The following is a 142,484-nucleotide window of genomic DNA, read 5'->3' as shown; positions in this document are numbered from 1 at the left end:
GCGAGCGGAGTCAGTTTCGCCCCAGCACTCGACTCTGCTGTCTCGCCGACTTCGACGCTCGCGACGCTTTATTATTATTTTCTATTCCCTTTTTGTTTTGGGCACAAGTTCGCCACATTAAACGTTTATTTCTTCCTGTTGATTTATTGTTATTCTGGTCACCACCCGTGACAATATTTATGGACTGTATTTTTATATATTTATGGTTTTTTTTTCTAGTGCATCTGAAGAACACTCGGCACGTTTCTGCTTTAGTTAAACGGTCATGATGCAAAATCTTGCAAATTTTCCAGTTATTCGTAATATGAAATCATTGCAAGCGGCTTAGTGCTCAAGCTTTTTTTTGCTTTCAGTTGAATTAGGTAATGATCAGGAAGTTTGATGTCTGATAGCAGTGAACTGAATGCCCAAGTATACTAGGATTCTGTGTTTTCGAATAAACCCAGAGAAACGCCCACCGGTAAAATTTTTGTCAATTTGGATTTATTCGTTAAACTCCATTTCAATCTCCCAATGCAAAAAATATAAAAAAGATGGTAATATAAAACTAAGTTTGGTAAGTGTTGAAGGTCAATAGTCCTAAGAAACTGCCATCCCAGTTTCCCTTCGAATCTCGGGTCATTCACAATCGATGTCTTACCGTTTAACTCATCAGCATTCATTCAGGACAAGTCATTGTACTTCCGAGTCGGAATAACAACCACTTTTCAGGTTTCTAGTCTGGACCGTATTACTTGTACTTGGAGTTGGATTTGTACTATTATTTGTAACTGAAAGCTATGGGCCTCGCTTTCATTGTCCACGAGGGCATTGAAAGCGAGACAGAGGAATTCCCCCTGGATGGATGGATGGATGTGAATGGCTATATCCTTTGTAACGGGTGGGAGCTTGCGCCACCTAGCCTAATAGCCACGTCCCACTAGAGCGAAAAACAGCAACAAACGACAACGAGAGAGCCTGTTTGTCAGAGTCCGCCGTCCCACCTGGCGGACACGACGCAGAACACGGGGACAAGGAAGCTTGTTTCCTAGTGGGACTGGAGTTGTCAACAAAACACTTCAAAATACACAGACAGAGTCTGGCGACACAATTTTCGTGGTTATCTCTTTGAGCGTAAAACGTGCAGACAAACACGGTGAAAGTGGAGACGATTACTTTATTTCTTGTTTAAAGCTTCTGCTTGTCTTCATTTGCCATCGGTGCATTTCTGAAAACAGTCATGACAATCGACACCCAACTTTTTCCAAACTAGAATTTCTGAATCGTTCCTCTTTTGGGTCGTTCGAAGCATTCCAGGTGGGCACCACGGAATTTCGCATCGATTTGAGGACGTTTTTAATTTCAAATCCGAATGACCGAGGGCAGGCGTTTTATGGGGGATAATCACAGAATGGATGACAAGTCTCTCAATTTGCCGGAATGGCTTGCTGCAGAACTGGCGGAACGTCGTGTCCTACTTCGTGTTGAGTGGCCCTACTTTGGCGAGTCCTGGCACATGGGCGTATCCATCCTGATGCAAGGGCGTAGACTTCGGCATCTTGAAGCACCAACTCGCGCACCAAGTTTTCACGAGCAAATCCAGCCACAGCAAATTCCCTTTTGCAACACGACATCTAGCAAGCAAGCCGTGCCCCCGACCACTACGAGCAATCCAAGAATCGGAACTGCAGGAGCGGGAGGGAACGATCAGTGGCCGCCGAGGACTGAGTCACGGGAGGAATGGGAGGAACGGTAGAAGGAGGGTGGGGAAGACAGCAACAGAAGGCACAAGCGGGCAAGAAAATTAAGTTTGTCCCCAAGTGATGTTCCTCGGTGGGACTGCTTGCTGCGCTTCAAGTTCAACGACAGACAAGAACTCGTCAGTCGTCGATGGTTTGTCAGCGTTTGTCGCGGGTGTTGGTCATTGCAGTGGAACAACATCAGCAACACAACGTTGTGGTGTTGCCGGACAAAAATCGGTGTTTGTCGCTCTAGTGCAAAGGTGGCCAGGCTGACCCGGCCTAAGAGCCACAAACAAAACTACGAAACTTTCAAGAGCCACGGGGGGGGACTTTTGTCTAGAGCAATTAACGAAACTCGAACTACTTTCAATCTATCCGAGTCAAAAGCAGTACAACTTACGTAAGGTAGCAGTAGCACAAGACTACCAAACTGCAACCTGTCTTTCGACCTAAAACTCGTTCCATTTCTTTTTGTGATCAAGAGGGAGGGAGGGGGGACGAGAGGGGGGGGGGACCGCAAGCTGCACTTTAACATGTGAAGTCGCGAGCCGCAGCTTGGCCACCCCTGCTCTAGTGTGACGACGCTATAAGAATTTTCTACTCAAAGTGCACAAATCTATGCTATACATCCCTAGCGAGGCCTTTCCCAGAATTAGCGACACCTTCCCAGATTGACAATCATGGATGAACCCCTGGTCTCAATCCTGGCAGTGTTACAGCAGTGGAACGCGGGCACCGCAGATGCCTGTTCTGCTGCGGCTCACTAGCATGTCAGTCGAGGGCGACTCAAAGAGTTCCAAGCTGGGACGTTGGGACGAAATCAACATTTTCCCCCATCTGCTTGGTCTCTTTGCTTGAACTTCTAGAACGAGCCACACCGGATCAAGACAATCTGCACCAGTACATGGCAGCTCCTATGACCAATGCCTTCATCTGAACCGCCATTCTCCAGCAGTTCTTTTAGGCACAGTCTTCAGAAGGTAATCAAATGAGCATACACAAGCTACGTCGGAGGTCCAGGTGCAGTTTAAGGTCTTGCATGCAAGAAATATTTCTCGAGACATTCACAACATATGTTGATGAACACCAGTGTTGCACGCAATCATCTGCCAAGAAACCACACTTGATCATGCAGACGCTTGCTACCCAGATGTTGATTGCGTAGAACCAGATGGTGCAGCCCGATCCTGCCCATCAACCAGGCCTTTGGCACGTTCCCTCTACTCTGCAGCATTGCAGATGCTTGAAGTAGACTGTAGACTGCCTGCCTGATGGGGAAAGACCAAGCAGTCAATCCAAGCCACTCTTGAACCAATGTGCAGAAAAGGAAATTCAAACATGAAGATATCAAACATGCTGTAGTCAAGAAAGATTGTAGGTTGCTATGCTTGTTCTGGGTGTGTCCTGATCAATCCATTAAGTGGGAGTCGGAGACTCGCCCTTTTAAAGGGCCCCTGAAAAAAAAAAGTTTTTTTTTTAACAATCTATAGTCGGTGACCAGTCAAGAACGAAGTGGAAGCTCGTCCCACCTCTTTCCAGTTTAGCAGTGCGAACTCTGGAGAGGAGGCGACCTCCTCTCCACCGTTCGCCCCACTGAAGTGGAAAGGGGTGGGAGGAGATTCTACATCGTTGTTGCCCTGTCACCAACTATAGTTGGGACACGCGTGTAAAAAAAAATTTAAGTGAGGAAAAATTATTTTGGAGCAATATTGACGGCGCAAGACGCGATTTAGTCAACAGTCGCGTCCCTTACCGCTTGTTTTCTCTCTCGGCATTTCAGGCGCGTGGAGCAGAGGTCGATCACCTTCGCCTTCACGACCGATATGGTCATTTCGGAATGACCCGTGGCCTCATGGACTTCATGCTCAATTTCAATTAAATCTCTCGCAATCAATATTGCTCTAAAAAAACTTTTTTTTTTCCTTATTTTTGTTAGAAACTTTTTTTAGCACATGTGCCCCACTAGACTGTTTAAAAACAAAAACCTTTTTTTCCTTTTCGGGGGTTCTTTAAGTTAGCCGCAAAGTTACCTCCCAACCAGCAAGTTATCCCTTGAAGTCATGCTGCATGCTACCTTAGGAAGAAAGTTGAAAATGGGAAATTTGGATCGGAATGTGCAAGAATGCCTTCCAAAGCGAAAAGCATTGATGTGTATGCTCCGCCTAAGTGCTTACCCTGCTACATTTCACCAAAATGTGATGAATTTATGCCTACAATTGCACCATAATGGAGTTTTTGTTTATAGCTACCAAAACTAATACTTCAGGCGTCGCAGTACTGCCAGATTGTTCCTGCAACATTGTGTGAATCGTTCAGAACTTCCCGTTATTGCTTAGAATAATGTGCGATTTGATTCGATTTACACACCGAACATGACTCAGTCCTCGGATGTTTCGTGATATCTCTCATTGTACGTGGAATGTTCAGGCAGTCTAATTATCTCCGTTGAGCACGCTTCTCGCACCACGCACTGGTGCACTGCCAAGAAGTTACACCAGTGGAGTGGGCATTGCAATTCTGCATATATCGCATTGTCGCAGCGCAGCCTTGTCTTAAAGGCGCACCAAAGTGCTTTTTGAGATCCTTGTTTTATTGTTATAACTCAATCTACAAGCACTAACCGTCCTTAAAAAAACAAATTACATTCATCTGAGGCCGATTTGCATACTAAAACAATTGATCAAAATTCTCGACACTTAGCGTCAGCGCAGAATGACAGATGGCGCTACCGAACCTTGGTGAATACGGTCAAACAGCAGACGGCACGTGTCGGACACTCGCGAGGGATGGGGTCCACTGTGGACAAGCTGCCGACCAGTCGTGCTCGTTCGCGCGGGAACCCATCGCTCGCGAGTGGCTGATATGCACTGTCGATCGTTAGACCATATTCAGCAAGGTTCAGTAGCGCCATGTGTCATTCAGCGACGATGGTAAGTGTCTGGAACTTTGATCACTTTCTTAAGATACGAAATGGCCGCAAATGAATGTAATTTCTGGTTTTTTAGGATGATTAGTGCTCGTAGATTGAGGTATGACCATAAAACGAGACCGTCGCAACACGCTTTAGTGCCCCATTAAAGGAATACCGAACCGAAATTCGGATTTCGCAAAATAAGGATGCACGAGCGTTGAACAAGACGCTAGGAACTCCAAGACATGACTCTTGCATCAATATCTCAACCGGATGGCTGCACTTTTGGAAAAGGAGGGCGGCAGAATTTCAGAATGAGGGGAAGCGGCCTCGCTTCTCTCCTCCTCGCTTCAGTTCACTAGCTCAAAGAGACGTAGCGAGAAGGAGAGGGAATGGGAATCGTGACGAGACTTGTCTCGTCGGCCGTGTTCACTCACACACTTCTTTTCCGAAAATACAGCGATCCGTTAGAGATATCGCTGTACAAGTGTTGTTTTGGGGTTTTGCAGCGGCCCGCCTATCCGTCCAGCCTCGTTTTGTGAGCTCGAAATTTCTGTTCACTATCGCTTTAAGGGTAAAGCACTATTCCAGAGTGAAAAGATGGACAACAAAGCACGAATTAGAAAAAAAAATATATATATGTGAAAGGAAAGGGAACTTGTTGAATGCTGATGTGATATTTGCCTTGCAGTAAACTTTGCTAAATAAAAATCCGGTCAGTCTATATCAGGGGTGACCAAACTGCGGCTCGCGAACCGCATGCGGCTTATCGCGGGTCCAAGTGCGGCTTGCTGGTTTGGGGTGAGCGTGCCACCCTACCCCTCCTGTGTTCCAAAGACGAACAGACTTTTACAATTAAAAAAAGCTCACAGACTTGGCAGCCTTGTATTACACTACGTAGATATGGCTGGACTGGTTTTTGACACATTAATGTGTCCAGTGACACTGTTTCCTTTATTGTTCTAGAGAAAATTTCGAACCGTATACGCACAACGGACGTCAGGGGCAGTGGCCGGCTAGCAAGCCAGCTGAAGCTTTCATTTTTGCTGAGCCGTTAAAGTAACGTTCTGCTGCTTGCTGTTATTTGTTGTAGTCAACAATTATACTTGACCTTTTTGGAAAGCACTGTTCCCTCCAGATAGTTTTAAGTAGCCTTTCTCTCTTTATTTTTCCTGTTGCTCTTTGAACTTTTGTTGTTTTGTTTGCGGCTCTAACGCCATGTCACTTTGGCCACCCCCGGCCTATAGGTTAGACTTGGAAATATAACACAGAATTCCTTTATGTGGTTAGCATACCTATTGAATGATGCTTGCTTATCCTCATCAGTATAAGTAAATAATCCAATCATCCCCAGAGCCCGACCTATATTTCTGGGCGTGTGTAGCCCGTTATTTCTATATGTCCAGACTGACCCCAAAACACAACTGTGAGCTACACCTGAATATGCTGGCAGAGGCAACATTACCGTTGCTTTCCACACCTTCAATTTGTTTGGTGGGAATCAGTCCAGTTAGTTATTGCTGGTTCCATCCCAAATGTTTTGATTCTGGCCACAGGTCTCCAATACTCAATAAGAGGCCTCCATATTATATAAACCTGCTCTGTGTCATTTAGTGGCAACGAGCTGTTTCCTATGCTCTGTTCACTACCAAGCTGACAGTGCGGTGGGAGCTACGCCGTCACTGGACCTATCGACCGCCTTCCTCTCATCACCGGACCCTGCTCCTGGCGCACGGGGCGGGAAGTGCGATCAAATGGCAAATGATGGGCATACAACTGGTCCAGCAAGCACTTCCAATGCACCGTCAGCTTAGAGTTGAGCCGACTATACCAGTTGTGCGAGTGTACATAGGCCAGGTCAGAGCCCGTGTCGTCTAGGTTTGTGGCAATTTAGCTCTGCCATAACCCACGAAGGAGCCAGGCATGTTATTTTTGGCACAAGTTCGCCACATTAAACGTTTATTTCTTCCTGTTTATTTATTGTTCTTTTGGTCACCACCCATGACATTTTGGGGGAGTTTCTGGGTACTCCATTCTATGCCCGTTGAGCGTACCCCTCCAATTACATCCTGGCCATGCGACGTGCTCAGCCCCGGAAGGCTACCCTTCGCCGAAGACGCCGGAGTCCGAAGAAGCCGCCGTACCAGAGGTCAGTCCCGTGAATTGGGTCTGCTGCCGGACAAACCCAAACCGAAGAAGACGACGATGGCCAACCAGTCGCAAGCCCCCGCCGCTCCTCCCGTCAACTACATGCCCGTCACACCGCGCATGGCTGCCCCCTTCCACGGTGAACTCTATGAATATGTCGAAGACTGGATTGACCAGTATGAACGCGTTGCCCGCCACAATGGCTGGACCAACGAGCCGTGCCTGCACAACGTCTATTTTTCCCTTGATGGGACCGCCAAGCACTGGTACGAGAACCATGAGTCCTCTTTGACATCGTGGGAAATTTTCAAGACCGATCTGAAGGCTACATTCGTCAACCACCACCGCCGAGAGAGAGCCGAGGACCTACCGCGAACCAGGACCCAGGGCCCCCACGAGAGCGTCAGCGGCTTCGTAGAGGATGTTCTGCGCCTCAGCGCCCGCGCCGACACCCGGGCTACAGAAGAGAAGAAGCTACGAATCCTCATGCGCGGGGCGAGACGACATCTTCGGAGGCCTCGTCCGTTACCCGCCGGAAACCTCCGACGCCTTCGTCACCGAGGCGACAAACATCGAGCGCGCCCTTCAAGCCCGCGCTTCCCACTACCAGCGGCATCCAAGCGTCACTGCAACCGCGCTGATAAGCGGCGAAAGCGCTCCTGGTACGGACGTCCGCGAAATTATCCGGGAGGTCGTCCGGGAGGAACTGCGAAGGTTGCTGCCAACCACCAGCCGTCCGCCATCCATTTTCATCGTCGAGGCTGTCCGAGAAGAAGTGCATCGGGCGCTCGAACCAGAGGTTCCTGTCACCACGGTGGCACCGGAGGAACCGATGTTGAGCTACGCTGTCATGGCCCGATGACCGCCGCAAGCTCCCCGCCAAGCCACGGCGCCACCCCGAAGAGACGCCCCAACGCCGCAGTACCCCCGACGACAGAAAGATCGGGCGCACGTTCACCCAGACCGACCTGTGTCGAGGAAGACAGACGTCTGGAGGACGGCCGACCGACGCCCGCTCTGTTGCCACTGCGGGGAAGCTGACCATGTGTACCGCCGAGGCCCATACTGACGGCTGCGCGGATTCCACCCAAACGACCTGCGCCCCCGGTATGGTCTGTATGGTGAACGCCCTCGGGAGATCGACGATTAACTGCGACGACCTCAGTCCCCTCAGCCTGCGTCCCACCGAGAGTTCCGGTCGCCTTCGCCACGACGTCCAGCTTCGCCGATGCACCGACCCCGACGTGAAAGCCTGTCGCCACTCGCTCCGCGCCGGGGAAACGCGGCAACCCCGGAGGTGGAGTTGCCGAAGACGACCGAAACCAAGATTCTCCACGAACGTCGGAGGGCCCCCACTCGAACGCTACCAGAGACCGAAACGACGCTCCTGCAAACGGTGTCCAACAAACTAAACGTCGTCATCGACGGCCACGACGCATCAGCAGTCGTAGACACCGGAGCAGACTACTCAGTCTTGAGTGGGAGGCTCTCCCGCCGCCTTCGAAAAGTCACGACGCCGTGGGATGGACCTCAAATACAAACCGCCGGAAGGCACCTAATCACACCAGTCGGGAGATGCACTGCTCGCGTCGAGATCCACGGTGAGACGTGCCCTGTGAAGTTCGTCGAGGGACGTTATCCTCGGAATGGACTTTCTCTGCGAGTATGGCGCCGTCATCGACCTCGCGGAAAATCAGTTGACGCTGCGAAAGCCTGTCCAGCCGCCGGCGGAGACCAACACGACGTCAACCGCTATCCGAGTTATCGCCGACCATGGGAACCTACCGCCGCGGTCGAGTGTTTTCGTCACCGTCATAATTACCGACGCAGCCATGCACAGTGAAGCTCTTCTGGAAGGCAGCGTCCAACTGCTCCTCGAGAAAGGAATTGGTGTCGCACAAGGCATAACGGATATCCAAGAAGGACGTACAACTGTTCTTGTGACCAACTTTCGAGAGGAGCCGCAGCACCTAACGAAGGGTACCACCGTGGGCCACGTCGAGGAGCTTCAGGCACCAGCCGTGGTCGCCGCAATCTCCGAGGAAACCTTGTCGCCACAGCAGAAGAGCACGGCACCGCCGCCGCTCGACATCGACCCCGAGCTCCCAGCTCCAAATGCATCCTCAGTCCTCCGCTGGGGTGTGCTAGATGCCCGTCGTTGCTTTAGCACGCAAAACCCCCAAATTTGAGTTGTTTGTCCAATGCATACCTAACCAGATGTGAAGGGGATCTGGTACACAACCCCTAGTGCGCATGAGACAAAAGGAGTGCGGGAGTTAACGGCTGTCCCTATCCGCACCCGAAGTGCGAATAAGGGTGGATTTTTATCCGCACCCGAGGTGCGAATTAGGACGCATTTTTATCCGCACCTGAGGCGCGGATAAGGGTGATTTCTTATCCGCACCCAAAGTGCGAATACGCACGAAGTATTATTATTCTCATTGTTATTATTATCAGCAGTAGTATTATTAATTATTCTTCGAGTAATTTTAAGTCAACTCAGAGTGCGATTGCAGCGCCACAAAATGTGGAGCGGCTTTATTTGCTTTGCTTTGTGTCACCGTGCCGCCGACCGTGCTCAGGTGCGTGCTTCGTTTAATCGCCGGTTGGCAGCCTGTCTACGGTTTAAACACTCTCTAATTTATTGTTATTTTCGGCATGTCGAGTCTATTAAAGCAGTTGAGCACGTAGTCAAGGCGTCAAGGTCTGTCGAGGCAGTACCTACTGCAGTACTTTACAGCCACGCTGGCTGCGCCGGCCCTATCCGAGTCGGGGTCTTCGGACTTTCCTGAAGACGATGTTTCTGACGTGGTACAAGTTGGAACTGCCTTCGATGACTTCAAATCCTTCGAGAAGGCCTTCAAGGATTACCAACAGGCAACGCATCAGCTCTTCGTGGTGCACAGGTCCAATTCTGTTGAAGTGGCGAACAGGGGCTTGGATCCCCCCAAGACGTTGAAAGCGGAACTCGTTTACGCCAACGTTACGTACAAGTGCAAGCATGCAGGGATGCCACGGCATGAAGGAAAGGGTCTTCGGCCAAATCAACGGTAGTTTGGGTTATTATGCAGTCTTCATTCTTGTCTCATGAAAATGCCGAAAATAAACAGCTTAGCACAGAGACACTGACAGGGTATTTATGCTCGCAAATGTTTTTATTTGCACATTACGTATGAGAGCCCCCAGAACAATATTCGTGGCTCGAAATTCGTTTTCTTTCCGCCCGAAAACCGCCGATCGAGAACAGCTGGTTTGAGTCGCGCTCACTCTCTTCTCCGTGGTCCATAGCCGTGGTTACTTGCAGTTTTCTACGGTTTAGACACAACCCCACCAAAATCCACTTTCGATTTCGAGCAGCTGCGTTTTTCTTCTTTTTTTAAAATTAAAAATAGGCGTGATGTTGCAAAATATTGATTGGGTAGTCTTCTGACACTAATAAATCGCAATGCAAAAAAAAAAAAAAAAAAAAGGAGGTGTCAGTGTCTCTTTAACAATAGAAATGTTATTTAAATTGTTAATAACATTTATCTGTTGTGTTCTCGTTGTCCGTGTTTTGCACAGTCCCTTGCATTTGACGCAGCTGCCTGAGGGGAAATAATGCAGGTAGTTCTTTCTTACTGGCTGACAACGAATGGACATGAGAAAAATGTTTAAGAAATGCTGGCATAGCTCGGAAAAAAGAATTTCGGCAGTGCTCGTTCTTTGCGTGTAAACTGATACCAGCTACATTCAGTTTATCCAAATGCATATTTGCCTTGGTAATAGTGCAATGCCTTTGGAAAATAGATGTTGGCAGGCCACAAAGACCGACATGTGCTAAAATTCATCTGATCTGTATTACCGGTGACGGATACAATTTTAATGCAAGCTTCTGTTTCGAATTTTATTCAAACAAATAGACGGGTGAAATGCTTCCATTATAAATTTTGATCAATTATCATGTTGCTAATACTTGAGTTGTATTGGTTTTAGACATTGCAAAATAACTGAGATAATTAAAGTATATATACCTAGAAGTAATCTTTTTACAAAGCCCATGTAAATTAGAAAACATTTTTTTTTTGCTGCGGCCCTATTATGCATCTGAATGATTGACTGCAGCTCGTACAATATCGCACCCAAAGAATTGGTACTGAGGTGCTGTGCCGTGTCTATGCGCCGAGAAGGTGAGGAAGGAGGAGATGAGGGCACGCGGGGACGTCAGTATGCTGAGCTCTGGTTGGAATGATTAGTGGGTACACCTAAAGCTAGCAGCCTTTGTCTCCATTGCACTTGTCAAATGCGTTAAAACACGGAATGCAGGCGTTCGCCATTTGGCTTTCGCATTTGAACGGGTTCCACGAATGCAGTGAAGATAAAGGCAGCAAGCTTTAGGTCTACCCACTAATCATTCGAATCAGAGCTCAGCATTCTGACATCCCCATGAGCTCTCGTCGTCTCCTCCCCCTCACTTTCTCGGTGCATTCTTTTGATAGCCGGTGCAATATCACCTCGACAAAAATGCCAGCAGTCACGTGATTGTTAACAGCCAATGAGAGCCAACTCCCTCTCCGCCAATGCTTAGAACCCTGCTTAGTGTCTCCTCGTCCTCCTTCGCTCCCTCTCTACTACTGTTGTTATTCTCCTCATTTGCTCTCATGGTCACTCAGGTGTGCAGTAGCTCGGAGGGGTTTGCATATACAGGTTGTCGCCTGTTTAACGCGCTGGAAGCTTTTGCTGTTATGTAGCAGGCACATAGTCAGAATTTTCTTACGGGGGGGTGCCCGTGTAGGTCAAAATGCTCTGGGTAGAAGAGGGGAAGAGGAGGTGGCAGCAAAACTGAAAAATTCTGGGGGGTGCTCGGGCCCCCTGGGCACGCCCCACGAATTTGTGCCTGTTATGTAGTATGATATGGACAATATTCCACAGGCCAGTAAGGCATGGTCCATAATAGTCGTCTGCTGCTGCCAAATATGGATGGACAGAACAGGGTCTGCTGGCATCATTTCACTCGGTCAGCTTTACGTCACAAAGAGCTTTCGATAAGACTCTGAGGAGCAGCCAACGCTTTATTAGGAGAAGCTAGGTCTCCCAGTGAAAAGTCTGCTGCCTGTCCAAGACTTATCGAACACTCTTTTTTACATTGTTCTCATCAGCTTCGACCTGCTTATGTTTTGTTTGGGCTTCAGTCGGCTGCCATCGAAGCCCCGGCACCAGGATTATGGCAAATCAATGTTATGTGAATATCACCTATTTGGGTCACTGATCATTTTTAGAAATTACTTTTTGAGAAGGATGGGCTCAATTTATATAGTACAACAGTCGAATCTCGTTAATTCGAACCCGAGAAGGACCGAAAATTTGTTTGAATAAAGCAAAGTTTGAATTACCGGGAGTTTCCTTCCATAGAGACACATAGGATGGGACCTGCATGTTAGTATGAATTATCCACAAGTTTGAATTAAGAGTGTTTTAAGTAACAAGATTTGACTGTAATACTTAAAACAAATATAACTACTATAATGATGTTGTTTCACCCATACATTGTTTGCAACTTTATCTGATAATAAACTTGCTTTCATTTCAGAACAACAAAAGTTGACTGTACAGCGTTTGTCAAGTGCAGCGCTAAGAAAGACATTCAGAAGCTCGTAATAGTTGATGTGTGCCTTAAGCACTCGAATCACGAGGTGAGTGAGGCCGTATTTCGGCACTACCCACAAAATCGCCGCCTGACTGCTGAGGAAGCACTTCTCGCCGCAGAACCTGTGAATGAGCTTCAATCAAACCCCTCACTTCTGCGAAGTTTCCTCCAAAACAAAACTGGAAAACCACTGACAGCAAAAGACATCGAGAATGTTGTTGCACGTCTCAAAGGAAGCAAGAAGCCAGATGTTGACCAACTTGCCGAAGAGATCAAAGAAATCTTTCGAAAAGATCCCACAGCAGCGGTAACTCTCGGAACAAGTGAATCCAACGAGATGGAGCTTCTTTTTATTCAAACTACCATGATGGCCCAGTTTTATGAAAAGTTTCCCGAAGTGTTGCTCCTCGACGGCACCTACAGGACCAACAACCTGAAAATGGCCCTCTTTGTTTTTATGGTGGTCGACGGAAATGGGTGTAGCCAGGTTGTGGCTTACTGCTTCGTAAGCAGCGAGGATCTTGCCCACATGGACACTATGATGAGGACCTTTGTGGGCCTGCAGGGAATGCAGAAGACAAAGTGTGTCATCGTGGACAAAGATTTCAAAGAAATAAGAGCCATCCGTGACAACTTTTCGCCAGACACTGTCATTCAGCTGTGTGAATTTCATGTGAAGAAGGCGTTGAAGAGGGCTGTTGGCAGCAGCAAGACGGACAATGACAAGAAGATGCTCAACAGTCTTTTGGAGCGGATGATCCATGCCCCAAATGAAGAGGCCTACCAAGATCTTAAAGCAGAATTGGACCGCACGGCCAGCAAAAGCTTCACAGAGTATTTCAACAAGAACTGGGATGGCATCCAGGACATGTGGGTTCGCTATCGTTGCGACAGACACTTCAACCTCGGCAACAACACCACGAACCGAGTTGAGTGTCACAATTCAAAACTGAAGGCAGTCTTGAAAGCAAATGACAAACTCCATGCAACTTTGAAGTCTATGCTTAAGCTCCATAGCATCAAGATAATTGAAGCAGAGCACAGGCATGCCCTCGATGCCACCACGACGTTCTTCACGTACAAGAGCAGCTCTGATCTAATTCAGCAATGCTCCTCACTGTTGACGCCGTTCGCTACACAGGCAGTAGTATGTGAGGAGGAACGAGCTAACAAGATGGCTGGAGCATCCATTGCAAATGATGGCGAGGACTACTCTGTCACAACTGAGAGAGGCGTGTATGAGGTACTCTACACTTTGGCGAGCTGCACGTGCAGAACTTTTACCACAATGGGAGTAATATGCCGCCATATAATTCTCGTATCGTGGCAAACAGGACGTGCGATTGACGTTGCTACGGCAACAAACTCCAGGTGGAAGAAAGCGTCGCAGCCGTACCTTCCTGCAGAAATCAGCAATCGGGGAGCACCACAGCTTCAGTGCATGCAGCTGAAAGAGCCAGACTACAGTACCGCTTCAAGAGGAGCGAAGTACAACCATGCTCTTTGTCTGCTGAAAGACATTGGGGACCTGGTGGCAGAGTGCGGTTCGGAAGAGTTCAAGTGCAGAATTAATCTAATCAAGAAACTAAAGGCCTTGTGGATGGAAAATAAGACTGTAGAAATTTGGTGCAGCAGTGGCACCGAAAGTGATGAAGATGCCTTCCCAGAGGACTGCAGTGACACAATTGCAAGAATCTCGGAAGAATCAACCCCTAGCAGCCGTGTCCGCATATCATTGTCATGCTTGCCAGACTATCAGGTACCAAGTCCCCTTCCATTGCATCTGTTTCATTTTTTTTAATCTATGTCCCTTCATCCAGTCCCCTGGTGCAGAGCCGCAGTCTCATGCAGAGCCTGTAACCCACACACCAGAAATAGTTTCTCGGCAAAGCCCTCAGGTACTTGTCATTCTCCCCTGCTTTTGATTATTTTTGACCTGTGCTATTTTATACAGTTCCCTGGCACAGCACCACGGCCACCTGCAATGCCCGCAGCCCAGCCTCTGACACCAGTGTCTTCCCAAGGCTACCAGGTAACTGAGTCCTTCTCCCATGCCTTCGAATGTTTTTGACCTGTGCTCTCATCCAGTTTCCTGGCACAACACTGCGACCATCTCCAGTGCCTGCAGCTAAGTCTCCGGCAGCAGTGTCTTCCCAAGGCTCCCAGGTACTGAGTCTTCTTCCCATGCATTTGAATGTTTTCTACCTGTGCTCTTTCATCCAGTTTCCTGGCACAGCACTCCGGCCATCTCCAGTGTCTGGAGCTAAGTCTTCAGCAGCAGTGTCTTCCCAAGGCTCCCAGGTACTGAGTCTTCTTACCTTGCCTTCGAATGTTTTTGACCTGTGCTGTTTCATCCAGTTTCCTGGCACAGCACTCCGGCCATCTCCAGTGTCTGGAGCTAAGTCTCCAGCAGCAGTGTCTTCCCAAGGCTCCCAGGTACTGAGTCTTCTTCCCTTGCCTTCGAATGTTTTTGACCTGTGCTGTTTCATCCAGTTTCCTGGTACAGCACTGAAGCCACCTCCAGTGTCTGGAGCTAAGTCTTCAGCAGCAGTGTCTTCCCAAGGCTCCCAGGTACCGAGTCTTCTTCCCTTGCCTTCGAATGTTTTTGACCTGTGCTTTTTCATCCAGTTTCCTGGCACAGCACTCCGGCCATCTCCAGTGTCTGGAGCTAAGTCTCCAGCAGCAGTGTCTTCCCAAGGCTCCCAGGTACTGAGTCTTCTTCCCTTGCCTTCGAATGTTTTTGACCTGTGCTGTTTCATCCAGTTTCCTGGCACAGCACTGCGGCCATCTCCAGTGTCTGGAGCTAAGTCTCCAGCAGCAGTGTCTTCCCAAAGCTCCCAGGTATTGAGTCTTCTTCCCTTGCCTTCGAATGTTTTTGACCTGTGCTGTTTCATCCAGTTTCCTGGCACAGCACTCCGGCCATCTCCAGTGTCTGGAGCTAAGTCTTCAGCAGCAGTGTCTTCCCAAGGCTCCCAGGTACTGAGTCTTCTTCCCTTGCCTTCGAATATTTTTGACCTGTGCTTTTTCATCCAGTTTCCTGGCACAGCACTGCAGCCATCTCCAGTGCATGTAGCTAAGTCCTCGGCAGCAGTGTCTTCCCAAGTCTCCCAGGTACTGAGTCTTTTCCCCTTGCCTTCGAATCTTTTTCACCTGTTCTCTTTCATCCAGTTTCCTGGTACAGCACTGAAGCCACCTCCAGTGCCTGCAGCTAAGTCTTTGGCAGCAGTGTCTTCCCGAGACTCCCAGGTACTGAGTCTTTTTCCCTTGCCTTCGAATGTTTTTGACCTGTTCTTTTTCATCCAGTTTCCTGGCACAGCACTGCGGCCGTCTCCAGTGTCTGGAGCTAAGTCTCCAGCAGCAGTGTCTTCCCAAAGCTCCCAGGTACCGAGTCTTCTTCCCTTGCCTTCGAATGTTTTTGACCTGTGCTGTTTCATCCAGTTTCCTGGCACAGCACTGCGGCCATCTCCAGTGCATGTAGCTAAGTCTCCGGCAGCAGTGTTTTCCCGAGACTCCCAGGTACTGAGTCTTTTTCCTTTGCCTTCGAATGTTTTTGACCTGTTCTTTTTTACCAGCTTCCTGGTACAGCACTGAAGCCACCTCCAGTGCCTGCAGCTAAGTCTCCGGCAGCAGTGTCTTCCCGAGATTCCCAGGTACTGAGTCTTTTTCCCTTGCCTTCGAATGTTTTTGACTTGTGCTCTTTCATCCAGTTTCCTGGCACAGCACTGAAGCCATCTCCAGTGCATGTAGCTAAGTCCTCGGCAGCAGTGTCTTCCCAAGTCTCCCAGGTACTGAGTCTTTTCCCCTTGCCTTCGAATCTTTTTCACCTGTTCTCTTTCATCCAGTTTCCTGGTACAGCACTGAAGCCACCTCCAGTGCCTGCAGCTAAGTCTTTGGCAGCAGTGTCTTCCCAAAGCTCCCAGGTATTGAGTCTTCTTCCCTTGCCTTCGAATGTTTTTGACCTGTTCTCTTTCATCCAGTTTCCTGGCACAGCACTCCGGCCATCTCCAGTGTCTGGAGCTAAGTCTTCAGCAGCAGTGTCTTCCCAAGGCTCCCAGGTACTGAGTCTTCTTCCCTTGCCTTCGAATATTTTTGACCTGTGCTTTTTCATCCAGTTTCCTGGCACAGCACTGCAGCCATCTCCAGTGCATGTAGCTAAGTCCTCGGCAGCAGTGTCTTCCCAAGTCTCCCAGGTACTGAGTCTTTTCCCCTTGCCTTCGAATCTTTTTCACCTGTTCTCTTTCATCCAGTTTCCTGGTACAGCACTGAAGCCGCCACCTCCAGTGCCTGCAGCTAAGTCTTTGGCAGCAGTGTCTTCCCAAGGCTCCCAGGTACCGAGTCTTCTTCCCTTGCCTTCGAATGTTTTTGACCTGTGCTGTTTCATCCAGTTTCCTGGCACAGCACTGCGGCCATCTCCAGTGCATGTAGCTAAGTCTCCGGCAGCAGTGTTTTCCCGAGACTCCCAGGTACCGAATCTTTTTCCTTTGCCTTCGAATGTTTTTGACCTGTTCTTTTTCATCCAGCTTCCTGGTACAGCACTGAAGCCACCTCCAGTGCCTGCAGCTAAGTCTCCGGCAGCAGTGTCTTCCCGAGATTCCCAGGTACTGAGTCTTTTTCCCTTGCCTTCGAATGTTTTTGACTTGTGCTCTTTCATCCAGTTTCCTGGTACAGCACTGAAGCCACCTCCAGTGCCTGCAGCTAAGTCTCCGGCAGCAGTGTCTTCCCAAGGCTCCCAGGTACTGAGTCTTCTTCCCTTGCATTCAAATGTTTTTGACCTGTGCTCTTTCATCCAGTTTCCTGGCACAGCACTCCGGCCATCTCCAGTGTCTGGAGCAAAGTCTCCAGCAGCAGTGTCTTCCCAAGGCTCCCAGGTACCGAGTCTTCTTCCCTTGCCTTCGAATGTTTTTGACCTGTGCTCTTTCATCCAGTTTCCTGGCACAGCACTGCGGCCGTCTCCAGTGTCTGGAGCTAAGTCTCCAGCAGCAGTGTCTTCCCAAGGCTCCCAGGTACCGAGTCTTCTTCCCTTGCTTTCGAATGTTTTTGACCTGTGCTGTTTCATCCAGTTTCCTGGCACAGCACTGCGGCCATCTCCAGTGCATGTAGCTAAGTCTCCGGCAGCAGTGTTTTCCCGAGACTCCCAGGTACTGAGTCTTTTTCCTTTGCCTTCGAATGTTTGTGACCTGTTCTTTTTCATCCAGCTTCCTGGTACAGCACTGAAGCCACCTCCAGTGCCTGCAGCTAAGTCTCCGGCAGCAGTGTCTTCCCGAGACTCCCAGGTACTGAGTCTTTTTCCCTTGCCTTCGAATGTTTTGACTTGTGCGCTTTCATCCAGTTTCCTGGTACAGCACTGAAGCCACCTCCAGTGCCTGCAGTTAAGTCTCCGGCAGCAGTGTCTTCCCGAGACTCCCAGGTACTGAGTCTTTTTCCCTTGCCTTCGAATGTTTTTGAACTGTTCTTTTTCATCCAGCTTCCTGGTACAGCACTGAAGCCACCTCCAGTGCCTGCAGCTAAGTCTCCGGCAGCAGTGTCTTCCCGAGACTCCCAGGTACTGAGTCTTTTTCCCTTGCCTTCGAATGTTTTTGACCTGTGCTCTTTCATCCAGTATCCTGGTACAGCACTGAAGCCACTTCTAGTGCCTGCAGCTAAGTCTCTGGCGGCAGTGTCTTCCCAAGACTCCCAGGTCCTGAGTCTTCTTCCCTTGCCTTTGAATGTTTTTGACCTGTGCTCTTTCATCCAGCTTCCTGGTACAGCACTGAAGCCACCTCCAGTGCCTGGAGCTACGTCTCCAGCAGCAGTGTCTTCCCAAGGCTCCCAGGTACTGAGTCCCTTGACTTCGAATGTTTTTGACCTGTGCTCTTTCATCCAGTTTCCTGGCACAGCACTGCTGCCACCTCCAGTGCCTGCAGCTAAGTCTTCGGCAGCAGAAGGCTCCCAGGTACTGAGTCATTCTCCCTTGCCTCCTAATGTTTTTGACCTTTGCTGTTTCATCCAGTTTTCTTGTACAGCACTGTGGCTATCTACAGTGCCTGCAGCTAAGTCTCTGGCACCAGTGCCTCCAAAAAGCTAGTTATTCATACGAGGGAAATCAAACACTTCTTTCTGTGGCGTGCGTATCATTTGACGATGACGTCATGCCTTTCTGAGGCGGCGCGGTGACGCACAGCTCTGCGTCCAAGGGTGGAGGATGTGCTCACACGGTACAAATGCTTCTCGGTTTCTCCGGCTTGACGTAAGCGGAGCTGTAGTGGAAGGGGTCCCACTGGCTGATGTCACACACATCTGTCCGTGAACTTTTTTTTTTTTTTTGTGTGATACCGCATAATCTTCTGGCACAAGAGCCTCACCAAGGCTCCTAGGTACAAAAAATCCTTATCTCTTACCTTTGATTTCTCATTTCTTGCAGCTCCCAAATGCAGCAGGGCTGGAGGAAGGGGTGCTGAGGAAGTCTCTTTCCATGAAATTGAGCCAAGGTTTCCAGGTCTGGAGTCCTTGGTTTTGTGTTTGAAAACTTTGTTAATTTTCATTATTTTAACCCTGGAGAGTGGGGACAGCAAGGACAACAGAACACAGATCTGTGTCGTGTTGTCCTTCTTGTCCCCACTCTCCAGGGTAAAAATAATATCTAAACTCAACCAGCTCGCATGCGCCCTTGCTTTAACTTTGTTAATTTCTCATTTCTTGCAGCTCCCAGATGCAGCAGGACCAGAAGAAGGCTTGCTGAAGAAGTCTTTCTCTATGGAATTAAGCCAAGGTTTCGAGGTTTGGAGTACTAGGGTTTGTTGTTGAAATCTTTGTTAATTTTTCATTTCTTACAGCTCCCGGATGCAGGAAGACCAGTGAAAGGGTTTCCGAGGAAGTCTCTTTCCATGGAATTGAGCCAAGGTTTTGAGGTCTGGAGTCCTTGGTTTAGATTTTGAAACCTTTGTTAATTTCTCGTTTCTTGCAGCTCCCGGATGCAGCAGGACTAGAAGAAGGCTTGTTGAAGAAGTCTTTCTCTATGGAATTTAGCCAAGGCTTCGAGGTCTGGGGTACTAGGTTTTGTTTTTGAAATCTTTGTTAATTTCTTTTTTTCTTGCAGCTCCCAGATGCAGCAAGACCAGAAGGCTTGTTGAAGAAGTCTTTCTCTATGGAATTAAGCCAAGGCTTCGAGGTCTGGAGTACTATGTTTTGTTTTTGAAATCTTTGTTAATTTCTCGTTTCTTACAGCTCCCAGATGCAGCAGGACCAGAAGGCTTGCCAGAGAAGTCTCTCCCTATGGAATTAAGCCAAGGTTTCGAGGTCTGGAGTCTTTGATTTAATTTGTTCTAGAAAACTTTGTTAATTTCTCGTTTCTTGCAGCTCTCGAATGCAGCAGGACCAGAAGGCTTGCCGATGAAGTCTCTCCCTATGGAATTGAGCCAAGGTTTTGAGGTCTGGAGTCCTATGTTTTGTTTTTGGAATCTTTGGTAATTTTTGGTTTCTTGCAGCTCCCAGAGTCAGCAGGACCAGATGAAGAGTTGTCAAAGGAGATTATGCCTGTGCAACTTAGCCAAGGCTTGGAGGTATGAAGGACTGGTGCCTTTCTCTCAATTGCTTTTTAACAATTTTTTTTTTTGTTTAGTCTTCTGATACAGCAGTAAGTGCAGCAGTGAACAGTGCCCTGCAAGGCGTGAGGCTGTCAGCTCGCAAGCGACCACGTGGAAACCCCTGTGGATCCAAAGACTCCTGCACAGGAACTAGATTTCCTTCTAGAAAGAAGGCAAACCAAGCTTCATTAAATTGTTTATTTGCAGCGCTTCCCACAAAAGAGAAGACATTGCGTAAGTGCATTCATTAGGCATTTCATTGGTGTAACTTAGTTGCATAAATAAGTGTTGTGGTAATTTATAGGTATGCTGCACTGGTTCGTCGATGGTGAGACTGCATCCGACACATTGAAAGATGGGTACTGCATACAGGAACGGGATATCTCTGTCACCTCTAAATCATTGTCAAGTGGTGCCTTAGACACCCGAGCACCAATTCTCACATTGAAGAAGTACTTCTCTCGAGCTGCTTGGTGCAAAATCAACGAACTTCGTACGTATAGGATCTAGCTTTAAAATTTTATGTAGTTTTTCTACTGCACTTGTGTTTTTGACTGTAGAATAGAATCCTGTTTTTATTTTTTCTAATGTTTCAGTGAAAGAAAAGAAAGAGCAAGGTCTGTGGTTTTGCCATAAATGTGACCTCGAAGATGACCACACCATCAAGATGATAGCGTGTGACCTGTGCATGGAGTGGTACCACTGGTGAGCTAATGACTCTACTTAAAACTGTATTTTAATGCAAGCTAAATATAAAACTTACTCATGCAGAGCATATGTGCAAGTGTGGAGAAAAGCTTCAGCTCAAATTTTCCAAGAATGTAGCATAGAAAATGCCTAAAAAGAAGTTATTCTCACTACTTTTGTTGTGTCCTAACCTTGCAATGTGACTGCCATCTGAGCAAGTGCTTTTTTTCTTTTCTGAAGGCCTTGCGTAGGTATCGGCAAGAAAACTGTTCCCAGAGGGGATTGGTTCTGCTACAACTGCAAATAGGAAAACAACAAGGATCTAGACACTACAAGTCACGGACAAGAAAATGATCACAAGAAAATAATCTCCTGAGCCAGACGGTCAACTTGGAGTAACTTCTCTATTTCCTGTGTATACTGTGACTCAACGTGTGGATCTTATTTTTCTTGAAGTAACTTAGGTTTCCAGAAAGATTGATTATTCCAGAAAGAAGATTGATTATATTTATATTGCCTATGGACCGTTTTGTTGGTCTTCAAGAAGTTTTTTCGATTGTTAACATAATTTTGCATCTTCCAGATTTTTTAAAATGTATTATTATTTTTTTTAATGTTTTGACAAGCTTTACATTCTTTATTTTTCAGTGATATCTACTGCATTGCATGTGTCATGAGTGTGCTTTTTATTTTTGTTTTGAGGCGTTTTTTTAGTATATGAAATTTGTGTGGATTATTCTTAACATTTCTTAATGTTAATTTTGGTATGTTTCAATGCATCTTGTATAATTTTTAATGATTCATTTATATTTTCTTTGTCATGTGTCAATTCTTATCTTCAACTGTCTTTAGCAGTGTGGCAGTATTTTAATTCAGTTTACCGTTTTAGCATGTCATGGAGTCGCACTCAAGGGTTTATTTTCGCTCATTGTTTACTGTACTGTACATTTCAATGCTAGACTCACTATTACAAACAATTATGCACAGATGTTGGGACATATTAGGTCCTGGATGTCAAGTAAGCTTCTAGATGTACCACATTTTGTCATGTGAATCCTGCATTTCATGTTCTTGAGTTTTCGATTTTTATATCTTGACCTGTAGCACATTTCAAACGATTTTGACTTTAACTGCTGCTGTTTTTCTTCCTGCTTTTCCACTGAACTTTTTGAAATATGGTTTCTTCTTGATACTTGAAAATAAATTGTACAATGGTCCAAATAATGCCTCTCTTGCAATTTGTATCAATAAAAACATTTGATAATCCTCAATGTACTAGTTATTTTGTGCAACATGAGCCATCATTGCATATCTGGAACAAGATTTACCTTCGGATACATGCCCTTTTGCATAAGGGCACTGCTTTAACCGTTTTGCTTAATGCACAGTTAGAGAATTCCACATGCAGTGTTACAGGGAACTGACATGGTGTAACATATCGTCCAAGAATGGAACAGGAACTCGGTCTGCTCCGATCTGCTCGCTGAGGCTATGGTTTTTTTCTGTTTACTATGTTATGCTAAAACAGAGTATTGTCATAGTCATTGAAGTTCCCTCCTAATGACGTTTCCTCTAACTTTCCCTTGTTTTGCTGGTTGATGGATATTCTGATACAACACATTTCGAGGAAAGGCACCAAGGTAATGTATTTCCACTTTGGCGTGTTGTTGCTCGTGCAGAAATATGGCTGTGCTTCTATACAGCGCGGTGCCTTCTGTTCCTGTAGTTTCTAAGTGTGAAGAAGCCAAGAAAGTACAGCGGTGCAGCAGTTGCATCTCTTAGTAACAGTGTAAATTTCATGTCTAAATTCTGCTTCAAAGTTCTTTTTGTTTTTTTCTTTCTTAATGCACAGTAACTGAATTCCTTTTCGTTTGCTAGCCAGATTTCATTGAGTTTCTAAGTTGCGGCATTCGATCCCAGTTATTAAAGTTGTTGGCGAGGTTTAGATGCATGTCATAACAGTTACAGACCAACATTTTTCGACAAGGTTCCATCGCGAGCGGCTTTGCAAAATCCTTTTTTCGCGAGCGCTCGCGAAAGCATTCAACAAAGCCGTGCTCCCGCGCTCAAATTAATCAAGATTCTAACAAAGCTCACATTATCTCGAACAGCCAGGAAGCGCGAGACTCTAATCCGCACCGTCCACCCCGCCTCACAGCCCCCCAACTGCCCCAACCCCGCACCGCTGCACCCCTGCACTTACCCACTGTGGCGCTACCACACACACACGCCAACGAAAAGGCGTTGCACCATCGTTGTGTTGCACACACACACACACACACACAAATTAATAATAAATTTGCGCGTATTCGCACTTTGGGTGCGGATAAAAAACGACCCTTATTCGCACCCTGGGTGCGGATAAAAATGAGTCCTTATTCGCACCCCGGGTGCGGATAAGAATGCGTCCTAATTCGCACCTCGGGTGCGGATAAAAATCCGCCCTTATTCGCACTTCCGGTGCGGATAGGGACAGCCGGGAGTTAACATCACAATGGGCGCGTTCAGTAGCGCCTCCCTTGCCTCCGAACGGAGTGCCTCGAGTTGGAGTCATCGAAGCGCCTACTGAACGGCAAAAAAACCCGCGGCTCCAAACCTGCTTCTACGCAACTTCCGCTTCCTCCCCTGTGCCAGACAGTCTCCGAATAAACTGGAAGCAGACGATGGCGAGCACGATCGCTTTTATTTGACGCCGGTATTGAAGAAGTCTTTACAAGGTCGTTGAAGAAGAAGCGGGTGATTGTACACATCAGCGCTGCTGTTCGAAGCGATGCAACGTGATCGAGTCCTTCGCTTGGCGGTGCAAAGGCAGCTGCTGTTATAAAAGCCGATAAAAAAACGTCGTCAGCACACGCAAAATACAGAGCTCAGCGAATCTACCCCACCGGTTGCGATACTTTCATACGGCCATATGTTTGTCCTGCCCTTCGTAACGAACTTCCTATAAAATGTATTCGTATACACACGGGAAGTTCGGCCGCGCTCGGCGATCAAGGTTTTGTCGGCCGAAGCGAGCCTCAGCCAACGTGCACCCCGATTTAGCTACGCAAACAAAACTTTAATCGGTATCATGCTCTGCGTGACTGTCCAACCGGCTTCCAAAGTCGCGTTCATACCCTGCCTTGCTCTGTTCAGCGCGGACAGGACTATCGTCGATATTCACAGAGTTCCCGTGCAACGGTGATCAAGACACGGCGTCAAATGAACGTTTGCGTTGTTTATTAGCATATTCAAACCAAACAAAATACGGTCCAATGCATTTTCCAAAAGAGCCTTACCTGAAAAAGATATTCGAACGCGTTATTCGTCTTACCTCGAGCACTTTTCATTAACAAAAGCGAGCAAACGGCGCACCCGCGATTGAACCGAAGCAGCTTATCCCGCCATATTGTTTGTTTTTTCCTCTTTTAGCACCGGAAATCGTCACCAGTCAGGAAATTACGTCATTTTAGCTCCTTTGACTCTACGTGCACCGTCTCCGGACTCGGTGCTTCGGAGCTTGACTCCGATGCCCCGGATGCCCCGGAGTTACGTGCACCGGAAGTGACTTTTGGCCGTCCAGTGGAAGGAGTCAGTGACTCCTTGACTCCGGGGCCGCTACTGAACGCGCCCAATACACCCTCGCGTTTGCCGATTTCAAAGCGCGCTAGCCGCTCGTTGGCTAGGCCTAGCGTGGCGTGGGACCCCTCGTTGGAAACAGCAGTTCTTTCTCTTTTGTTTACGCCCCGGCTTTTCGTTCAACGCCGGACATTCAGGCGAGAGAACCCCCGCGAAAACATCATTCAGAAAGAGCTATGAAACGCTCTAAGGGCTCCTATTGGGCAGCTCGACGCATTCGGAGCTCTGATTCGCTCGGACACGCCACGTGACTAAAAAGAGACTCGCTCGCCCGCGTGAACGCTTGTTTCGTTTTCTACCTGCGTAGTGCGCGCGCTCTTGCTTTTTTTACGGTCTTCGAGTTTATCGATACGATGCCGGCGGTGAATGGCAGGAAATCGTTCACGTTTGGTGCTCGGAAGCGTAAGCGTGGAAAACCGAGAGGCATTGAAGGAGGTCGACCTCGCAAAACCGCTGCACCGCCGTCCCCGAGTCGTCCGGAGTCGTCGGAACAATCGCAGTCTTCAAGCCCGTCACCGTCTCCTGGCCCATCGCCGCCTGAAGACTTGGACTTGGACTGTGTGGGACAATCGAGGCTTCTGTCGCCGCTTCCAACTCCTGACACCCCAAAGGAAGATGAGCTGACCGCGATTGAGCGCAAGATGGAAATGCTACGGCGGGACGAGTGCTCCGGAGAGCCGCTAGGCCTAGATGAGAGCCGTGACAGCGGCGAACTCGAAGGCTACCGCTTGCTCGAAGTTTCTTGTGTCAAGGCTTTGGTGGGAGCTCTGCTGTGCCCAGAGTGTGCCGGGTCTTGCCTGGAGCTAAAGGAAAGTGGCCAAGGAGCGCTCCTCGGGTTTATCGTCGAGTGCCCGTCGTGTGGAGAGGTGGCGAGCGCACCGCACTCGTCGAACATCGGCGACACTCGCCAGAATGAACTTTCCGCGCGTATCGGACTAGCCGCACGCGACTGCGGCATTGGTTTCACCAAGTTGTCCAACCTCTTTTCTGGCATGAACGTACCTCCACCGATGTGCCTGAAGTCTTCGCAGAAGATAGCATCAAAAGTGCATGACGCAGCTACGAAGGCCGCCAGCAAAGTGATGCAGAGCGCGGCGCAGTCCATACGTCAAGCAGAGAAGTCCGGAGACGACAAACTTTTGGACGTGTGCATTTCGTACGACGGGACTTGGCATAAGCGTGGCCACACCTCCCACTTTGGTGTTGGCGTGGCAGTGGAACTGAACAGCGGCCTGGTGATAGACTACAGTGTACAGAGCAACTACTGCCAGGTGTGCGCTCAAGGCCCAAAGCCAGGGTCTCAGGAATATGAAGAATGGTTTGAAAGCCACAGCCCTGACTGTCAAAAGAATTTCCAGGGGTCTGCTCATGCCATGGAAGTGGAAGCTGCTTCAGTCATTTTTGGGCGTTCTGTGGAGCGACACAACATGCAGTATACCACGGTACTCTGCGACGGTGACAGCAAAGCGTTTTCAAAGGTTGCTAGCCTTGGTCTATACGACAAGGAAGTGAAGAAAGAGGATTGCATCAACCACGTTGCAAAGCGTATGTATGCTGGCCTGGATGCTCTGAAGAAGGCAAAGAAAGGCCTTGGTGGAAAGGGCAAGCTGACGAACGTGAGGATGAAGCAGCTGACAAATTACTATGCCTGCGCCCTGAAGGACAATGCCCCAGATGTCCCAGCGATGCAGCGGGGAGTGTTTGCCACACTCCTGCACTCTTACTCGACAGACGACGAGCCACGACACACAGCTTGCCCCACTGGAAGAGACTCCTGGTGCCACTTCAACAGGAGCAAGGCACTTGAGGCTGCAGGAGAGCCACCTGCGTCCAGGCCCCACAAGCCAGCCTTTTCCAGGGAGTTAGCCAAGGAGCTGGTGCCCGTCTACAATCGCCTTTCGCGTAGGGACTTGCTCGAGCGCTGTTCGAGGATGAAAACTCAGAACGCAAATGAATCGTTTAATTCTCTAGTGTGGAAGAGGTGCCCCAAGGTGGAATTTGCCTCCCTCAAGACCGTCGAGTCAGCTGTGGCTCTGGCAGTCCTCGAATTTAACCTGGGACCTCGAGGCTTTGAGCATGCCCTTTCCGAGATGGGAATCAAGCCAGGGAGCCATCACACCGTGCATGCTGCGAAGGCCACCCGAAAGAAGATTGGAAAGGCCCAAAAAAAGGAACTAGAGTCGTCCAAAGCGTCGCACAAGCGGAGAAAGATGGAAGCCGTGGCTAAGGCGCAGAAGGACCGTGAAGAAGAAGGACTTACCTATGGCCCTGGAGCGTTTTAAGTGATATAGTAAGCACTGTTTTCAGCCGAACACTGTTTGATCTTTCAAACACATTTTTCTCAGTTTGTCATTTTGAACACTTTTCCATTTTTGAAAAACTATCATTTTTTAGAGTTTGGACTGAGACTCCTGAAGTGTTGTTTTTCTGGAGTGAAATTTACTGAAGAATTTAGTAAGGCACTTTGTTTTTAATAATTTTGAGTTGTTCACCAAGAAAAAGTTGATTTTAGAAAAAGTCATATGAGAGAAAAATGAAGCCATTTTTAAATTTCCTGTTTTCATGCTGATGCTTGCTATATTAAATATTGCTACATACCTTACTTTGTTCATCACTTATTGAACATTACATATATGCAAGAAAAGTTGGAATTTTTCTCTTTTTTTTTGAATGATAGATTTTTTTCGTTGGTGCTGCATCAGTCTTCTTTTTTATAACAAATTGCACCGTAACTTGGCAAAAAATCTTCCCTGTTGGTTGAAATTTTGCATGCCCTCCCAAGTTTGCATAACTAACATATGGTAAAAGTTTCATTGCAATCGGCAAACTATTAAAAAAGTAGACCCCTGTAGGCCGTGCCTCCCCTTAAGAGCAGAGCACAATTGTGACAACTTCTGGGGTGCTGAAAAGACCACTGGCAGGTTATACTTGTAAGCCACTCGCTTAACCTCAAGGGAGAGGGCGTGGACGTAAGGCACCACCACTGGCCTTGTTGTCGGCTTTTGTCTAACCTTGGGACTGGGTCGACCCCTAAACTCCTTTATCGGGGACTCGGCTACACCCACAATCAACGTCATTGAATTGTGGGTGTAGCAGTTGTAGGTCGACCCCGCTAGCCACTTAGCGGTACATTGCAGAATGGTGCAGCTGCATGCCTTTGTTCAATAACCTGACGATCCTGGCGCATAACAAAAATAAGACCGCCAGAGAGATTGAAGAGGCCTTTTTTATTTTATCAAAGGGGGAAGGGGAATGTGTTAGCGCACTTGTCGGTGCACTTGGGGTTGACGAAGTCCTTTTTATCAAGAACAGTGGCTAGCATGTGTGGAAGAGATATGACGTAAAACAAGTCTTGTTTATCGGGTTGCATTTTTGTGTCTTGATTGGTTCTTTCCTCTCTGCTTCCAGTGTTTATTTTCTGGTTCGATTGAAAAACAAACTTTCAGTTGATAGTCAGCGCTGTGTCCGTGCACTTCTTCTACTCGTCCTTTGTCAATTTTTTTGCGTTTCCACTTTTGAAGATGATCAACCAACTCGCCCAACTTATTGCCCGGTTAAAACATTTTGGATTCTGTGAATATTTGAATTTTCGAGTAGTACTGTACCTAGTTTCGATTAACATGCTGTATTTGATATTCGCTGTGAGACAAACTGCGATAATATTTGTATTTTACAAAGTGTCGATGGCGGCAGGTTAGCCTTATTGAGTGCATTTCTTACCGAGCACTAGTGCACTGCAGAGAAACAATACCTGCAGAGTTCGCTTCTGTGGGCGTTGCTTCTACGCAGCGCACTGGTGCTCGTTAAGAAGTGCACTCGACGTAGCTGACCCGCTGCCATCGACACTTCGAAAAATATGAATATCGTGGTTCATCTCGAAGCAAATATTGAATAATGTATTATTCGAAACTAGTATTTGAAAATTCGAATATTCGCGCATTCCTACTGCGTTCTCGCTAGTGAAGCGGCTCTATACGTCAGGTGCCCACATCCCCGACGTTTCCCTGCGCTCCCAGAGGTGGCCGTGTTTGCAGCCAAGACAGCCAGCGTCTCCCACAAGGCTGTCGCAGCGTCCACGGCTGCCTTGCTTCACCTGCTGGCGTTGCTATACTTCCACTTTGCATACCACAGAATGGTCGAAGGTGTGCATGGGCTCAAATAAGGCTAGCATAGCTGGTCTTATTTATGTATTTATTTTTTATCGTGCCTACCAACAGCCATGGGTATAGCTACGGTATAACTATAACATAAGATAATGTATAATATTATATAACTATAGCATAATACCTAATATAACAATGCAAGGCCAGCAACTGTTTCGTGCCATGTAGCTTGCACAGTGCTGCAGGCCAACACATCTGCGAGAGCACATGCATGTAACTTCCTTTTGCGTTTCCGCCTGCTCGCACAACTAGTTGTGACAGCTTTGGAGCACCGCAGAAGCTAGGCTAGCATGGACAGTATTGCACGAAATACTAGGTGCCGAATATTGTGCCACCAGGCGGACGAAGAGGCAACACTGCTTGCCAGAGGGTGGGGAGAAGGGGTATCTAGTATTTTATGGCATTTGTGTTCTAACTTGGCAAGTGAAAAAACAAAGTTTTGGGGGGTCGGTCTCTCTTTAATTTAAAACGTAGCCAACATTACGAGCAGACAAGGTCAATGAAGCAGCGCTAAAAGCACAACAGCACGGCACTTCCCGTCTTGTGCGTTTCCTCTCGCCGTCTTAAAGGGATACTTCAACGAAATTTGAAATATTTCCGTCGTGTTCAAAAATGGGTTGAATATTGTCCACAATATCCGTAAATGACAATCGCACGTTTGTATTTTGATCCTGGTGGCTGTATTTTTCGTTATAAACGGCCCACTCTGGCAAGCGCTTGGAGAAGGCCCAGCTTAGAGCACGTGACATCCAACGCAATCGTGACGTAGGTCGTCTCAAGACGAGCAAAGCTACGGCGAGGCTGACATCGAGAGGATGGCCTAGTCGCTCCAGCCACCGAAGCGGCTGCTTTTGTACGAATTTTGAGTGACGGGTTAATCTTCTATAATCTTCTAGGGGGACAAGAGCGACTTCTGCGACACACAAAAGGGATTCTCGGGAAGAGGGGAGTTCCACCTTCCCCCCTTCTCTCGTCGTGGCCGGAGAAGAGACAACCTCTGTCACTAGCTGTCAAGGTTCCTAGACGAGCATTACAAACGAGGCGTTAGCGACATCCACCAGGTGCTCCTTGCTAATCGTTTAATTCGTTTTAAAATTCCTTTTCGAGACTTTTTTAACAAGATATTGGTATGTTCCATGTGATACTGCTCTTTTGAACACACATAGACCAAAAAATGAGCGCCGAAATTTCGTTGTAGTATCCCTTTAACCAATCGAGCACAGAGACAGTGCCGCGACTTTGCGTTCTTAGTTTGTGCGGGTGTGTCTTCTGGCCTTTGACTGCACTGTAAATAACTTTGGGTGAAACGCTGTATAGTTGAATCGTTATTTTCAGATTAACCAAACAAAACGGGTCTCGCCAGCCAAGATGCTCCGAAGTAAATTAAATTTCTTTTTTCATACAGTTGTCTGCTGTGTGTACGAGAAGATCCTCGTGTGCCAAATCTTTAAAAAACAAAAATATTTTTGTCTTTTTCAGCTCTGGACGGCATTTAGAGCATCCAAAGGTTCCACGAACCGACAACTTCTGTACAGATACAAGAGTGTTTCTTAGGTTTGACGACCCTATGTAGTCTGTGACACACTTGAAAGTGTGACGACTTGTTGCAACACTGATTTTTCTATGCCTTACTTACACCTGGTATTTCGAAATGCTCTCGTCATTTTCTGCAATTCATTTGTGTCGTTTCGAGTCGGTTTGCCCTGAAAGCCGATCAAGCGCCACGCGCCGTGGTCTTGTTTCGGAAATAAAAAGGGGTTCTAGCTTTCAGTGATCCTTGTGTAGTTTCTCTGTCTGTCATGTCCATTCTGCCATGAGAAGTTGAAATTGTACTTGTGATTGCCTCTTTTTGGCTCGGGAGAGCCGCAGCACCACAGAAATATCGGGTACTTATGAGAAAAGAGAACCATGTGGTTTGGCCCGTGTAAAAAAACTACCGTATTTACTCGCATAATCCTCGCACTTTTTTTTGCGCAAAATTGATGGAAAGTTGGGGGGTGCGAGAAATATGCGGGAAAAATTTTCTGCAAAACGAAGAGCTCTAAAAAAAGAAGAAAGAAAAAAAGCGGCTGCAAATTGGGGTTTTTGCGCCTGCAGCTACCTACAAGGTTTAAGAACTACGAATGAAAAACTTACCTTAAAAAAAAAAAAGAACAGGTTCAACACAAAGCAAGATTTATTTGCAAACACAGTCTGAGTTAAGACTTACCTACGTCGCTGATAACGAATCCCGGATAGGAGCTCACCCATTTTTTCACCGACACGGACAAAAGCTCACCGGGAGAAAGTTTCATGTTGGTCTTAACTCGAGCGCGGACAAGTTAGGTGCAGGTGTGCAACACTAAAATGCGACAATAAATCGAATCTGACAGATGCATACGGTTTGTTGATTAGAGTGTTTTAGTAACGTTGGGGTCAAGGGAGGCGCTACTGAAAGTTTCGATTAGGGGTGTCGCGAACCGGCCGAGGTTCGAGTTCGACCAGGTTCGACTTTTTCGAACTTTTAGTGGAAAATTCGACGAACCTTGTATTGAGGTTCGACTCGTGTGCACATGCGCGACAGGCTGGCTAGTTGGCTTCGGATTGGATGCTGATGGCTAAGGGATAAATTAAGGGCAGCGCTGATCGGTTATTTCACTCAATACAGTACACAAAAAATAAGTTATTAACTTCTACAATGATTAAAATTAGTTTCTTTTAATAGCAACTGTTTATACAATAAAATAACCCTTTTCTTAAAAAAGAGTTGTCCAAACCTAGACATGCTTGTATCAAGGTCTGGCCACACTGTCCACAAAGTCGAACCGGTCGATTCTGGTGAAAAGTTCGAAGGTTCGTCGAACCCCGAAAGTTCGACCTAAAAATCTGGTTCGACAAAAGTTCGCGACACCCCTAGTTTCGATATGGCGCTACGGCGCTACTGTCATGGCGGATGGATCGATGGATGGATGAATGCGGCTGAGCCCTTTGGATCGGGCGGTAGCTTATGCCACCTAGCCATTTTGTTTTACCATTTAAGCTTAGAATATTTAGGTCGCTAGGTCAGCTAGGTGGTATCGCGAGCGCGTTCGCGATGCCACCATAGAGTAATATACACAAGGTAAAGAGCGGACACTGCCATAGGCCCCAGCGGCCCAGATAGACCTGTGACAGGTAGCGCTCCTAGCGGGCGGTATTAAGCATAATCTCATTCCGTTTCCGGTCAAGTTAGTTTCGGTTTCGGTTCAGGCGTTTCTGCTCCGGTTCTCCGGTACTCCTCTCTCTTTCCTCCCCGCCTCGCTCGGCTCTCGGGACTCCCGAAGCCGCTGCTTTTTTTTTTTTTTTTTTTAATACTGACGCACTTTTGCTTTATTTTTTACGATAGAGTCCGTGCAAAATGTGTCAAACAATATTTCAACTTACTTCACAAAGCAGAAGTATATATATTTCTTGTTCTTTTTTTATTGTAAAGCATTGAAGTTACACAATCGCCGCATTGACTCCTGACTGGTGGAGCATTTTGGGGTCACCAACAATAAGTGGTTCGAACACATTTTATTGGACCACATTCATGTATACAAGATCTACTTCAGGAGCTCTCTATGTTTTATACGAAAGAGATCGATACTCACAAAAATAAATGATTATGAAGGACTTCAGCATATCGTACACTTCGTAATAGATTCTTAGCGGAACCAAGTTAACAAAACCTTTCCACGGAGAACATGCTGTATGATACATTCACTTTCACGCCGACTCGGGTACGGGAAGTAAGTGCAAAAATAAATAAGACATCGCTATCATTACCAGTCATAAAAGTATAATAACAGTGCGAAGCACACGCCGGATAGTACAAATTCCCGATTTCCGGCAAATATAAAAAAACACCAATTTGCCTAGCCTCAAACTCACTGCGGGCGAGCCATTAGCAAACAATGAGAACTCTATTCGAAATCTGACAAGATTCAACGTCCCTAAACATCCCCCGAAATTGTTCAGAAAAAAGCGGCTAAAAAACTATGGACAGTGGATACAAAAGTGGATACATTTTCTTTCAAATATTTTTAGCCTCTATACACAATTTTCTGTCGAAATTTTGTAGAAAGTGGACAAATATTTTTGTTAGGGAGCCGTGATACACATTCGCTGGAAAAAGGGGAAACAAATGTTTGGAGAGCAAGCTGCAGCGCCCACTTGATAAGCACTTTTTGTTTTTGGTTTGGCAACCGCCTCTGTTAATACACTATTAACAGTTAAACCTGTCTCGTTGCTTACTAGCCACCGAAGAGTGCAACCGAACTTTGTCCAAATTCCGGTCAAGAAATCAAACATGTCAACACAAGCGTAATCTGCAAAACAATCTTAAAAACCTTTTGTGGTACTCCTCTGGGCAAAGGATAAAACCACCCAGACCTCAAAGTGTGCTATACAAGGCGGCACACACTCCTCGAACATGTGTCACACTCTCTATTATGGGAAGAAAGTGATTTTCTAGTTGCTGAATGAAATGAAAGGCAGCCTGTGATGGTACTACTAAGTCTCCGAAGAATTTTCCAGGCACGTGGTATGCTTTAGGAACAAGACAGTATTGGTGAGGCTTGGTCAAGTTGTTAGACTCATCCGATAGCAGCTGAGAACAGCCATAGCTGTAAGTTGTCTGTTCAAGCAAAAGCTTTATCAAATAGCCCCAAACGTAATCAAAAAGTGGACGAGTCATCAGTTATGTTAGACCTGATGTCTGATGCCAGCTCAGAAATATCCTCTAGTGGCGGGAAGTTATCAATTGGAAGACATTCCACAATGTCTGAAATTAAACTTTCATGGTGCGAAGATATTTGCAACTCCTTTAGAAGGTCAGCCTTGTCATCATCTACGTTTTCATTGTCCGACAGTTTGTACAGTTTCTTTATCGAGAGGTGTTTTAGTCCTGAGGTGAACTGATGCACATTTGGGTTTGCGTTGCAGCCCAGCATTTGTCGTATATAGCTCCAAAAACGTTCTCAAGTGTGTCTTGCTGCAGGCGTCAGTAAGTAAGTCATGGCTGCTTGAAAGCAGTAGTGTATGTCATGGCTGCTTGAAAGCTCATCCCAGAGCATGAGGACACTTTTTATAGTAACTTGCCACCCAATGATGGCTTATGGCTGCCTCCTACTTTGGAACTGCCATGCTGAAATCCATCCGAGTTACTGGTGGAGAAAATCAAGTATTTCAGATTCTCCCTTCAGAATGGCATGACGCAACTTCTGCCCTGTCTTCTTGAATTTATTAGCTATTTAGACAATCAAAAAGTATGCATATCCTATCACAGAAATAAGCCGTAGCCATGGCTGCCTCGGGAAGTTCCTTGGCATAAACAAGGGATATGATTGCAAGAAAGAGTGAGGCACTCAGTACCTGTGGGGCACAATTTTCTACCATGTTACAGAAAGGTTCTTGAAACAATGTGTCTCTCAGTAAGTTTCGGAGCCAATTGCAAGCTCATCTCATGAATAGAACAATAAAGTTCAACAATTGAAAACCACTCAAGGACCTCATTTCCAATGCAAAGTTTGTGGGCTTGGAGATTTCTCTTGCTTTTTTAGGGAAGGTGCGGAACATCAAAAACAAAGTAAACGTGTTCGTTGTCAACTTAAAAAAATGGCTTATCAACACACACACCAAGCTTACGTTTGAAGCCCCCTAACCACAGACCACAGCCTTTACTGTGAAGCAAACAGTCTTAAGCTCCCGAATGAGAGAAATGAGGAGACTGCGTTAAACAGAAGACGATGTTGGAGTGTGCACAACAGTGTATGCAAGGGGCTAAACGCACCTCCTGGAACTTTCAGACAGCATAACAACCACGGCTCTATCTGCAATGTTAGAGGTTCGTTCAACACCGTCATCTGTAAACCCATGGACAATGCCGTGTGCAGGGTCGTTAGTTAAATTATTCTTTTTTTTTAAACAATCTCATCGAAAATCAACATGCACACACGTTCAAGTGCAGCCAGACAGCCCGGCAGAAACAACAGCGCGAGAAGCTCGAACCGATCGGCTCCACGAATTCACGCCGAGCATGCGAGCACGCGGGCGGTCATGCGTCACCTTGATTGATGTAAAGTCGACCGAACATGATGCAGCAGAAAGCACAGATGGACGGCACGCACGGCACAGACGAACGGGTGCGTAGTCATGTGTGTCCGCCGTCCAGTAAGGAATCCACAGCTGCGACCGAAATATTTCGAGGCACATTTATTGCACAGATGCTAAAACGGAATTAAGTACAGCACTGCACCTGCATACGCGCAAAAATAAAACATTGGCAAAATCATTTCGTCAACCTCGCCCACAGCTGCAGTTGCACATCGCCAGCACCTCTCTGTCATCTGTGCACGATCTCATCACTTCATTATTACATGCTTGGCCGCACACCTTCTTGGGAATGGGCTTTATCACTAACTTTATCACTATCACTTCTTGGGAATGGTCACTAACATATATCTTTACAAGTGTACACATTGACCCACATAATTACGCATTCAACATGCCAAGTTGGATCAGCTGTTCACTGAAAGTAAAGTTGTTCACTGATTTAAGAAATATAAGCTACTTAGGTGGCCCCCAGCAATCATTACCTTCATTTTTGCATATTCAAAGCTTCTCACGCAAGCAAGATGAAAATGTGAAATAAAGCTTCGAAAAATGTTGGCACTCAACAGGCTGGATAACTTGTTGGGAACCACGAAGTGTCCGAAGCTTTCTTCCTCCTTGAGACGACGTTCAAATGCTCGTTCTATATGTCCCAGCATCTGTAATGACAATGTGGTCATGATGTTTAAAATTTTAAACTGATTTAAAACAAAACAAATGTCCATCTACAGCGAACAAACTAATGACATAATGCCATTGTCGCACCCGGAACCATGCAGAAATAAATGAAACTTCAAATTAATATATGGGAAGCCTCGTTCTTTTGTTTTATTATCCTCCGTCTGTTCGAGGACCGCCAAAGACCATTTTCAAGATTAAACCCAATTGTTACACTTTAAATAAGCAGTTGTGCACAAATCGAAGTGGAGCTATAGGTGTATACCATTAACTTCATTAAAACCGTACTTGTTCGGGGGAAAGCATATGTTTTTACTGCGAGAACGAGCCTGCAAACTAACAGCTATGGGCAGCAGAAGTTTAATGGTAAGTTCGCTGAGCAAATAAAACTGAGTACGGGAGATACATACTCACCTGCCTTATCTTGAAAAAAAAAAAAAAATGAACAAACAAAAACTTGTGGTCTTGGCATTTGCGCTGTTCGTGCACCATCGGGATAAGGCCACGTAAAATGCACCTCTCAACAGTCTCTGAAAGTTCGCACCAAAATATTCAACGAGTTCGACAGGCGCGCGGAACGCCGGAGCGCGAAACTACGCTCGCACGACCCTTGGGTAAACAAAACCACGCGACGCCGCCGTCCGCCGTTACGAAGTTTCAAATTTGGGCGAGGGTAGAGCAAAAGGGGGGGGGGGGGGGGCAGCGGCGCCTTCCGGGGCACCGGCGAGGCCAGCGGGTCGGTTTAGAGTTTTGGTTTTAGACCGAAAACAGAACGAACAGAAAGAAATATATAAAATAAATTGCATTTTATTTTCATGGTGCGGTGAAGACGTTTTGTTGAAATTACTGTTAGCGGACAAAGTTTTATATTTGTATTTTTGTATTAATGAGAGCCCCCCACCACCTAAGCGCTGCTGCCGGTGGCGACGCTATGCACAGCGCCGCTGATGGTGGCGACGCTAATGTCAGCGCCGCGAAACTGGGACTGTGACCGGGGGTTGCCGCAGAAGTCAACGGACAGGGTAAAGAAGGGCACAGACAGAGCGCTGACTCGCAACTAATTTTTTAGTTGCGAGTCAGCGCTCTGTCTGTGTCCTTCTTTACCCTGTCCGTACCGCAGAAGTCAACGGACAGGGTAAAGAAGGACACAGACAGAGCGCTGACTCGCAACTAAAAATTTAGTTGCGAGTCAGCGCTCTGTCCGTGTCCTTCTTTACCCTGACCGTTGTCTTTTGCGCTGTTTTAACCTTTTATTATTTATTTATTTTTTATTTTAACCTTTTTTTAACCTTTTAACTGAGTGCGACGTCTCCGGAGGCCGTGAGGCGCCGAAAACCCGGCCAACATGTAAGTACACCCTTCGCCTCGACGGATGTTTCTCGCGTGCTCTAGCGCGCTTTTCCTCGCGCCGAAGCGAACCCTTGCAGCGTAACGATCCGAGCGAAAGACCACGGAGCCCGCTGTGACAGGGGCTCCGGAACCGGGGGGGGGGGGGGGGGGGGGGGGGGGGGGAGGGGGGGAGGGGGAGGGGAGGGGAGGGGAGGGGAGAGGGGTAGGGGGGGGCAGGGCAGGGCAGGGATGCGTGCGTTGGCAGCGTGCGTTGGCAGCGTTCGTTGGCAACGAACGCTGCCAACGCGCGAGCATACGGCACCGAGAGTCAGCGTCTTTAGCAGACAATCTTTTCGACTCAAAAGCGGCGCACGTTCCGCAGGCGGCTACAGTCGCAGAAACAAAAACAGGCGCAGTAACAACAAGGAACTGCAGTTCCTTGTCTGCTAATGGGCCAGCTCTCGGCGTCGTCTGCTCGTTCGTTGGCGGCAGTTGGCGTCGCGACCGCTTGCGCCATCTCTTGTCTCCCGTGCGAAACGGCGCCGTGTTGTTTGAAGACCGGTGGCGTCCATAGAGTTATTATAATGTACGCTAGAGGTTCAACTGGCGCTAGTGTCTATGCGACTTCCGTGACGCAAATTGAAGCAGACAGCAACCAGTCTACTTTTCCAGTCTTCCTGTGTATTCCTATGGGAAAGCGCGCGTGCATTTTGTCTCTTCGTCGGAAAATAACACGGAACACTTTGGTTATTTGGGTCGTACCGAATAGTATGTACCTTGATTAACACTGTAAACATGTAATTGCTTTAGTTAGCGCATTTTTCTTCATCAGTGAACGATGTTTAACTTCGCTACATTTCAGTCCCAAACATGTGTTCCGCAGCAGGTGTGTAAAAACAAGCGACGATTCGAAGCAAAATTACAATCGAAAGGAATGTAGAGTGTGTTCAAGGCTCGCCAGCAATCCGGTGACGCTTATATATTGCTAATATGCCAGTCCTGTCAGTATATAAAAATGACCCCGTCGTGCATGAGCGGATAAAAACATTCAAAACGTAGAGAATAAAGTCCGTGGGCTATAAAAGTTGTCTCTTCGTATTGTTTTCTCTGCCGGGCAGCTTTTATCGGGCACTTGTTCTCAAAGATTTCGAGCGTGCGAGTGATATTTTGAACGTAGAACAAGCAGCTTCGCTCAGAGCAGAAAGAATAAAACGGTACTTACTTATTTAAAATAGGAATAGATTACGTGGCCTTCAATTAATTTTGATCGTATATGCACGTGTATGTTACTGATCCGGTGTTACTGCGTAGTTCTTGCCGTCTTTCTTAATTTCCAGATGTTCTTCGTTCGTTTGGCACGTATATCCCCCACGCTGAAAAGCGCCGACGTCGTGTTCGCGCTAACAGTGTCCGACAGTGCACATAAATACACGTACGAAGCTGTTTTAGCACCGTTTTTAATGCGATGAATTTGAAAGAAAAACACCGTAACTGACCAATTATTTCGTCGGCATGACTGAGAAATGTTCTAAGCTACCTATTACGTATGAATTATTCGGGATATTTGCTCTTATGATAGAGTGCAGAGAGAAAATGCACTCGCTTTTTCCCATAGAAATGTATTACCGGAAGTCAATTTTCGACTGGTTACTGTCTGCTTCAATTTGCGTCAGCACACTAGCGCCACTTGAACCTCTAGCGTACATTATAATAACTCTATGGTGGCGTCTCTGCGTTTCCATAGGAGCTAAGCCTTTTTCTTTCTTTACTTTTTCCTCAGGTAAGTTCGCTCTTTGCAAATTTTACAAAAAAAATGCACCATCTGTGGGCAATGCTGCACAAAGTCGTAGCGTGATAGGTTGAGAAACCGAATTTCGCAGTCGATTTAAAGAGTCTGCCGTCACGTTGTTTCCCCCTGTAGTTCAGCAAGTCGCCGATGTCACCGGTAGACTTCTCACTGATATAGGTTAGTTCTTCGGATACAAGTTCTGATGGAAGGAGCGCCAGCCTATCTAAACTTCCGCACAGCTTTCTAAATTGGTCATCTGTCTTGTACTTGTCCAAAAGGTCCAACTCCCGTCCCATAAACATATTTTTAAAAATTTGCGATTCAATAATTTGTATATTACTGTCTTGCTCCAGTTTCCCTTTCGTACACCCTGATCAAATCCTCCATTTCAAATACATTTACGATGCACAATGATGTAAATAATTTAATTTTCCTTTCAATTCACTTGAAATATTACCCGGAACCCCAAAAAACCTATGCATCAGTAATGAAGAGACATTGCGCCTAACCTTTATGTGCGCGTTTAGCGTGGCATAAGGCATAAGCACAATAGAAAAGCGAGGTCATGGAAGTGTGACTTCGCTTCTTTGGTCACTCCTCGGGTTCAAAAAATTTGGTTCACGAGGTTTCTCGGGTGTGGCACAAGGTGCCCCGGCATACCTTTAATAGCAGACTGTAAAATAAATAAAAAGCATTCATTTGTTTGAGCTGTACTGCACACTATGCGGCACAAATAATGAAACACACTTCCCATCGTTTCAAAAGTTGTGCACCAGATGGCGCCACGTTTGAGGGGCAAACTTCAGTGCTAGTTTCGGTTTGAGGTCGGTACTTTTTCTACAACATAGTTTGCGGCAGCATCAGTCTTCTGCATCGGTGCGTTTGGCGAGTTCGTTCTCCGTGCAACACTCTACCTCGCTGAACACTCTGCGAGTGCGATGCATTCTGGGAAAGAACTCCAACGGTGCCAGTGCGTGTGAAACGAACTCGCTATCCCATGGCAAGGGGGTTTTATAGCCTCACTTTCTTTGCAGTGTGGAGCGAGTATAGTTTTCACATTTAAACATTCTAAGCTTGGGGGAGAAAATTTTGGCTTAAAAAGGCGGAAAGAATCAAATGTTTGTCTTTTTTAGACTTAAGCTAGGTGACGCAAGCTACCGTCCGCTACTAAGGGTATAGCCAGTAACATTGAGAGGTACATATACGGGTCTGAGTAAAATATATCCATCCATCCATCTATGCATTCAGGAATCGTATATAAACAACTTTCCGTCGTTTCGGCGGTGCATTCAAAACATGGCGCTAAAGGTGTCGCTCCTCCTGCTTTGGTTATTTCTCCTCTTGTGCGACGGAGCTGACGGAGCCAGACTCAACGTCCCGCGCGTCTTGCTGCCGTATCGTCAAGAGGTGGCCACCAACTACAGCCTGGAACTCATCGACGCCAGCCCAGGCGCTTGCTACTACTGGAGGGCTATGTTGCGCTTTTTGTACTCCCAGGAGACTTGGAAGAGGGAAGTGACGTCAATGACACAGCAAACGCAGATTGGATGTTGACAGAAGAAAACGAAATCAACACCCAATCTGCATTTGCTGTGTCGTTGACGTCACTTCCCTCTCCCTAGTCTCCTGGGAGTGCAAAAAGCGCAACATAGCCCCCCTGGTATGTGGGCCACGGCTGCCCGGGCGTTCCTTCCCGTTGCGGCTTTCTCGACTCTAGCACTCGGTGCGGGGGGACGGTCTGGTCAGTTCGTGCGCGCAGGCACACTGATCGCTTGTCGCGTATCGGATAAGGCAGCATCGCTCGTATTTCACCATGCAAACAAGGCTATGCCGGTACCGTCCATCCACGTGATCGGCTGTCATCGAGGATTCCTCCCACGCGCTGGCCGAAAGGCAGTCCTGGCCGTCCTGGCCGTCCTGGCCCTTCCGAAGTTTCGAGGCTCCTGGCGCGCCGACTCGAGTTCGGTTTAACCGCCATAGCCACTGACAGAATGAGAAGGGCAGGGCGCGTCTTGAACGCCCGGCCTCTAACACGCGCTCTACGCCTTCCGCCTTCCTTGATTTGGCAAACGCCAATGTTGTCGAAGGTGGGAAGCTTGTGCTGGAAAGGCGGGGCAACTGAAGCTTTTCCCTGCCGTTCTCACATTGTGAGCGATATTCGAAAGCGCAACTGCCCCATGTTGCGGAAGGACTGGAAGTCGCGCGGCAGCGTTTGACTAGCTACGTTACTGTGTCTGACACGACCGCAAGCCACTGGGCTGCCCGTGTTTCATATGTTTCGTGCAAAGCTACTCCCTCGCCATGCTTTATACGAACCGCGTATGTCCTCGTGACTCGCGGTCGTAACTCGACGAAGCCCTCGTAGCGTGGTCTGCCGTATGGATGGGCCTTTATTATTCAAAGGTTGTGGACCGAAAGAGTAGAGCGAGAGCGTACGGGGAACGGAGCACCCGCGGAAATTCCCTACCGCGTGCAGGACCTTGCACTCCTACTCGAGGGAACATCCCCGCAGGGGGCACCTGTGTTAGGTGCTTGGTGCGTGGCGTCACCACGAACCAGGATCCATGTGGGTTGATACACCCACGCCTGGCTGTACGTGGCTTAGCCCCCCCCCCCCCCCCCGGGCAAGGCAATATACAACTTTGGCCCCTGCTCCCCGTAGACGAGTGTCCTGGCTTCGCCCAACCAGGGTGGAGCAGTCAGTAGCCTCCTCTACCTTCTTCTCCCTCCTTCGACTTCTTTCGACTACGGCCTCTTCTCTCCTTTTCACATTCTTAGGTGGCAAGGGCCAACCTTAGTTGGAACCAGGTCCTGTACCTGCAACTACACTTGGGTATCGTAGCTGGGCAGCACTGGTATAGTAATTGCGTCAGCTAAGCCATTCTTGCTATGGCATATTACAACCTCTTGATCGGGCTCTGAAAGGAGGTGGCACCAAAGTTCTCGCTGTAGCCACAAAGAACCTCCAATCTTTTCACATTCCCAGATTTTCTTGTTCTGCACTCTGGGGGCAAAAAGCCACTTGTTAAACTTCCCTCCTTTTTAGTGTCCAAAGTGCTCGAAGGGGGTGTCGGTGCAAACTTCAGCGCCAAAACAATCGCATCGGGCAACTTTCTCATTGGGATAAAAACAAGAAAGCAAAGGGAATCACTTCTAGACCTGAACTTTGCTCAGTAACCGAGAAATGTTAAGCTTGTTTTATACCAGACTTGATTTGTTTCTCACCCGAATTATTGTTATTTAGTTTGGGGCACAACCACCCGCACGAATCTAAAAACAAATACTCCTATTGCAAAAAACAAAAATGTGTTCCTCATGGAGGATGCTTCTAACGACTCTAGCACCCAGGATCTGTTCATAAAGAACAGTGTAGTTCCTGTTTACAACATGTACAAGTATAGACTCACTATCAGTTTTAGAAAATCAAAGAAATGGGGATAGCTTAGTAAACCTTGTGGAGCTAAAAGAACGTGCAAATCGGTCGTCAGAACGTTGGACTGTGCCACTGTGACACAACAGCTATTCAATGCAATCACTCAAATAGAAACTTCCTACTATATTGAACATCCTAATGAAAAAATGACATTGATAGTATTTCTATTGCAATTCAGGAATTACAGACGGGCCTAGTGTGGCGCGAATACGAATGAATCGATTTATGAGACCTGTTTGATTTTTGTATTTTACTTTGTTGTGTCGGCTTTCTCAATTTGTTTTTTGCTGTTACTTTGTTTTGGCTAGTGTGTATGCCACTTCAAGGCAGCAAAGGGCTCCGTCGGGCAGTTCTTGCAGCTTTTTTCCCTCGTTGCCTTCATTTATGTGTCGAAATGGGAAATGATGTTCCTTCATAATAATAAAAAATAATGAATGCAGTACTGTCTACTCCCTTAGTTTGTCTGCGGTGTACTGGCGTGAACAGCCACGTTTTGCTACTAGCAAGGTTGCGGCCGCCGCCGATATACAGGCTTCAGGCTTTGCACTGTTCCTCGGCGCCGAAGAAGGAGCCGCTGCGCAGACGGAGCGGCAATTTCCCGCCCCAATTCCACCATGCGCAAGCGCCACCCTCTTCCTTTTATTAGAGTGCGGGCCGCAGCGTAAGGAGAGGGCTTGTTTGTGCGGTGGCGTTCCTTGGAACTAGGACGCGTCACAGCCATTTTGTGTGCCGTTTGAGGGAGGGAATCGGGGAGCCGTTTTTGGCGGTTACAGACAATGCCGGGTGCACTCCATGGGACAGGTAATGCTTAAAAAAAATAAGAGTAAGCTTTGTTTTACGCTGGTCAAATACGTCCCCAATGATACTTCTGTCGTTGAGGGAGCCATCTGCTGGCCTTTTACCAACACCAAAGACTACACCGACGAAGAAACGTGCGGACGAATGGGAAAAAAATGGCAGAAGGTGTCGGGCCTGCAGTTGGCTCATGGACGTGGTAGTTGGTCAAGTGACGGAAGTGACAATCTATACGAGGCCAATAAAAGGCCAAAGACTCGTTGAGGGCATTGTAGTTTGACTGTGTGTCGGGGCTGTGCAGGACCAAGCTGCTGGACTCGGAGGAGGTGTGTGGCCAGCTGAGGAAGCAGCTGCAGCGGTCGCAGGCCCGCCTGTTGCCGAGCCCCACGACGGTGGCCGTGAGCGGGGTCTACGACGTGGGCGCAGAGGAGGCGAGCGTGGACGACGTGCTCGCCCAAGCCAAGAGGGACGTGGAGTGCCTCACGCGCAAGACCAAGCACCTATCCAGGGCACAGAGGTACCCTTTCCTCTCTAAGGGCAGGGCTTTTCCAGTAGCTTGGTAGGGCCCCTCGTTAGTGCCCGGTTGAGCGGGTCTGATGCTGAGGAAACAGCTTCAACTCGCGGGACAAGACTGTGAACAATTCTTTAGTCGTGAAACATTCTTTGGCTAGGAGTGAATCAGCACCGATTGTTTGACGGGTGGGGGAGGATGGGACCAGAGGGGCAGGCGAGGAGGAGCTCAACCACCTGGGAAGTATGGAAGGCCCTGGAAGATGGCTTCATTCTAGGAACGACTGCATAAACTGCCTGATAAAGAGCGCCGTGAACATGTGCAATGCTGGAAAGTTGCACATAACAATTGCCATATTCATTTTCCTCGTCCCTCAGTCTTCTTGTGTTGGCGAGATTTAATAACTGGATACATTTTACGTACAGATTGATTACAACGAGGAATATATAGCGGAAGAAGAAGCGAGACACAAAAATGAAAAAAATTGGCAGGGTCTCTTAGGTGATACCTCAGATGACTTGGAGGCTAAAGTCAAGCGCCGATGTGAACGTGATAGCGAAGCTCCGAAGGCCTCTTTGCTGACCCACTTTTGGCGCCGTTTCATTGGTACCTTTCGTCTCGCCGACAAGGACTCTAAAGGTCAACTGAACTATGTCCTCTCCGTCTTGCGATGTTTGTCGTCTTGTCTGGTTTGCCGCATGCGCTTGACGTTTTGTCCACGATATTCACGGGTGGCGTTTGCCGCTGACATTCTCAGTGCCGTTCCTGCCGTTGCCCTTTGTAGGCGCGTTGCTCTTGGGGAGTGTGTACTACCGTAACATGTGGAGCCCCCACTTAAGTAAGTGCCCCCCACATCTTCCGGGAATTTCCCATTTCTGTAAACGACGGCGCAAGTGCCCCGCCCGTCTCTAAGGCATTATTCTTTTAGTCTTGTTTCAGGCTTTTTGACTGTCGCAGTGTACAAAGCCAATATCGAATCCAACCCAAAGAGTTGCTACGCGAATGCACCACCAGCCATCGTCGCCATTTCCTTAGCTGGGAGCGGTTGTCTTCGTTCGCCAAGCATCCGTATACGGTTCAAAAGAAACTCAAAGTTGTGAATTTGCATCGGAAGAACACCTCGCCATTTCAAGTTGGACCGTAAGAGGGCACGCGAGAGGGACACCAAGTACAGAGTTTCGCTGCAACACAACTTCGGGAAGTTGAAGTACGACGCCAATTGAGCAACGGTGTCTCCGTCTTCAGTGAAGTTGACGATACCCTGTACGAGTTCTTGGAGAGTGAAAGCAACTCTGGACATGTGGCGAGGAGGGAGATCTTGACGAACGGCTGTCTGACGTCGGCGCCCCTGTCCCCGAGAACCCCGACGACCTGCAAACCGAGGGCCTCCTCTTTAGATCCCATTCTGGGGAATCGTGTTGTGGCTTTGATGGCGGCGGAGCTGAATGCCAGGATTTCCGTTTTCCAAATTAAACATTGACTGAAGTGTTGGTAAATCAGTGTTTTCAACAGTGGGGCCTATAATGCTTTTCTTTTCACTTGTACTGGCCGCTATTTTGTGGCCGCCATATTGAATTTTTGGCCCAATCTGAATAAGGGCCCCCTGTATATCTAGTCGAATTACCTCCAAATTTTGGGGGGCCGCTTGCTTGGGATTTTACAGTATACGCTGCTTCCCCATTACGACCAGAGAAGAGGAATTGACTTGGTGCTGAATTACCCGAGCATCATCGAGAATGCAGGGAAGAGTGTTCCACACGCCGCATCTGACGGCGTCTGCAGCAGTAACATTTCTAAAGCAAAAGCCTAAAACAAATGGCATATTGCACTCACGTTTGTCAATAGTTTATTCTGGTTATTTACTTTGAATTTCTTATACGGGGAAAGCGTTTGCGTCGGTGCATGATGTGGTGCGAGCGTAGTTTTAGTCACTGCACACGAAAAATCTACGAAACCCTAGCCGTAAACAGCTTCGCTGTAAAAAAAAGTTTCGAGGACACCTAAGCACTTCTTAGAGTTTGGAATGCGAAAGCATGAGTGTCATTCTTCCGCTCCCTTAGTTCGTCTGCAACATACTGGCGTGGACGCCTATAGTTTACTACTGCCGAGGGTGTGGCCGCCGCCGATATTCGCGACTGCAGCGAATCATTGGGGGCGCGCTGGTCAGGCAAAATGGTAAATGAAAGCAGGTCATTTTCGTCGTTCAGCGCGTGGACCACCATAAATTTCTTGCACTGCAGCGTAAAATGTGTGTTGCACCTGAAAGCAAAGCGATTTTTCGACGGTAGAACGCTTGTTGTAGTCAGTGCGTAGGAATGACTAGGCGGAAGCATAAAAATAAATGCTGGAAACAATGTTTGTTTCTATGCTACCTACAAGAGCCAAGCAGCGATAGCAGACGACAGAGTCGAAACGACCTCGTATCCTGAGCATCTCGACGTACGCGACATCGGTTTCGCTGGAGTTGCCAATAGGTGCCTCAGGCGCTGCCATGTTTTTAGGTGCCGAAAGCAGCAGAAGCGGCCCCCCTTTGGCAGCGCCTGACACGAAAGCGGGGGCAGACTCTCCAATAAGCTCCCGTGCGGGCCACAGCGCCAGGAAGGTCTTTCGAGGGTGGCATTCCGTCAAACTATGACACGGACAATGGCTATCTAGGAGCCATTTTGCAGGAAATTTCTTCTACGTTTCTTGCCTCTCAACCATAGGCCAGTATCTTTCCAGAGATTGTCTCCCCCCCAAAAAAAAACTTCAGGATCTGATTTACCAAATTCGTCATGCTGAATGCAACGCCTCGTATGTTGTGGAAACAAAGAACTTTCCCGAACGTCTGCCCACACAGAAGTATGACGCGAAGAAAGACATTCAGGGCAGTTTGCTGGCGTAACGTGCTCAGGATGCCTTCGTTGACCGTGTAAAATGCACCGGTTCAGATAAAAACGGAGTACAAGTTTTTTAAGCTCTCTTTCAGGCAACATATCAAAACGTTAAGACTAAAACGCCATAAATCCCTCAATATTTTGAGAGTTATCTCCCACACGACTCGGGGTTCCTGTCGTTTGTGCCTGTTAAAAATCTATGGGTCCATTGCGTGGTCTCGTCTAGATTATGCATGTTTGGTGTATGGATGAGCGAGTGCATCAACAGTGAAAATGTTGGATCAATCCATTGCGCAGGGATCCTACTTGTCACCGGTGCATTTCATACATCCCCTGGGTTGAGTCTCTATTCTGAAGCTGAAGAAATGTTCCTAGAGAAAAGGCGAGCTGTCTTGGGTCTAACGTATTCCCTCAGGATACGGTCAGTATCGCAATATCAGTGTCGGGAACTAGCTGAGGGAACAGATTTTGAACTAACCTTCCAAAGTAAGCCCTTTTCACTGCTGTCTCGGCTAGCCTTCGGACAAACCCGCCTGTTGCTCAGTTTGTGGGAACTGTGGCACCATGGGAGCATAGTCTGCTCATCACAGACTTGTCACTCACTGGGTACACTAAGGAAAATACCCCACGAGAAGTCTTAAAACAGGAATTCTTTCAGCTACCAAATGCACATAAAGACTACACCAGCTTTTATACTGACGGCACAGAAACCGACTCCTCTGTCGGCTGTTCCGGGATGGGATCATCACTTAAATGTGTGCGGAGGATTAATTCCAGTGCAATTACCTCGACTGCCGAGTTTTATGGTTCACTACTGGCCGCGGAAGATATTATCAAAAATAGGCATACATACTCTGTAGTTTACGCTGATTCACTAAGTGCTCTGAGAGCAATCAGATCCCTTGAGATAGCAAAAAACCCTCTAATCACTCAGCTACATCATAAAGTGGTTGCTGCAGCTGTGGAAAACAAATTGCGTCTTTTGCTGGCTGTCACGTGGGTATACCTGTCAGTGAAGCTGCTGATTGTGCCGCATGCGCTACAAGGAATGTTGATATCCAAGACTACAAAGCGACCGCAAGGAAAAGCGTCTGGTGTAAATGGCAAGAGGAATGTTGTCGGGAAGCAGATGCTAGAGGTGTTGGCTCGTCACAGGGACCGTTTTTTCCAGGTCCCCCTTCGACGTGTTTTACTCGGCAACTCTACACCCTGCTCTTCTGCTTGGAGATGAACCTTTTCTACATGTTTTTAAATTCCTAGAAAGTGCTGGACTTTTACGCTCACTTTAAACTAACTTCGCAACTTTCAAATTTTTCATCTACATTATTCATACACAGATCCATGTCCATCATTTTGTTCTATCACTAGCCACTAGAGTGCTCTTTCTTTTCTAAAAACTGTTTCTTGAAATAGTTGCAGATTTTGCCGCTCTTTAACCTTGGATGCATTTGCGCCAATAAGACTCCATCGATCGATGAATTGCTCGAAAGCGATTGTAGTGTTGCATCGACTTGCACTCATTCCCGCTACTTCCGACATCCATCTGTACCAAAGCAGCAAAGGTGTCTAGTGCTCCCGGGCTTTCGAAGAAGCAATTTGAGTGGACGGGATCGTGGGCACAAAGCCCCATGAAGCGAAACGGCTTTGCTCTTCGGCAGCATACTTCCATTTGCCGGAAACCGCCCATTACGACAGTCACAATGTTAAATTTGAGAAACACAAGTGCTGCAAGAATGAGCAAACATTCCCGCCAGGCACGAAGGAGAAAAAATATGACTGCATTAGGCACTCATAGTTGCCAGAGATCTTGGTTTTCCCTTTAGTAACCGGTGATATAGGATAAAAAACAATTCTCCATTTTGAAAAAAAGAAAAAAAAGCGGCGCATATATGGAATTGTACGCTTGTGCATTGTGTGGGTTTTTATGTACTAAAGATGTTGTTGCGACAATTGCCAGAGTATTCTGTAAGACGTATGCAGAGGTGTGGATGTTATTCTAAAACTTGAATGTTTTGAGGCAGGCAAAATGTTGTTTGGTTGTCCCCACAGAGGGGAAGAGGAAAGGGAGAAGAAGTCTGATGCGGACGAGGACACGGCCGAGGCCAACGGCAACGACGAGAGCTCCGAGTCCGAAGTGGAGGCCGACGAGGACGGTGAGGAGCCTTTGGATGCGGGGGGCCAATGGCTGGACAAATGCAGATGCTCTTGGCCGTGCGAGGGGAGCGCGCTAGGAGCTCTGCCGCCTGACAAAATGCGGGCAAACTATGGGGTGCCTCAAATAGCGGCCAGGCTCTTTAGATCGCCGCGTGATTCAGTATCTCAATCTATCGCGCTACAATTTTGTGCAGCGTTGCCCACAGATGGTAAATTTTTTTTTGGAAAATTTGCAAACAGAACTTGCCTGAGGAAAAAGTAAAGAAAGAAAAAGGCTAAACTCCTATGCAAATGCAGTGAAGCCACCGGTCTTCAAACAATACGGCGTCGTTTTGCACGGGAGGCGAGAGATGGTGCGAGCGGTCGTGACGCCAACTGCTGCTAACGAATGAGCATACACTCTAATACATACTTCGGCAAACCTCACTCATGAGGGCCCTCACTCACCCTCACTCACCCTCATCTTCACAGGTGAGGTGAGGGTGAGTGAGTTTCTGAACCAGGAAAATTCATGAGTGTGAGGGTGAGTGAGGGCCGTGAGGGCCGTGAGGGCCGTGAGGGGGGTGAGGGCCGTGAGGGCCATGAGGGCCGTGAGGGCCGTGAAAGCTGTGAGGGCCGTGAGAGCTGTGAGGGCCGTGAGGGCCGTGAGTGAGTGAGGGGCGTGAGGGCCGTGAGGGCGGTGAGGTGCGTGAGCGCCGTGAGGGGCATGAGTGCCGCGAGGGGCGTGAGGGCCGTGAGGGCGGTGAGTGCGTGAGGTGTGTGAGGGCCATGAGTGCGTGAGTGCGGCGAGTGCGTGAGACCCCATTCAGATCGAGCATCTTTCTCAACAATTTTGGTGTTAATGGCGGGTTGTTCTCTAGTTTTCCCTAGATCGACACGAATTGCTGAGATCGGGTCCGGCTCGAAATAAGCAAGCAACTCGGAGCAATTCGAATGCGTTTGAGGCGCCTGTATCCAATCAGGGACGCAAGATTTTCACGTGATACCTCGTGCCGGTGATGATGACACCGAAAGACTCGGTTCTGGTTGAAATGATTGTTTTTTTTTTTGGAAATAAACTGTTTCAGAAAGGTGCATTAGTATTCTTAACGAGATTTAAATGCATAAAACACGTTTATAACGCGTAATTATGTCTAAATAGTGCAATAAAAATAAAAATTTATGATGACGATGGCAAATTGCAGCAATTGGTTGCTGCGTGTGATCGCGGGCGGCCCGTGTTGCTGGTGTTGCGACGTAAAGTTTCTGGGCGAATTTGCCCCATCTGAAGCTGGCCTGAGTGGCGTGAGGGCCATCAGTGCGTGAGGGGTGTGAGGGCCGCAAGGGCGGTGAGTGGCGTGAGGGCCGCAAGGGCGGTGAGTGGCGTGAGGGCGGTGAGTGGCGTGAGGGCGGTGAGTGGCGTGAGGGCGGTGAGCGGCGTGAGGGCCGTGAGGGCGGTGAGTGGCGTGAGGGCTATGAGTGTGTGAGGGCCGTGAGGGCCGTGAGGGCGGTGAGGGCGGTGAGGGCCGTGAGGGCCGTGAGGGCCGTGAGGGCGGTGAGTGGCGCGAGGGCTATGAGTGTGTGAGGGCTGTGAGGGCCGTGAGGGCGGTGAGGGCGGAGAGGGCGGTGAGGGCCGTGAGGGCGGTGAGCGGCGTGAGGGCCGTGAGGGCGGTGAGTGGCGTGAGGGCTATGAGTGTGTGAGGGCCGTGAGGGCGGTGAGGGCGGAGAGGGCGGTGAGGGCCGTGAGGGCGGTGAGTGACGTGAGGGCGGTGAGTGGCGTGAGGGCCATGAGTGAGTGAGGGCCGTGAGGGGCGTGAGGGGCGTGAGGGCGGTGAGTGCGTGAGGTTCAGTGAGGGTGAGTGAAGGGCTGAAGGTGAGTGTGACTGTGAGGGTGAGGGTGAGTGAGGGGCTGAAGGTGAGTGCAGCTGTGAGGGTGAGGGTGAGTGAGGGTCTTGGGTGAGTGTGGCTGTGAGGGTGAGGGTGAGTGAGGGCGACCTAAAATGCCGACCTCTGCTCTAATAGCATCTTCGATCAACTCGCACCGGAATCGCCCTGAAACCAGCACAGTGCACAGCGCTCCTCGGTTGTGCAGCGCGATGTCGGTGCAACACCGAGGACAAACTGCGCCGCGCCGGTGCACCGCGGCGAGCTCCACCTTGCGTCACTTCGCGTTTTGTTCGTTTATTTTGCGTAGGTCAGCGCACGGTGCCCGTCTGCTGTCAATTTCTTCTAATTTTTTACTCGCGGATTTGACGGTCCCACAGAAATAAACATCGTGGACGGGATTGTCGATGGGGTCACGAAGCGGGTGACAATTCCACATGTATATGTTGGCCATCATTATTAGTTCAAGAAAACGAAACACCAGATAATAGCCGTACCTCGCTGTCACAGAAATAAACATCGTGGACGTGATTGTCGATGGGGTCCCGAAGCGGGTGACAATTCCACATGTATATGTTGGCCATCATTATTAGTTCAAGAAAACGAAACACCAGATAATAGCCGTACCTCGCTGCCATCGAAACGCCTCGCGCCGCTTTCCACGAAGTTCGTGCTTTTCGGGCGCTCCTTGCCACCGCAGCAATCGCCAGTAATCGCGGCGATGGTGAGAAGCTCGTCGCCTCGCCGTTAGAAGACCCGAGGAAATCATCTAGTGCAGCTCCGAGGCGTGTTCGTTTTTGCAAGATCGCCATCTCGATAGTCTGCGCGTCTGCTACTCCCGCCATCTTCTCGATTCCCGCTCCTGGCCGCAATGCCTGATGGGACTGCCCCCCGGCGCACCGCCGATTTTCTTGGTGCGCGTTGGGGCAACGAAAAGCCGCACCGGGAGGGTGCGCTTCGTTGATCGAGGATGTACGGTGCGCACCGGTGCACTTGATCGAAGATGAAGGGGCGCACCTCAGTGCCCCGGTGCGCACCGGTGCGGATGATCGAGGATGCTATAAGAAAAAATGGAGGAAAAAAGTAGCAACGCCGCGCCTTCCTCCCTTCTACCGACGCGCCCCCAAGCGGACACGAGAAAAGGGGAGGAACGAAATGTTTTTCTCCTTCTCCAGGCAGACGGGAGAAAGCTTTCGCCCTCCCGACTCATCGTCTTTCGGTTTCGTTTTTCGAGCAGGTCGCGCACGTTGTTTAATAAATAGCTGTTGAGTTGATTGAGCTTCAGCAGCAGCGAAGGCCGCCTGTAATTCCGTCTTCCAGTTTAAACGTCCAGAACATTTCGGTTGCAATGACATTTTTATCACTAATTTTATCAAACGAGCAAACGAAGCCGCTAGAAACAGCGAAGTTCCGGAGCAGTGCCAGCAGCGCCACGTACACTGGGGGATGGCCGTCTCCGGATTACGTGACTCGCGCGGCACGGAACTACAGCCACTGCAGGCTGCAGCACTACAGACTACAGTAGCGAAAGCACGCGGAACTGTGTCGACGTTTTCGACGTTATGGAAACCGCAGGAACTGCGTCCAAGACAGGCAGGTTTTGCTGCCGGCTGCCTGGGTGCCTTCCCCCCTGAGTTCAGTTCTGTTTTCCGATGCCGAGTGCAACCGGCGTTCAACGTGGTTTTGTGTTTGTGCGTGTCAGCAACATAGCTGCAACATCGTGATGACAGTGTTGGGTTGTGAACAGAAGACTGGAATTATCGCCGATGTGACCATGTGTTCGCGTATCAGTGGTGTAACAAGAAGATGAGATCGTAAACTGTTGGGCATTGATGCCGCTGGTCGGGTTGTGATCGGAGGGGGCGGGGTGTCGCAGGTTGACATTCCGCTTTACATTAAAAAGTTTAATACCACTTGAGGGATTACGTGCAATCGATCAACGTGCGGATAGTCATGTTGGAACGCTGGTCTGAACAGTAGAAGCTCCTATCGTACAGTGGCCAATGTGAATGTCGGAATGGTCTCGTCCCCGGCAGCGATTGCGCTCTGGGGCAAGGACTGAACAGTACGAAATCGTGACGTGAAGTACGTATATTTACAGTATGGAATTTCGGCATTAAAAACAATAGTAGGTAAAATCGAACAAAAAAAAGCTACCCTTTATTTCGCTGTTTCATTATACTACGGTTGCTGGAGAAACTACCCTCCGTGGCGCGCTGGGATGAGCGCTAGAAGTTTTCGGGCTCGCCACGGCGTAGTTCCGTACACTTAAACCTGCCGCAAGTCGCGGCTTTGACCGCATTCAAGTTGATCGAAAAGCAATTTCTCAGTCCGTGAAGCATCACTTCCAGCTGACTGAATATCCGCTCTACAGAGATTAATTCAAACGGCAATTGCAGCTTTGCGCGAACAGCACAAATAGAAATACAAGCTACGACGTGCCGTGTGGGGAAACAAACTCATGGCTTCGAACCGCATTGGAGCGGCTTGATTTATTGGCTTTCAAATAATTACGGCATGATTGAGCGTTTACTTTTTAATAAGAGATTCAACCCCTGAGCCATTCAAAATACTTTCAGAGGTATGACATTGCAGGGAAAAAATCAACATGCTGGGAATATTTTTTATTGCTTAGGGAGTCACCGAAAAGTTCCGCACGTTCAAAACGACCAGTATAAAAGACGGAAACGCAGAGCACGGGTGTAGTGTTCGGGTTAGTGTGGTGTTCCGTTGTATTTATATTTGTGTGTGCAGTGCATGTGCTTAATGTATGTTCACCTGATGCTTGTAATAAGTGTATGGGTGTCATGTGTGTATCGTGTGTATAGTAGAGGGTCCTCAAGCACAGTAGTGGCCTAAGAGAAACAAATAATTTTTTGTAGAACATGAATTGGGCGGTACTTAGCGCCACCTAGCCTAGCTACTTGCAATTACTCTGCTTGACCCCGCCATCTGGTGGCTAGCGATTTAACCTTCTTTCACGCTACGCCGCTACGCTGGCTACGCGATAAACAGCGGCTTCGAGTTCGTTCTTCCGAGAGCGGCTTTTGGTTTCGCGGAGTGAGTTTGCCCTTCTCCGTGATGTGCGGTTGACGAAGGAATTGTGACTCGAGGAACACCAAAGGTAAGACGCAAAGTGCGCGAAGTAACTGGGTATCGGTTGTCTCCGTTTAACATCGCAGTGCTGTCGACGAGAAGACTGAGTAACTGCTTTGGAAACGCAGATTTCTGTACCTGTGGGGGGAATCTGGCTTCGGAAATAAACACAGTTTGCGGAAAGCTTGTGTTACGCTTTCATTTGCTGCTGCTCTCGTCCCGTACAAGAGACGTAGCATCCTCGTTAAGCCTTATTGGGCTCGATTTGCTCGATTCGGGGCCGCCATATTGAGATGCAAGCGACGGAGGAACTTTGCTCCCCTGCTTCAGGGACGAAGGTTTCTCCTTTTCTAAAGGAACATAGGTTACAAGACCGTTCCTCCCGTAAGGGAGGACTATACGTACCCTTTTTTCTGAGAGTGTACGGCACCGTGAGCCGGCGTCATTAGCAGACAATATTTTCGACTCAAAAGCGGTGAAAGCTTTTTTAATATCAGTTGCCAATGCATTATTCTATCACCCTTACTATTAAAACGCATCGAATGGACACATGGTTGATTAAAGAAATCATTTGTCAAAATATTTTGACTGTTTCTTTTTTTTTGTTTTTGGGGGGGGGTCTTATGTCGTCTGCTTTGCAGTTCCTTGTTGTTACCACGCCTGCTTTTGGTTCTGCGACTGTCGCCGCTGCGGAACGCGCGCCGCTTTTGAGTCCAAAACATTGTCTGCTGATGACGCCAGCTGTTGTCGCCGTATGCTCGTTCGTTGGCGGCTGTTGGTGTCGTGACAGCTTGTGCCATCTCTTGTCTCCCGTGAGTTTCCATAGGAGCTAAGCCTTTTTCTTTCTTTACTATTTACTCGGGTAAGTTTGCTCGGGAGGCACTCACTTGATCGAATGACGTTTTAGCGAACGCCCACGTTTCATCGAACGACACTTTAGCGAATAGTCGGACGCCGCGAAGCGGCGTTTTCGGGTGGGCCAAATGAGTTCATATTTTTGTAATGAGTTGCCGCAGACTGTCGCCGCGAAGCGGCGTAAAGCGCAGCGCGACGGATGGGTTAACGCGCGCCCCCGTTATTCGCTAAAACGACCATTCGCTCAAATGTCGCCGTTCGCTAAAATGTCATTCGCTCTTGTGATAAGGACCCAGTTTGCTCTTTGCAAATTTTACAAAAAAATAATGCACCATTCGTGAGCAACGCTGCACAAAGTCGTAACGCGATAGGCTAAGAAACCGAATTTTGTGGTTCATTTAAAGAGCCTGGCCACTATTTGGGAGTCACGGCGTTTTTTGTTACGGAATTGTATATCTCTCGTAACTGCCTGCTTCTGCGAGGATTGTGACCCTCTCCCATACAGTCGGGAGAGGAGGAGGATGAGCAGAAGCAGAAGTTGAATTCGCTCTTGGAGTCTTTCGTTGGAGTAACGCTGTAACCTGCTCCGTAACGAATATTTATTTATAAAGGTGTTTCGTGGGAGTGCGCGCCCTTATCCTATTTGGAACGGACACGGACCTCGCACTCCGAGGTTGCTTCTTTGAGCGGCCCTGCTGGGCCTCGATTTATTCGGAACTGTAACTTGGTAGTTTTCACGTTCGTCGAATACCAAGCTGATTTTTTAGGTCTCGGTGTTTGCAGAGAAGTTAGAGATTTGCCATTCCGAGACACTCAAGGCACGTACCAAAACGCGGCCAAAAGGCAAAAATATTGCGTGTCAGCAAAAACTAAGATATAGTTTACATCGCTCGCTCATACAGGTGTAAAAAAAAAGGTGAGTTGGGAGGGAGCCAACCATTGGAAGGGGGTGTGCCTTGCAGAGAGGTACAGCCAGGACCTGGTGAACCTGACGATGGAGATCTCGTGCAAGCAGAAGTTGATAGAGCAGCTGGAGCAGAGCCAACGGCGGCTGCACACCACGCGCATCCACTACGAGGAGAAGCTGGTGCAGCTCCAGGCCCGCATACGGGAGACAGAGCTCGAGAGGGACCGCATCCTCTCCAGCGTGGGTGGGTTTTGCAAAGAGGAGGAGCTTTGGGCCAGTTGTCTAGCGGAGATGGTTGCAGGCAGCGCTGGGCCCTCGAAGGACTGGGAGGAGAAGGTGCGCAAGATCCGGGGGGACTTTGAGCGCCGGCTGGGCCAGCTGCAGGGGGAGCTGAAGAAGATGCAGGCGGCCAGGCGGGAGCACGCCCAGCTCATGAAGAACCAGGCCGAGTACGAGCGCCAGGTGCGCAAGCTCAAGCAGGAGGTGGCCGACATGAAGAAGACCAAGGTGCGTCCATCCGGGCATTAGTTCCGTTTCTCTATTACCTCACAGTTACCGTATTATGCGAGGGAAGGTTTTCATGCCCTCGAAAAGAAAAAAAAAAGTCGAGGCTGATTATAGTTATTGCACTCGGGGGCACGGCTAGAAGAGAAAAGGGAAGAAATATCAGTTCACGTTTTGACTGCACTCATCCGAACTGCTCAGGTTCTTCTCACTGTGGCAATCCACTTGGCGGCAGATGTGCACTACTCTTTTTGGGGCGCGAGCTCCTCCGCTGCCCATAAGCAAAGCGACGCGCAAAGTACACTCAAACACCTGACCACTTTGAAGCAGAAACTAAAAAATGCCCGATGCAGGATCATTGTTGTTCTGGTCCCTCTGCATAAAAAAAAACTGAGTTGCAAGCTTTCGTGAACACGGTGCATGGTTTTGGCTTGGCTTGCATTGACTTGACTTGGCCAGGCTTGGCATGGCTTGAATTGGTTAACGCCCACGTGGTGCACTAGCTGCCTTTCTGCGCCGTGCTTTTCGGCGTATGTTGTAGGAGCATACGTTTGTGACCCAACGCTTGGTGAAGGCGTCTGTTACGATGGGGAAGAAATGGAAAGCACCGGGAGTGCGACGTCAGTAACGCATCGCTCCTCATCTGCTCTTTAGGCAGTCCCCTTCACGCTGACGACGCTGACGAAATCATTGTTGCTCCATCGGCTCGTTGGTTGCCGTCGAGAAGCGCTTGTCGAGCGCTGCGAGTGCTTCCTCGTCCCCGTTGCCCTTCTCTCCCTCTCGTCTTTACCTGGCTTGGCTGTGCTGTGGTTGCCGAGGCCATGCTGTAGTAGATCCGTTTTTCCCTCGAGTCCATCGAGCAAAATGGCACTTTTGCATTTCGGACTAAGGTCATTGCCGTTGACGGCTTCCAAAAACTTGAGGAATGTGAGCTTCCACTACCGCCACTGCAAGCAGGCTGGTCTCGGCGTAGCGAGGAAGACGGGTGGTGATAGACTGTAGGTAAACATGGGAGCCATCGACCGGTCCCAGTTATTATGATGAAAGGCGTAGTACTTTCTTAATCCTCGTCGCCATAACTCCGGTGTCCCTAAGACGCGACAGGAGGAAACGACTGCCTTATTCGAACAGTGAACAAAGTGTACTTTTCTTTTCAAGAACCAGAAAAGAAATCGCGTGTACAATGCGGTTGCCAGATGAGACGAAGGATAAGAACAGCGTTGTCAGCATAACAAGCGCACGGCGGAATGATTCTTGTTTCCAGGCAAACTGGCGCAAAGCCACTGCCCGTTAGAAGGGGTACAGCCGTTAAGATTCATCGATCCATCCACTCTGGACTGGAACAAGCCGGAAATGTTTGTTCTGGAACACTGACTGTCACCGTTTTTTCGGGATAATTTGGTGGAATTTGGGGTAAATCCGGTGAGGCTATGGCTTTCTAGGCCAGCGTGAGGTAGTGTGGGCGTGAAAAGGTATTGCAAGAGCCCAATCTGTGGACCCCCGTTGTGGAGAAAGTAGCCTCGAATAGGTTTGTTTGGGGCAGGTGTCGCTCATGACGAAGATGAAGGAGGGGAGCCGTTGTCACCAGGAGGCGGAGAAGCGGAGGCAGCGTGAGGTGGCCCAGATGCGCAAGGAGAACCGGCAGCAGGAGAACCGCATCCGCTCCCTGGAGGCCCAGAACCGCACCAAGGAGATGGTGCTCAAGCGGCGCCACGAGGAGGTGGCCGCCCTCCGCCGCCAGGCCCACCCCATGTCCAGTCGCGTGGCGGGACGCCTCGGAGGTGAGCACCTGGCCATTGGGGGCCCCTCCCAAGGCTCTGAGGCGCCCGGATCCAAGTGGAGCGGCCGAAGTGCCTCTCAATTATTTCCCCACTAATGTTAGCTGGGAAATTTTTTTCCCTAAATTTAGTGAGGAAATTTTTCTACTAAATTTAATGGAAAAATGTTTACTGCTAAACTTAACAAAAACATTTTCACGCAAAAAAAAATTTTGCCACTAAATTGAGCGGGTAATATTCCTGCTCAATTTAACGGAAAAATTTCCCTGCTAAATCTACTGGGGAAATTTTCGTTAAATTTAGAGGGAAATTTTGCGACAATTTCCCGCTAAATGGTAAAGGGGAAGGAGGGGGCTACGGAGGGGTAGGGTCCTCCTCAAGCGCTACACTCCCATTCGGCATTACAGGAAATTGTAAATGTTTTTAATTTTTTATACAATTTTCTCGGTGCATTTTATACGATGCGACTCGTATGTGGGTTTCTTTAGCAAAATTTCACCGTGCGACATCATTTTTCATGCGTTGCGCGCCATCTTTTGTAGAGCACCGTAACTCTGTAGGCATAGGTGGCGTTGCCCCTTCCAAGAGGACGGGGCTGTTGCCGCACTCCTCTACACTCTTCATAACTAACTCCGAAAGCGAGGAATTTGACGGTTCTCCAAAGCAGTACAATGTGGATAGCAGAGGCAGTGAGAATCAAGTTGTACAGCATGCAATGGCACCGCTTAATTCAGCCATGGTTCCAGATTCTTTTGCTTCAGTCCAGTAACGCTGAAAGCTAAGTAGGATGGTATACGTGCATTGCATGGAATTTTCTTGCGTCTTTCTTAGTTTCTGTTTGATGAGCAGTGTTTTTCGGTCGTTCTGTTTTGCTACGTTGTAAAAGGAATGATTTCGGCTAGCCGATCTTTCAGCAACGTTTCATTCTCTCCATCGTTTCCCTTTTGCACGCATGTGCTCCGACTTGGGGGAAATTGGGAAGGAAGTACGTAAACAAAGGAGTGTCTTCCCCTCTTTCATTTTACTCGGGTGTCCTCCAATCACCGTGCCGTTTGGGTAGATTGAGAGATTGCCGAGTCCGCATCGGGGTATTGTAGGGGTGGCCGATCGCTCCGTGTTTATTCGGAAATGGATATTCGCCCAGAAAGGGGCAATGACTCTGGATATTACGGTGCTCGCCCGGCTGCATTTGGATGCGCCTTGCGGGATTTCCTTGTGACGTGGCCAATTGATTGGGGCAAAAGAAGTTGACGGCTCTCATAAAATGACTGTGTCCCTCGTGTCTCTGCAACTAAGTAAGCCCTGCTTTCTGGTTGTAGGGAAGTCTCTGTTGGTCTCTCCCAGGGTGGCCAAGCAGAAATGGCAGACGCTTGAAAAAAATGTAAGCATTCGCTTTTCAATCATTTTCTACCTATGAGGTTTCAAGCTGCACCACCAGTACGTCCTGCAAAAAGAGACGGTCTGAGGACGCTCTCGTGTTTCTCCCTTCATTGGTTAAAGCTGTCTAACTGAGGCAGCCTGGCTTTGTGCAAATATTTAAATTTTTGAATATTTGATAATCGCTCGAGGTGAGCTACGATATTCCCATTTTTCCAATTGGGGACTGCAGCAGGTGTGCTTTGTTGAGCGGGATTCTTATTGAGCACCGATGCACCGCGGAAAAGCCACACCCGTGAAGCTCGCTTCCTTAGGTGCTGCTCCTCTGCACTGCACCGGTGCTCGGTAACAAGTGTGGGGGTAACCCCGAAGCGGTCGAGGCTTCAAAAAGTACAAATATCTTAGTTGCAAGCTTGGAACAAAAGCACACTTGAAAGAAACAAAAACTACGCAAATGTTGTGGTAAAATTTAAAAAAAATGATGCTGTCGTTATTATGCAAGAGTGTATATGTGAGGCAGAGATGCCCCTTCATCCATCATTCGGGATTGTCTTAGAAGTTCTAGATAGAAGAAAGGATATTTGCATAAATCCCCAGTTAGATGGGCTTAATTTTCTGTCCGTCATTCTCTTGCCATCCTAATGTGGGCATTGAACTTGTGGAGACATGTTGTAAAAAGTGTAACCTTGGGAACAACCTTGGTGGGTTCAGCTGGCAGGGTAGTGAAAGGCTCGGAGAAACTATTCGATACTCAACTAGAAAATATTTTGTCAAAACCACTATTGGCTAGAAGTTAAAATTTAATATTTGCACACACCTAATGCAAATGCATGAAGCTGCTTGGAACATATGTGCAGATAGTCGGATGTCTGAAGCAAACAGTGTCTCATAGGATCTTTGGCCTAGAGAAATTGCGACGAGCTATTTATGGTTATATTTTCTCTAGGATTGCGCGAATATTTCAGTTTTCGAATAATCTGGAATAATACGCTACTCGATGTTTGCTTGGAGCTGAACTGCATTATATTCCTATTTTCCCAAAGATCAGCCCCGTTGAGCACGCTTCTTACTGAGTGCCGCTGCACTGCGGAGAAGCAACACCCGCGGAGCTTGCTTTGGCGGGTGTTGCTTCTCCACAGTTTCTTGGTAAGATGCGCGTTCCATTAGGTATAGCTGGCCATCTCTACGTTCCAATGTGTCGTTTCCTTGCCATCCCAATGTAGGCATTTCAGATAGACGTAAGAAATATCTAAATGGAAGCTTGCGAATGATCTTGACAGCTGGATTTTTGTTTAGCCCTTTGCCAGCCTATGTGCGAGATCCACTTGCAATCCCAGGAAAAGAGGTGCTTTTCGATCCAAATCAATGAGCTGTGCATTGCAGAAAGTCTCTGAGAAAAGCAGTTAGGATGAAACTTAAAATTCATGATGTTACCTCGATCGAATGGGGAAAAAGGAGATTTCCTTGTGAGCCAACGTCCACCTAAGCCTAATATTGTCGAGACAAGAAATTAGATTGGGACTGTCTGTGGCATCTATGGCAGTGAAAAGACCGGTTCTAACAAAGGCAACGGGAATCGGGCATCACTTGGCTATATCCGCTATTTTTTTTTTGTAACCGACTTTGGTTAGGACAAAGTGGGAATGGAAAATGGTGATTGCTCTGCTGTAGCCGCTATTGGGTTATAACCGGTCTCGATAGTATCCTCTTTCTTGTTTAGAAGCAATACAAGTCCCGTCCACAATAGACGGGATTGATATCTTGGGTCCATACGAGGCTTAGGTGCAAGTCAGCTTGTAGCGAAAATCTCAGTTGTATTTTGATCTAGGTAACGTAATGTTCTCAGACTTTGCATTCTATCCCAACAGTTAGCGTCACAATCTAACGGAGTTTAAGCTTTCTGCAATGCTTACCTGTGCCAAAAAACGCTGCTTTGGTTTCTCGGGAACTTTCTGTGGCACATTGGAAAGTTTCCAGCTAAACGACAAACTCGGTACACCCGGGAGGTGTTGCTGTCCATATTTGGGTCAGTATATTTGTTCGGCTGGGGCTATTACTACTTTGGAGTATGCTAAAGGCTAGAAGACAGAAAAAAGGCTCTTTGCATTCATTCTCGGAAGAAAGCGCAAGTTCTGTAAAGTACTTCCGCTTGAGAGAGTAACGGAAGAAAGCCTTTTTGCCCTCAGCATTGCCCTTTTATGCTTTCTCAAACTGAACAGTACATGCTCCCGTTAGACAAAAAAAACATGCACTGACTTGACCTTAGTGCTATCCTTTTCAAAAATTGACTGGAATCTCCATCATGCGCTTTGGTTGCGCGAGGCAAGGCATCTACTGGTCCTCTCATGGACTGTAGGCATCCCCGGAAGAAATTGGGATATGCTGTACGAGGATCGTTTTCCCTCGTGTCTCCCCGAGAGAGATTGTTGCGTGCATTGTCATTATTTTTTTTTCTCGCGATCTAGACCCAACTTGTGTCAGGTGTGTTACATCGCAGCCTAAGTAACGCCGGGTAAGAGATACAATCCAAAGAAAACTTTATGAAAGGAACATAATGGCTTTTTTACAGATGGCTGCTCCAGGGAACACCCCAAGTTTGTTGATGATGATTATATGGGCCCGCAGATATATACAGCAAGGTGCTTCTTCCTAAGCCAGGAGAAACTGCAACATGCTGTCTCATTATTTTTCTCCCGACACGCAACTTCTGTCTAGGGAAGATGCTTGTACCACGAAGTTCCTGAGACTGTAAATTTCTTAGGAGGTCGTGCCCAGGTGCGCGTCTAGGCACGCATACCTAGGGGGAGGCACTCACTTGATCAAATGACGTTTTAGCCAACACCCACGTTTCACCGAATGACACTTCAGCAAATAGTTGGACGCCGCGAAGCAGTGTTTTTGGGTGGGCCAAGCGGGTTCACACTTTTGTGATAAGGCGCTGCTGACTGTCGCCGCCTAGCGGCGTATGCGCAGCGCAGGGGGGGGGGGGAGGGGGGGAGGTTAACGTGCGCCCCCATTATTCGCTAAAACGTCGATTTGCTCAAAAGTTGCTAAAGCGTCATTCGCTCATGTGCTCTGGACCCAAGAGGACTTCAGGAGCGTGGGAACCTTATTTATTGCACTCTTGAATTTCGCAGATTGACAAGCTTGTCCTGAGCAAGCAGAACATCTACACCCTGGAACGGGACATGGAGCGTTGGCTCATGGTAAGCCAATTGCCCCACTCGTGATAAAAGAACCTCCTAATCTTCCAGATCGAACTGAACTTATTAGGTCGTCTAGGGCATTGGATGTATGCACGAGTGGATGACCGATCAAATTAAGCTTTTAACGTAGTATGTGTTTAAGGGCTGGAATCCTTGAGATCATTACCAAAGGTTCAACAAATTCTTCAGAGTGTGATTCGTGAAAATTTTGTAAAGGAAATTCAAGATGCATTTCAGTGGGAATCCAGCCCCTGAACCCGGTGATTGTGAGTTTGACATTGTACCACCTTATGGCCAGACGCAAAGCTTGCTGGCTTTGTCTACTATGCTAAAGTCTATACTGACTGTTGGGACGCTCGACGCCGACATTTGGCGTTGCAGGTCAAACAGTTTCTGGGAAGAAACAAGAAGTCCAAGATGTGCCCACCATCACGTAAAAGGGGACAAACTAAATAGACACGCCATAACCCTCAAGCGTGGATGTGTCGGGGACCCCTTCGGAGTGTGCCAAAGTCACGGGTGTATACAACAACTAATTGCAGTGTGAAGAGGGCATCCTTTACTCTTATTGGTAAGGAGACCAGACCACAAAGCCCGTTTGTTTCCCCAACACAAGGCCCGTGGACAGGCCCACACGCCTTGCGGGCAGGTTTCCATTATCTTCTTCGGTAGAGCATGGGGTTGTGCGAATAGGGGATTTTGATTTCGAATGAAATCCGAAGCGAATAGTGATTTTGGCCGAATATTTTCGAATCGAATATCAAATACTTGTTGTTAAGAAATCTTGGCCGCAAAGTGGCATGCAAGATAATTATTGCAGATGTGCAATTATTAAGTGGGTTGATTTGTGAGAATGAGACCCTAATTAATTTATGTATGACTTATTTATTCGAATACAGGGTGCCAAGGTTTACAAAGATGGTGCAGGCATTGCTGAAGCTCATTGATCGGTTTCTTTTGCCGGTTTTTAAACAAAGTCGATGAAATGAGTACGATGGATATATTTGACACTTCCCACCGTAATATTTAAACCGTTCTGCCGAACGTCTGAGTATATTTTTGATTTTGGAAATTGTTTCTTACATATTTTTAGACAGTAAACAAACTTGCAACTCAAGGTTGCCAACACTTCGAAAAGCACGAATGTTACGACTGCTCTCAAATCGAATATCGAATAGCGTAATATTCGAAACTACCATTAGAAAATTCGAATATTTGCACAACACTAAAAATACTATCAATAAACGAAGAAGTCCCTCTTGAAAGTAGTCATCAGGCAGGGTATGGGAACTTGACCCGCTTGGGCTTTTGTGCTGGGCATATGCAGCGTGCATGCTGCATTGTTCCTGCAGGACAGAGGGCTGGCCCCCCTTTGGGCGACCGGAAAGCTCCAGCCGGACACCGACGCCGCATTCGGTTACATCGGCCGATCCGTGTAGTTCTAAAGTTTGGGGCACCACAGCCTGATCTCGTCCCGACAGAAGCGAGAAGCATCAAGAGGATGAATAGACGGATAGATCGGGACGGCTGTACCTTTATTAACGGGGTGGTAGTTTGCACCACCGTAGTCAATAATACTTTTTTATTTCAAAAAAAAAAAAAAAGGGGGGGGGGAGAGCTTTGCAGACTGGCTGTAGCGAAAGAAAAAGAGTCCTTCGAGCTTGAGCATGCTAACCAAGACTCGTAAGTGCAGAAGGTGTTATAGGCATTCCAGGGAAGAATAGAAAAGCGTCTTAATGGCACTGTCCACCGAAGATTCGCTTTCATTTCTGACAAATTCTGTGAGGTGGCGCTACACATCCCCTCAAAAAAGTAAAAGTTCAGGCATCTCGTATCGAACCAACGTTCGACACATCGATCAGCACGCCTCTCGTGGGGAGGCTTTCACTGAAGACTACCTTCGCAGTGTGGTTTGTATGCGCCAGGGATAAAGGACTCTGGCCACGGGCAATGAAATGTACAAACTGTCGGGGGAGAATAACACCCCGCTTCGACTCCTTAGAGCCCCAAAAAAGCCTGATAGAGCCAGTTGACAACTATCGTACAAATCGCGCTTTGAACGCCTCGTTTAGTTTTGTTTACCTTTTACTTTCACCATTTTGCTTTGTTGTTTTTGTTTTGACATTAATGCGAGAGCATTACCTTTCCCATGGATCGAGCCGACGTCATCAGCTTTGAAAACGCGCCAAAAGGCACCTATTATCCCCGGTCCCAATGGAGCCGAATGAAGCCGCAATCTGTAGGCTCCCAGCTTTGAAGCCGCGCAAAGAGCCTCAGAACACGGCAGCCAAATTCACCTTTCTAAATGGAGGGAATGTGACGGGTAGGCTCGCATTGGCTGGTGCACGTCATAGTTTCAAGGAACGAGGCTCCCGTTGGCCAGGCGTCAGATTCAGGGCGCTGCGGGCCCACGCCGGGAAATGGCTGGCTGCGGGGCCACCCAGAGCCCGCTCGGACGACTTTGGAGCGGCTCGTACGGCTGATGTCGGCGCGGCCACTTCACGAGAGCGCCCGCTCGGCCTTTGGCCCTCGGCAGTAGCAGAACGTGGCCGTCCATGCGAGTGCGCCGCACTAAGGGAGCGGAAGAACGACATTTATGCTTTCGCATTCACAACTCCCAAGAAGTTGTGAATGCGAAAGCATTCACAACTTCTTTGTTCATTCACAGCTTTTAATGAAACCCAACAACACTTTTACGTATTACAAAAAGAAGCAGCCCTTTGAATACATTTATAATATCGCGGACACCCCGGTTACTGTGGAGCGAGAATGTAAATATCTTGGTTTAATTATATCGGACACACTTTCTTGGTCTCCTCATATAAAACATATCTGTACTTCGGCATCCAGGAAGTTGGGTTTCATTAAAAGAAAGTTGAACGACGCTTTGATTCAGGTTAAGCTACATGCGTATTATTCATTAGTCAGATCCAAGTTGGAGTATGCAAATATCGTTTGGGATCCATTCACTCAGGAAGATATCCGGAAGTTGGAGATGGTGCAACGTCGAGCGGTTCGGTTTATTTACGGAAAGTATAGAAGGCTGGATTCACCATCTCAACTTATGCAGGCTAACGGAATACAGATTCTTCAGGCCAGAAGGAAACTAGCGCGGTTGAAATTCTTGTTTCATCTTCAGCAAGGACAGACTCGCATAGACCCATTGCAATATATTTCCCCTTTAGCGTCAAGAGCTACGCGGCACAGACATCAGTTTTCACTAACACCCATTTTTGCGCGTACTAATATGTTTAAATTTAGCTTTTTCCCTCGCACTATTAGCGACTGGAACGGTTTACCTCTCGAACTATTTATCGACACCAACTTTGTAGAAGGTCTCGAGCGTCTTGATAACTAACATGTTTTGCTTTGTACATTGCTGCACCTTCATCTTTTTCGCGTGGACATTAGGATTGTATAAACCTTCATACTACATCTGGATAGGTCATTTTGTATTAGTGCATGATGGAATTACATACTGCTTTATGCTTGCTTTCCCCCCCTCCCCTTTTTTTTAAATAATATATCCTGTATATTTGCTAGTTAGTTGTAAACCTTTTAATGTCGTGTTATTTGCTTTCGTTTTATGTGTGAATGTATATGTTGTATCCCACACCTACTTGGGCCTTCGATGGCTTGTAGTATCCTCTAAATAAAATAATAAAAAAAAGTGGTGAGGTATTTAAAATATTAAAACGGGGCAAAAAGACGACGGACCGGATGAAGGAGGTGTACCTCGAGCTTTTTTTTGTCGCTTTCTCGACTTGTTTCTGTGGATGAGGAAAGGGACTTTTGACAGCCTGTGGCAGGCCCTTCCCACCTCTGGAAATGATGTTTGGCATAGGGCGTCCGTCAACGATATTTTCAAATGCTGGAGAAAGATTGCCATGGCGTTCTGAGGATTGGATCTTGGGACCACCACCTGCATTACCGGGACCTTTGAGAACCTGTTGGCATTCGATAAACACTGTGTGTACGAGTCTTGAGAAGCGCCCACTAAATGGCCGCAGTTGCTGCGGCGTCGCCATAGAAAGTTCTTAATGCGATAGCATTCTTTAGTTTCTCCCCTCCCCTTTCCCATATTCCTGGACTTTCTGGCCTCCTAATGCACACTAGGTATGTGCAGTAGACCATTTCAGGCCACATTCTCGCACACATTTGCACCATTTTTGAAGGACCTGGTGACCTTGACGTCGCCCTAAAGGTCGTCTTTGAGGTCGTCCTTCGACTGCCCTAGAGGTCCTCCTAGACGATGTCCTAGAGGTCTTCCTTGAGGTTGTCCTTGATATCGCCCTAGAGGTTGTCCCAGATGTCGTCTTCTAGGACGTCGTCCTAGGGGTCGTCCTTAGGGTTGTCCGAGACGAATGCTATTTCAATTCATAGGCAGTCAACAGTAGTGGTTTCTGCAGCCAGTTTTTATAATTCTTAATTGCAAATTTCATCGGAGTGAATCGTTGAAATTAAAAGCTCTAACTAAGTGGCGTGAAAAGCCGCCTGCGCCATTTTGCGGAAACTGCGCCCCAGCCAATACCTAACGCTATTGTGCTCTAAATCGCACAACGTGTGCCAAAAGAAATTATATTTTGTCTTGGTTTCGGTTATTATCGACTCAATTGGCAACGATGAGCGCATTTAGCTTGGTCGGTCTTGCAATTTCTTTTTTCCGTTTATTTCCCCTGTGTATCCCAAGTCGGAAGCGCGCGAAAAAACTCGGGGGTCGGATTCCGAGCGCTGCATCACCTGCGACTGGATTCTTATTCTTCAACCATAAGCGGTTAAGCAAGTCAGCCGAGGTCAGGTTGAGTCGTTAAGCGTCAGATCGCCTGAGGCTCTGCGGCCCGGGTTCCGGAAGTCGGCCAGTTGAAAACAGATTAGCAAAATATTCCTTTTTGTACTTTATCGTTAGAAGTTTGAACCTCATTCCTGCAAGATAAATCGTGATTTGATTGAACTGAAACGCGGTCCGATCCGAATCCTTGCCGGCCAGCAGCTCTCACACGAGTGGTAGATCTACTCGGCGTACATTAACCTTGCTCCTGCTTATGGCTTAGAATACGATAACTTCGTTTATCGTAGTCTGCTGCTTCAATATTGAGTTGTACAAGAGGATAAACTCGAAATTGGTTGCCGTGTTGCTCCGCGCAACTGCACGTCCGTTGCTTACGCACGTCACATGGTTCGCACATATAATTACTATGTCGAGCACGTGTGGGTTGTGCTACAAGCAGTACTGGTTTGCAGTTAAAGCAGCTCAAAGCCACTCAGAAAATATCAAGGACACTATCTTCAGAAACATATGGTGCTTGCTTTTCGGTTCTCATTAAGGCCAAGTTTTCGCATCTGTTACACTGTTATCCCATCTACCTAGGTTCCTAACCACTAATGTTCATCTGTGCCGCTAAGCACAATTGAGATTGCTCCCGTGTTCCTCTAAGACACAAGCTGAAGTGCAATGGAAACTGATTTGAAATGCTCTTATCCTACTCCATAATGTAGTTTTAGCTGCTCCCAACATGCTCCGAAACAGCTGTTTCAGCTGCTCCCGTGGCTGCCCCCAAGTACATCTCATGAGTTCCACCCCTGTTTTACGTTCCCGCGGTTTTAGTTCTTTAATTTTTTTTATTGCAGCCGGGCGCATTTGAGTTTTTTACGACCACACCTTAAAATGGTTTTACGGTGCAATCCACTTACAACGCTACTACATATAAAGATATACTGCTTATAACAATCAGTTTATAGAGCTTCTAGACCAAAAACGATCAGTTTCTAGTCCAGATACAAGGATAATTGGTTATACCGACTGCATTTTTGGGTTTTCTCATTATCGTTATTACTGGATTGCACTGTATCGCATTTATTGCTTTTTGAATGCTCCAGTTGGTAAGCTCCTATTTGTCAAAATCTTGGCTACAGTGGAGTCTCATTAATTTGAACCCGAGCGGGACCAGGTCTTTGTTTGACTAAAGCAAAGTTTGAATTACCGGGAGTTTCCTTCCTAGAAACACATAGGACGGGACCTGCGTGTTAGTAATCTGAATTATCCGAGAGTTGAAATAATCGAGTTTGAATTAATGAGATTCCACTGTATTAGCGGACACGTGTAAAAATTTCAGGTGGAGTTTAAGTTAGGATACAGTCACCGACCAACTTTTAGAAACTCTGCAGGGTCTGGAAAACGTCCGAATGATGGGTCAGTCCGAAACATCGTCAGATAAAAAAAACTTGCCATGTTCCGTCTACGCGGGTTTAAGAGGGGACACTACCGAGAAAAAAAAGTTTCTGCAAAAAAAGCTGATTTTGAAAAATTACATAAATACATCCAACAACATCTAGAGAGTATTCCCAGAAAGTTTCATTAGTTTACACTACATAGTTCATGTTTTTATAAATTATTTTCTGTCCACCAAAGCTAAAGAAAAGGTAGGGTTTGGAGCACTTTAAACACATTTTTCTCCGCTCCACGTTTTGGTATAAATTCCATCCTATCGTTTGATAATGGCAATACAGGGAAGGCTCGTTCTCCACTTTTCCTGTCTGAAATTTAATAAGGAGTGCGACTATGGAATGCTTTTGTCACTTTACAGATGTCTTTTATAAAAAAATGTTGACATTTTATTGAAGACACAGAAGACCGAAAAGTTGACCAATTTTGCAGGAGAGAAAATTTATAGAAATAACTGACTTACAAAAACCTTTTCATAGTCGCACCCCCTAGGAATTCTGCTACATATCTAGCGAATACAAATCTTGAATATTGTGATAGTTTTCCGACGATAGGTTTACTAAACAATGTGGACGTGTTGCTGATAGAAGCTGTTCTAATTTCCTTCTCATTTACCCGACAGACCTAAAATTTTGTTGTGCACCCTCTAGCGTGACTACCAGCCTTCCCTGTAAATTTAATTAATTTTAAGCCAAGGCTTCAAAAGTTGACCCTCCTAGGGTGTGTGCCCCCTTAAAGGGTAACTCCGCTCAATTTCGAAAAATTTTGGCTTCCATGTGATTCACATTCACAAAGTAATACTCAACAACTCTACGTCCTCGGATTCGCGAAATGTGGAATAATATTTGTGTAATCCTAATTTAAACATCAGCAGATACCGAAACCGAAACTTCGGTTGCGTCAGGCAACATTGGTCTCGGGTCGTCACAGTCATGGGCACCTCACGTCGAACCACGTGGTCTTGTGACGTTCGGGAGGGAGCGAGAAACAGGACACGCAACGCGGGCAGGTCCTTTTTTTTTTTTTTTTTTGACGCGGGCAGGTCGCTTTTCATGGCGTGGACGGTGATGGCCCGGGGGAGAGGGGGAAGGGAGAAGACGAAAGAGGAGAAGGGGAGCGGAGAAACAGACCGATAAGGGCGCAGGGCAGCGGTGATCACGTGAACGCCCGGTCAGCCAACACCGGGAGGAGAAACTCATGACGTCATCGTTAAATTTCGCTCTGAAAAGTAAAAACAAGCAAAACGTGAGAATGAAGTATGCATGCCTCTGACGTAGTGGTTCAACGTTGGCCGCTCCAACTCCGTGGCATTGACTGCGCTGATGATCGCGCCTCGCGCCGCACGCTAGAGTTGGCAGATTTCGGCGACTTGGCTCGCTTGAAGGTTCGCTGGCCAGTTTATTAAATATAGAGACGGAATTAGATCGTAATATTTGAAATGGGGTCTTCCTATATGATACTGAAGAGGGCTACATAGTTTTCTAAATATCAAAAATGAAGCGGAGTTGCCCTTTAAAGGGGCACCGACACATCACAATAATATTTTTTTTTGTTATCCGAAAGGTTTGAAAACGATGCCGGGACATTACCCTCAAAATTCGAAACTTGAGAAGTTAGTATTTGTGGCATAAAAAAATAATTTCCAAATGCCACATTCAAAGTTCCCGCGCGATCCACGCCGGTGCGTTGACGTCAAATATTGCGGAGCCCTGCGACTCCACTTTCTTTTACGACTCCCTGCTGTTGCCATGGCGGGCCAAAGCAAGGAGGAAAGGAGCGAGCGCCGGCGGACCGGTTCTGAGCAGTGTCGCCCGTTTTCCGTGGGAGGACATAAATCCAGGAGGTGGCACCACAACGGTCTCCAATTTTTGGTATTTCAAAAAGAAGGGTCGTAGTTCGTTCGCAATTGCGTTAAAAAACATGTTTTACGATTGCCGTTAATAAATGTTGTAGAAATGTCGCCTACAAAGCTTCTAAATTTCCTGATTCTTGACGTCACAAATCAAAAGAAGCGAGAAGGCGAAAAGCGGGAGAGGAGGGCGCCAAAATGTAAAAGGGGCGCGCGCGCGTAAAAACATTTTTTTTCGCGATGCGTTTTTTTTTTCTGCGTGTCTATGACTACAAAGTGCATCGTTTTAAGCAATAAAAAAAAATACGACCCTTGGGGTGTCAGTGCCCCCTTAAAGAAGCCGTCACTCGTGCCAGGTTACGCCTCCGCTCGCGTTGGGCCACACTCTATTAGCTCGAGAATGGCTGCCTTCTTTTCTAGCGGTATGGCCGAGTACCTTCTGCGCTTCTTCTTCACGGCGGCGGAAGAACAGATGGGGTCGTGACGTGTCCGAGGCAGCAGAGTCCGAAAACACGATTCACCCAGACGAGATGAGACTGCAGAATGGCCAATGAACAAAACAAAATGGTAACACTGATGATGATAATGACGTAACATAGTGTCACCTAGCGGTAGGACTTGGCAGTACTCAAGTGCCGATCCACGCGCAGCCAATGTGGAATCTAAAATGACGGCTCCTCGGCACTGTTTCCCACCAATTGTTCGCGACCACTTGGTCAGAAAAATTAAACTTTTGGATTTGAAGCCATTCGAAACTTCAATCGTGAAAATGCATCATTTCTACGGGGTAGGTCACGGTTCCTTCTTTAGACCCGAAATGTCGAACATGTACGAATTATCGGTGTCCGAAAAATTGGGTGGTGGCTGTACTTCTGTTTATCAAATTATTGATATGTATAAGTATTTTAGGATTCCCTTTAAATTAAATGTACATTGCAGTGAATGCTTCCAATACGAATGTTTTTTTTATTTTTCTACAGGAGAGGGAGAAGCTGACGCGACACCTTGACAAGCTGATTCGCAAAAGAGACAACGCTCGGCTTGTTGGGAAGGTGAATATCTTTCCCAGACGTTGAGCCATATGGCATATTTACGCAACTGCAGGTCGACTCGATTGTGAGTTGAACCCTGCGATGAAAGACAACCAACAAAAATCGTGCTTTAGGGGCATACTTTGTGGCAGACATTTACGAATCGCTAGACTGTGGATGGCGTGCTAACTGAATACTAGTGCCCTCTGGTTTGGCTTGCATGCCGATAAAAGGCAAGGTACAGAATGTAAAAGGGGCTTTACCTTGTATCTGGCGTGTTGTCTGCTCATGTCCCTCGGCTGCCTCTGCTCCTGCGGCCCTAGTCTCGGGCGCCCAAGTCACGAACGCTACCTGGTGTTGGAAACGGGTATCCAGCGGTGCCCAATGGGCGCTGGGCATTGCTTCCAATACCATTGGAAAGAATGCGCCAGAATTCACCTCTATCTCGGTTTTTTCCTGAAGTGTTTCAGTTTCCCTGTAAGAACACCGACAGGTTTGCTCCTTGGGGTACTCTGCCCATTTTCTGTGACTTGGTAATAGACGAGCATTCTATCACAAATCCTCCAGCAGGAGTTTCTCTCTCTGGACCAGAAATATGCAGACTTGTTGGAGTTTTATACGGATTGCTCCAAATGGTCGTCTTTTGTAGGATGTGCTATTTATTCTACTTCATACAGGAAAGCCATTCAAGCTACTGCAGAGCTGTACAGTATTTTACTAGCTGTCAAACATATACTTGACAAGAGCATAGTGAAAGCTGTTATCTCCGTCGATTCACAAAATGCCTTACTGGCTGTGTTCTCCCTGATGCCTGCAAAGAATCTCCTTGCACAACATCTACACGTCGGAATCAGCAGGGCCCTCCTACGCGGTTGGGATTTAAAGTTTTGCTGGGTGCTGAGTCACGTTGGGATCGTGGGCAATGAAGAGGCAAATGAAGTGGCTCTGTGAGCTCCAGCCTCATCAACAATATCCAATGGCGTACACCACTTTTGAAGGAATCTATTTTTCACACATGGCAGCTGGAATGAGATACAGAGAGCAACAACAAACTCCCCATTATGAGGCCCGTTCTGAGCATTTGGGAGGGCTCTTATAACAGGGAACGTCGCACGGAGGTGCTTCTGTGCCGTTTAAGAATAGGTCACTCCTGATTGACATATCTGCTTCGTGGTGAAGATGTTACAATATATGTGACCATTGTGGAGAGCTTTTCAACAGGTTACACATTTTACGGCATTGCTCGTCTCATCATTCACTACGTCAAGCCTGTTTCTTGGAACTTTATTGAGATCATCTTTCGTTTGGCGTCTCGTTTTTGCTTGGTGATAAACCTTTATTTCCTCTCAGGCTAAGCTCGGAGGGGAATCTTCCCCTCTGAGTTTTGGCAGAACTTATTTTATGTTTCGAGTTGGATTCGAGAACCCAAGTGTTATAGTGAAATGGAACACTGTGCAAGTTTTTGGAGCACTCCAACATTATGCGTAGCAACTGGCTACTGCCAAAGTGGGATTCATATAACTTGAGTAATGCTTGAAAACACCCGTTTTTAAGTTATCGTTAGTGGACGACGGGGAAAGACGCTTCCTCGTAGAGCTGGTTGTCGGGGCTCTTCCCACAACCAATGGGACTTCTCTTTGTGCCATGAGGGAAGAGAAGGGTTTTTCCATCTCCACTGAGTTGACTACAAATGCAAACACCGAAATTCCTGCAAAGTGTCACCCATAAAGCTATTGCTTTAGAAAGTGGGCAAGTTTGTCAGAGGCCCTGGCTCTTGAAGCTGTCAAGCTAGACAGCAACCTGCAGCAGAACAGGCCGACATCTACTGCTGTGACACTGCTAGGATCGCGACAACGAGACACTTGCGTTGGCGATTTTCCTTCTCGAAGGCAACCAATAAGTTCACAGTGGTGGAGTAGAACCCATTGTTTAATAGCGATACGTGGAAATGGTTCAATGTAGTGAACAAACCGGGAGGTAGCATGACGCAGCGACTGACGCTTGGTTGGCTCGTCTTCAGTGCTGCTCGGCTGCCATCCGATGCTGTTGACGGCCGTGCCTCCACGGGGCCATGCGAAATGGGGAGTCGGTGGCTGGAATTCACTCGGCCCCAAGAACTACCGACTTGGCAGTGGGCGAGCTCTCTCGTACATTTGGAAGCGTGCTTAACAAACGAAAAAACAAATGACCCAAACTTGTATGACGGCATGGGGCGGAAATGAAGTCTCATTGTAGGCTCCAGCAAGGTGGCCCAGTAGCAACCATCGTGGGCAGAGCAGGGTGAACAGAGTGGGATGGAACAGGAGTTGTCTATTGGTGACAGGAAGCCTTTTGCCATTGAGGGACGCAATGCAGGCTGCTTTTGAGCAGATGTGAGCAACGGCCTCTATTCCTTCAGAATGCCCTTTTCTGTCTGCACTAGTTTCTGGGGAGACCTAGCTGGGATCTCGTTTCGGACACGGATGTTTCAGGACGAGCGCTATGTGCACGACCTGGAGGAGCAGGTGGAAGGGCTGCAGGCGAATGTGCAGTATGTGAACATGGAGATCACAGACTGCCAGGCCAACATCCTGCAGCTGGAGGAGCCCAAGGAGGAGCTGCTGGACGTGGCCTCGCTTCTGGACGGGACCGAGTCCCCTCAGGCACGCTACCTCTTTGACAAGCTGCTGCACATGGCCATCAACCAGGTGGGGACCCTCTTCACCTCTTTTCTGGGCTGAGGCACTGCCCAACATTTCCAGCACCAAACTGCACCGACTGGCTGCTGCGCAGCGGAACTGGTAGCCCTGCAATAGGCACATTGTGGTCTGGACAGCCGTGCGGTTAACCCAGTTAAAAATAACCATTGCGTCCAATTAGTTATTGACAGTTAGAACCAATGGGGAATCCTATCTGCGATTTCGGACTCCTAGCTCGAAAAAGTCATTTGGTTCCAATTAGTTATTGACAATCAGAACCAATGGGGAATCCTATTTGCAATTTCGGACTCCTAGCTAGAAAAAGTCAATTGGTTCCAATTAGTTATTGACAATCAGAACCAATGGGGAATCCTATCTGTGATTTCGGACTCCTAGCTAGAAAAAGTCGATTGGTTCCAATTAGTTATTGACAATCAGAACCAATGGGGAATCCTATTTGTGATTTCGGCCTCTTAGTTAGAAAACGTCGATTGGTTCCAATTGGTTATTGGCAATCAGAACTGATGGGGAATCCTATTTGTGATTTCGGCCTCTTAGTTAGAAAACGTCAATTGGTTCCAATTAGTTATTGACAATCAGAACCGATGGGGAATCCTATCTGCGATTTCGGACTCCTAGTTAGAAAAAGTCAATTGGTTCCAATTAGTTATTGACAGTCAGAACCAATGGGGAATCCTATCTACGATTTCGGACTCCTAGCTAGAAAAAGTTAATTGGTTCCAATTAGTTATTGACAATCAGAACCAATGGGGAATTCTATCTGTGATTTCGGACTCCTAATTAGAAAAAACCAATTGGTTCCAATTGGTTATTGACAATCAGAACCAATGGGGAATCCTATCTGTGATTTCGGACTCCTAGCTAGAAAAAGTCAATTGGTTCCTGAACATCACCAATTGGAACCAGTTCGGCATTGTCAATTAGGTGGAACCAATTGGAAAAATCTATTTGTGTTTTCGGACTCCCAATGGAAAAAAAAAACATTTAGTTCCAACTGTTCAAATCTAATTGACAGATACCGATTGGTACAACTACTAGTGTTTGGATATCCCAAACTAGAAAAAGTTGCAACTAGATCGTAAGGTAGATAATCACAACAGTTTTTATTTAACTTATTAGAAATGATTTCTTGCTTCCAGGCATCGTCGTTTTCTTCCAGGCTTGTAGTTGCAGCTTCCCTAAAATGAAGGATAAATAAGCTTTGAATGACTTTATCGGACTATAAATGTTGAAATGAAGCTTAGAAACCTATTAAAAAAACTTTCTCGCTGCAAAGAAATTAGTTGCGGTGGTATAAACCTGCAGGAATTGCACTGAAAACTGCAGATATTGGTTTTGCGGCAAAAACCTGCAGGCCTTGCATTCAAAGGCAAACATCCCTGGGTGACTGAAACAGTCTGGTCAAAATTAGGAGATGAAGCTTTTGTCGAGGGACTGGCTAGATTTGCATGCGGGATGGCTTGACTACTCAGTTTCCTGTGAGCCTGTGAGACATACTATTCTTTGCTATAAGGGGAAAAACAGTTAATCGAAAGGCATCTCTGTAAAGCTGGCCAGTGCACCTGAAAAATGCTTGTGCATGGAGAAAAAAATAAGTGTCTTTCGTATCTAAAAAAAATCGTACATTGCAGGCTGTGTTCCAAATCTAACTCTAATGGACCAGAGGCAACGCTGGATGCTGATAGGTTTTAGAGGCAAAGTTCCTTAGGGTCTAGTCTTGTCCGTCCGGCGTCTGTGCTCACATCGATCTTGCTGGTGCTCGTGCTCGTGAGCTCACGTGCTCACGTGCTCGTGTAGGGCAAAAAAATAAAAAAAAAAATAAAAAAAATGATAAAAACAAAATGGTTGTGCAGTCGAAAGGATTCGAACCTGTGCGGGGAGACCCCAATAGATTTCCAGTCCATTGCCTTAACCACTCGGCCACGACTGCGAGACGAGTAGGGGGCTCTGAGATGTGGTAGGAACTTAAAAGCTGGGGATGTCATGGATGAAACGTTGCATGTAGACGCTAATGACTATACAGGAGGGGGCGCTGTGGTCTAATGCGTGTATAATCGCATTAAATCCTGCATGCATATGCTCAACGTTTATAGACAAGAGGGCGCTGCAGTCAAATGCTCAAATGCGTATATAACCACGCGCCATATCACACATTATCTTTTTGATATGGATGAAAACGAACGAAAGGCTCGGCATGCTGCGGCTCAGTCTACGCAGACAAGCACCACCAGAGTTTCGTCCCAATCAACATCATTCACCACGAGGAGATGCGGTCATCTTTCTTGTTGTTTTTTTTAACTTACCCTGAGTGAGATAGAGTAAATTTTGAAACATGGCTGCATATAGCCCGTCGGATGAGATGCAACATTTTCGGGACCTACGGTTATTTTATTAAAGTCGTCAACATTCGGAGGTAATGACCCATTACCCGACCTGACCAACCGACCCCCCCCCCCCCTCCCTTCCCTTTTCTTCCCACTAAAATTCCCCCAAAATTGCTTGATTTTGAATCCCAAAACTTCAAGTTTTGAAACTGTGCCCCGTCAGTGTTTTCAGCAATCCATAGTTTAGTTTTCAGATGCTTAAAACACGCTAACTTTTCTCGCGAATACCCAACAAAAACTTTCGAACTGATAGCTGCCCGGAAAATTTTCTTCTCTAAAGCTATGCATTCAGGCTCGTATCGTTCACTGAAGATCAAGCAATGAGTGTCTCAGCAGATCTAACAATCCGAAATCCCCGAACTGCAATGCAGCCAGCTTGAAAAGAAACAAAGAAAATTCCTTACCTTGCTTCCATGAAGGTTTGTTGCCGCGCCCTAACGATCTGACAGGTCAAATGAAGTAATTATCACTGCACCATTGAGCACTCTACAGCAAAACACAAAAAAACTTTCTTCAATCATTGCCATAACCATGCTACGAATGCTGTGCATGCCATCTGTGCCATGTGCTTTATGTTTCCAATATCTAGCCACCATTCTTCCACCGTCCTCGCGGCGCCATTGCAGCCCAATGCAGACCGACGCTGCTGGCGATTCCTACCAATTCTAGCAACAGGTTTTTTTTTCTTTTTATTACAGCCTGACCTACAAAAAGTTTTTCCGCAAGGTAGAAAAATTATTTTTGCCACCTTTCCCATTTATTCCTGTCCCGTTGCTATCTTGACGGTGGCGGACTCCTTTTGTTGCTGCGTCTTGGGGCTGGGTAGGCCGGGATAAGCTACCGGCTTATCCAGTTCCAATATGTAGGAACAAGAGGAGCCCCTGCACCGTCAAGATAGCAAGGGGAGAGGAATGAATGGGAAGGGCGGCAAGAAGAATTTTCTTACCTGGCGGAAAAACTTTTTGTAGGTCGGCCTTTAAGTAGCGTCACCAATTTTTTTTTCCTTTTAATTTGCGATGTTGAAAAAATTGATTGCAACGCAATACTGAAAAAAAATAAGTTTCATTTGAAAATAAAAGAAAACGTAACGCATTCTTTGGAAACTTATTTCTTGGTGAGGATAAAGAGATAATGGCAAGTTCTGTCTAGAAAGGTAGTTAATTTGTAAAGTATGCAGCCATCAAGCGTACAAACTACATTTCAAACCAATTACAATGACCAATTGGCTGAGCCAGAAGCGGTTGGAAATATTAAACCCAACTGGTTTTTTATTGATCCCAATTGGGGATCAATAAAAATCAATTGGAAACATTGAAAACATAAAGTTGGAAACATTGAATCCAATTAGAGTGACCAATTAGGTAACCCAGTGCCAATTGAATTTTGTTGGTCCTAATTGGGGTAACCAGTTGGAAACATTGAATCCAATTAGTGACGAATTAGGTGGCGCAGTGCCAGTTGAATTTTGTTGGTCCTAATTGGGGTAACCAATTGGAAGCATTGAAACTAATTAGAATGACCAGTTGGATGACCCAGAACCAACTGAATTCAATTGACTCCAATTCGTTCCAATGAAATATCCTAATGGGACTCAATGGTTATTTTAACTCGGTTGTGGCTTGGACAGTTGCGGTTTGCACAGTTGCGGTTTCGGCAGTTTTTCTGGGAATGGGACAATTGTAGTTACCAGCGTGTGCGCTTGAAGCCGTGATGTTCCAAGTTTGCCCAGCGTATGTAGAGGAACAGACACATTTGAGCTTGAAGCTTGCAAAAAAGACCATTTGTTGAATTGTGATTTGAAAGTGACTCTCTGCCCCTTGTGCAGAGTGTTCAGGCAAACCAGCACCAGGCGGCGGTGCAGGAACTGGAGGCCAGGCTGCGGCAGGTGGAGGCCAACAATGCAATGAACCACGACCTGCTGGAGCACAGCCTGTATGCCATGCAGATGGACGTGCTTGCCACCGAGGAAGCAGGTGGGCACTACATTGCCTACCTGGGCAAACTGTTTTGTAGCGAGGTGCTGAGTTGAGCACGGTCATGAACAGCACACAAGAGGATAAGCGCCTCTTCTACAGTGTCTCTTGTGCGCTGTTTATAACCACCTTTTTATTCTAAGCGATACATGACTTAAACTGACATCACATTGGCTGCTATTCTGGTGGCTTTGATTGCCTTCGGCAGCAACGTTTTACAGCATCGAATTTGCTTTTTTTGGCAAGAACTAGTAGGAGTGACCACCTTAATGGTGCAACAATGTTGTGTGTAAGCCTCGTATAGGATTGAGTGCAAAGAAAGGAATGTCAAACCTGAGAACACCACGTTTCATGCTTCTTAAAAATAAGAAAAATGTGGCGTTTGTTCTGGTCTTGCAAGGGCTTGCATCTAGGGCTATTATAAAGGGCACCTTCTTTCTTAACTGCGGCATATAATGCTGACATTACACATCCTGCCATAATAAAGGAATGTCAGTAGGGTAAGCCTGCTTTTCTTCGTAAATGATCTTTACTGTATAGAGGCTCAACGTGTACTTTTTTTTTAAATATAGCGCGAAAATTTTTATGACATTTGCATGTTTGCTGCAGAGGTCTTTCTAGTACTGGAATGGGCATTTGTGGGGCTTATGTTTCTTAAATTAAGACGATTTGGAAGCCTAATGATTCAAATAAATTTCAGGCAATGTTGACGAAACCAGAAGTTGCGCTTGCGCACAAGTTAATTTAACAGATGCAGCAATAGTCACGCTGGGGCCATTGATGGTGACATTCAAGACTGCGGGAAAAGCCAGCTTCTGGGTGCGTAGAGCTCCAGTGAGGCTTGTCAGACAATTGGTCCTAGTGGTCGGCACCTGTTCTTTTTCCATTGCGAGTTGTTAAAAAGATACACCCGTCAGCCTGCATGTAAGGGAGGACAACAATCTTGCAAGCGGTTACCATGGAAGCGACAACAGAAGCAAGGACGAGTGTTTTATCGTAGAAACCCGTGTAAGGGCCGCACATTTTTTTACAGTGGAGCTGTTGAGGGCTAGTTTCCCCAGGAAATGTGGCGCGAGCTGACGAGATGAAGCAGGTTTTGGCCGCAAAGAAGTCTGCCACACAACGGAAGTTTGACCTTCTCAGTCACTGTCGAGGATGACGAGACAGATTCTGGCACGCAGTTCGTGATTGTAGATCTTGAATGTGTTGAAGACGTTCTTTGCGACCACCAAATGTGGGCAGTGCGGAATGGCCACGCCCATTCACAGGCTGGTGCTTTGAAAACGTCCCCTAAAAAAGCCCTTCTTAGGGCTAACCAATTGTTGCATATGGGGCTGCTTTCCCTACCCGTGTCTCTTCCTTAGTATGAAATTCAAACCAAAGCCATTCCACCCATCTAAAGCTTCAATATTGTTAGTTATGCATACCCAAATTTCAAAGTCGATTTTCTCAGCTTCGGTTTTTTCAGCCTCCTCTTCGGCCAGGAAGGCTTTTTGATTCACTTGGGCTCTACCGAGGTTGTACTATTTTCTGTGGAATGAACTAGACTGCAAGCTAGAGCTATTTTTATTATGATATTTTGTGGGATATAAAACTGGTATTTCATTATAAGACATTGTTATAGCCGCTGTTACATGTCTTCTCTTCACTTTAATTTTTTTACATGATTATATGGTGCTAAAGAAATAAAAATTGATTTAACTTGTATGGCATTTCTTTAGGAAACAATTGATACCTTTTTTTCATTAAAATTTTAATAAGGTTTTTTAGAACCCTTCCTGAAATTAGCTAATTAATATTTTATTTTGTTGATAACTTTTCAGAACAAGATATCTGAAATCTGATTGCAGTTATGAAATCACCACAATAAACTATGTGCCTGTGCAAAAAATCGTTAAGATAGACCAATAATCAAAAATTGACCGCATCTGTGGTGAATGAGATTAATTGAGGTGAAGCTCTGGTGGTGCTTGTCTATGTAGACGCTCAGCCGCAGCATGCCGAGCCTTTTGTTCGTTTTCATCCATTTCAGAAAGAGAATGTGTGGTATGGAACGTGGTTATATACGCATTTGAGCATTTGACCGCAGTGCCCTATAAACGTTGAGCCAATGCATGCAAAGTTTAGCGAGATTATATACGCATTGGAACGCAGCGCCTTCTCCTGTATAGACGTTGAGCGTCTACATGCAACGTTTCATCCATGACATGACCGGCTCTTGAGTTCCTACCGCATCTTAGAGCCCTCTACTCGTCCCGCAGTCGTGGCCGAGTGGTTGAGGCATACCTCGGCAAACCTCACTCATGAGGGCCCTCACTCACCCTCATCTTCACAGGTGAGGTGAGGGTGAGTGAGTTTCTGGACCAGGAAAATTCATGAGTGTGAGGGTGAGTGAGGGCCGTGAGGGCGGTGAGGGGTGTGAGGGGTGTGACGGCCGCAAGGGCGGTGAGTGGCGTGAGGGCGGTGAGTGGCGTGAGTGGCGTGAGTGGCGTGAGTGGCGTGAGTGGCGTGAGTGGCGTGAGTGGCGTGAGTGGCGTGAGGGCCGTGAGGGCCGTGAGGGCCGTGAGTGGCGTGAGGGCGGTGAGGGCGGTGAGGGCCGTGAGGGCGGTGAGGGCCGTGAGGGCGGTGAGGGCGGTAAATGGTATGAGTGGCGTGAGGGCGGTAAAGGGTATGAGTGGCGTGAGGGCCTTGAGTGCGTGAGTGGTGTGAGTGGTGTGAGGGCGGTGAAGGGTGTGAGGGCCGTGAGGGCAGTGAGTGGCATGAGTGGCATGAGTGGCATGAGTGGCATGAGTGGCATGAGGGCCGTGAGGGCGGTGAGTGCATGAGGTGGGGTGTGAGGGCCATGAGTGCGTGAGGGCGGTGAGTACGTGAGGCCCCCTTCAGATCGAGCATCTTTCTCAGCAATTTTGGTGTTAATGGCGGGTTGTTCTCTAGCTTTCCCAAGATCGACACGAATTGCTGAGATCGGGTCCGGCTCGAAATAAGCAAGCAACTCGGAGCAATTCGAATACGTTTAAAGCGGCTGCATCCAATTCGGGACGCAAAATTTTCAAGTGATACCTCGTGCCGGTGATGATGACACAAAAAGACTTGGTTCTGGTTTGAAGTCGATCGTTTTTTGGAAATAAACTGTTTCGTGTGTCACCGAGGCTTGTTCGAGTTCACTCGGATGCCGTTCGGATTAACAGGTGCACCGATGACATTCCAGCGGTTGATCGACGGGGTGCTCGGAGATGCCAAGTGGCAGCACGCGCTCGCGTATCTGGACGACATCATTGTGTACTCGGAAAATTTCGAGGACCACCTTCGTCACCTCGAAGACGTGTTGCGCAAACTACGGATCGTCGGCCTCACACTAAACCTGACTGAAGCCCAAATTGGAGCTTCTGAGATTAGCTTGTTGGGATTTTGGATCGAGAGAAGAAAAGTTTCCCCTGACGCGGACAAGTTGCGGGCAATCTGGGAGTTCCCTGTTTCTACCGATGTCGGGGGGGTGCGCCGTTTTCTCGGCATGATAGGATACTACCGAGCCTACATCCCGAACTGCGCAGCCATGCAGGCACCCCTCACGCAATTGCTGAGGAAAGCGGCTCCCTGGAGCTGGGAGGCGCCGCAGGAGGAGGCGCCGCAGGAGGAGGCGTTTCTCCAGCTGACCAAGGCTTTGGCGCGTACAGCATCCCTCAAACTGCCAGTGCCTGAGCGAACGCCGCAAGCAACGCCGTGGATTCACGGGACATCTCCGTGCTTTGCGGCATAGACACTACTGGCGATGCCGTCGGCGTTTCCGGACTCAGCACTACGGTCATCTCCGCGGCGTTCCCCTCCGCCAACCCCGAGAGCCGTCGCTCTTTTTCCACTTGTGTCGTCGCAACATCCGCCAAAAACATTAAATCTGTTAGCGCGAAATTACCCGTGGTCATCCAGAACACTTGTTTGGACGTGCCCTTTCCATCTTCACAGTGCCGCGGTATAGACCCGCCAACCAGGGGGACTGCCCCGCGTGACCTTTCACGCAGTGCCGTCGACGGACGTTGCGACTGTAATTACGGCTCGCCTGCCCCAACGGTGTTGCGCTCTTTCTCATCTCATCTCTTTTTGTGTGCTCTTTCCATAGAGGGCTCCACAAAGAGGCAATAAATTATAAATATGTTGTTTTTTTGCTGGAGGGAGCAAGTCTCACTTTGACCAATGAAAACGGGTAGAAATAACAAAAGTAATACTGGCAAACTGATAAACCAGAAAATCATGCGGAAAGTAACCATCCTGATGTATTGCTGATAGCCGAGGCCAGCGATAAATCCATATCCGAATTCATATCACCTTGGCTACTGTAGTGGCTGTAGGAACAAAATTGCAAAAGAGTTCAGCTTTTCCACTTTCGTAAAGAAGGATGACCAGCATAGCTGTACTCGTTACACTGCCGCAACGCGCACGCGTCCGATTCCTACTTCTACTTGTCTAACACGCCGCCGATCGTGGATACGTCTCCGGCGAACCAGAGTCGGTCGCACGTGACGCCAAGCGGGTAATCCACAAACTTCCACCGGAACCTCGCCGCTGCACCCGGGAACTGTTCAGCCGGCGTGGAATGCAGTCATCGCCAGGCCTCGCGCTTGCGCTTGGCCTCCATGGCATGATCGTCGTCCGTGGACGACTTCTAAGACAACCTCAGAAATGACGTCTAGGACGACCTCAACTACAACTTCTAGGGCGACCTCGAGGACAGCGTCTAAGACGGCTTCTAGGACGTGTAAAACGATCTCATAGACGACGTCTAGAACGACCTCAACGACGCCTTCTAGGATGACCTCGAGGATGCCGCCTAGGGTGACCTCGGGGACGACCTCGGGGACGACGTCTAGGAGAACCTCAAGGACGACATCTAGGACAACTTCAAGGACGACATCTAGAACAACCTCAAAGACGAGATCTAGAACAACCTCAAGGACGATATCCAGGACAACCTCAAGGACGACGTCGAGGACAACCTCAAGGACGACGTCGAGGACAACTTCTAGGACGACCTTGAGGTCGACGTCTAGGACGACCTCACAAAAAACGTCTAGAACGACCGCAACGACGACTTCTAGGTTGACCTCAAGGACGCCACCAATAGCGACCTCGGGGACGACGCCTAGGACGACCTCAGGGACGACGTCTAGGACGACCTCGAGGGCGACGTCTAGGGCGGCGTCTAGGGCGCCCTTGAAGACAACGTCTAAGATGTCGGGGCGACTTCTAGGATGACCTCGAGGATGACCTCAAGGACGACCTCAAGGATGACTCCTAGAGAAATTCAGCCTTTCCACCCTAGTGAAAACCAGAGTGGAAAGGCTGGAAAGGTTGGCGCCATTCTTGCCAAGCTCGAAACCATACTGCGCAGTCCAAAAACAAAACGGCAAACTCGACCGCGTGTTGACACTAATCAGTGAATTCCGCGTTATTCGTAGTTTTCGAAGTACTCAAAGAACTTGAATACTTCAAACAGTGAAAGTGCGAGGTGAATCGTATGGAAAAGCAAGCATTATTCGCGAAGTATTTGAAGTTTTGAATATTCGCACACCCCTAATTTCAATTGTGGGCAGCCGTTATCTTTGTCTTTCAGGTTCAGCATTGCTATATTTTGAACAAAAGCTATCTTGAGAATCTTAACAACTTGTGAAAAGGAGGTGGTATGTGTCAGTTCTTAGACATTGTTGGGAGGATTATCCTTTTGCATTGTGATTCTGATTCCTAATGCTTTTGTTGTTTTGCAGCGAGCACCCCCAGTTCGCGGTCCGTGCCTCCCACCCTGACCTTCACGTAAGTGTTGAGGTTAAGGTATTCTGTACGAAGTAGGGCGCAAATTGTCCATTTGTTTTATCACATACATATTTAGAAGGAAAGACCATTTTGTAGAGATAGGACCATACTTATTTTTCGGGTACCCCAAAACAACCGGACAGCCTTCTCTTGCGTGCACCAATGCAAACACAAAGCAGAAGAAGCTATTGAGCACTAAATCTACTCGCACAAACCTACCGTAAAATCCCGAGAGATGCCCCACCACTGAAAGATAGCCCACCTCTGTTTTTGGCTTGATTTGCTATATTCTTTTAAACACTTGAAGCTAGCCCACCCCTGGTAATAGTAGTGTTGTGTATACCGTAAAGCCCCGCATATAATAAGAGTTTTGTTTCTTAAAATTTTGCCATGTAAAATTTGCGGCTCCTATTTTGCGCGGGTCCCAACAATTTTCAGCTTCGATGAGGCGCGATCTAACGCTGTTTGACGTAGTTTCGGTTTCGAAGCAGTAGGGCGCTCAAAACAGCTGTCATCGTTATTAAAGTCGCAATGTCCGAGGCGCCACCATCCATCCACAGTCGGGCTCGGCAACGGCGTCGGCGCGAAAACAATCGGCAGCTTTCAAAAGAAAAGTCATTTTGGCTGCGAAAGACATCGGCAACAGTGCTGCCGGATGACAATTCGCCGCAAAATGAGGGCAAGATCCGCGGATGGGGACGACAAAAGCAAGCTCTGTTTGCATGCAACGGAACTAGAAGAAGCTTTAGGAGCCCGAAGAATGGTGTTTTCGCCGACGTCGAGGCAAGCCTCGGCGACTTTGTAAAAGAGCAACGTGAACGGCACCTCGCTGTAAACATGGAGCTGCTGCATAAGAACTTTGGCAAGCCGGCATTGGGTTTTTCGCTTTATGCACCACACCGGGATTTCACTGCATCATCGCTCTCTTGTCGCTCCTTCTTTCAAGAAGTGCGGGATTTCAAATGCGCTCGACGGCACTGAAGACTGCCTTTGGGAGGAGGCGTCGGACAAGGAGTCTGATGGACGTGATGGCAGTGATTAAGGTTCAATTATGACGCAGATAAAGGTTTTTCTTAAGACTTCCTGGGTCATACTTCACGCGAAAGATTTTCATTGTCCTTGTATTTGTTTCGCATTATACGCGGATAAAAGTTTTTTTTTGCGGTCCTCAAATTATGTCTCGTATTATACGCGGGTTTTTACGGTACTTTTCTACTGGTCCGTCGTTTGTTTGCGCTGCATTCTCATTGCAATCAATAATGGCTTCGGCAGAAATGTGGTTTGTTAGCTTTGGCGGGATATAAGCGAACGTTGCTGACTGGGAAGTACAGTCTTCTTTGCTTCCTTGCCCCTCACCACCCTAACAAGCTTAGAAGGGACACAACCTAAAAAAAGTAATTTTTGAAAACTTTCCCTGATTGTATGCCGAAAGTTAGCCCACTCCATATTTTCACTCGATTTGCTCTCGATGTTAGGTGGGCTCTCTTTCGGGATTTTACGGTAGTACTAAACGGAACTACTACTAAACTGAATTGTAGCATATCAATGTGGTGCAAGCTCATCTAAAAAAACCTAGATAATGAAATGTCTTGCATCTTTAAAATCTGAAGTTGAGCATTGCTAGTAATGGAGTGCAATCGATTAGTTTCTTTGTTTGAGTATTGGTATATACCCAAAGATGGTTGGGAGGCATTCACTGACTGCCTTAGCTGTGCATGATTGTATTGAGCATGTGCTGACCGCGAGCTTTCGTGGCAATATTCTTTTGTCAAAGGCTCGATAAGAATCGGAGCACATCAAATTGGCTCATGTTTTGCCTTCTCTAAGCCTGCCTGCAAGCCTGACATGCGGTGAAGCCTCACGGGTGTGCTCCAGTGCAAAGTGGTGAAGCTTAAAGAAAGCATTGCAATTGTCATGGATACTTACCAGTGTTGTAGGCATTACCGTAAAGTAGTAACGAAATAAGTTACTTGTTACTCGCAAATAAAAGGAATGCGTTACCGTTACAGATAAAAAGTAACACCCGTTACTTGTGCGTTTCTTTTTTAACATCATTAATTAACAGGTTTAACATTTTGACGTTACAGGCACGCATAAGGGCCATATTTTAATCTCCATCCAGAAATTGAACGCAATTGCCTTATATTTTTATACAGTTCCACCAAAATACTCACTAAAAAAAAAGGCAAAGAAAAGCGTAAAACCTTCGAAATTGTATATTGCTTGGCAATATACAATTTTGGGCACCTGGAAACACGAATCAAACTAAAGTAGTTTTTTTTTAAGTGTTAGGAAGAATATGTAACGAGTAACGTAGCTATGCTACACATTACTCGAAATAAGTAACGTAAGTATGTTACCCGTTACAGTTTTGAAAAGGTGACGAATATGTTAAATTAGTGGAAAAAGTAACACGTTACCGATAACGCCGTTACTTGTAGCGCATTACCGCCAACACTGGTGCCACCAAGGGGTCGTGCAGTCAACAAGCGGCTTTTAGGTGGGGGTAGCTAGGTATGCCACCAAGTAAATAGTTTTATTCACCATTTTATGTCCATTTCTTTGGTTGGAATTATGGTTCAACTCTTTATTTAAATGTTAGAAATGATTTTCAGCCGCGATTATGTAAAGTATGCTAAATTTCCATGAAATGAAATATCTTTTTGTTTGACAATATTCAGTTTGAAGTAAAAAAAGGTAATTGCTGATACCTGCTTTGCACCTGCAGGGCCGCATCAGAGGTGGGCAGCCTCGACACCAGCAACGTCACCTTCCGGAGAAGCAAGGTCGGCCATTTCTTGTTTCTCGCCTCGGAATCAGCGGCATTGTTGGCGTGCACTTTTGCGGGATCCAGGTGTTCACCATGATGCAGAACTGTGCACAGAGAGACAAAAGAGAAAGGAACACCGACAGCTCTGGTCTCTTGGTTGCTTTGGGTGCAAAAGAGGCTGCCTTTTTGCAATCATTTGGCTCTGACTGATGTGCATTCCCCCTGGTGTCGGTCTCCTCTGTCACGAATGAATATTGCTTCCTCTTCCTTTCTTCACCTAATGCACCAGAGTTCTGTGTTTCCTCCCCCTTTGTCTCTTTTTGCGCAATTTTTCATCATGTTCAACGTTTACCAACTCGCCCAGCTATTGCTTTACTGCAGTGTTCAGTAAAACTTGGAACTTTGTTCCAAGTTTTGCTGAAACTTGGAACAGTCGCCGACCGATTATTCGGACTTCGCAGGGACCGAAAAAATATACGAATAATAGAACAGTCTGAAAAATCAGCAGATTGAAAAACTTTCCTTTATGACTTAAGAGTGGACTCAAAAAAGCCGTAAGTACTGTATAATGTATACCAATTCACCGCCTGCTGCCTGAAATTCATAAAAAAGGTGGGGTTGGCCATGTCTCGGTGGGTGAGCACAAAAAGTTGAAAAAAGCCGGAAAAACTGCCCATTTTTCTCTGCGTATCTAGCGCAGCTGCAAAAGGGATACGTTAGCGTATTTACTCACACAATGAACGCAGTCACGTATTAAACGCACCTCCAGCTCGGACGTAAAAATTTTGAGCCCCTCCCCCCACACGCGCGAAATGAATCCGCTTCTCTATCCTGGTGCAGCGAGGTTGCAAATGCATGGGCAGCATGAGCGAACGAAACGCCTTGTGAAAGGCGTTAAAGAATAAAAAAATAAAGAGCTCCAACGGAAGCAAGAAAAAAAAAACGGGAGTTTTTTTTTTTGCATAGGCCAGTCTGGACTTCGGGGTCGTGCACTGCGCGCAAGGAGGTAAAGAAGAGAAGCGAAGAAGCTCTCGCCTAAGCAACACCCAAGTACACGAAACAGCTTGTGAAAGACGGCAAAAAAAAAAAAAAAACCCACAGAGCTAAGAAAAAAAAAAAAAAGCAGCCTTTTTTTTTTTGTGCAGCCCAGTTTGGTTACGGGGATGCGCACCGCGCACAAAGAGATAAGAAGTTACTTCGATTTTTCAGGATAAAAGGTCCTTCATTATGCGAGTAAATGCGGACGCAAAAATTATACTTCGCGTAATGAACGCCCCCCCCCCCCCCCCCCTCAAGTTTGCATCGATTTTTCGGGAAAAAAGTGTGTTCATTCTGCGAGCAAATACGGTACTCGATTTTGTTTTATTGTTTTATAGAAAAAGTGCTCACGAAAGAATGTTTTACTATCGCAAAGTCCGGTGCTTGCATATGCGCTAGGAACACCGCCAATCTGCATACACGGCAAACGTTTGTTTCGTAAAAGTTTAAAAAAGAAAAAAAAGAGGAAAGTGTATAAGAAAATAGAAAAACCAGCCAGGCGCAACGAGCGAGCGAGCGGCCAAGGAAGCGATGAAGAGCGTTGCTGGGAAAGCGAAGAGCCGGCCATCGCTTGGGCAAATACTTTGGTTTGGGGCCAACTCGGGCGCCTTGTGAATCGCAAGTCCTTGCGCAACTTTCTTGTTTGGTGCGTACATGGGTGGATCCGTGCACGGCGTCCTATCAATGGGGGTACAAACGTCTGCGTAGGGCGTTCCAGCAAAGCTTTATTTCCCCTTTGGCTTTGTCTAAAACATTGCACACCCGCGGTCGCGACGTGCAAGGAGAAGGAGCGGGTTCGCGGCGACTTCGGCGGAGACAGACTTCGACCTTACGCTTCACGGTTACATTTCCAGGATACGGGGCGTTCGTTTACCGTGCGATCCCTGACTTACTGCTTGTGTTGTCTTTTTGACTTTTTATTTTTGTCTGGTCGATTTTATTTTGTAAACAAAACAAACTTTTATTTTGTTCATATTGTTTTTCTTTTGCACTGACGCACTATCAGTTCAGGGTCGCTCACGGAGGAAATGCGTAAACAAAGAGAAGTGTCTTTGCCTCCTTCCTTTTATTTTGTCACGGGTGTCCTCCAACTGTATGGTCCGCGGCCGTGTCATTCGGGTAGGATGAGTGTTCGCAGATCTCGGAGTCCGTGTTGGGGGTATTTGAAGGGGGTGGGCGATGACTCGGCATATTACGGTAGTGCCTTGTTCTATGTTACGCCTCCGTTTGTGTTTGTCTGCTTTCTGTTAGCTTGAGAATCACTGCCTTCTTTTCTAGCGTTATGGTCGAGCACTTTCTGCATTTGTTAACGACACATCCCGGTCGCGGAAGAACAGATGGCGCCATGACGCCCAAGCCAGCGTTGTCCGCACAAAATGAGAGGCGCAAATCCATGAGCGCAAAATGGCAACTGGCGACATGAAAGTGGGGCGGAGGCGCAAAGGGATGGAAGCATACAAAGCAAAATGATAATAAGGATAATGATGACAACTTGCAGCTAAATGGGAAAAAGGGCTAGCATACCGTATTTACTCGCAAAATGAACACGCTTTTTTCCCCGAAAAATTTACACATATTTAGGGGGGGGGGGGGGGGGGGGGGCGTTCATTACACGGGGTAAAATCTTTGCATTTACACACTTCGTGCAAATATCGTATTGGGTGCCAATATGACACGGCAAGGTTCCTCAGCACGTCTCCAGTGATGGAGGTGCACCCACGGCTGGTTGGGGGCGCGCCATAATAACCATGCTTTATAAATTGCAAACCTTTTTGGAGTACTTTCAGGGTTTCTTTTGCCAATGGAAAAGCGCCCTACGAATCTCACTCAGCACGAAAAGCAACACGACCGTTCTTAGGCGAACGATATTGCTAGTATCCAGCGGGCACACTCAGGTATATCCGCAGCTAGGCGTTGAACTCGTATAAAAACTTGTAGAAAGTCCAATTGCCAACCGCTAAAGCTCGCTCGAACGGATCAAGTTTCGTTCACAGAGACAAGAACTTGTACGAAGTCCAACCGCCGACCACCGAAGCTTGCTCGCACGGATCAAGTTTTGTTTACGGAGAGACTACCAGACACTCTCGGCCTACAGCGCAGCGTGCACCTCGCTGTGCTGTTCTGCTATGGATTAAATAAACGCATTTACCCCGAGTATGTGAAATTAGACCCAACCACTTTCACAATTTCGCTGTCCAAAAGCGAATCACAGACGACTGCTTGTTTGTTGACATCAATGCAACCGATAGGGGAAGAATGTCCGGGACTCGGCAATTCCTCGCCCCAAGCTTTGTCCAGTGTGCGCGCCGCTCGGTTTCATGGTATCACTTCCGCGACTATGCACTCGAAGCCATTACGAGAGCGGCTGGGCTTGGCTTGACCGGACCGTTTGGTGGAAAAAGAAAATTAGCTCGGTGGCACGCTAAATTGGACGCAATTCGAGACTCGCGGAGCCGAAGATTGGACGTGCATTCATTGCCGAGAGAAAAAAAGTCTAAATATGAGTACCCGTTGGGGGGGGGGGGGGGGGGGGGGGGGGGGGGTGCGTTAATTATGCGAGTGTATACGGTATTTTTTTTCGTTTCACCATGAACACTGAAAAACAACAAAGTTGTACGAACCACCTGCGGACTACGTTCAGTGCGTCATCAAGTTCTAACGGCTGCCTGATCCTTGGAACTGTAGTCTCCTCGTTCAGATGTTTCTGCTTGTCGTCTGCTCGCTCAAACGACAGCGGCCTGTAGACCAATCCTTGACCCGGTAATTGCGATAAAAATTCAATGCGAGCCTCAAAAGGCTGAAGGTTGGTTGGGGTCAGCAGGCTTGGTGTAAACAGTGGATACGAGGAGAGGTTGATCATTGTTACCTGTGGCCATCGCTGACCTGTTAGGCCTGATAGTAGACTTGGTCCGGTTCTGCTCTCGATTTTCAGTATCTGCGTCGACCATCTCAGTTACAGTTTACGCTTTTGCAGCTTGAGCGACGCCATGACTGAAAATAGCAAGCAGAATCTCACCATACGAATTCGGGCTTGAGCGTCCATTCTTGGGGCGTTCATGTAGAATTAATGGTCGCATGTGGCATTATTCACGCCAACTTTTGCGGTGTAACGAGCCTCGTTGATTTGGCTCAGGCCGCTAAATGAGTCGGACATTCGCAGGAAGACATCCAATGAACAATTCCAAGGCGAAAAAGAGTCCGACCAGATTGCATTCCAGTGGTTTGTTTATGGGCGGCGGCATTTGTCCTCACCTGTGGACAAGATGCACGAGCCCGAAAAATGTAGCTCCAGCCAAATGTCGGAAAAGACGTTTTATTAACCAGCTCTGTTGCTTCAAGGGCGACTGAAAGCACGCGGAGCAGCTCATAGTCTTCGAAGTAAAGTATAAATCAAAACAAATTCCAATTTAAATAAAAAAAAATTACTTTTAGGTTAGGAGCTGCTGCTTCTCCGTGCGCTTTCAGTCACCCTTGAAGAAAAAACCTAGCTGGTTTCAAAACATGGGGCTCCCCTTGGAGATTCGGACTTTTTACACAACTATGTTTACTTTCAAGATGGGATTTTTTCGACTGATTGTTGTTGTTGCAATGGCAACACTTTTGGTGGCTCCCACGGAGCCATTTCTTGGGCACGACGCATGCGACCGATGCAGCAACGAGCAAAGCGGGTCTTGTGCAATTCATGCTCGGCTTAAGAGAGCACGAGCTGGGAGATTGGTGGTGTTCCTCGCTCATTGGAGAACACAATGCCAACTCAATGCAGGCGCGCCGCAAGACGGCCACCCCTCAAGAGCTGCTGCATCCGTCCACCATGAATTCTTCGCTGCCGTCGCTGCCTCAGACGGAGGAAGCGTCGACAGATGCCCCTCATGCCCTGCCGGCGATGGAGGACCTGATGGCCATGTCGCATCCCGACGGGGCCTGCTTTGACCTCGGACCCGACGGGAACCTGACCAGGGTTTCCAGTGCACCGGGATCCCTCGAGTGAGTGGCCAAAGCACAATTTCAACTTGGCGCCTCATCAGGTGCAAAGCTTTATACAATGGCGCACATTGAGCTTTGAACCTTGGGGATCCTTGTTTGCATTGAACGTCGCAAACTTTGGAGAACTTCGCACATGAAAGTTTAGGGGGCGTGAGCTTTGAGATTGTGGATTTCTAAGTGTCGGGAACTCCAAGGCGTGGGGAACTCCGAGTGCGGGCAAAGTTTTGCTCAGGTTTCGTGGCTGGCTGTCCTGTTACACTTTGGAGCGATACAAGCCAAAGCGCCAGTGTTTGGCAGACGAGGGTTTCATTTAATTTTATTTATTAATCGTTAAGGGTCCTCTTTCGAGGGCATTACATAACGAGGGGGCAGCGCAAGAAATTATACAAAAATGAAAAACAACAACATAAAAAATACGTAACAACGCACACTTGTGCAATGTAGCTAGAAAAACCTAATTTGGTGTAGAAAAATACGTGATGAAGCTTTTGAAAACCACAGGTTCATTAATTGTAATGAGCGATTCTGGAACATTGTTCCAGTCCACAATCGTGAGTGGGAGAAACGATTTGTTAAAGGTATTACTGGAACCCGATATACGTCGAAAATTATAGGAGTTATTAAGGCGACGAGACGACCGTGCGTGAGTGCGCAAGAATGAACTTCGAACAGTGGGGGATGGTAGCGGTAAAGTTTATGGAGTAAGCAAAGACGTGCAACCTTGCGGCGTACCTCCAGAGTTCATAAATTTAGGCTCGTTTTCATAGCAGAGGCACTGTTTCTATAGCCATAGTCTGATAACTGTAGCGGGTTGCTCGGTTCTGAATTGCTTCAAGTTGGGTGATCAAGTAATTTTGGTGCGGATTCCACATTGTGCTAGCATATTCTAGTTTAGGTCGAATGAAGGTTTTGTATGCAAGTTTCCTCATTTTTGGAGGAGCAGCATTCAGACAACGCCGGATCTAACCAAGGGTCTTTGCTGCGTCCGAAGACATGGTGTTAATGCGATTAATCTATGTCATTGTCATGTCGGAAGTTAGTACGACACCAAGATATTTCTACCTATCGACCTCCTCGTCGCCCAGCACACACTGAGAGGAGGAAGGGACTCTTTTGCGAGAAAAGTGGATTAATTTGCATTTAGGTTTTTTTAGTGGCATCAGCCAGTTGTTACACCACTGAGAGACATTATCTAGATCCTTTTGGAGGAGTTTGCGGTCATTAGGTGAAGTGATCTCGCGATATAGAACACAGTCGACTGCAAAAATACGTATGTGAAAAGAAATAGAGTTTGGAAGGTCATTAATAAATATTAGAAAAAAAGGGGCCTGTGCCTTGGGGCACGCCAGACTAGACATTATTAAATCAGATTCCTACCCATTTAAGAGTGTGTACTTTGTTCGTGAGTCAAGAAAATTACGTATCTCCATTAGGACTAGGTGAAGGCGGGAAAGTTTAGAGATTAAACGAATATGTGGGACACAATCCTTGAAAAAGTCTAAAAATTTTGCGTTGTTTCGTTGCGAGATTGAAGGCTGCAATGAAGGTGGTGCGTATATTCAAAGAGTTGCGTCTCGCAAGAGTAACCTTTGCGAAAGCCACGTTGGTGGTGGTAGAATTGCAATTTAAATGCGACATTATGTTCAAGAAGTTTAGATGGAACAGAAGTTAGTGAAATGGGAGTTAGAAGGCAAGGAGCAATGATAATTTTTGTGGACCGGAACAATCCTACCTACCTTCGGATAGTGACTGATTAAATATCAGTTGCAAAATATCCCTAGTTACAATCTTAGTATTTTTCAGAATCTTCGATGATATGTTATCTGACCCTGAGGAGGATGAAAGCTAATCGATAAGTGTGGCAATACTGGCCGATGAAACGTTGATTGGGGCTCGTAGTGAACAGTGGGTAGTTCAGGCTCACATTTAAAGGACGTCCGTCGAGATGGATGCGAAAAAGCTATTCATTACCTAGGAGCACATTCTTTCCTCAGCTGGGTTGCGACCCTCATCGATTAGTTTAATGATATCATTGTTGTTTATTGACGGGATTATATTCCAAAACCTTTTGGGGTCGTTGGAAGGATAGTTGGAAGGTCCTGATTAAAATATTATATTTTTCAAGCTTTTATTAGATGGATATAATCCTTAAGGCAAGCATAATACTTCTCCCAGATACTTGAACAGCTAGTCATTCTTGCTTTACGAAAGAGGCGTTTTTTCTTATTGTCAAGTTACTTGAGCCTTTCGTTATACCAGGGCTGGCAACCATCACTTCGGATCCGCAAAGTAGTTACAAACGCCTGAATAATGTCATTCAATTTATTTTCATATAAAATCAAGTTGTCATTCACACTCCTTAGACTAAAGTGGATGTGATAGAACTGCAAGAAAGGGGTCAGATTTCTGTTCATTGCTCTACTATAGTCCCGTATCACCTTTTTGACAGGCCTCTTGATCAAAATGGAAAGGGACAGCAAGATGTGCAAAAGTTTCTGGTCACTGAATCCATTGCTGTAGGTAACGAATTGAACCAGATCAGGAGAAGACGCGAGTACAAGGTCATGGATGTTATCCCCACGGGTTGGGCTCGTAACAACCCGAGTTGGGTTAAAAAGCAAACATAGTTCCGGAAAATCACGAGAATAACGGGATGCATCGGCTGTTAGACTTGACCGGCTTATATTGGGAAAGTTGAAATCTTTGAATAACAAGAGGTTCGCTTTTGCAAAACGTTATCTCCAATAGGACTTTATGAAATTCACTTGTGAATGCAGAGTCACTATTCGGGGGCCTGTGGCAGACAACAAGTACAGTTTTAATTATAGCCAAACAAAGACAGACGCAAGTAATTTCCAAACTGCATTGTAACTGAATGCAGAACAAAGTGATATGCCTTTTGACTTTGATAAGAACACCACCACTGCGTTGAAGTGGCCTGTCCTTTTGGCAGATACAGAGGTGGAGGTGATCGGGAAATAGTTTGTCATTGCGAACATTTGGCCTCAACCATGTCTCAGTCAGCACAACAATATCAGAATTACTATCTTCTAAAACACTGCACAGTTCCTCTCTTTTATGCATGAGGCTGCAAATATTAGTGGTAGAAACGGGATATGGACAAACGTTTTGTTACCGTACGTGCTAATGAACTGAGAGCATTACGAGATGGGTTTATTACAGATCGTGGTTATGCAGAAAATTATTTTACACAGTCTGATGCAGCGTCATATACAAAGTTTAGCATACGGAGCTTATCGAAACAGTTGCAGATCTTGCAAGTCTTGTCCATTTTGACGAGTTTATACTTTCTGCGTGGGCAACTGCTGCGTTTATTTGACTCTAGGTTTTCCTGGCACTTTTCTTTCAAACTTGATGATCTACCCATAATTGTCACCAAAGAAGGTTGACCTATGATGGTGAGCAAACGTCAGGGCTCCATCGAACGATCTCCTGCATCATCTGCTTGCATTCTGCAAGGCAGGGAACATCTGCACGAGTGTAGCGGCGTAGACGTGCCGAAGTGTACTGGATGTTTAAAACATGTGGCCAGTGCAGTTGACAAGCTGCATAGGAATCCTTGCACTTGTTTAAAATTGAGGTGAACTTCAATCAGTATTCTAATAGTTTTCATTATTCTTGGCAAGTTCTTTACCTAGGCTGTTCAAAAGGTAGACGCAGTATACCATGAAAATTGACGAGGAGAATGGGATGGTTTGGTTCGCTCAACATTGTATTTTAGTTAAAACACCAAAGTAATTTTATTATGAAAGTCATGCTTCCCTGCACCTTGCTGCACCCAAAGGGAAAAATTGTGCCAAACTGCGGCAATGCCTGCAAAACTGCGGCAATATCTGCGGACAAATCAATTTTTGGAAGTCTTCATCTGGCAACAGTGCGAATCCAGTGGTATTTGGCCATGAAAATCCAATCCAGGTCTTACACGAATTTTACCGACATTCCCAAGGCAGCGCAGCTTCAACAGTTTTAGTTGCATTTCGAAGCACACTATACTGAAAATTTACTAGTACAAGCAGTTCTTTTTAATTTTTTTTCGCGTGCATATTTTTTGAAGCATAACACTGCTTTATAGAAATGTGCTCGCACATGGTTCTCATGTTGTTAGCATGCTCGGTCTGTACCGCTTGGTTACGTATTGTTGCCTTTCCTCACGTCAAATGATGTGACTCCATGATGGTACTACAGTCGAAACCCGCTTCAACGAGCGCCGCATCAACAAAATTTCCGGTTCTACGAATATTTTTTGGTTCTCCGTCAAAGGTCTTAAGAGTCGGTGCATAAAAATTCTCACTACAGCGTACAGAGTTTCTTGTGCCGTTCCACTTGAACGAAATTTCACGGAGCAATTCAAAGTTTGAAAGTTTGATATTCCGTACAAAAAAGAAACTTGCGAGCACTTTGGTGCATTTTGGCACATAAAATACATCTACTAAAGTTGAAATGGTGTGTTGAACCACCAGAAACGGCCACTAATAACCGGAATCCCCGGAACCCGAGCGCAACGGGCTCGCCGCGCGTGCCCGTTGCGCGTGCAGGCCGCGGATACCCGGTGGCAGTGGTGATGAGGCTGGCCTTCTCTGCCTTTCACCGCTGTTGTACGAATGTTGGTTGCATCCTAGCTCTTGGCTCGATAATCCTCTGCTGCACACTATCGAAAGCCGAAGCTCAGTTACAGTGTACTAGAATACTTGGGTAGTGTTGGGACCCAAGGGGCTCGCCTGAAGCGCGTGGCATTGATCGCGACAGGTGTCGCGTCCGGCGCCTTATACGGAAGGTGCGCGCATGCGCGGCTGCACGCGCGAAAATATGAATCTTCGGTGCCGCTTTGGTGGAGTGCACATGGGATTTCTGATACAGCTACGACCTGCCAGCGGTCATACCGCGGCATCAATTACGCTGCGGCACGATCGTTAGCAACATGATGCTTCAATGTATTGTACGGTACAAGCTACATTACCCTTCCTTTACATAAAAACAATTGCGACTTTAAAGAAGCGGTTTCGGTTTGTCGGATGGTGAGCATTTTAAATGAAATGCCCATTTCCTTGGTCGCAAATGCCGAACATTAGATATTTGAAAGGGATATCTAAAACTCGAAAGCAGTTTTTTTTTTTTCCTTATCTTATTTTGTAACGGAACGAAACGGCACATACTAAAGTTCGATGTTGTTTTAGTATGTTTTTACTACCCCAGGTTAACTTCTCTGTCTTCTTTTCTGCCCGTCTTCTTTTTCTTGACCTTAATCAGCTCGCTTCACTTGTCACTCATTATTGTGTCCATGTTGTAGGAAATCGCGTACCGCCGCCGATTCGCCGTTTCCCACGTGGTCCGTCAACAACCCGAGTCCAGCCTGGTTCTTTCACGGGAGCGGGATTCCGCTCCCAGTTTATTGGTACAATAACACACAACGCTACAAAACACTCAATATAAACTACAAATACAAACTACATCACACAAATATTTACAACCGCACGTTAAGCCCAACGCTAGACACAAAGAAGTCCTAGGCCTCGCGTCCCGCGATATCCTAGATCCGGTCGCCACCCACTTGCCTGCCTGCGTCTCGGTCTCGTCCGGAGTTCTTAGAGGCCTCTCGCCCCCTGCCCCACCGAGTATATATCTATCGATGGGCGAGGAGGTTTCTCCTCGCCTGCCACGGGGGCGCCTGCAGCGCCCTCCAGTGGCTAGGAGAGAAAGCGGCGCGTCGGGAGCCGAATTCGAGATCCCGATCAACCCCGCGGCAACACGACCATGTGATCGTGTCGCGGCCAAGATTGGCCGAATGGTTTGATGGGCGCCCTCGTGAATTCACGGCGCGCCATACTCCCCTCTCCTAAAAATCGAAGTACGCCGGAATTCAGACGTACGGCTAGGCTGCTGAAAACACCGTCGCTTGGTTTGGCCTGGAGACCCCCCACACGCACACACACACCGCTGGTCCCATGGGTCGTCCTCACTGAGGTCCATCAGTTCGCCCGAGACCTGGGGTGCGCGGCCACCGCACACCTCACAGTAGACTTTGTCGACTTCGGCTTGGCGGCAACCTCCGGGGCAACGGGGTCCTTGAGCAGTGTGCCTGGCCACCATGAGACTGGCCTCCCCAGGAAGTGGTGCACTGGAGAGGGACTGTGGTTGTGACCCAGCTGCGACAGCCCTCCCAGAGCGATGTGGGGCTGGAAGTCCAATGTCACTGAGAACTGCACCCCGGCGTCCTGTGTGGCGTCGCGGACGTCCAACGAGGCTCCCCGAGCTGTGGTTCCGACCGGGGAGTACGCTGCCCGAAGACGAGGAATTCAGCCCAGGCTGGTGTTTGTCCAAACGGCGACTCCTCCTTTCATCCTCTCCCAGAGAGGACCATTCGGTGCACACCAAGTTGCGTCTCGAAGCAGCAGCCGCAGGGGCGATGACGCACAAGATGGGAAAAGTCCAAGGCGTGCGCCCAGCGAGGGAGCAGTACCCCAACACCAACAGCAACGCCGCACAGAAAAAACAAAAAAAAAACAGACAAAAAACAAACGTTCAAAGCAAAAACAAGAAAAACAAACACTGAGGGTTCCGAGGCACCCTCCCCCCACCCACAAAGAAAAACAATAAAAAAAAAATTCCGGGAACGCCGATTTCGGATCGCTCCCCCCTCTTCTTCCCTTTCCCGGGCCACGCACTCTACGAGGTTCCGATCCCATCGGGTTGCCTCCGGCTACGCGTGTTGTAGCTGTGCCGCGGTGGTCCCAGGAACTCCTGAGATCGTTGGCGCCCGCGAATGCCCCTTTGCGGCCGCTTGACCGGCTCATCCCCTTCCCTGGGGAAAAAGGGTTTCAGTTCGCCGATGTGAACTGTCCCGCGGACGAGATCAGAATTCTGGTTCCTCAGCGTGTATGTCAGTCGAGACTTCTTGGAATCGATGACAAAGGGGCCAACCCACTTGGGGGCCAACGCCGCCGAGAAGAACTTACTCGCATCGCTCTGCACGTGACTTCGCCGCAGAACGGTCTCGCCCACCTCGAACTGCGCATCGCGATGCGCTTTGTCATAGGTGTTCTTCTGCTCCGCCCGCGCGCGAGCCCTGTTTCCGCGGGCGGCGTCGAGCGCCCGCGACAGTCGCTCTCTTGTGCGCGTCGCGAAATCCTCGTGCGAGGGCACCGCTCTGGCCGCGCTCTGTCGCGGGCGAAGAACCGCATCGGTCGGCGTAGAGAGTTCTCTGCCGAAGTTCAAAAGCGCAGGCGTGAACCCAGTGCTGCGGTTGAGGTTGGACCGCAATGCAAACGAAATCGAATCCAAATGCAGATCCCAGTCCCGCTGCTTTCGAGCATACGCCCCGAGCGGCGGCTTGATGTCGCGGTTCCGCCGCTCGGTCACATTTGCTTGGGGATGGTAACACGAAGTCTTACAATGCTTAATCCCGAGGGCCTGGCAGGTTGCCGCGAAAACTTTCGAGCAAAATATCGAGGCGTTGTCACTCACCAGTCTCTTGGGGAACCCGTAGCGACACCAGACCTCGGACAGCCTGCTCAGGACTCCCTTGGCTGTCACCTTCCGCATTGGAAACATCTCGACGAATCCGGTGAAGTGGCAAGTGACTACCAACACATGTTGATAGCCTCCGCTTGACCGCGGCAGGGGTCCCATCAAGTCGCAGGCCGCGATCTCCCATGGCCGCGTACTCACGATGGGCTAGAGCAGGCCGGGTGGTCTGCCGCCCCTAGGCTTGCGCTCTTGGCACACTGCGCAGCTACGGACATAACGGCACAGCTGCCCCTTCATGCCCGGCCAGGTAGCGAAACGGCGCAGCTTATGCCACGACTTCGGTGCACTGCCGTGACCGTCCGCATCGTGGTAGTGACGCAGCGCTGCCACTCTGAGATCGCGGGGAATCACGGTCTTGAACGACTCACTTGAATCGCTCTCTTCCGGGAAGTAGCGCAGCAGGACGCCGTCCCCATCGATCAGATAAGATTCCAGCTCACCTGCTTCGATGCCTGACTCCTGGGCGATGGCACTTGGCCCTCTCGGTGTTCCGGAGTGCCGGAGCGTCTTTTCGCCCGTCTGGTCAGGATCCATCTCTTGCCTGAGCCGGTCGAAGATAGCGCGACAAAACGAATCGCTCTGCTGTGCTTCGTACAGTTCCGTTCGGTTGAACGCCGGTCCCAGTGAGGTAATCGCCTCAGCCAGCTGCGCGACGCCGCCACAGTGGGGAGCGGAGCGCGAGGCGGGATTTCCCGTCTCCTGGGGGATGGCCCCGCCTCCGTAGTCTGCTGCTTCGCGCGTTGGGGGATCCACGGGTGCGCGGGAGAGCGCGTCGGCCACCACATTTGCCGTGCCCTTCCGGTACCGAATTCGGTACTCGTACTTCTGCAGTGTCAAGGCCCAGCGCGCCAGTCTTCCGGCGGGTTCCTTGATTCGGGAGAGCCACGCGAGGGCCATATGGTCCGTCTCGATCGTGAATTCCGTCCCCTCGACATAATGATCGAACTTCTTAAGGGCAAAAATGATGGCGAGGCATTCGCGCTCACTCACCGTGTAGTTCTTCTCTGCCGGGTTCAGCGCCCGGCAGGCAAATGCCACCGGGCGGATCTCTCCCCCTGTCTCCTGCAAGAGCACCGCGCCGAGTCCTTGGTCGCTGGCGTCCGTCTGGATCGTGAAGGGCCTATTCAGGTCTGGCAGTTTGAGGGATGCTGTACGCGCCAAGGCCTCGGTCAGCTGGAGGAACGCCTCCTCCTGCGGCGCCTCCCAGCTCCAGGGAGCCGCTTTCCTCAGCAATTGCGTGAGGGGTGCCTGCATGGCTGCGCAGTTCGGGATGTAGGCTCGGTAGTATCCTATCATGCCCAGAAAACGGCGCACTCCCCCGACATCGGTAGGGACTGGGAACTCCAAGATCGCCCGCAACTTGTCCGCGTCGGGGGAAACTTTTCCTCTCTCGATCCGGAAACCCAACAAGCTGATCTCAGAAGCTCCAATTTGGGCTTTAGTCGGGTTTAGTGTGAGGCCGGCGATTCGTAGTTTGCGCAACACGTCCTCAAGGTGACGAAGGTGGTCCTCGAAAGTTTCCGAGTACACAATGATGTCGTCCAGGTACGCGAGCGCGTGCTGCCACTTGGCATCTCCGAGCACCCCGTCGATCAACCGCTGAAATGTCATCGGTGCACCTGTTAATCCGAACGGCATCCGAGTGAACTCGAACAAGCCTTGGTGACACACGAATGCAGTTTTGCTTTCGTCGCCCGGGCTCATCTCCACTTGGAGGTAGCCTTTGCTTGCGTCGAGGGTAGTGAAATACTTCGCCTTCCCTAGATTCGAGATGATTTCTTCGATGCTCGGAAATGGATACGCATCTTTTACGGTCACCGCGTTCAAGCGCCGATAATCGACGCAGAGTCTCGATGTTCCGTTCTTCTTGGGCACCAAAACCACCGGGAATCCCCAGGGTCCTGATGACCGGCGGATGATTCCCGACTTCAGGAGCTCATCGACTGCGGCATCTATCGCGATTCGCTTCGCCAGGCTCACAGGACGCGGATTGGACTTCCAAGGGCGTGCGTCCCCAGTTTCAATGCGATGTTGCACCTGCTTAATGCAGCCCGGCTGTTCGGTGAACATTTCGTCAAAGTTGTGCAGCAAAGCCGCCAACCTCTCTCGCTCTGGTCGGGACAGTCCATCGGCATTGGCCAACGGGTGGCCCATTTCGTCGCAGTGCTCGGTGGAGCTCGGAGTTGGGTGACTCATGGGCATGGCGTCGTCGCGGTCGGTTCTTTCCTGTTCTGTCGCTTTTCCCAGCGCTGCCGCCATGGCCCCCATGGAGCGCTCTCGGAAACTTGAAAGGGGTGCATGTGCCCCCTCTCGGTACCCGCCACTTGCCACGTCAATGGTGATGCCAGTGTGGGCCAGGAAATCCCGTCCCAGAATGATGGGCACTGTCAGCCCGGCCAAATGGACGAACCGCTGTCTCTGCGCGCGTTGATTCCAACGTACCACGAGACGCACTGCTCCCCTCGAAGTCGTCGACCCACAAGCCAACTGGAAAGTGGTCTCCCCATGCCTCACCCGAACGGACTTCTGTTGGAGATGCCTGAGAACCTCGTCCCCAATTAGCGACGCACTAGCCCCGCTATCCAGAAGAGCTGCGAACTCCTTTCCCGCCACCGTCAGGGAAATAAATGGGGCCGCGGTGCTTGTCGCTGCTCCGACTCGATACGCCGTCGGCACGCACACGGTCGAAGGGGTGTCGAGGACCCGCTCGTTGGTCTGTTTCGCCGCCGATAACTTTATCGGCGGCCTCCTCCGTTTCCCGGAATCTCCCTTGTGCAGTCGCGCCTATAGTGCCCGATTTCGTGGCACCGAAAGCAGCGGCCTCGCCAACCTGGGATAGGATTCTCCCCAGTGGGACGTCCGATGCGCTCACCCCTTTGTGGCAGCGGGTCGGCGGCAGCCTGCTCCTGGGCTGCGGCGATCCGTGGTGCGCCGGTCGGACGGAATTCCATCGCGTGGACGGCCGCGCTCCCTCCTCGGCGCGATCCTGGCTCCAAGGCGTCATCCGTGAGCTCCCAGGGATTCCCGCTCGGCTCCCTGCTGGCCTCCGCCATTGCGGCCTCCCCCCGTCGATACCCACGTGGCACCGGCCCATGCCACGCGCATCGGGGTTCGAACGTGTCGATTGGTGCTGGGGGAAGGTGGTACCTGCGCTCCGCCAGTATGTCGGCCTGAACCCTGCGCGCCTCCTGTGCGAGCTCACTCAGACTTCCGAATGGGCGCCCACGCAGATACCGCGAGAAGGTGGGATGCGCCTGCCTCACCACCCGCTCGACCTGCTCCTGGTTCGTAGCATTCGGATCGGCGATCTGCAGGAGTTCCTGCATTGCCCGCAAGTACTCTCCGAAGGGCTCAGCGGGAGCCTGCGTTCTTTCCTCCAGTTCCCTGCGCATTCTTGGCAGGTAGTCTGCCGGCAAGAACTCTTGTCGGAAGAGGGCCGTGAACTCGTCGAGTGTTCCGGCTGACTCGCCCACAAGGCGATGCCACCTGGCTGCTGGGCCTACAAGAGCCACCGGCAGAACTCTGCCTAGCGTCTCCTTCTCTGTCAGGCCGGTAGCCTTCCGATATCGCTGGATTTCCAGCAAGAAGTCGGTCGCGCTCAGAGCTTGATCGCTGTGTCCACTGTACTCCGGCACCGGAATGCGGATGAGGGTTCTTGGCGGCGGCGTTTGCCTCTGCATGCTCTGTAAGGCCTGAGCGAACGCCGCAACCAACGCCGTGGATTCAGGGGACATCTCCGTGCTTTGCGGCATAGACACGACCGGCGCTACCGTCGGCGTGTCCGGACTCGGCGCTGCGGTCATCGCCGCGCCGTTCCGCTCCGCCAGCCCCGTCGACGTAGCGACGTCGGCCAAAAACATTAAATCTGTTAGCGCGAAATTACCCGCGGCCATCCCGAACACTTGTTTGGACGTGCCTTTTCAAACTTCACAGAGCCGCGGTATAGACCCGCCTGCCAGGGGTACCGCCCCGCGTGAACTTTCACGCCGTGTCGTCGACGGACGTTGCGACCGTAATTACGGCTCGCCTGCCCCAACGTTGATGCGCCATTTGTAGGAAATCGCGTACCGCCGCCGATTCGCCGTTTCCCACGTGGTCCGTCAACAACCCGAGTCCAGCCTGGTTCTTTCACGGGAGCGGGATTCCGCTCCCAGTTTATTGGTACAATAACACACAACGCTACAAAACACTCAATATAAACTACAAATACAAACTACATCACACAAATATTTACAACCGCCCGTTAAGCCCAACGCTAAACACAAAGAAGTCCTAGGCCTCGCGTCCCGCGATATCCTAGATCCGGTCGCCACCCACTTGCCTGCCTGCGTCTCGGTCTAGTCCGGAGTTCTTAGAGGCCTCTCGCCCCCTGCCCCACCGAGTATATATCTATCGATGGGCGAGGAGGTTTCTCCTCGCCTGCCACGGGGGCGCCTGCAGCGCCCTCCAGTGGCTAGGAGAGAAAGCGGCGCGTCGGGAGCCGAATTCGAGATCCCGATCAACCCCGCGGCAACACGACCATGTGATCGTGTCGCGGCCAAGATTGGCCGAATGGTTTGATGGGCGCCCTCGTGAATTCACGGTGCGCCATAATGTATGCGACGAACCACCGAAGCGACGGTCGCAAAGGGGTGAGAATCTTCTATTTCTTCGTGGCTGCCACGACCATCCGAGGATCACCCGACGTTCACTTGTAAGAAATGGCTTATAAGCCGTGACAATTTTAATCACGCGTTTTAACATTAAACTTAAGTCCAAAAACTGAGACACCGTGGGCTGAACAAGTAATGCTTTATAAGATTCAAAGAAAACAAGCAACTATTTCACTTCATTTTGAGCAGAAAACATGAGCACACGTAGATCAGGCAAGGAAAAAGTTGTTATAGTTTACTGCACGGCATTGAAATAATGGTTAAAATGCACAGCGCATACATGGTTACAATATGCAGCGCATTATCCTCTTGAGGGTAAACCATCTGAAACCTACACGCTCACAACAATACATTTAACCGACAGCTGCTTTCTGACAACCAGGTAAGTCTCGCCTGAGCTGGGTATTCGAAGGGAAACACCCATGGTTCCACAGGGGGCGTATCTGGTTCACGCAGACACTCAGGGTGTTTTTGTTTTATTTTTTACAGAACTTTACATATTTTACAAAAAAAGGATGTGGCAGATATGTGGATACCGCCTTTCGTTATATCTGTAGGGCTCGGTGGACAATGAATGGGTGAATAACCGTTGCAATGTTTAATAATGAACCAAGATCTGCTAGTTAACTTGCTTATAACCGGCTTAATTGGCTATGGTGCAATTGCAGTTTTAAAATGAGTCATAATTAAAGGCAAACACAATTTCGACAATTCGCGAAAAGGCCAACGAGGTTCGCAAAATTAATCGTAAAAGTTTGCCTTTCTTCGCTTGATTCAGAAACCGCGTTATGAAAATAATACGAAGAATAGTAACTTAGTCGTCTTGATGTGTGGCGCCGGCGAGTCCACCGAAGAAACGCTGTCGAGTTAGTGACGAGGGGACAGAAACAACTGCGTCATTCTTCTACGCATCAAAATCGGCACAACCTCATTCGCGCTTCCAGCGCGAAGTTTTTTTAATTAATTGAAGAAAGGCAAAATTTTAGCGGTGAATATCTCAGGACAGAACGAGCGGGTTGGTAGAGATAATTAAGCTTGAGGAAGGAACGAAAATGGACGGACAAACACAGCAAAAACGAACGCCTTGTTACTTTCGCTCAAAGCTCGTTGTTTGTTCGCGAACTTTTTAAATTAGGCTATCCACAGACCCAGAATCTTTGCCTGGCCAGTCGTTTCATTTATCACTGAATTCGTATTAAAGTTAATTCGTATGGTATATTACTGTGAATTAATTTTTAACCTTGGCGTTTTTTTGTTTTTTTTTATTATGACTCCCGCGCCAGTCCTACTTTGGGTTTTGCAAACTCAACATCTAAACCTGAGTGTCATTTTTGTGTTTTCCAATCTCGTGGTTTTAGTAAAAAAAAAACACCCAGCCACCTAAATAGGACACCTGACCGCTCCCCCCCCCCCCCCCCCCCCCCCCACCAAAAAAACAAAAAAAAAACAAATTATTTCTTCATTTTTTTAGGTAGTTAATTTTTTAAGCTAGAATTTTGGAAACCCAAGTCTACACGTCATCACGTTTTCCTGGAAGTCCACAAGGAGCCAAACACATGCACGACAAAAGGGCAGGCCCGTCATATTACCGCCCGCAGAACCGAAAAAGCAACGCTCGGTCACGGGATTCTAGATGATTCGCGTTCATTCTTCTACCAGACGTACTTTCGCCCTGCTTTCTTGTTCTCGAAAGCGCCAGTTCATCCTCGCTCCGAGCGCGTGACGCTCAAACCTTCTTTGTCGAACTTTCGAGATGGTGGCGCACTGTAGAATTATAAGCAGCTGCCAGCGACCTTGTCGATTCAGTTTCGCTCTCACTCTCTGTCACGTTACCGATTCGCCGCCTGCTCTTCTGCTGCCTCGACGCTCTTTCTTTGCTTTTTTTGTTTGGCACAAGTTGGCCGATTAAGGCCACGGTCCCACTGAATGTGGCAGTGTGGGTACTTTTTGGCAGGTCATTACTCATCTCCTTTTAAATGCTGTTTTGTGGAATTGGTGTCATTCGAAAGGCAATGCAATCCTCTTTCATTTGATATTATGTATGTGTTGGTTTTTACTGTTCATGCGCATTTGTAGCGTTGCGAATATGATGGCGCGGACCCTCACTTGCTCCGCTAGTTCATGTTTTATGAACTATCCATTAAAGATAACACGGTTCCAATATAGCAGTTTTGTTAAGATAATGTCGGAGCAGAATGTAACGATGCACTTTTTTGGTATGTGCACTACTTTGTTTTTTTGATCCCTCCAAATATTGCCCTAAAATTGACATTTTTCAGCACAAATATGTTTTAATGACACGCGCTAGGGCAATGAAATTAGCTACATATGTAGTGCTTATAATTGGTAATATGCAAAAAAAACTTTAATGTTGTGTAAAATTTTTTTTTGTTTAGATATTTTATATCAAACTAGCACTTTTTTGTGTTTCGACTCATGGTACATCAAATGCCGCTGAGGAAATAATTAAACTGTGATAAAATCTTTTATAACATTTAGAGCTACAATGGTTGCCCAAGAGGTGGACGATGGCTTTTTTTCATTTTCAAAGTCATAACGCTCCAGCAGCGTTTCAAACTTACCTGTTTTGACGCATATCTTTTTTGGAAATCAAACAGATTTATTGGCATCTAATAATATTTATTGTTTGGAATATATATACATTGCGATGTATTAAATTTTCACAATGATCTTGTTTTGGTTTCTTAATAGGTGTAGAGCTTAGCTAATTTTAAACATATTTAAAAACTGGGTGTTTTTTTGCGCTACCTGGTGGATGGCAAACAAACTGCTGATTTCTAATGTTCAAAAAATTTCCGAGGGCGGCGTTGGCGTTTGTATCATCATCAATCTCGGTGTCTTTTTACCCTCACATTTAAAAAAAATATATTGGAAGATTTACTATCGATAACTGAATGGTTTAAGTACTGGGTCAGGCTAATAAATCTCAGACAAATAATAACACAAGCGTAGCGTGATATAATGTGTTCATTATTCGATGTGATTGAAATCAATAAACAATGAAGATGAAGAGGAAAAGAATACTCCCCAGTGCCCTTTATGCCTAGAGTCACTAAATGAGCTTTAAAGTATCGGCGCTCCGTTCTCCAAAATTGTTTTGGGTGCCGCCATTTTGGGTCTTGCTCAGAGCAAACGCAACTGCCGATCATCATGATCCAAAAGTACGACTTCTTCAGCATTAGATGCGGTGCTAGGAAGCTGATGCAATATTGCAATGCTCTGTCGCGGGTTGTTTAAACATTTGTGAGGGACGGAAAAGCGTTTCCTGGGATTTTAGATAGAGCTTCATATAACTGGCAACCATAATATTAAGCCACATTATGGCCAAGTGTAGTTACTCTGAACCGTAGCTAATTTACTGGCATAAGCGGGAACAATGAGGAAGAGGCAGGTGTCAAAAGGAAGTGGCTTGTGGAATGCACGGGGCTTACGTCATGGCCCCTCCAGGTATTACAAGCCTCTTGAACAAGAGCTTGAATAGTGTCATTAAATAAGCTACGCTTCAGAGTAGCGACACCTGGCCTTATTGTGGCTTAAAATCATGGTTGCCAGTTATTTGAAGCTTTATCTGAATCACAAGAAAAGCTTTTCCGTCCTCCACTTTAAACAGTTTGCGACAAAGCAAAGCAACATTACATGAGCTTCCTAACACCGAATCTAATGCTGAGGATGTCACACTTTGGAACCATGACGATCGGCAGTTGCGCCTCCTCTGCACAACCACCAAAATGGCGGCGTTCAAACACTGTCGGGGAAGAGAGTGTTGACACTCTAAGCGAAGCTCATTTATTGACTCTAGTTGCCGTGAAACTCATTTTTCCTAACTGAAACTTAAAGTAGATATGAATATTACACCATTAATATAGCTTATTTAGTTAGAACCAAATACATATAATGAGAGGAGGAAGCGGGGGGGTAGGAGAAACGCGGGTTTTATGTGCGACCGTGCGACGACAAAGACCTGAGCGATACAAATCACTCAGGTCTTTGCTGAGTGCTTTGTATCTTTGTATTGTCTGCTAACTTCTTCGTTTCATTCGCCGTTGTTCGCGACTGTTCATTTCTTTTTATTTTCGTCTGGGATGGGGACCCAATCTTTTCTGCAAAGTTCGGAAAGTGTTTGCACGGTAAATTTTCCAGTTACTTTTGGTTTTTGTAATGGTGCAGAGGGTGGTGCGCTTGCTCTGGTAATTTTAACATGTTGTTCGCGCACATTTTATAAACACCTATTCAGGTAAGAAATTGTGAGAACTCAGTTTGTAACAGATAAGCTGTAACTTCTTACGACGTAGTTCGAGTAGCTAAACGCCTTTTTTCCCCGCTTCCCAGATGCGCTTCAAACGCGTGTGGTCTCCCTGAATAGCGTTTGAGACCTCTAAATAGACTGCTCTATCTTTGTTCCTGCCCGCTTTGTTATTTCATTGTCGTAGCAGTTACGACCAATGGATTCCGCTTTGCAAGCGGACTGACCGTAATGAATTCTTTCTGCTGTTGGGGTGACAAAGCTCGAGGACGTCGTGCAGGTATTACTTTTTCGTTGCGACGTCTGCTTCCGTAGACTCCGAGTCCGCTAGAGGCACCACTGTCACGTTCGCCGCCGCTCCCATAGGTTTTCGGAGGAGTTTCCAGTATTGGCGAAGCTACATGTAGGTCGTATTTGGTGGCTCGGAATCTCGGTAAGACAGAGAAGGTCGGCAATGGCGTCTTAATCTGGCGCGCGGTTAAAGCATCTATACAGTGCCCGGTGCATAATCTGCGAGTTCCAAAAGTTGTTTTATTTTATTTTTTTTCAGTTCGCTTATGGTGCCGGGCTCAAATTCATCGTCCTGGCGGTAACCTTTGCGTCGATGAACACTTTGGGCACCGTCGTCTTCGCTGGAAACCAAGGGCACAAGAGCTCGGCAGCTGGTCATTTTTATCTTTTAACGGGCATGTCTAATTTAACGAACAGCTGGTGTGTTCTCAGAGCGTTGTTTTTTTTTCTAGCAAGATTTGGTAAGATGCAATCAACCCTAGCACTCCACGGGCTTTATATAACAGCGTGGATTTTTTTATTTATATATTGGTTAAAGAATCCTAAGGTGTTCTTATCGGAAGTGGATATTTAAATAAAATGCTTATTTGCATGCTGCAGTTTATGCTGCAGGGGTGATGGTCGTGGTGGCTGTCGCATGCAAAAACAAAGGTTTCACTAAGCAGTGTGACAATCGTGCTTGCGCCAGGTTAGTAAGGCTCACGCAGGTTAATTGAGACATATATATTTGAGAACCACCACCTATTAACAGTTTATACATGTGACTATCGACTTTCCAAGATCGCGCATCCTCTAAATTTATACAATAAACAACTCTTACAAAAAGCTTTATAAGTGTTTGGATTAAAGTGCCCTTGCATTTTTTGCGCACTCTCTCTCAGTGCCCAAATCAGTCCCTGTGGTTTCTCCCACAAACTTCAAGGTCGAACTAAGGAAACCGTGGTCCAATCCTGAACCTTTAGCAACTCGACTTGAAAATAGTTGCCAGTTGCCATACCTTGAACTTGAAGCACACAGATATTGTACATTAATGAGTGCCATAAAAATTAGGAACATTTTAGTATCTCCTGGCTCTGTTACACAGGAGCATTATTGCCGTCAAGTCACTGGAGTCAGCAAGGCATCGCTTGAAGTGTCTACATCAGGGTTCTCCGAACCCCGGCCCGAGAAGTCTTGCGCTCGACCAGCTGCTGATGGCGGTATTTTCAATAAAACCCAGCCCGCGGCCCGCTTCCAGCAGACCCAGGCTGCTGGAAACGTTCCCTGGGGAAACACCCAGAAAACGGTGTCAGGACACAATCTAAATACGCTAGCTAAGTTGTAAGAAAGAACGAGAGAAACATCGGAACACGGGTCGTCTCTGCATATTATTCATTCAAAATTGTCATCACCAGCATTATTATTCTGATTCCCCTGATGTACAGTCGCCGGCCATATGAGCTCCCCCGGCCGAACGCCGACCGGATCAGCGAAAATCCCGCACGCGGCGCGCCGAGCGTTGCCGCGTTTTGGGAGCCGGGCTATTGGAACCAAACCATTCCTTTATCAAAGGGGTGGACGCATAGCTTTTATTGGGATTCCAGCCTTTAGAAGTGTGAATCACAAAAACATTGCCGTTTTCGGGTGTTGGCCCCAAGTGTTCGAAGATGATGTTATAACTGCTGATAAACTGGAGCTTGCCTTAGGCGTAGATAAAGCAGCAGTGTTCAATCGATGCTTACAAATGTAAACACCTTATGTTTGATATGATATTAGGCATTGCAACAATGATCCCTCGTCAAGCGAGAAGTGACCGACCAGGAGGCCATTTGCAAAGTCATCGTGTAGAGTATTACCCTTGGCGAAGCAACACGCTACTGAGCGCAGAACAATGGAGTCTCCTCGATAAACCGCGTTCATGAAAAGCGTCTGAATCTTTATTCTGCTGCGACACAAATATTTTCTTTCTGTTATCTATAGCATATCCTTATAGAAAAACTAAATTATTTCAAAATCGCTTGTCATTGTCTAGTCTAGGTTTAAGAAAGATTGTAAGAAAGGGGGGGCTTGTGCGTAGGACTACTCTTCGGGTAGGAAATATCTAAAATGACAAACCGGTTTTGCAAATAAAAAAGTAGCATATAACACGTCAGAGATATTATGTATTGAAGAATTTTGATAAGCCGTCTGCGTTAACCTACAACCAGAAGAGGGATTGTAATCGGCCGTGCTTCAGACTCGCGTTCCAAAACGCGGAATCCCGATAAAAGCTATGCGTCCACCCTTTGATTAACGGAATGGTTTGATCCCAATAGCCCGGCTCCCAGAACGCGGCAACGCTCGACGCGCCCCATGCGGGATTTTTGCTGCTCCGGTCGGCGTTCGGCCGGGGGAGCTCATATGGCCGGCGACTGTATGTCTGCGTAACTATGCAAAACATTCCATTGTGTTCTCATCTAAATTGCGCTTTGTGTCCTCTGTCAAAACTATTTTAAGCATTAGTTTTATGATTTTAATTCGTGGTATTCTCCCTTCAAACATGCCAAAGTTCCAAGGAGCTTTGATTTATGCCTGGAGTTATTTTGGTCACAGTGGTGTGCTTATGTCATAATTAGGTAAATATTAAATCCTCATTTGAAGTATGTGTCTTTATCGTCTTTAGGCTTTTAACACTTACTCTAACATTCAGGTCTATGTTTAAATTATAACCTAGATTTATTCAATTACTTCTTATTCGTTTATAATTACTATTTTTTTCTTATCTAGAGAGAGCAACAAGTCGCGCATCCGGCCCCTGAGACAAACTTTTGGATAGCATCACTTTATATCTACACAAGCAATGATTTAATCAGCATTTATCTTGGCAGTAAATTGTTTTAGTACTTCAGCCTTTAAAAGTTCCTCCCACATTCCTTCCCGTTTTAAATTTTAGCCAACCTGTCTTCTATTAACGCCTACACGTAAGGTTGAGTGAACATCTATAAACTTCAAAAAAAAGCTAACACATTTCTTGAAAAAAAAAAAAAAACGAGATGGGGGAGAATTCAGACGTATTCTTATCACGTAAACTTGAACATTACGTTTGTTTTCTCAAAAACTGCAACTAAACGGAAAAAAGAAACAAAAAAACTTTGATTAGTTGTAACGTTATACTGTGATCCTTGGGCCGCCAAGCGTGTGCCGCTCAAGTGGGCAGCGCGTGCAATAGGCCTATTCTAAATTACCCAAGCATCAAGGAGAATGCAGAGATTGGTGTTTTAAGCGCCACACGCGCACGCCTTCCCCGTGTAAAAGATGTGAAGTAAATACCCAAAATAAAGCGTGGACGATTGCGCCTGCAAGATGCAATTTGTGGCACATTAATACTCTAGACCCATGTTTTGTAAAAAAAAAACTATCTCCAAGCTCCGCTCTAAAAACATGCATTTCGTGCAAGTCTCGTCAAATTAGGAGGCGCTGGAGAAAGGCAGCATTCTGCGTTAAGTCCTTATTTCGAACTCTTTTTGTTCGCCTTCCGCCCATTGAAAAGCATGCGGGAAGGGCCTTAGAACGCACCTGGTATCGCTGCGACGCAGCGTTCTTCCGGAACATAAAGTTCGCCTGCTTTCCTCGCCGTCACCTTGGCAACGAACGCCGAATGAATGGAAGCACGCACTGTACCGCCGCGTGAAGTCACCAACAGCTGACGCCATTTTACGAACGCCGTCTGCTAGCCAAAGCCGAACGCGGTGTGTTAGATCAACCGCCTTCGCCGGTGCGCCGCAGGCAAAGACGACGAAGCTGAGACACGCCGACGGCGATTGAGCAAGCAACAGCACCGCGAGACGACTGCAACGGGGGAATTTATTGGGATCGAAGGTGCGAAATAAGCAAGAACAATTTTTTATTTGAATCATAACTCGCGATATCCAAAGTGGAGACCACATACCTTGGCTGGGTTTTTCCTGTGAACTTTTTACAGAGACGCGGGGTGCGGCATTCGAAAAAAAGCTCCGTTTGTAAAATATGGGGCCCTGAAAAGGGCCGTTTAGACCGCTGCTAGAACCTATAACTGACATAACGAGCACTTGACAAGCGGTTGGCGCATAATTCGTCTTTATGCACGCAGACAAGCGACGGGCGCAGCGCAGCGGATCGCTCGAAGTCACCGGGGCCGTCAGAATCCTCGTCCTCCGCACTATAGGGAACGTCACTGTCTGCGTCGGGGCTGCCGATTTTGGCGGCCACCGCGACGAACGACTGGAATCTAGTGTTACCGCGCGCCTTCTCTCTCCTCCAAAACATGAACTTTCCAAGGTGACCAGCGAAATCGTGACTCTCGCACCGTCCAGATGGAAGAGAGTTTTTGACGTGGGCCCAGGTGCCCTCCACCGTATTGGTGTGCGCACCAGTGTTCGCGTCGACAAAGTACAGCTTGTGGTTGACGGTGAGATGCGTGAAGCGAGCTTCATCTGCAAGCTTGCGATAGCCAGCCCAACAGTCAGTAATTATTCTTGTTCCAGGGTGGACCAACTCGGGTATTAGCCCTTGCAGGGCTTTAGCGTCACGGGTCTCCACGGAAAAAAAAAAAGCAGCACCCGCTGCAACGCTCCACACCACCGAAAACCCATTGGCCAGGCCTTAAATACCCGCGATGGTACTTTCGCCAACCGAACATACTCTCGTCTAGTTCTACAGTCACGCCGTCGCCACCAATCATGTCTGAATGCTTAAAGACGGCATTAACCACAACCTCCCGACAAAAGCTCCTCCAATCAGTTATTGTCTTACTTGCGACATCAGTCTCCCACTAAATGACGGCGAACGGTAGGCTCTGACACCGGAGAATGATTTTCATGAGTTGGAGAAGCGTCAGGTGCGATCCTTCGAAAAAGAAACCACTTCGTACCGAGACCTCGCCCCGGCACTTAACTTTGACCGGCGTCCTCTTGGATACCTCACGAGTCATCCACACTCCGCACCCCCACGTGTAGCCATCCGCAGATCGAGCGCCGACTTGCAGCTTGTCATCGCAGCTTCGCACTCTGCATACGCACGAAAACCCAGGAACCAGGAGCAGGCCCAAGCGCTGAAGCAAATTAATTGCTTGAAGAGGGTCTTCTATGGCGTCATGAAGACGACACAGGTTAAAGCCCATGGCACTGCGATGCTCGCCTCTGGAGGAATAAAGCGCCGTGGGCCAAACGAGTATAGCTGCGCTCCTTTGCATCTAGTATTTTTATTTGATCCGCCATTTTATACCTCGTGACACCATTCTAACAAACTCGTTGGTTGATCGGTCGGACCACACCACTGCGTGACAAAACAAAAGCCAAACGTATGACCACAGACGGCATCGTCACAGAGAAGGGAGCAGTCGAACCCAACAACAAAATGAAGTTAGAAAGTAAATTAAAGAAAAAGGGAGCCGCTGGATTTTCGGACGGCGCCTTCTTTGATAAGAAGAGGAGCAGCCGTGGTGCTCTCGCTGCTCAAAATGTTCCTTGTTTTTTTTTGTGCTTTTTTACCCTAGAGGGTGTTACGACCCTTATTTGAAGCTGATTTGCTAATTTAATAACGAACAACGCGTTGGAACGGAGGAGGTAGAGAGTCATGGCGTCAGAATTCGACATGGTAGAAAAGAAAAGAAAAGAACGAATGCACAACGCATACCCTATTGCAAGACCGTTATACTCCGCACTCAGGCAGGCTTCATGATGCCGCCGACGACCGTTGGGCTATTTATTTTGTTTCTTTAGATTTTTTTATCGTGACGACTACTCCACCGTGCCTCAGAGATTCCAGCGGAAGTCCGGCAGTTTTTAATAATTATTACTATTGTCGTTTGAAGGGCACCCTCACTATGCTGCTTTGTTCCTGTTGCCTTAAAAATATAGGGCGGGAATAGTTAGCACCACGTATAAAAAATAAAACGTTTAGTTCGTGGTCGATTTGGTTTGTGGATAAAATTAGTCTAATAAAATTAGTCCGCTAATTATTTGGTACAATTATTTAGCTTCATTATTAGCATATTTTGTGTGCATGCGTGAAATACAGCTCCCAACGAGAAGACACGAGAAGAACGCTGCAACTTCTGACCATAGACCACATTTGAGAAAATGCGCCGCAAGACAGGGGCGGAGTAAGGGAGACAACACATAGACCAATTAACGTCACCAAATATCCTGGGCCGGAAAACACTCGGTGGTATTAGTGTATAATTTTGAAAGCGCTACAAAAACACGTCGGGGACACTGAAATTCTAGACCAACTTAGAGTACGTGCACGTGTGATGTGTATGTATGTCATTCTTTCCTCTAAACTTCCCTACTCCAGCTTACCCTTCCCTAAAGGGATACTACAACAAAATTTCGGCGGTTGTTTTTTGGTCTATATGTGTCCAAAAGAGCAGTATCACATGGAACATACCAATATCTTGAAAAAGTCTTGAAAAGGAGTTTTAAAACGAATTAAACGATTAGCAAAGAGCTCCTGGTGGATGTCGCTAACGCCTCGTTTGTAATGCTCGTCTAGGAACCTTGACAGCTAGTGACGGAGGTTGTCTCGTCTCCGGCCACGACGAGAGAAGGGGAGAAGGAGGAACTCCTCTCTTCTCGAGAATCCCTTTTGTGTGTCGCAGAAGTCGCTATTGTCCCCCTAGAAGATTATATAAGATTAACCCGTCACTCAAAATTCGTACAAAAGCAGCCGCTTCGGTGGCTGGAACGACTAGGCGATCCTCTCGACGTCAGCCTCGCCGTAGCTTTGCTCGTCTTGAGAGGACCTACGTCACGATTGCGTTGGATGTGACGTGCTCTAAGCTGGGCCTTCTCCGAGCGCTTGCCAGTGTGGGCAGTTTATAACGAAAAATACAGCCACCAGGATCAAAATAGAAACGTGCGATTGTCATTTACGGATATTGTGGATCATATTCAACCTATTTTTGAACACGGCGGGAATATTTCAAATTTCGTTGAAGTATCCCCGAAGTACCCACACCAAGAATTCGGGCTGCCTTCTCCAGGTGGGTATCGGTGGCCGAGTGGGCTAAAGCGCACACCCAGCTCAAAGCGCGTGAAGCGAAAGCTCGCGCTGCAGAACCCAGAGATCCTGGGTTTTGAGCCCCACCCCTGCCCGTTTCGATCCGGATGAGCATCGTACCGGCGTGCGGTCGTGTATCACTACTACGTGAGCACGTTAAAGACCCCAGGTTAGCAGTCTCACTGCAGCGGTACAATTGCTCATCTGCAGTGTAAACCAGTGTCGCCTCATCCTGGAAAACCGACCTTACGCTGTATAAATCCCTAAACGTCCAATTTGATGTTTGCCTTCTCTAGATGTTTAATAAATATTTCTATCCATCTCGGTAGGTTATATATTGTTTGTGAGGGATCGTTATAGAATGGAGGGTCTGAGCACTTTCGTGTTATAGCTCATTTTCGCGGGTTCATATCACATGAGCGAATGACGTTTTAGTGAACCGCGACGTTTTAGCGAATCAACCTTTTAGCAAGTACCGTTTTTTTATACGTAGGGTAGGAACGTTTATTTCACTTTTTTTGCATTAAGAAATGCTGCGGTGAAAGGGTTTAGGGTACAGGAGCGGGGGACAGGGGGCTTCCATTCTTCTCTGTTGGCCCGGTTGGTGCGACGGCGTCAGAGGATAGATGTACAGTAGGTTCAGGCCTGGTGTTTTGTCTGGGCTCAGTGGTGGAGAGCTGAATGCCTTGAAGCCGCGTGCCGACAGGGGGAGCTGCAGGGTCCTGGATGTACGCGAGCAGCGATTGCCAGAGTTCGATAGCGGTCACTTTGGGGAACGAGGGGTCCGGGCAGGCCCAGGCATGCAGCGAGGTAGGCCTGAAACTCTGCTGGATGGTAGCCAAGGTGCGGGTTCGGGGCTCCGAGTATAGCGGGCAGTCCCAGAGCAGGTGCTCCAGATCAGCGTTTTTATGGCACAATGCGCATGCACCAGGAAGGTTGGTGGTAGCAGCACAACTGCCCTTTTCGCGGTGGCTGCTGCTGTGCTGACGGAACCGCTGTAGCAGGTAAGGGGGGAGGATTGTCCCGGTCTGAATTTGGCGGAGCGTGACAAGCTGCCGGCGAGAGAAGAGTTTAGAAGGAGGGAAGGGTGTAAAGAGGGGATTGGCGGTAGCCAAGAGGTAGGCTCTGCAGTAGTGCCGTGCCTTGAATATCTCCTCGCTGGGTCGGGTGGTAGTGCACGGGACTCTACTTGTTTGTGAGGAAGGCAAACTGCATCTTTGGATCTTGCTCTGGCCTGCACGGATAGTAAGAGCGCGCGTGCGAGGCGGTGAGCTTTTTCGTTGCCGGGTATTCCGGAGTGTCCGGGTACCCAGTGTATCGTGAGGTCGTGCCCGAGAGCACGTAAGTGTTGCACAAAGAGTCTGAGCTGCTCAACAGCCACGGTGGTGTGCCGAACATCCGCACAAGCCCGATGTGCAGCTTGAGAATCCGTAAAGACGTGGAAATGGGTCTTGGTGTTGCTGTTGTTGGAGGAATTGTTTGCCAGTCGAACATAATCAATGATGGCGTGCATTTCTGCTTGCGTGCTGTGGACGGGCTCTGTTGTGGCGTGATAGAGTTGCCCCTGAGTTGACGTAGTGGTTTCAACCCAAGCCGTGGCAAAATCCGTTCCATCTTGAGGACAAGCGGCGTCCGTGTAGGCGATGCGGATATCTTCTTCCACGCAGGCGGTTTGGGTCCACTTGACATGTGTCTTGACGAATGTTCGTCTTCGTTCTACTTGCTCGGGGGGCATATGCTGTGACAGCGGTGTGGAATCAGTGAGCATGATGTGCTCCCAGGGCGGCGACAGTTATGGGAGGTCTGGAAGGTTGGTAATGTCATGTCCAAGCATGGCTAGCGTGTGTCTGCCCGCGTGCGTGGATCGAAGGCGGACCTCTTGTGTGTGAAGGTGTGTCCCAAAAACCTCTGTGAGGTCATTAATGCCACTGCAGCTTTTCAGAGCTGCTAGTGGTGTGTAACGAGGGAGCCCAGTGGTTATTCGCCTTGCCTCGTGGTTGAAACGTTCTAGGGCTTGAAGCTGCGTCCGGGTAACGGGGTGGTATGGCAAACCATACATCACTTTCGCGCGAATAAAGGAGGTGACAAACTGGCGAAGTTCGCGTTCTCTTACCCCCCTGGTACGGTTTGAGATTCTGCGCAGGACGTGTAGAACTTGTTTAGTGGTTGCGACAGTACGGCTATACCAGGAGTTTGCTGTGCGTTTTTCGTCGATGAACATTCCGAGCAATCGAATGGAGACTTTGCGAGCGATGGGCTGCTCACCGATTGATAAGCTGATGTTGTCTTTGTCGGCTTCTTTGGCTTTGGTATGTCTGCCCCCATGAACCACGACGAACTCAGTTTTGTCTGGTGCCGTAGCCAAACCCACTTCGATTGAGGATGCATGTATGATGTCGAGTGCCGCTTGGAGGGCTTCCTCTTGTTTGCCTAAGCATCCCATGTGGGTCCACACTGAGACATTGTCTGCGTATATTGCCACCCGCAGAGCCGAGAAGGCAACGCTCGGTCCCGTTCGTCGACTTCGATCTGCCAGTAGCCACTCTTAAGGTCCATCGACGAAAAGTATCGGGAGAGGCGCAGCCGGTCCAGCGTGTCGTCGATGCGGGGGAGCGGATACACGTCTTTCTTCGTGACCGCGTTGAGCCGCCGGTAGTCAACGCAGAATCGAAGCGTTCCGTCTTTCTTCTTTACCAGCACGACAGGAGAGGCCCACGGGCTGCTTGAAGGCTGAATGATGTCGTCGTTGAGCATCTCCTGTACTTGTTCGTGAATGGCCTCTCGTTCCTTTGGGGAGACCCGGTACGGCGGCCGATGCACAGGGAGCGCGTCCTCGTTGGTAATGATGCGGTGTTTCGCAACTGTTGTCTGGCGCACCCTCGACGTCGTCGCAAAGCAGTCGCCTAACTCGGCGAGGAGGTCTCCGAGCTGTCGTCGTTCCGTGGTGCTGAGCTTGGGGTTAACGTCGAGCTGTGGCGGCACTGTACTGGACGGCTGACATGGCGAGGGCTCGTCGGAGATCACGGTGATTTCGGCGTCGGCCTGGAGTTCCTCGACGTGTCCTATAGTGGCACCTTTCGTGAGATGCTGCGTCTCCGGTCGAAAGTTCGTCACGAGGACCACACAACGTCCATCCTGCAGCTCTGCTACGCCCCTTGTGACGCCTATTCCTCTTCCGAGAAGCAGTTGGACGTTGCCTTCCAGAAGGACTTTCCCGCTGGCAACTGCGTCGGTAACGACGGGCACAAGAACACTCGACCGTGGCGGCAGGTTCACGTGGTCCGCAATGACTCGGACGGCGGCTGGCGACGTTTTGGATCCCTCTGGAGGTAGGGGCTTTCGCAGCGTCAACCTGTTTGCTCCAAGGTCGATCACTGCACCGTACTCGCAGAGGAAGTCCATGCCAAGGATGACGTCTCTCGAACAGTCTTTGAGGACGACGAACTTCACGGGGCAGGTCTCTCCGTGGATGTCCACGCGCGCAGTACACCTTCCCACTGGTGTGATGAGATGTCCACCGGCGGTTCGTATTTTCGGACCTTCCCACGGTATCATCACCTTCCGAAGGCGGCGAGAGAGCTTCCCACTTAAAACCGAATAATCTGCTCCGGTGTCGATGAGCGCCTTCGCGTCGTGGCCGTCGATGGTAACGTCGAGGTTATTCGACACCGTCGAAGAACCGTCGTTCCTATCTGTCTCGTGGCTAGTGTGGGAGCCCTCCGACGTTTGTGGAGGATATTGGCGTCGTTCGTCATCGGCAATACCACCTCCCGGTATTGCCGCACTCAGTTTTCCCGGCGGGACACGGGAGACAGGCTCTCTCGGCGGGACCTACGATCAGGCGATGCAGGGCGTTGCGGTGATGGCGATCGGTAACCGCGGCGGGGAGACGGTACTGGGGATGGCGAACGGCGGAGGTATTCGTCGATGTCCCTAGGTCGCTCTCCGTAACGTGGTCGCGGGTCGTCGGGGTGGAAGCCTCGTAACCCCAGCTGCCGGTACGGGCAACGGCGGTAGACATGATCGGCTTCCCCGCAATGGTAACAAAGTGGGCGTCGGTCGGCCGTTCGCCACACGTCAGTTTTCCTGGGTGCTGGTTTTTCCGGGCGCACATACTGCCGTTCTTCGCGACGTTGGGAGTACTGTGGCGCTGGAGGTTGACGTCGTGGTGGCACCGTAGCTTGGCGGGGAGCTTGCGGCGGTCGTCTGGCCATGGCGGCGTAGGTCAGCCGCGGTTCCTCAGGGGCTTGCTCGTTGAAGGGAGTTTCAGGCTGCAAGGCCCGCTGTACCTCGTCGCGCACGATCTCGGTGACTGACAGCGACGCCGGACGCTCAGCAGCGGGGAGCAGCTTCCGGAGCTCCTCTCGGACGACGTCTCGGATAACGTCACGGATGTCGCGGGTACGGGCGCCGATGTCGTCATTAAGCAGTGTGGAGGCAACGACGCCGGGATGTCGTTGGTAGTAGGAGGCGCGTGCTTGGAGGGCGCGCTCCATGTTCGTAGCCTCCGTGACAAACGCTTCGACGGTGGACGGCGGGTAGCGGACGAGGCCCCCAAAGATGTCGTCCCTCACCCCGCGCATAAGGACACGCAGCTTCTTGTCTTCGGTGGATTGTGGGTTGGCACGCGCGCTCAGTCGCAGGACGTCTTGAACGAAGCTGGTGACGCTTTCGTTGGGGCCTTGCGTCCTCGTCCGAAGGAGGTCTTCGGCTCTCTCCCTTCGGTGCGGACTGGCGAACGTCCCTCGGAGCTCTCCTTTCAGCTGGTCCCATGACGTAATCGAGGTTTCACGATTCTCGAACCAGTGTCGTGCCGTTCCCTCGAGGGAAAAATAGACGTTTTGCAGACGCTGTTCCGGAGTCCATTGGTTGTGCAGCGCCACCCGTTCGTATTGCTGCAACCAATCTTCGACGCCTTCGTAGATCTCGCCGTGGAAGGACGTCGGTGTACGAGGGGCGACGGGGAGGTAGACGACAGGGGCGGCGGTCAGAGTCTGTGACGACTGGGGGTCCATTGTCGGCTTCGTCGACTGGTTGGTCTTCTTCGGCAGTCGACCGAATTCCGGGGGCAACCCTTGAATACGGCGGCTGGCTCGATGCTCCGAGTCTTCAACGGAAGGTCGTGGGGAAATGGGGCTTGCTGATCGAGTTCTTCTAGGGGTACGCTGCACGGGTTTTGTACCCCGCACCTCCACCAGAAATGTCACGAATGAAGGTGACGAAAAGTCGAACAGTGAACTGAAAATAAAGATTTAATGGGCGAACTTGTGCCAACCAAAAATAAATAACGAAAGAGCGTCGAGGTAGCAGAAAAGCGGGCGGCGGTTCGGCGGCACTACAGAGCGCTAGTGAAACTGGGACTAACTCGACAAGGTCGCGGGAGCCGCTTATCTACCCTGCGTCACTATCTCGAAAGTTCGGCAAAGAAGGTTCGAGCGTCGCGCGCTCGGGGCGAGGATGAACTGGCACTTTCGAGAATAACAAAGCAGAAGGAAAGTTAAGTCTGCTGCGAGAATGACCGGGAATCTTCTAGAAGACCGTGACCGAGCGTTGCCTTCTCGGCTCTGCGGGTGGCAATATGACGTTTTCGATGTTCGGAATCTTTGCCAGCCTTGCCGTTAGTTCGGACATTGCTATGTTAAACAACCGGCTATCACGGATCCCTGGGGGACACCGACCCCGTTGTGGTGGGTGCTGCTGGTTTCTTGCCCGATTTGGACTTGGAATGATCTATTCTCTAGGAAGGCAGCACTAAAGTTGTAGATCTTTCCTTTCAGTCCGAGATCACGAGCTTTGGCGAGGACCGTGGCATGAGGAACGCCGTCGAAGGCCTTTCGGATATCCACTGCCACCACGATTTTGTGGTGTGGGGAGGATTTGTTCAGGACAGTTTCTTTGAGGTGAAGAAGGATCCATATTGGGTAGGATAGAGGAGCTGCTTTTCTTCGATGTGCCAGATCAAGCGAGCGTTCACCATGCTCTCCATCAGTTTGCAAAGGCAAGAAGTTAACGAAATAGGCCTGAGGTTCGTTAGAGAATGTGGGGGTATTCCGGGCTTCGGGATTGGCTTCACAAGAGAAAATTTCTATGCCTCGGGTAGCTTGCCCTCGTTCCAGTTCTGATTGATCTCGTCAAGAAGGGCGTTTTTGTAAGAGTCCGGCAAATTGCGGAGGTGGGCGTAGGATATGCTATCGGCGCCCGGCGTGCTCCGCGTATTTACGGGTTGGTGAGTGTGGTTGAGCTCTGCCATGCAGAAAGCGCTTTCGATCGCATCGTCGTTACCCTTCGTGTCATCTTTGGCGTAGGTCTGTTGGGTAGGTATGGAGGTTTGTGGAAAAAAGATGTCGGCAGCTTTCTCGGCAAGTTCTGCCGCGCTGATGTTCTCCCTAAGTGCAACTCTTGCCGCCCCGTTCATCGTCTTACGTTGGCCGAGAAGCGAACGCAGAATGCCCCACATCTTAGAGAGATGAGTATGTCCGCTGATCTGCTCGCAATTCTGCATCCAATGCTCCGAAGCCAAGTCAGTCGTATAACGCTCGATTTCGTTCTGACTCTTGCGGAGGCGTCTCTTGGTGCGCCGTGGTTTGCCCCTCTTGCGGTATGCAGCCAGGAGGCGAAGCCTGCGGTTCCAAAGCGCCAAGAGGTGCCGATCAGGGTCTGGGTGATCTTGTGATACTCGGAGTCCATTGGTAGCCGCAGTCTTGGCCTCGTGGAGTTGCTGGGTTAGAAGCTCGATGCTCGCCTTGGGAGGTTCTTCATCGAGTGCAAGGCGATATTTTTCCCAATGTTTAATGTGACTCATTCGAGTACCGGTATGATTGCGTCGCGTTGCTTTGGAGCCATGTTGAACCCGGATGCAGATTGGGAAGTGGTCGCTTCCCAAACAGTCCTCCAACAGCGACCACGTGCACAGTTTGGGTAGAGTTGCCCTAGTGAGGTCAGGGGTTGTATCTGCCTGGCGCCATGTTTGGCCCAATCGTGTATGCATCTGGGGTGTGTTAAGCAGGGAAAGGTCATATTTGGAAGCGTCTTCCATTATCCGTTTCCCTCGAGCACTGCATGAGTCTTAGTTCCAGGCTACGTGCTTGGAGTTAAAGTCCCCGCATAGTAAGACTTGATCCTGCGGGTACTGCCTTTTAAAATGAGGAACAAAGCTGAGATCGATAGGCGACTGTTTTGCTTTATTCCCGGTATTTTCCGGTACGATGTAGACTGAAGACAAGGATGGCTCGCTGTAGCATAAGCTTTACCCTGCACCCTGTGACAAAGTCAAATTTGGGGGTTTTACGTGCCAAACCTACGACGGGCATCTGGCACGCCCCAGCGGAGGACTGAGGATTAATTTGGACCACCTGGGGATCTTTTGACGTGCAACCGAAAGCTCGGTTACACGGCGCCTCCTCCGCAATAAGCCTCCGTCATATTGCGGGCGCCTCGGTTGGGATTCGAACCCGCCACCTGGGGATCCGTAGGCCGGCGCTCTCGCCTCGGAGCCACCGAGGCGGCTTCTGCACCCTGTGACGCTAGTGCTTTTAGTACACCACGGCTCGGTGTTGATTTGAACATGACCAGTGTGTTTTTGCACGAACAGAGCTGTCTTTGTAGGATCTGCTTGAGTTGAATGTGGCGAATAGCCGTCGTATCCCGGCAATCGCAATAGTGGCCCGTTCACTTTTTGTAGGGCGATTATGGTGGGTGTGTCGTTCGCGTTTGCTAGTTGAAGGCGTGCTACGACGTCTGCCTTCTTCTTGCGCAGAGTACGGCAGTTCCACTGGATCACGGTCGAGTAGGTCGACAGCCCCACTCGGCCGGGAGCCGGGTGTTTAGTTGCGGATGGTAAGTGAGCCACCGCTAAGGGGGCGAGTCACGGATGACGACAACGCTTCGGGCGCAGTAGGAGAAGGAGTGGAGCTTGTCAAGGTCTGTTGTGGAGCTGCCCCAAATGGGAACATGCCGGCGAACATCAGTTTTTCTATGGCGGTCCTGACACACCTCTCTATGGCATTCTCGATGGCTTGCTGTACCTTCCGCAGGATAGTCTGCTCCAGCTGCGCGAGGCGCTGGTCCAGATCAACTTGCGGTAATTTATGTTGATGTTCTCCTGATGGAGGAGGCTGCAGCGACGTGATAGGCAATGCGGCTGCTGTCTGCTGTAGCTGTTCATTGGTGGTTTGGGGCGTCGCTCGGGGAGCCGAAGTCTTACTTAACGGCGGTGGAGGACTAAGTGCCGATTGTTGTGAAGTCGGCGCATTGATCGCTGCCACTACACTAGCAAAGGTAAGCTTGCTGCTATCCTCGTTAGTCGAAGCAACTGGAAGCGATGTTGGACCGGTGTAGAAGCTGCGGGAAGTTGCTGTGGCCTTAGGTCGCTGCTCTGGTAGCGGCGGTGGCAATATGGTGGATTTTTGTCTGGAGTTACATTGGCGTCGGGATGGGGAACGACTGCGTGGGCGCCTGTTTGAATGATTTCGGCTTTTTTTAGCTATCTCCTGATTTAGCTGCACTCTTTTTGGGCACCCTACTGAAAAAAAAACATTTGAAATTCAAACGGGTGGCAAACTGGTAAATCAAACGGGTGCAAACTTGTCGACCCGTTTGGATCAAACGTGATTATGGGATACGGGTAGCCGTTTGAAACGGTACCCGCTCGAAACGGTACCCATTTGATACAGGTGCCCGTTTGAAACGGGTGCCCTTTTGATACAGGTGCCCGTTCGACCTTGCACGTGACCACACGTTCGAACGCGCCATTCGAATCGGGAAATTATGCGCTAGCCCTAAACGGGGATTGTCTGGTAGGTTGGTTATCTTAAACTGATTTAAGACGTTCCGAAACTCAAAAACCTATTTATAACATGGAGGAAACACGTAGAACAAATGTGCTCACGTAGGTGCTTGCAAATGGACAGGAAAACAGGCACAAAAGATTGCTTTCGATTCTCCTCGTAGTTTATTACGTCTTCTGTCTACAAGTACAAACGTGCAAGTGATCTGTGAAAGGTGAGAGGCACTCTAAGCTTTTATACAATTGAGAAGATAGCAAAGCAAACAAGAACCGAGGTAATTCTAGACTATGAAGGTAGACTTTCGGGAAATTATACGCCCGGCTGCCGCGAGAATAGTGGCTGCATAATTATATAGATAATCTGGAAGACTACGTGTAGAAGAACGGTCAATCGTTGCCAAGAAGTAGGTTGCAGTGCACTTACCATAAAAATAGCGGACTTGAAAGATGTAATCCGTGATATTTGTCGACACGGTCAAAGCAGGACAACCACAAAAACACAAATGAGAGGGAACGGCTTCTTGGCAGTTTCAACACGATGTGGCGCACAAGCTGTCAGTTGCCGAACCCCACCAAACCGCGAGAATTCATGACTCCTTTGAAGAATCGCTTGTTGCCGATATAGACGTAGGACTTTTCGAACACTGATAGCTTTGGTGCACATCCAATACGTTGTCGAGAGACATCCTAATCAGACCGCAGGGTTAGGCGACAGATCGAAGCAGGTGGACGCGCGAATTTCGAGCTGGAACTGACAACAAGCAGACAAATAAAAAAGCGGCTGCTAGGCGCACCCTTCCGGATCTCGATGCTTATCAGCGTGTAGCTCGCGCGCGGCTACGGGTTACGTGACGGGTGACAAGAGAGGAGGGAGGGGGCGAGGACCACAGGGACGGCCCCTCTCTCTCTCCCCAGGCATTCCAGTAAGATGTGTTTTTGTAACCTCCAAAAAAAAAAAAAAACGCGCGAGCGCATTTTAGCGCGCTCGAACCTTGGAAATGGCGGCGGGGCGGCCAGAAGCTCGGCTTGCGCCCGAGTACAGTGTACTAGAATTAGCGGCGAGATGTTTTGGTGGCGCCCTCCTATGGTTCCCCCTTGTGACGTCATTACCTTGCGAACAACAATTTCGATGGTGTTTGTAAATAGCATGGTGGAAGCCTGGAATCATTGCTCTCTCAAAGCAACACTGCCAACACCGTCGAAATTAAAGTTCTTTCATTCCTCTTATTTTCGTCGATGGTATACCCTTTCCGACGTCATAGTCAGCTTTTGGGCCAATCGTGGAAGGCCGACCACAGCGACGCTTTCGGTCGCGCACGTCGCCAATACTTGGGTAGTGTTGGGACCGGAGGGGCTGGCCTGAAGCGCGTGGTATTGATCGCGACAGGTGTCGCGTCCGGCGCCTTATCCGGAAGGTGTGCGCATGTGCGGCTACACGCGCGAAAATATGAATCTTTGGTGCCGCTTTGGTGGAGTGCACATAGGATTTCTGATACAGCTACGACCTGCCAGCGGTCGTACTGCGGCATCAATTACGCTGCGGCACGATCGTTAGCAACACGATGCTTCAATGTATTGAACGGTACAAGCTACATTACCCTTCCTTCACATAAAAACAATTGCGACTTTAAAGAAGCGGTTTCGGTTTGTCGGGTGGTGAGCATTTTAAATGAAATGCCCATTTCCTTGGTCGCAAATGCCGAACATTAGATATTTGAAAGGGATATCTAAAACTCGAAAGCAGTTTTTTTTTTTTTTTTTTTTTCCCTATCTTATTTTGTAACGGAACGAAACGGCACATACTAAAGTTCGAGATTGTTTTAGTAAGTTTTTACTACCCCAGGTTAACTTCTCTGTCTTCTTTTCTGCCCGTCTTCTTTTTCTTGACCTTAATCAGCTCGCTTCACTTGTCACTCATTATTGTGTCCATGTATGCGACGAACCACCCAAGCGACGGTCGCAAAGGGGTGAGAATCTTCTATTTCTTCGTGGCTGCCACGACCATCCGAGGATCACCCGACGTTCACTTGTAAGAAATGGCTTATAAGCCGTGACAATTTTAATCACGCGTTTTAACATTAAAATTAAGTCCAAAAACTGAGACACCGTGGGCTGAACAAGTAATGCTTTATAAGATTAAAAAAAAAAAAACAAGCAACTATTTCACTTCATTTTGAGCAGAAAACATGAGCACACGTAGATCAGGCAAGGAAAAAGTTGTTATAGTTTACTGCACGGCATTGAAATAATGGTTAAAATGTGCAGCGCTTACATGGTTACAATATGGAGCGCATTATCCTCTTGAGGGTAAACCACCTGAAACTTACACGCTCATAATAATACATTTAACCGACAGCTGCTTCCTGACAACCAGGTAAGTCTCGCCTGAGCTCGGTCTTCGAAGGGAAAGACGCATGGTTCCACAGTGGGCGTATCTGGTTCACGCAGACATACACGGTGTTTTTGTTTTACTCTTTACAGACCTTTACATATTTTACAAAAAAAAAAGGATGTGGCAGATATGTGGATACCGTCTTTCGTTATATCTCTAGGGCTCGGTGGACAATAAATGGGTGAATAACCGTTTGCTATGTTTAATAATTAACCAAAATCTGTTAGTTAACTTGTTTATTAACGGCTTAAATGGCCAGGGTGCAATTGCAGTTCAAAAAGAGTCATTATTAAAGGCAAACACAGTTTCGACAATTCTTGAAAAGGCAACGAGGTTCGCGAAATTTATCGTAAAAGTTTGCCTTTCTTCGCTTGATTCAGAAACCGCGTTATGAAAATAATATGTAGAATAGCGACTTATACCGCTGTTACACGTCTTCTCGGAAGCGCCTGAGAACCGCCTTGAGGCCCTTTCCACCATCTTCTTTCTTTTCTGGCACCAGGGCATCATCCAAATACGCCTGCACGCCTGGAATACCTTTCAGCATAGTCTCCATAGTACGCTGAAAAATAGCGGGCGCGGAAGACACTCCAAACGGCAGACGGTTGTAACAAAACAATCCTCGATGGGTATTGATGACTGTCAGTTTCTTAGCCTCTTCGTCAAGGGGAATCTGATTGTAAGCGTCGCGAAGATCCAACGTGCTGTACACGTCTCCCTCGTTGAAAGCGGCGAAGAGGTCATCGATCAGAGGTAGGGGATATTGCTCTGTAACGCATGCCGCATTCACGGTTAGCTTGTAATCGCCGCAAATTCTGACTGATCCGTCCTTCTTCGTAACCGGCACGATCGGGGTTGCCCACTGAGTGTGCCACTGGAGACGTTCTTTACTAGCCTGTCGAGCTTGTCGGAAACCTTGTCCCTCATAGCATACAAAAGAGGTCTAGCCCTGAAGAACTTTGGAGCCGACCCCTCCTTGACATACACGTGTGCGGGTGGAATCTCGGAACAGTCCTAGCGTTGGCTCAAATACATCTTCGTACTCGGTCAAGATTTTATCCAGATCCTCCCCTTTACATTGGCTTTTCGAGTTGTACACACTGAGAACAGGAGTTCTCAAGCTGTTTAGTGCTTAGATCAGGTCTCGGCCACACAAACATGGTCCTAGCCGGTGAAGGACAGTCACCGACGCTGTGACGGTCTTGTCGGCATACGAAACAGGAAGCGTGAGCTTACCGGCAATAGGCAGTGGCCCAAGTAGCAAGACAACTTCAGGGTTGACTTGGCCAGTCTTGGCTAGTCTTCGCCAACTCTCCCTGTGCTGGCTGTAAACGTCCCAGGATATCACGCACACAGGTGATCCCGTGTGGATCTCCATGATAATGTCGACTCCGCCCCAAGAGAACTTGCGCTGAACTGGACCGACGATCTTGTTCTCCCTGATCGGATTTTGTTTCAGGGACAGCAGATGTGAGGAGAATGCTGTGTCGCCGTCCTCAGCGGAGTTTTCGGTTAGTGCGAACGTCCTCTCTTGTCACTTGCCCTTAAAGCGACACGTGCGAGCTGTCTCTTCTTTCCACACTTCGCATTCTTGAAAGTGCAGGCCATCTTGGAGTGTTCCTTGCTGTTCGCACGCTAGCGATGGTCCACGTTCTTCCAGGCTGTACTGGCGTGACGGTAGTTGCTTACCCACCAGTTTGTGCAGTTCCGGCTCTGACTTCACGTCTGAAGGCTTCATGAGCTTAACGTCTCGCCGCCTCCGCCACCAGCACGATGTTCTCAGTTTCCTGCAATGTCAACTTGGGCCTGGAAAGATTCTGAACGTCGATATTTCCAATTCCGCACATTATCTTGTCTCGTAGCATGCGGTCTAACATGTCGCCAAAGTTGCATTTATCGGCGAGCTGCCCAAGTTCCACGATGAATTCCTGAACCAACTTTCCTCTTTCTGAACCGTGTGGGCACCCTGGCGGCTCCCAAGCCAAGTTGCCCGACTGCGAGGCTCAAGCCGAACTTTTCCCGCGTGGCGGCGACGTCACGCCAGCCACGCGCACATCGGATGCGCCGCTTTGATAAGGCAGATCAGAGGCGGCGCACGGAGAGTCGCTGCCTGGACTCCGGCACCGCCGGTAGCAATGTTAATCGTCTTGTCCATGTCCAATTAAATGTAGTTTCTTGTTGTTGAAACCGTTGGCTCCGTGTTATTCCTCCGGGTCGGGTATGCAGCAAGGCAAACCGACCACAACCTTTGTGAAAAATTTGAAGCTTTCAGCTATCTCGTTCGGTCTCGGCACGTAAAAATTTTTGAAAATTTCAATCGCTCGAGAGTAGGTTAATTCTTTAACCTTCCTTGGCACGCAACGCCCACTCAAGTCGTCGATTGCTCTTGGTACAGACCGGGCATCGGCAGCTAGTTGGGGTAGGCCACCAGATCCACGATTGCTTGCGCGTTGTTCTTGAGGCTGTCTGTGGGTCGTCGTCGTTAGTGTGACACCAAACACACACGCGGCAACAAGATGATGCCTGAGAAGCAGCAGTAGCCGGCTGCCGAGCAGAATGGGAGCTGCGTCATGTCGAAGCTGAAAAACCCTTTGACTTGGAGTGAATCGTGTACGGAGCATGATTTTCATGAAAGGAACAGTTTGGAGAAGTTCTGGTTTTGGGCACAGATGAGGAGAGACTGCACTGGTGGACGCACCTTTGCGGCACACGGAGCTTGCCTTTGCCCTTTGCCGTAAAACCACAACAAATGAGGTAAGGAATAAAGAATGACCGTAGCGCGAACACTTCTAACAAATGTGATTCACGCAGGAATAATGAGCCTAACCCTTCAATGGCTATTCTGTGGCACCCGTTCGGAGTTTTAGAGCGCAGCTCTTAGGCGCCCGTTTCCGGCTGAAGCGGCGTCGCCGTCGGCGTAACCAAGGTCACCCCAAGGTCACGCGACCCCTCCCAAGGTTACTGCAAGATCACTTGACCCCCCGAGGTCACGTGACTCCCCCAATCCCTAGCAAAAATAACGGTTTGAAATCAGTTCGGAAAGTGAAATCCGGACTAAGATCAAACCGGAGCCACACCGGAGAGGCGGTTTGCGGTTCGCACAAACCGCGAATTTTCAAATCCGGTTCAAAGTCAGATTGGAGGAATTCCGGAGAGGCGAATTCCGCTTCGCTCATACCGTGATTTCCTAATCCGGTTCAAAGTCAAAGTGGAGAAATTCCGGACATGCAAATTCCGGTTCGCTCTAACCGTGAATTTCCTAATCCGGTTCAAAATCAAATTGGAGGAACTCCGGACAGACAGATTCCAGTTCGCACAAACCGTGATTTTCCCGATTAGCTTCAAAGTCAAATTGGAGGAATTCCAGACAGTCAAATTCCGGTTCACACAAACCGTGACTTTCCTAATTGGTTCGAACAAACCGTGATTTTTGGAGTCCGGTTCAAAGTACAATTGAAGGAATTCCAGACACACAATATGCGGTTCGAACAAACCATTCCTTGTCAAATTCGGTTAAAAGGCAAATTGGACAAAGTCTAGACTGAAAATATCCGCTTTGCACAAACCATACTTTGCCATATCTTGTTCGAAGGAAAATCATATCAGCCACCTGATGCCGAAGACTTTCAAGCGTATGGTTGAAATATCAAGTTGCAAACAATCCATCCCGATACCGTACGTACGGGCTGCTGCGTCGATCAAAGCTCAGACCGCAGAAGACAGCCAGCTGATATGCGCCGCCAAAAAGGCGACATCACGGCGATTTTTGTGCAAGTCATCGCCATCTGATTCCATCTAGCATTTTTACGCACTCTGCAATACTTGTTCATTATTATGCTTAAACTACGTTTTGTTACTTTTTAATTATTTTTTAAATAATTGCTTGATAACTGTGAAATAACCTTTTTTATATAATTTTCTCCACATAAAAACAAACAAAAACAAGAACTAATTCGATGCAACAGCTAGATGTACACACAATCGGAAAGTGTCATTTCAGTATCTTTGACAGCTTTCCTGTGGTCTATTTGTTTATGCCTGCATGCTGAACATTCTATTATGGTGCACATGCAGGCAATTTCAGGGGCTTTTATCAATATAGGTACGCAAAGCAGGGATTTAAACGTAACCGAAACCGAAAACCATTTAGGAACGAAAATTTTCAGTAACCGTAACAGGAACGAAATTATTATTTGAAATTAAAAAAACAAACAAAAAAAAAAAACGTAACCGTAAGCGTAACCGTGAAGTATTTACCGGTAACTGGTTTTAACCAATATTAGCCGAACAATAAAAAAAAAACATTTTTCTCAGGTATGACTTGGAGGACGGATCTTGAAATATTGTGGCAATTTGACAGAGTTACTTTCAGCGAGTGGTGCATCTGGTTATACAATTTCCGTTCAATCTAACTTTAGGATTAAGTATACTTGGTTGGAATCAGTGGTCGTGCTTATAATAAAAAAAAAAAAGAATTTTAATCTATCACACTCCTACATCGCTACATGTGTCAGTACGTGTCGCCTTCAGTGTAATAACTAATAAGTTAGAATTCTGAGATGTCCATCCAATTCGGTTCTATCAAAACCACCAATGTTCCTGACATGCAGTAGCCAGTATGAAGAAACGAGGTAAATTGTCTGTCATGCAGAGCTGGCGGAGAAGAAAACCTGGTATCCATTTAGTCTGAAACGTCGCTAGTGACAATTTTGAGACAACACAGAAAGAAAAAACAATGTGACGGGTTTGACATTGGCGTTAAGTGCATGTTTCATATTAACCGTGATGCAGAATTTATCTGAACAGAAAACAATCACAAAAATTAAAATTATTTTGTGAAGTGAAAGCTAATATATACTTTGATGGCCAGTATTTACATGGAAGTTCAGTGACTGGCCGGCATCGGCGCTTTGCTGTTCAAGCTGGCGAGCCCCGTCATGGAAGGTCCGTTTACTGACCGGCATCGTTTTATTTTTTTCGCCTTTTTCACTGGGAAGTCAAGTCATTGAGATTCTGACAAACTGTGGCAATTCATGGATAGCGAGTGGAAATGTTTGCGTTGATCAATCCTTCCTAAATGACTGCCGACGCTAGGGTATTTTATCCCAGCATGGCAAGGCTGACGTGTTTTATCGCGAAAACGCAAGAAAAAACAATACGGTGAAGAAAATTAGCTGCAGAGGGTTTGAGAATATGACCGCCTACGCCACGAAAAATAAATTTTACAACGCCGAACATTACTTTTTTCAGGAAGCTGGATTAATTTGATGTACTATACTTAAGGTCCGGTGGTATACGCAGGTGTTTGGCCCTGATAAAAAATAAAAGCGGTATAACGGAGCCTAAAAATGAAGAAAAAAAAAGTGGCATGATTGAGCATGCGCTTTGAGTTACAAAAACAATAATAAACATTACTTTCCAGAGACTAAAAAAGTAAGAGATGTGTTTATTGCTTATGACGCTACGAAATTGAGTGCGAAAATATGCTATTTCAGGCAGGAATCAACTGCTTTCTGTGGTAGTTACGATTATCTAACAGAAATATTTCGAATGTTCCCAGAGCCAAACGATACCTGTCGCTTTGATAACTTATGTTATACGACATACCGTTCCAGAGGAACGCGAATATAAAAAAACATCTTTTTTTAACGCAAAAAAGCGAGAAACACCACTGCGTTGTGGATGCTCACACTGCCGGGTTTGTGACGCTACGAAAATTGACGCTACGAAAATAATTGACGCTACGAAAATAATTGTTACAACGTTGAACGATGCCATTTCTGAAAGCTAGTTTAATTATCCGTGCTGCACTTGAATCTCAGGAATAAAAACGTGTCTAGGCCTAATAAAAAAGTAAAACTGCGGAGCGCAACCTGTATAAATAAAACCTGGCGGCACGCGGGGGATAGCACTGATCTACCAGAACAAATTAAATACTACTTTCCGGAAGTCAGAATATTAAGAGATGTGCTTAATACGTAGCGCGCTATGAGCTCAGCTAAATTACTGCCTTAAAATGACGGTATTTTTTATTCGACAGTGGGTAAAGATGGCCGTTTTCAGACAAACTTCGGCTGCATTACTGTGGCAGTTTTACCACTTACACATTTTCCCATTTTGCTCGCAATATGCTCATTATTATTACATTTCTTTCTTCTTTGAAAGGACTTGTACTGTTTGCCTACGGTTATGAATTATCCCGGCAAAACAAGAGGGTGCTCTGCAACGATTCAAACTTAGGCTCGCACTTTTTGTTTTCACCTTCTCCGTGATTATTACCCTAAAGAACGGTGCCGACGACTGCAAAAACATAGAAAATATTTAAACATAATAAAATCTAATACAGAAAGGTGAGAAAAAATATTTTAAATATTAAAAACTAATACAAAAAGGCGAGAAAAAAAAATATTAGAAATAATAAAAACTAACACAAGTAGGCGAGACAAAAAAAAATATTTAAAGTAATAAAAACTAATACCAAAAGGTAAAAAAATATTTAAAATAATAAAAACTAATACAAAAAAAAAACATAAGAAAAGAGCGTGTCCCGGGATTCGACCCAACGTCCGCACGCTCTGCAAGATAGCGCGTTAGCAAACTAGGCTAAAGACGCACTTTTTTCTCTTTATAACAGTTTTATTCACCAATGGCATGTTCAGGCTACATATACATTTGCTTAGCACATATCATTAAGGACTTTTGAAGTTTTCACATAGTTTTTCACATTTCTTTACCCACGGAGGCAGGTCATCTTGATCTGTGTAGGTACAGCGTATTTGGGTTACAAATTCCACGAATAATGCTTCAACTGGCCGTGGATTAAGGTCTGCGTTTCTAACTGCCATCCTCGAGCACCAAATACTGTATAGACCAACTAGCATTATGAGGTCGTACGTCACACGTTCGTGAGAAGTAATTGGAAGAAAACGAATTGATTGTGACGTTATTTCTAAGTCCTTTTTCAATGTCCTCTGTAACACGTCCCAAAACATAAGGGCGTCCCAACAAAAAATAAATACATGCTCTATAGTCTCAGGTGTTTTACACAGTAGGCAGTTGGTGGTCCATGGAACAAAAATACCTTTCTCGTGGAGCCATGCTTTCACTGGGAGGGTCGAGGTGTGAAGTTTAAAGAAGAAACTTTTTGCACGCGGCGGGATCGCCATTTTTTTAACACGACAAAGAACATCCTGGCCAGGGCTTTGTCTGTGCACTGCGCGGTACAAGGGCTCTGGGAAAAGAGTGTCATACAGGGCAATGGACAGGCCCTTCCTACTTACAGATGAAAAAAAGTCCCTAGAAAAGCGAACTGACAAAAAATTGTACGTATCGACAACCTCCTTGAGAAACATTCCTATTTTGGATGGTTGCTCCCCGCAGCTTGAGACCAAAAAAGTAGGTAAGTGCCACGCCAATTTTGTTTGAATGACAGTGCGCATAAATGGTTGTTCGATATCTCGTAGAAAAAGGAATCGTGACACAAGTTTTCGTACAAAAAGGTGTGCAAGGCCCAGTCCCCCCAAAGGGATGCGACGGAAAAGGTTATCCCTTCTCATCGGTTCCCAGCTTGATTTCCAGACAAACATAGCACAGATTCTATGGACTTTTTGCATACTACTTCGAGTACATTGCAACACTTGAAGCACATACATGAGCTTGGCGACAAGGAAGATGTTACAAGCCGTTGCCCTCGCAAAAATTGACAAGTCTCGGTTCGGCCAGCGTGCTACTTTCCGTTTCAGTTCGGCTGGTGCTTCGGACCAGTAAACACTAGGATTGTGCATATGCTGGAGTGGTACACCAAGGTATTTTGTAGGCGTCAAGCTCCACTTGATTCCTTCAAACATGGCTTTGTAGCCCATGAGCCGTGCCAAAAACTATAGCATTTTTCTAGATTTACAGCCGCACCACTAACGTCGCAAAAGTGTTTAACCAATGCGATAGCGTTGGTCACACTTCTTTTATCGCTGCAGAAAACTGCAACATCGTCGGCGTATGCCAATATCTTGACTTCGAGCGCCTTGACCAGAAAACCTTGTACATTCGCGTTGTTCGCAACACTCAAACAGAGAGGTTCCAAATAAAGAGCGAACAACAATGGTGAGAGGGGGCAACCCTGTCGCACTGAGGACAGTACGGGAATGCTCTCAGTTACGTTACGGTTTACTCTCAGTCGTGTGGAACAGTTCTGATATGCCATTCGCACTCCGTCATATAAAACGTGTCCAATATTAACATGTCGCAAAATGGCCCAGAGGAATTTATCGTGCACACGGTCAAATGCCTTCTCGAGGTCAATCTGTAGCATGGCAATCTGATCTTTTCTATCGGTGCAACAGTCTAAAACGCTTCTCGCTACGTGAATATTTGCTTGTATTGTTCTACCCTTTATTCCACATGTTTGATGATCGCCTACCAATTGGCATATTACATGCTGCAGCCTACTATTGAGAATTTTCGCCAATATTTTATAATCTACATTGCAGAGACTTATTGGCCTGTAGCCCTCTACACGACGCAACTTGGCGTTATCCTCAGATTTTGGAATTAAAACCGTGTGAGTCCTCATGAAAGACAGCGGCAATATTTTTTTCTTGTAAGATTCTTCGATGACAACGAGTAAAATGGGACAGAGCCGACTTTTGAACTTTTTGTAAAAAGTTGAACAAAGTCCGTCAGGGCCTGGTGTTTTACCCCCGGGCAGGTCGCTTATTGCTTTTTCTACTTCTTCAACACTGATGGGTTCCTCCAGCCATTCCCGCGTGTTGTCGTCTAGTCTCGGCATAAGAGACAGGAGGTCTTTCATTTCACAATCGTGCCGTCCTGAAGTGAGTGAAAATATCCTTCGGTAATGTTCTACAAACGCTTCCTCGATGTTCGTGCTATCCGCAGGGAGGTTGCCATTCCTTTTGATTTCGGCTATTTCTTTGGACATTGCATATCTTTTTTCTAGCTTGTTTGGTAGGTTGTTCGCCGCAAAGAAACCTTTGCGTTCTTGCGCGGACCACAGCACTTTCATAACGCGCTTTCTGAAAGTGTTCGAGTTGTGCTTTGATATTTTCTATGTCTTTTATTCTTTGACCAGGGTTAGTACATTCTGTTTCACTGAGGGTCTGTAAATTCTGCTGCAGTTTTCGTTCTTTTGCTCTGGCGTAAAACTTGAGCGTGCTCGATCTTTCGATTGCTGACATTTTAACCTCCTCTTTGAAACGCTCCCACCGTTCTAAGGGGCACATCCCACTTTGCTCAACCATTTTATCAAGAAGATCGTCCACTGCAGCTTCAAAAGTCTTGTCTTTAAGTAGGCCTGCGTTCAGCTTCCACAATCGCGAGTTAAACTTTGACCTAGGGGTTTGGTTTTCTCCAATTGTAACATTTACGAGACAGTGGTCACTAAAAACACAGGTTTTACGTGATAAGATCCAATGTTATTTACAATGTCACTAGAAAAATAAATGCGGTCAAGTCGTGCGTGAGAGGATTTCTGAAAATGTGTGAACGGAATTTTCTTTGTACTTTTTGAAATGTAAAAAACATCTTCCAAATTATTCTCAGCGATTATTTCACTCAGCGCATTTGCACTAGAATCACTTACGCGCGTGAATGGAGTTCTGTCTCTTGATTCACAAATGCAATTAAAGTCGCCTAGAAGTACAGTGATCCGATCAGATTCGATGTAATGTGAAATCCCTCGGAAGAATGCCTCCCGTTCACTAACCTTACAAGGGGCATAGATGCAAATTACTCTCCACTGCTCTTTCGTCAAATTAAAGTCACACAAAATAAAACGCCCATGGTCATCGGTAATGACACTCACATCTGAAAGGGGGACAGACTTTTTCAGGAATAAAAAACAACCACCTGCAGTGCCAACTGCATGCGTTACGCATACCTCGTACGAGGTAAGGAAAGGCTGTAACGCCCTCGTCACCTGCTCTTCCTCCGCCATTTTTGTTTCTTGTAAGGCCAAAAAGTCTAATTGCTCCTCGTGGAGCAAACGTAGCAGCTGGTACTGTTTTCGACTAGAGTTTAATCCTCTAATGTTGAGGGTTCCAAATGTTAAACCTTTAGTGGAAGGGCCCGGTTTTTTAGTCGGAAGCATTGCTGGGATTGGAAGAGGAAGCGTGCATTGGAAAGTGACATACAAACAACTTCACATGGCAGTTACATCATGCATAACTTTGCAACTGGCACTAGTAAAGAGAAAGTGGAACTAAGAAAGACATGACCTAAAGCGTTCGGAGTTTGAATGTAACCAGAAAGTGACCACCTTCTACGAAGTTCGCTCTCGTCCATTTCGTGGGGGAGGGCGGGGCTTGCACCGTTTCTTCCTCCCGTGTACTGGAGTCCAGTCCGGCCCCTCCTCTACGAGGTCCAAAGGCCTCTTCGAGGGGTCAGCGCCGTCATCCATTTCCAGGTCGTCTTCGGACGTGTCCGAATGGCTATCGGTCATGCAAGCCGGCTTCGTTAACTGGCCCCTCGAAGGGTCCGCGGCAGCACCGTTGACGTCCGGACTGATGTTCCCAGCCGCAGGGTTGTCAGCTCCCAGGCAACTTGGAAAGACGGTGTCGCTCTCCCGTGCTAGGTCTCCCTCTCGACCGGCCAGTGGATCAGATGAGATGTAGTCGTTCTTCCGGGATAGGTGTCTTTCACGTCCAGCTTGAAAATTAGGCGCCAAAGTGTCTTCCTCTCGTGCAGGGTCTCTCTCTCGACCAGTTGGACAACTTGACAAGGTGGTGTCATTCTTCCGTTCTAGGTGGTCTTGTCGTCCGTCTGCAACCTTTGGGTCACCAGCAGTGACTGGATGTCGGACGTCGTCTACGCCTTTCTCAGCTTCTTCTTCATCGATGAAGAACTCCGAGTTGTCTTCCCCGGGAGCAGGCAGCATCACGGTGGCATATGTTCGAATGCAGTCCTCTTGCTCGTGGCCATAACGATTGCACTTGTCGCAGTGGGGAACTCGGCACTCTCTGCGGATGTGGCCTGTCCTCTTGCATCGGAGGCAGAGTGGTGCTCTCCCTGGAACGACGACCAGGACCTTACTTCCGAACATAACCAGCTGGTGCGGGAGGTGATCTTTTGTTGTGCCCTCCTTGAGGTTCATTTTAACGAATCCCGTTGTCGTCTGAACATTCTGGAATCCTTCCACCCTCCACGTGTCTCGGGACACTTCGTTCACCTTCCCGTAAGGCTCTAGGGCCCTCCTTACTGCGTCGTCGCTTATGTGAATCGGTGTCCAGTGCAGTCGTAGTCGGACCTCGCATTCGTCAGGGTCGATGAGCAAACAGCGTTTTTCTTTCACGACCAGTTCTTTTGCCGCAAGAAGCTTCCTCTTCGCAGTCAGAGAGTTAAACGTAAAGAGCCAAACATGGTTCATTTGGTACTGGCCAGCTTCAATCAAATCTTGTAGAACGCCATAGCGTTCCATTTGTGTTCGAAAATCGTCAATCTTGCATGGGCGTCTGGAGGTGTCACAATGCGCAAATACAGAGTTCAAAACTTCGGTACCTGTGGGCAGAGACGGCAGAACCACTCGGTAGGAATCCTGAGACATTTCAGCAGATGAACCACGGCCGGTGAAAGCCGTTGCAGACGCTCCTCGGGAGCTCATCAAACTTGCGACCGCTCCGAACGGTGGCACGCGCTCGACCCCAGGCTAAAGACGCACGGTTATCCCAGTGTGTTTTCTGGAAGGATACATGTCTGTTGAATTCGTTTCGAACCCTTGTACACTTAGTTTCGTATTTAATATTTTGCTACGTGTTCAGGACATATTTATAATATTATGGCAATAATGCCGTCTGCAATCATTTATTATTAATGTGTATTTTATGAGTTTTATAATGCGGTTTGCTTATCCTTTTATTTGAAACGTTTTGAAGATACGAAAACAATCTCATCGAATCAACAGCCTATGTTTCGCACAGTTTGCCGGCCGTACCGGCCGTGTGCGTCTGAATGCCTACGTTCACGACCGGCTAACGGTTAAATTTCCCGATTAGTCGTGATGCGTGGAGTTTGCCTTAGTTTCAAACGTGTCCGAAAAAGACGGAAGCGACTGTGAGACGTGGAACTTCGTCAAATCAGCTCAACAGCCAAGATCATGGCACGGGAACCGAAATAAGTTTGTTTCTTTGTTCGTTAGGGCTAGCTTATTTCCTGCGTTCGGAAAGCTTGTTATTTTCTGTAGATCGCTTGCTTTTACCAGTATTATTAATTGTGCGCGAATGGTGTTATGCGAGGCTGTTTTTCTTCTTTTTTCCCGGATGCAGGGACTGTACTCGCTCAAGGTTCATCAGTAGCGGCGGAACTCTTTGGGAGACGGGGAGTGCGGGGGTGGGGGTCAAAGCGGATGGGAGAGGATTGCCTCCCCAAAGGCCTCCCTCTGCGGTATTGTTTACTGGTAAACTAGAATGTCTGGAAGCGCGCGGTGCGGTGCCCCTCCATCGCCGACGCCATTGCATGCGGAGAGCTGGACCCGACAAAAATCAGCGATTGATTGATCGAGCAAGCCCGTAGCTTCCACCGCCCAGTCGTCTCCAAACGATTTCATTTTCGCGATTCGTAATCAGAAAAGAATGGCCAAAAATTGGTGCCGCAATGAATTCACCCCATGCTTATTAATGCATAGCATACCACTTCCGATAGCAAAAATTTGTGCCCGCGAAATAATTTTTGACGTCGGCACTTTTTCCTCGCGAAATGTCGAGCTCTAAATATCATTTGCTGTACACGTGTTTTGTTTGATCCAACGCACGTGCAACGAATTTCACAGCTCCAGAAACACTCAGGCTGCTTTAAATGGTGAAGCATTTATTCTTTTCCTACTGCTGTTTTTAGAGGCTATCAAGTATTAATTACAAGCTTCTAGGGAAATTTACAAGCATGTCCTGAATTAAGGTAGTGTCTCGCCAGTTTTTGGTATCTATATTTTTTTTCAGTGTAAGTATATAGTGTTAGACATACCTCACCAAATCCCTGTTTTTTCGTTTGGTATTGCCTTTAGCGAATGGTGCAAGTTGTAATTGTTTTTAGTTGTTGAATGATTGTAGTAAGGTGGTGAGCTGGTACTAATGGAACATCTTAAAAAATAGTTCGAAAAAAATCAAGGAGACAGGGAAAGTAACACATAGACCTCATGCAAGCGCAAACTGAACTTGCATAAACCAGAGAAGGGAGAAATATAAATGCGGAAGGGCTCGAGCACAGGCCCAAGTGAAACGCGCTGATTTACCTGTTAGCAAGAGCCGATTAAAAAAACAAAAAAAACAAAACACATAATTTTCATGTCAGTGAATATAACAGATAGATGGCTAGTACATAAAGAGAGCTCAATCTCTCTCTAAAATCTGCGATGGATTGTCACATACCTATGCACTGTTTACACTACTCGTGTATGTCATCCTTAGGAAAAACGTCAATAATTAGCAGATACTATAAAAATATAGAAGATAATTATTTTAGGCCCTTCTTATTCGCAGTATGGGGCAACCAATGGTGTCCGCACATCCGTCGGTTACCTGAGCTGCCGAGGAAATCGTTTTTACAGTATTATGCATATGGGTGAATTAGCACGGCCCCCTTAGACCTGTTCAAACTTTTCTTAAAGCTCCTAACGCATTCTTCTTTTTTTTCTTTTCTAATGTATGTGTGTTGGGAGTCTGCACTCGTATGTAGTGTATGTATTCCTAGCCTTTATTCCTTGTTTTTTGGGTACTATATTTCAAGATGTTCAATCAGAATGAACTCACCGCTTTACTACATGGAAAGGCTGTTGCTAGTTCTAGAGTGTCTGTAAAACAATCTACCTGACATCTTTGCCTCACATCCCGGTTCCTGAAGCTCACATTCTCCGAGTACAGCCTTTCTGATCTCTCATCCTCTTTGTACAATCAATCGAGTTGCGAATGTACACCAGTCTGCGTCCTACGTGTTCCTGTCTTTTTGTCCTCGTCTTTTTGTGCACTTTTTTCAAGTTGGTGCATGATATTTTTTATCATATATTCTAATCTGTGTTTTCATCTTTGTACTTACTGCAGCCTTTCCCAATTAGATGTTGGCATTCACTTTCGCCATCCTGATGTGAGTGACCTGAGACGACAGAAAATGATTCTCCCCTGCTGAAGTCCTGGCTTCATGGAAGACTGCCAAGGCTGTTCATGGTAAGGTGCTCTATATATTTAGCAATATAATAGCAACTTATTGCTGCTAGGATTGTTTTTGACAAAGACTGCATTTATGGGCTGGCCTTTAGCAATTCTGTTGCCACTCACGTGGAATGAAAGCCTTTAGGGAAACTGCGCATTTCATTCGTAAGCGGAATGCTGAGTTTATACAACAGAAGTGCATTGCGTTGCCTTGCGTAGGGGGTCGGTGGCCGACTGGACAAGCGCACACCATTTGGAGCACGTGGAACGAAAGCTTGCGCTGCAGAACCCTAGGATCCTGGGTTCAGCCCGAACCCCTGCCCATTTCGATCTAGAAAGCATCGTACTGGCATGTGTATCACTACTGCGTGGTGTAGGTTGTAGATTCCAGGCTAGCAGTCATACTGCACTGGCTAAATTGCTCACCTACAGCGAGAAACTCATCGCAACTTTGAAATGGCTCACCAACTACACGCTGTAAAAATATCCACAGAACCCCAACAGAAGTGCGTCACTAATTGCATCCAGTATTGCTGTGTGTTGTATTTGTATTTTGTATTTGTTTATTTAGTGTTCCCAATAATGGCTGAAGCCTTCCCATTGGTGCGTTTGTTAGTAGCAACACACAAACACAAACAAACGGCGAGAGTAGTGAACACCACCACTTTTACCGCTCGCCGCCGCACCCATTGGTTTTCGGAGAAGTTTGCAGTGTTAGTTCTTGTGGTATTTGGTCTAGTGGTGCAAAACTATCGATAGTACTATCGATAGTATCGATAGTCGCCAGAAATCTGACTATCGATAGTGAAAAAACTATCGATAGTACTATCGATAGTCGACTATCGAAAAACTATCGATAGAACTATCGATAGTCGACTATCGAAAAACTATCGATAGTTGACTATCGGAAAACTATCGAAAAACTATCGAAAAACTATCGATAGTCGGCTAGTGGAAAACTATCGAAAAACTATCGATAGTCGACTACCGAAAAACTATCGATAGTACTATTGATTGGCGACTATCGAAAAACTATCGATAGTCGACAATCGGAAAACTATCGTTAATCAAATATCAGAAAACTATCGATAGTCGACTATCGTAAACCTATTGATGGTACTGTCGACGATTTACTATCAATAGTTTTGCGACACTAGTAGTTTGCGTCGCTCCCTCTTCTCTTTTTATCGCTTTATTTATTATTATTTATTTTTTTCAAATGGGACACCAATTAGGCCAGGCACTTACCATCCCAACTTTCGTTCAGCTTTCAGTGACGACGAAGACGGGAGTTTGGGCGAGGAGAGGAGAAGGGGGAGGCGAGCGGTAGGACGAGGGTAAGGCGGGCCGGGGAGGACGAAGCAGACGGAACGCTGGAGAAGAGATGGGGAAACCTCCTTCTCTATTTAGCGTTCCGTCTGCTTCCTCCTCCCCGGCCTGTCTTGCCTTCGCCCTACCTTTTTGAGTTGTAACGGACTATAGTGGTGCAAAACTATCGATCGCACTATCGATAGTCGCCAGAAATCTGACTATCGATAATAAAAACTATCGATAGTCGACTATCGGAAAACTATCGTTAATCGACTATCGGAAAACTATCGATAGTCGACTATCGTAAACCTATCAATAGTACTGTCGACAGTTGACTATGGATAGTTTCGCGACACTAGTAGTTTGCGTCGCTCCCTCTTCTCTATTTATCGCTTTAGTTTTTTTCAAACGGGACACCAACTAGCCCAGGCACTTACCATCCCAACTTTGGTTCAGCTTTCAGTAATGACGAAGATGCATGTTTGGGCGAAAAGAGGAGAAGGGGAGGCGAGCGGTAGGGCGAGGGTAAGACGGGCCGGGGAGTAGGAAGCTGACGGAACGCTGGAGAAGAGATGGGGAAACCTCCTTCTCTCTTTAGCGTTCCGTCTGCTACCTCCTCCCCGGCCCCTCTTACCTTCGCCCTACCTTCT

General features: G+C 47.8%; 3 protein-coding genes and 1 non-coding gene across 30 annotated transcripts; 3 read left to right on the top strand and 1 right to left on the bottom strand.

Moving 5' to 3' along the window:
- The first annotated feature begins 4,575 nt into the window (after positions 1–4,575).
- Positions 4,576–30,203, top strand: LOC115331126 (protein YIPF3-like). The gene is made up of 3 exons (XM_040501737.2): positions 4,576–4,651; positions 28,252–28,412; positions 29,913–30,203. Exons 1-3 carry the CDS (start codon positions 4,584–4,586, stop codon positions 29,927–29,929), a joined length of 246 nt encoding a protein of 81 aa, XP_040357671.1. The 5' UTR covers positions 4,576–4,583; the 3' UTR covers positions 29,930–30,203.
- On the top strand, positions 8,928–21,930 carry LOC115314317 (histone-lysine N-methyltransferase 2D-like). Of its 25 annotated transcripts, none has more exons than XM_042289779.1 (39): positions 8,928–9,830; positions 12,347–14,162; positions 14,224–14,301; positions 14,358–14,435; positions 14,492–14,569; positions 14,627–14,704; positions 14,762–14,839; positions 14,897–14,974; positions 15,032–15,109; positions 15,167–15,244; positions 15,302–15,379; positions 15,437–15,514; positions 15,572–15,649; positions 15,707–15,784; positions 15,842–15,919; positions 15,976–16,053; positions 16,246–16,323; positions 16,381–16,458; positions 16,516–16,593; positions 16,651–16,731; positions 16,789–16,866; positions 16,924–17,001; positions 17,059–17,136; positions 17,194–17,271; positions 17,329–17,406; positions 17,464–17,541; positions 17,599–17,676; positions 17,733–17,810; positions 17,868–17,945; positions 18,003–18,080; positions 18,138–18,335; positions 18,804–18,878; positions 19,085–19,159; positions 19,739–19,810; positions 19,867–19,941; positions 20,001–20,199; positions 20,270–20,458; positions 20,562–20,670; positions 20,893–21,917. In XM_042289779.1, the coding sequence occupies exons 1-39, from the start codon at positions 9,790–9,792 to the stop codon at positions 20,957–20,959; spliced, it is 5,103 nt and encodes a 1,700-aa protein (XP_042145713.1). In that variant the 5' UTR covers positions 8,928–9,789; the 3' UTR covers positions 20,960–21,917. The 25 variants fall into 25 exon arrangements, with proteins under 25 accessions (XP_042145713.1, XP_042145712.1, XP_042145711.1 ...); XM_042289778.1 differs by having other exon boundaries at positions 14,492–14,704; positions 18,138–18,215; positions 18,267–18,335; XM_042289777.1 differs by having other exon boundaries at positions 14,492–14,704; positions 20,893–21,930.
- Positions 30,204–36,170: 5,967 nt separating the features above from the next.
- On the top strand, positions 36,171–109,029 carry LOC120841666 (kinesin-like protein KIF21A). Of its 3 annotated transcripts, XM_040212603.2 has the most exons (15): positions 36,171–36,569; positions 42,870–43,085; positions 48,005–48,108; positions 54,886–55,074; positions 55,132–55,337; positions 56,878–57,115; positions 58,432–58,493; positions 61,627–61,695; positions 70,748–70,819; positions 73,270–73,485; positions 77,707–77,854; positions 83,611–83,656; positions 86,385–86,442; positions 91,228–91,448; positions 108,460–109,029. In XM_040212603.2, coding segments are annotated over exons 1-15 (1,890 nt in total). In that variant the 5' UTR covers positions 36,171–36,567; the 3' UTR covers positions 108,503–109,029. The 3 variants fall into 3 exon arrangements, with proteins under 3 accessions (XP_040068537.1, XP_042145710.1, XP_040357667.1); XM_042289776.1 differs by lacking the exon at positions 70,748–70,819 and having other exon boundaries at positions 36,190–36,569; XM_040501733.2 differs by having other exon boundaries at positions 36,445–36,569; positions 54,886–55,337.
- Trnas-gga lies at positions 75,346–75,427 on the bottom strand. Its single transcript has one exon. It is a non-coding gene; the product is annotated as a tRNA-Ser (tRNA).
- Positions 109,030–142,484: the final 33,455 nt, after the last annotated feature.

The sequence above is a fragment of the Ixodes scapularis genome, unplaced genomic scaffold (genome assembly GCF_016920785.2).
Source record: "Ixodes scapularis isolate PalLabHiFi unplaced genomic scaffold, ASM1692078v2 PGA_scaffold13__105_contigs__length_92229423, whole genome shotgun sequence".
NCBI lineage: Eukaryota > Metazoa > Arthropoda > Arachnida > Ixodida > Ixodidae > Ixodes > Ixodes scapularis.
This window is presented reverse-complemented; position numbering and strand designations above follow the sequence as displayed.

Excerpts from the sequence above, each read along its gene's own strand:
- LOC115314317 (XM_042289777.1), top strand. The coding sequence starts at position 9,790 with ATGCCACGGCATGAAGGAAAGGGTCTTCGGCCAAATCAACG. Across the intron at positions 17,002-17,058 it reads TGTCTTCCCGAGATTCCCAG|TTTCCTGGTACAGCACTGAA; the intron begins GTACTGAGTCTT and ends TCTTTCATCCAG. Across the intron at positions 18,081-18,137 it reads TGTCTTCCCAAGACTCCCAG|CTTCCTGGTACAGCACTGAA; the intron begins GTCCTGAGTCTT and ends TCTTTCATCCAG.
- LOC115331126 (XM_040501737.2), top strand. The coding sequence starts at position 4,584 with ATGCACTGTCGATCGTTAGACCATATTCAGCAAGGTTCAGTAGCGCCA. Across the intron at positions 4,652-28,251 it reads TGTGTCATTCAGCGACGATG|GTGCCCACATCCCCGACGTT; the intron begins GTAAGTGTCTGG and ends TCTATACGTCAG.
- LOC120841666 (XM_040501733.2), top strand. Across the intron at positions 48,109-54,885 it reads AGTGGAGGCCGACGAGGACG|AGAGGTACAGCCAGGACCTG; the intron begins GTGAGGAGCCTT and ends TGTGCCTTGCAG. Across the intron at positions 73,486-77,706 it reads TGCACATGGCCATCAACCAG|AGTGTTCAGGCAAACCAGCA; the intron begins GTGGGGACCCTC and ends CCCCTTGTGCAG.